Source organism: Squalius cephalus (assembly GCF_949319135.1).
Source record: "Squalius cephalus genome assembly, chromosome: 16".
Lineage (NCBI taxonomy): Eukaryota > Metazoa > Chordata > Actinopteri > Cypriniformes > Leuciscidae > Squalius > Squalius cephalus.
Genome location: NC_137137.1, coordinates 27,854,533 through 27,968,033, shown reverse-complemented (window position 1 = coordinate 27,968,033; position 113,501 = coordinate 27,854,533). Strand labels below are relative to the sequence as shown.

The window sequence follows — 113,501 nt, the reverse complement described above, 5'->3', positions numbered from 1 at the left end:
TATTGCCGTCGTCTTCCTTTCATCACTATAGACGTTAACCCAACTATGATGACTTCCACTTTTGAGAACCCCAGAAAGGGTCCATTACATTTAAAACAATCTTCTCCATGTTTTCAACACTCTGATATGAGCTCAGTGAAATGTTTTATTGTTTTTTAATAATCTGTTCAATAATTGGTTAAAGCCGTGCTTGTGGAAGCGGCAAGATTTTGGATGCTCAAGCACCGCTTTCGCACCGTCCCTACACCCCAGTGAAACCAGCTGTGTTTTGCCGATTTCTGCATTTCTCCCACTGAAACTAAACTAAACACTTCCGTGTGAAAGGCCCTGACATGTTCAATTCACAAACAGTAAGTAAACAATTTCATAATGCTTTGTCTTAATGGTGGTTTTATATGGAAAATGTTTTCAGACACTAGTTAAGAGCAATAACAAGTGGATGTTGATTTTTTTTTTATATCTATATTTAATGATGTTAGCCAACCATATATGGCCATTTACTGGCAATCCTTACAGGAGAATCCCCTTTAAAACAGATCATTTTAAACAGATGGTCAGACTGATGGTTGAAAATAAAAATTTTAGTGAATATATGGCTTTCTTTCTGTGGAAAACCCTTAATTAACATTATAAATTAACCTAAAGGAATTTTCAAATAGAAAAAAAAATCCATGTTGTGACCCCTTTAAAACATTCTTCCTTTTCCTTTTCTTTGGATCAAGCTGATTGAATTGTAAATGTCATTGATGAGCTTGCCCCTGCAGTTTTGCTCCAGCTTTTTAGCTGCTATGCTTTCAGTCAGTCTTCTGAAACTGTCAGTCACTTGACACTTGAGAGGCAGCCAATGATAATTACAGGAGCTGAAAGAGAGTTTGAAATACATTCCTAAGATTTTTCTTTACAGAGTTCCAGGATTTCAGAAAGAAAACACAGCCTAGCTGGAACTAATCTGGAACCACTGGGAGTGGGTGGGGAGACTTCTTGGAGTCTCCAAGAAAAACACTAACTTCCTGTACCAACCAAAAACTAGAATTTGAGGGGCTCCACTGGCCCTGGGAAGAGTCTTATTGTCATAACATCATAAATAAATTAAATAAAATTTCTGTTAACAAAGTGTTTGTTAGTTTGTTTGTTTTCTAAAATGTATAGCAGTGCTCTACTTAAAAAGCTTTTGAGGATAAAGAATTTGTGGATAAAATAGGATATTATAGAGGTGCATGGAAAGTTCAAACAAAAGTGTGTGTGTGTGTGTGTGTGTGTGTGTGTGTGTGTGTGTGTGTGTGTGTGTTGACCTATATTATGAGGACCAAAGTCCTTATATTGTGGTGGATATTCAGACTTCAGGCCACACCCCCTATGTGTAAGTGAGAGAGAGAGAGAGAGAGAGAGAGAGAGAGAGAGAGAGAGAGAGAGAGAGAGAGAGAGAGAGAGAGAGAGAGAGAGAGAGAGAGAGAGGAGGAGCAGTGAGGAGCAGTGAGACTCAGATTTCTGTGATAATCATTGTGGAAAAGTGAATAGAAGAAAGGCTGTCTGAACTTACATAACTTGTTGTTTGAGGTTGAGTGTAAAGTGCAGAGTCCAAGAAAGAGGATAAGGACTGCATTATTACACCACGTAATATAATTTAACACGGAAGAGCTGCATGAAACATTTGAGGAGAGCAGAAGAGAGGAGCAAACAAAAAGGATCAAGAGATTTACAGGAACAACACTTTTTCAACATAATGGAAATCCCAGACTTGTCCTCAGTGAGTAAATACATTTCTTGAATTTATTTTAGGAAATAACTGAAGAAATACCTTACCTGATGTATAAATCAAAAGCTGTTTCATTCACTCTTGGGTTTGAAAATTTGGGAATGAGGTTGAGAAATGAGAAATCATTGACAACATATGATTTGGAAATAAAGGACATAACATGATTGCAGTTTAAAGGCACTAGTGTACTTTCAGTAGTGTATACTTTAAATGGTGTAGTCTCATTTATCAACTTTATCATATTGATATTTCTGCCATTAATCAACATTAGAAATATAATTATGAAATAATTATGAAATATAATTTTATTTATAAAAATTATGGGTACAATAAGTGTACATAATCATAATTATGTGCTAATTACTTGAACTAATACTTCAACATGAACTTATAAGTAGTGAATGCATAAGCTAATCAAGAATGAGTAAAGGGCTAGAAGGGGAAGGGGGAAATATTGTGGGAGTGGGTTAAGAACGTTCCTTCCTTTTCTCCTTTTTCTTGTTACATAGTGGATTTGCTGTATATTTGTTATGAATGCCAATAAATAAAGTATTAAAAAAAAGAATGAATAAGCTAACCTCAACTACGTCTGAGTCGTATGGATTCATGCGTGTATAAAGGCAACCTTCATTATGCATTAATTAACATTTAGGGGTAAAGTAAATCAAATAGGCTCTATATAATAATCAACAACAAGTACTCTGACTTTGAATAAAATGTAAAAAATTTTAATTATGGAATTATAATAATTATTGAATATCACGTGAATAATATTGTCCTAAGTTTAATGTTTGCCATCTGCAGCTTTATGACCTACACTGGATTGGATGATTAATGATTATTTTATCTAATCAAAATTAGAAAAACAAACACAATTTGAAAAAATAACTCACTCCCTACCTCTGTGCCTCTACACAGAAAACTGTCAAGAAAATATGTATCATGTATAATGCCAATGTATCATGTCAACTAAAAGTGACACATTTTAAAAATAAGAGACATTAAACCTTTCATGCACTTACATTCCAGCCCCTGATTATTCAAAACTGTAATAATCACCATCACAACACAATCACACCAAAACAATCCAAATAAATCACGTTTACATTTATAGATGCATATATCCGCTTCAAGAAGGAGATGGGCCTGTTCAAGTATGTATTCTTGGTCTTGAGTGTCACTTGTCATGTTAACCCTCTTTTATCTTGTATGGTGTGAATAATCCTTCCCATAATCCATGAATACAAGAATACAAATCATTTAGTAAGCGCTTCCTAATCATTAATATCCATAGATGCTCTGGATATAGGACGATTACTAGAAATTAAGAGTGTATAGAGACCATCTTCATCCAAACTTTGTCTGCCAAGAATACAACTCAAAATCTTACTTACTGATCTTATAAATCTATCCCATATTCCTCCAAAGTGCGAACCATGCAGAATCCCTTTCTGAAGCAGAAATGTGTTGAAATCTGATTGTGGTTCCAATTTCTCATTGCATCCTGTTGTTCACTCTTACCCCTTTTCCACCAAAAAAAGAACTGGTTCGGAACTGGTACTGGTTCAAAGTTGGTTCAACTTTCGAACCTTCTCAGAACCTGTTTGTTTTTCCACTGACTAGAGAGCCCAGCGAACGACGTCGTTAAGTCACTGTACACGTTGCCATACGTCTTAGCTTTCCCAGAAACGCTTGCGCCAACTTCAAACATAACAATTACAATGGCGGACTATATCGTCTTTCTGCAAAGGTTTCTCCTGGCTTTGCGATGCTATATTGGGGTCAGAAGAAGACGTTTAGAACACATTTGTTCTGCTCGTCTGGATTACTATAGACGGAGGTTATGTTCGAGAAGAAGTTCGACAATAACCCCACCCCCAGCCCCCGACGTAAGCATGACGTGGTAAAAGAACGGTTCTAGTCCAGCAAAGAGTTGGTGCCGCTTTGGAACCAATTTTCCTGGCCAAGAACCAAGAACCACTGTACACGTTGCCATACGTCTTAGCTTTCCCAGAAACGCTTGCGCCAACTTCAAACATAACAATTACAATGGCGGACTATATCGTCTTTCTGCAAAGGTTTCTCCTGGCTTTGCGATGCTATATTGGGGTCAGAAGAAGACGTTTAGAACACATTCTGCTCGTCTGGATTACTATAGACGGAGGTTATGTTCGAGAAGAAGTTCGACAATAACCCCACCCCCAGCCCCCGACGTAAGCATGACGTGGTAAAAGAACGGTTCTAGTCCAGCAAAGAGTTGGTGCCGCTTTGGAACCAATTTTCCTGGCCAAGAACCAGTTCTTTGGCTGTAGAAACACAAAGAACTGGTTCGCGAGTAGGCACCGGCTCCGAACCGGCACCAGCACTGCCTTGGTGGAAAAGGGGTAACAGAGCCTCAACAAAGTCAGTTCCATTACCTGAACGAATCTCATATATTTTTCTTAGACGTGTGATAAAGCGGCTTAATGCACGAATTAATGAGAGAAGCTGATATTTCAAGGTGAACACCCCTAATCGTCAAACGTGAAGATTACTCCATAATGTTTAATAACGCTTATTCCCAGCTTTATCTCAAAGGGACCAAAGCAATCCACTCCCACATGTGTGAACGGTGGTCAGGAGTAACTCTGTCTTGTGGCAAATCTGCCATCTGCTAATGACCTGTAGTTCTACGGAGACACTACACTCTTTGTCAAAATGTCCACCAACTCTGATGACATCTGAGTGGAATACTGGGTTGAGTCTATAGAGGGGACTACTCTGTACTTATTCTTTTCATAAACTAGCCATATTTTTGGGAGGCAAAAAATAATGATTTCCAATTTAGCCTTTGTCATTTCCTCCAAAGACAACTAATTTGAAGGCACACTGGATCTGAACTTGCATTTTCTTGTTAACGTCATCTCTTGTTGTGACTTATTCATATCAGAACAGTCAGATCAGTTTTTTCTTTCCTTGCTGAGGTCAGTTAGAATCTTTCTCAGTCGAATGATCCAAGCTACATTGCATCCAAGAGGAGTAGTGATTAACAAACCATCAAACTCTTGATGAACTTGTAGGCTACTGTATTTACCAGAATACTCCCTTTTATCTCTGGGTCACAAGGATACTCCAATATCATCCATTGGCCATTCCTCTTGTGGTCAAACAAGAAATGAAGAACTACACTGTAAAAAAAATTCGGAATTTTAACAGTAGAAAACTGTAAAAAAGCACCTGAAAAAAATGTTAATTCCTTAACGGTATGTACCCTTACTATATACAGTGAAAAACTGTAATAGCTCTCACGGGACATTTCATGTAATTTTACATTAATATACTATTAAATATAGGGATTTTGGAAGTACACTGTAAAAAAAATACTTACCGTTGCATTTACCGTACCTTACCGTAAAAAATACGGTAGCAAATGTTTACTAATTTTACAAAGTTTTACATCATCGAACTAAAAATTACGATGAAAAACTGCCAGCTGGTTGCCAGTACTTTACCGTAAAAAATACGGTATAAATATTTATGTTTTACGGCAGTGATCTAAATATTACGGAAAAAAACTGGCAGCTGTGGTTGCCAGTACTTTACCGTAAAAAATACGGTAGAATTTTTTTTGCTTTAACGGCACTGAACTAAAGTTTACGGTAAAAAACTAGCAGCTTGCAAGTGCTTTACCGTAAAAAATACGGTAGTAATATTTTAGTTTTATGGCATTGAACATTGAACTGAACTTTTATATAAAAAATAAAAACCTGCCAGCTGTGGTTTCCTGTAATCTAATTATTGAGAATTACTAGAGGTTTAGACGTTGATGTTTTATTGAAAATAATAAAGTTTGAAGTTACCATTATGGAGATGAGTGTTTGCTTTAGTTGGGCTCTTGACCCTTGGCTTTTTAACTTTTGATTTACTCTGACTGCCTTAACTGTGTGGTTATATAACACAAATGTTATGGCATGAAAATCAGAGAGAAAATGTGACCAGGTGATGATGGCAGGTTAATGATGAGATAATCGTCATATTGTGGCCTGATTCACTGATCTCATAAAGAGTCTTATCTCTCACTTTATAAGCAAAGTTATAATATTAATTATAATATTAAAAATAAATATTTCATATTATTGAGTATAATATCTCTGTAGGCCAGCAGCGAGCAACAGATAATCTGAAGAACTTTAAAAATACATGGTGTAGAATGAACTACTGCTTGATTTAACCAACACAGACATCAAGAATCAGCGTATGAATCTCAACAACGGTGACAATCAACAAAATAATCAGATAAAACTCTGAACATCACAAAACAAGCTACTAAAAAGCTGCAACAAAAACAACTTCAAAAATTAAAGCAGATATAATAATAAAAGAAAATACTAAGGCAATTCAGCATAATGTATTCCTGCTGCAATGCATGCTGGGAGATACTGATGAGTTTTGATTGGAGGCTCCATCAAGTGCACTGCACTTTTATCATCACCATTGTTGAGATTCATACGCTGATTCTTGATGTCTGTGTGTGTCTGAAAGATACAGCAATTCAGACCGTTACTGTACATAATGTTTTAAAAATTATTCGGTAACACTTTACGGTAAGGGTACATGAATTATCATGAATTCATGTATAAATTCATGCATGAAATATGCATTAATTCATGCATTAATATCTCATGAATCATCAGGAACTAACACGAGTTCAACGTTTTTCATTCATGACTTCATGGATGAACAACACCTTAATTAAAACATTAACTAAGATGAGTACATCATCATGAATTATGATTTATTACGCATGATCATGATGTTTTCTTTGTTCACACAAAAAAATTGGTCTTTACCACCCACTGTGGATAAAGCTATGGTTATGGTACATGAATCATCATGAATTCATGCATAAAAAAGTATTAATTCATGCATGCAAGACTACTCTTCGAATTATTAAAGGAATGTACAAAAATCCACATTATCTAATGCATGCATACAGGCTAGAACAGTATATCAATTAATGTGAGAACTTTTTTTCTGAATTATGATCTGAGTTATCCAGCATGTTCATGTCTTCTTCATAGCCTGCAGGTAAATGGACAGACCCCAAAATTGGCCAATCACAGCACATAACATACGAATTCTGTTGGCGTTCAAATACTAGTCATCATTAACTAAGCATTATTTATCAATGATTTCATCATGTGTGTGGCCCCTCAACTAAAGTGGTGACTTGGTGCTTTGAAACACTGATGAACAATGTGTTTTCATTATGATCTGAGTTATCCAGCATGTTCATGTCTTCTTCATAGCCTGCAGGTAAATGGACAGACCCCCAAATTGGCCAATCACAGCACATAACATACGAATTCTGTTGGTGTTCAAATACTAGTCATCATTAACTAAGCATTATTTATCAATGATTTCATCATGTGTGTGGCCCCTCAACTAAAGTGGTGACTTGGTGCTTTGAAACACTGATGAACAATGTGTTTTCATTATGATCTGAGTTATCCAGCATGTTCATGTCTTCTTCATAGCCTGCAGGTAAATGGACAGACCCCCAAATTGGCCAATCACAGCACATAACATACGAATTATGTTGGCATTCAAATACAGTAGTCATCATTAACTAAGCATTATTTATCAATGACTTCATCATGTGTGTGGCCCCTCAACTAAAGTGGTGACTTGGTGCTTTGAAACACTGATGAACAATGTGGCATAACTGTGAAATGACATGAATATGAGCATGAAAGTTCAAGCCTTTGCAAACAATGTACTGTGGACACAAATGGACTTTGATCTTAACTTGCAACGTGATCTCATGAGAATACATGTGTATTTTTACGTAAAGTGTAGTTCTACCATACGTACATTTATTTATGTTTTATACACACAGAAACGTATAATACTGAAAGTGGACAGCACAAAAACGTAATTTATTTACTTATAAACAACGTATACAAACAACGACGTACAAATTTAGGCGTATTCCTATTTAACTTATGCATATTAAAATCGTGGCATTAATATTTTGACACATAATACACTAAAACACAACATAAATTCACAAAAGAAATCAATTTTATTAGCTTAATGTGATCCAAATCTTTAGAATCCATACGTTGTTTGCAAGAAACAGATCCAAATGCAGCCCTTTATCCAGTGATCTTCATCTCCATTTCTCGGCAGAGACCGTCAACGTCAAATCCCGGCATCCCGCGCTCGTGGTGAATTCAAATTCAAAAATTGCGCCCGAAGCGTTACGACATGTTTTACGGCAGTGATATCAAACGCTCATTGGCTCTCGCATGCTTCGTCACAGATTGCGACATGCCGTGTTTGTTGTGTACTACATTTGAAATGGAGAAGCGCGCGCGCGCGCCTTCACAGAGCGAACAGCGAACCGAAACCGGATTAACATTTTCATGGATTAATAACTTAAATTCTGCTCTGTAACGTTACCTCATACATAACTATTATATACTGCCAGAGAGGACTGCGACACATCGTCATGTGAACGACTTTTGGTACCGGTTTTGACATTTTCTCAATAAATAAATGATTGTGATTGTCTGTCTGTTGTTTTAATTTATAATTGTAGTTACGTAGTTTTAAGAAATGGTTAGGTTTAGGGGTAGGGGTAGGATTAGTGGCTCAAACTATCTTTTAATGCTACATTGTTAATAAAGCTGCCATTTCCCTACACATATCTGTCCATTACGTTTTATCCTTTTAATATTATCTATAAAATGGGTATGTTTAGGTGTGGAGTTAGGGTTAAGGGATCGTACATTTATAATCTATTAAATGGTAAAAGGGAAATTATACAGATATATTTATGATATGAAATATTCGTAAATAGTTTAACGTACGTTTTTTAGCTGTAAAATCGTAATAATGTTATGTAACTTTACTGCTTTATTCTGAAACCAAACGGTATAAACCAGTTAAATCAACAGCTGAAAGAGCTGAGAAGGAATTCAGTATACACCATCAACTTTATTTTAAGTGCCTGTATATCTGAAAACTCTTTACAAAACCATAAAGCTGTTACAATTTCATGATATGGAGGAGTCACATCAGTTGCTTTATACGTTAAAAGGTGACTCTTTACCCAAATAGAGATCAAGCTGTTTGTGAAACTTTTTTTTTAAACAGCTTTATGGTTTTTAACTGGTTTATACCGTTTAAGAATAAAGCAGTACAGTTAAGATCAAAGTCCATTTGTCCGCAGTACATTGTTTGCAAAGACTTGAACTTTCATGTTCATATTCATGTAATTTCACAGTTATGCCACATTGTTCATCAGTGTTTCAAAGCACCAAGTCACCACTTTAGTTGAGGGGCCACACACATGATGAAGTCATTGATAAATAATGCTTAGTTAATGATGACTACTGTATTTGAATGCCAACATAATTCGTATGTTATGTGCTGTGATTGGCCAATTTGGGGGTCTGTCCATTTACCTGCAGGCTATGAAGAAGACATGAACATGCTGGATAACTCAGATCATAATGAAAACACATTGTTCATCAGTGTTTCAAAGCACCAAGTCACCACTTTAGTTGAGGGGCCACACACATGATGAAATCATTGATAAATAATGCTTAGTTAATGATGACTAGTATTTGAACGCCAACAGAATTCGTATGTTATGTGCTGTGATTGGCCAATTTTGGGGTCTGTCCATTTACCTGCAGGCTATGAAGAAGACATGAACATGCTGGATAACTCAGATCATAATTCAGAAAAAAAGTTCTCACAGTAATTGATATACTGTTCTAGCCTGTATGCATGCATTAGATAATGTGGATTTTTGTACATTCCTTTAATAATTCGAAGAGTAGTCTTGCATGCATGAATTAATACTTTTTTATGCATGAATTCATGATGATTCATGTACCATAACCATAGCTTTATCCACAATGGGTGGTAAAGACCAATTTTTTGTGTGAACAAAGAAAACATCATGATCATGCGTAATAAATCATAATTCATGATGATGTACTCATCTTAGTTAATGTTTTAATTAAGGTGTTGTTCATCCATGAAGTCATGAATGAAAAACGTTGAACTCGTGTTAGTTCCTGATGATTCATGAGATATTAATGCATGAATTAATGCATATTTCATGCATGAATTTATACATGAATTCATGATAATTCATGTACCCTTACCGTAAAGTGTTACCAATTATTCTGATTAACACAGCAATGATGGATCACATGCTGTAGAATCATAAGGCTACTACAATCAATAATGTAAAATTAGTAACACATATAATCAAAGATAAGACTCTACAAGAGCTCAGTGAATCAAACATGGTGATTGCCATCACTGATACACAACCACCATCACATGACTAATTTTCTCTCTGATTTCCTAGCCATAATCAACATGTCTTATAAACACAGAGTTACAGCAGGCAGAGAAAAACTAATGTCAGAAAGTCAAGGGTCAAGAGCCCAACTAAAGCAGTCACTGATCTCCATCATGGTGACTTCAAATGAAACAATAAATCATCAACATCTAAACCTCTGTTAATTCTCAAACAGAACTGTAGACGTCTGACAGAAATAAAGTCAGTCTGGTCAGTAATAAGTGAAGCTGGTAATGCTGTTTGTGGAGTTGTTTAATCCTCCTCTGCTGAGATCTTCACAGATTTAATGTTTTTCATCTTCAGTTGATTTCATCTAAGGCTGTGGCTGAAGTCAGTTGTAGTTCTTGTGTTTCTGCTCGTCTCTTTTTTCTGTTCTTGTTGTTTCTCTAAATGGACATTCCCAGAATTCCCTGTGTGACACTTCACATTTGATGCTATTTCATTTAAATAATTATGTTTCTTCTTGGTTTTTGTTATCAGTTTAATACATTTGGGGTTTATATTAATGTTTATGGCATTATTTGGAGTCATGTGTGTGTCACCATGATGGTGTTTTGTGTTTGTGTGTATGACACTGTGCACCTTCTAAATATTAACATGTGCCTCAGTTTGTGGAAAACTAATGGTATACTTAAATCATCGTGATTTTTCTTTTTTACCACTTGTGTTATTATGATGGTTATCAGTCTATTACAAAGATATAAAGCAGACTTTAATACTTTAGTGAAATTTAATGCTAACATTTATCGGTTTATGTAATATAATGGTTGTCCCGTGAAAACTAAAAGGTTCCTACTGTATTTTTTATGGTAAAGTACTGGGAACCACAGCTGATGTTTTTTTTACCACACATTTAAATCCTGCTGAAGGTTTTTTTTTTTTTTTCAAAGTAAGGTTGCTACCATATTTTTTACGGTAAAATACTGCCAACCAAGCTGCCGGTTTTTTACCGTAAATTTCACAGTTTTTTTTTTAACAGTGTAGAAATCCATTTTAGGCTTTTCAAAAATGAATCCACCTTTAAACCTCTGGATGCTAAATCAGCTGATTTAATAGATGAATTTGCATTCCTCCATTGTGTGACTTCAGACACCTATAAAATTTCAGCAACTCCTTTTGCCACAAAGCATTTGAATCTTGAAGTCTCATTCTGATTGTATTAAAGCACTGAGGTGCTGTCGGTCCAATAAAACAGAATCTTGAAAGTGTGTCTTTAGTTCCTTCTTCCACAACCTGTCCATATGACTAGCAAGTGTGGCAGCTGTGAGCTCTGGATAAGGAAAGTAATAGATCTTAATGTGTCACTTTACTCATCAGAAGAAAGGAATGTGCTAGTTGTTAATCATTATGCAGAAGTAAATAGGATATGATTTTGGGCTAAATTCCGAGCTCAGAGCCCTCCCCTCGGACAGCACGCCAAATACACTTATTTTACTCTACATAATTTTTTATTAAATTTTTTTTTTCAAAGATTTTTTGGGGGTGTTTTTGCCTTTTTATTATTCTAGGATTGTTTGTGATTTGGTCTTAGTGACTTAGGAGTCCTGTTGACTACCCTTAACTGTTCACAGATTTAGGAGCTGGGTTTAGTGCTAAAATGCTTTGTGAAAAACTTTTAGGACAACAGTTTAGGAGTCTAAAATTAGGACTGACACACCCATTATTTCTAAGAGTTTCTCCTAAATCAGCAAGTTAGGAGCTACTTTTAGCCCAGGGTTTCTCAAACTCGGTCCTGGAGGGCCAGTGTCCTGCACAGTTTAGCTCCAACCCTGATCAAACACACCTGAGCAAGCTAATCAATGTCTTCAGGATCACTAGAAACTCACAGCTAGGTGTGTTTGATCAGGGTTGGAGCTAAACTGTGCAGGACAGTGGCCCTCCAGCACCGAGTTTGAGAAACCCTGTTTTAGCCTTAAAGGGACTATGTGTAGGAATTTCTCCCATCTAGTGGTGAAATTGTATTTTGCATTCAAACGAATAATGCTCTCCAGCACCTCACTTTTTCAAATGCGCGTTGCATCTATGGTAGCCCTTATGTAACAAAAAGCTATGACAGGATGTATTATAATAGCACTTCGAGTTTCTCTTCGGGTGAACAGGTTTGTTATTTAAAACAAACTGAAACTTGAAACAACGAAAAAAAGAATGTTACAGTATCAATTACTGACTGTGAAAAATATTAACTATGGTAATTAGTAGTAATGCCTTCTTTAATCGTTATATTTTTTGAAGTACGTGCATTGTTAGATATCATCATCATCAGAGCCTTCTCTAACGTTACTTTACTCAATAGCTGCTATTCATCAAAGAGCCTGTTTAACTTTTACCTATAAATGTTCTACTGTCTATATAATAAAGCACACAACCAAGCAATGAAAAAAAAAGCTTGTAATTAAGACCGTAACATTGACTTACCTGTCGAGAAGAAAGCAGGCAACTTCAGCATCTCTTTTGAAAGCTTTCTCCTGCATTAGCCGACATTAAAGGTGCCCTAGAATGTGAAATTGAATTTATCTTGGTATAGTTAAATAACAAGAGTTCAGTACATGGACATGACATACAGTGAGTCTCAAACACCATAGTTTTCTCTTTCTTATTTAAATCTCGTTTTTGAAAAACACCCCTGAAAAACAGGCGAATCTCCACATAACACCGACTGTGACGCAACAGTTGGGATCATTAATATGTACGCCTCCAAAAATTTGCATATGCCAGCCCATGTTCAATGCCAGGCGGAACTGCACAGCCGAATCATCAGAAGTTCTGCAGGTGAAGAAACAAGCAGGAGGAGGATCATAGGGAAAATGGCAGATCTATCTATAATCTATCTATAATCGGATACCGCTACAGTTTAATTCGAAGTTGTTAGTTACTCTGTCCATTTCACCACGGACTGTTTTTCTAACCTGGAACAATATCAAGCAGCCAGGCTTCTCTCGGCGTCTCAAACGGACGAAGGGGGCAATTTCAACTAACGTTATATTCCCGCAAGCGGTAAGTAGTGATTTTATTAACGATAATTTACACAGTGTTTTCTAGATCCAGCGCGATATTGTTTTTTCCTCGAGAGACATCGTGGCTTGCAAACGAGCGAACGATGGCAGTTGCTCAGTGTTTGGATGTACAAATGAACACAAAAATATTTTTTTAGCTCCTTCATCCGAGCCTCTGAAGAACCAGTGGGTTATGTGAATTTCTGATGTGTAATTGTTCAAGTTCAGACAGATAATCTTTCTCTCAAAGTCGTTCAACACTGTTTATGCATCAGTAAATCGCGTTGCAGTGATAAGATCTTCATTCACGCTATCAACAGGCTGTCATCTGCTCAATGCTCATCACTGCAACCTTTTATGTGATGGGAATAGATCTAAATACTTAAAAAACTTCTCATGATTCGTTAATCCCGATAGCTGTAATAGTAAAAACGTATAAAAGCTGTAATAGTAAAAGTTTTCCAGATAGCTCTACATGTAATGCCAGATATTTCATATGCAAGCATGTCAGCCAATCACAGCAGAGGGCAACAACACTGAAGTCTCACAGCAGACACGCCCCCTCAAACAGAGTGTTCAAACCAGGGAATGAAATCAGGCTAGGAAATATGCCTTTTATTTCTAAATTATAACAAATTTTGATCTAAAAAACATACTAACATTATAAGGGCACCCCAGGAAACATTATAAAATAATAAAATAATCCATTCTACGGCACCTTTAACCCTTGTTTTTGTAATCTCCGGTCACGTTTCCTTTTACGGTCTATTTTAGACTTTTTCGACGACGAGGACTCCTTATCCTGTGACTCAGCATATGTATGAATGAACGGTGTATAAATAACCGTGCAGTGCATCCTTTTAAACTTGCCGGGGAGTGACAAGCGCCTCTCACTGCTCTGCGCATCCGCTTCTGCTGGCTTCAGTCACGTGACACTGGTTCTGAACGAAAACGCGTTGTGGAAACGCGTTGGCCTAGTACTTTTTGTCCCTCTCTGCTATTATAGTTTTTCAAGATGGCAGAACTACATGGAAGCCTCCGTGGACCTACCCGTCCCATGTATATAAAGATAATAAATTCTTCGTTTACGAGGATTAGTCTGATCATTGGCATAGGTATTTGTACACCATTGAGGGCATATTTATGAATAAAAATATTGATTTTAGATAATAAAATACCTAAAAAGCTACACATAGTCCCTTTAAGATGTTTTGTGAATATGGCCCCAGATTATTTATATCTAATATATACATGGCAAACCTTGAATGCTTGAACAAGAGCCTGAGTGTCACCTTACTGGGATCATCAGTTATGTGTCCATCAATGACTGCATAGCCATCTTTTAGAAAGGCTCTTTTCCCATATGTTGTAGCTTCTTGCACATTTGCCCACAACTTAGCATGAGCTTTGAGATCTTCCTTTGAAAAGTCTTCTTTGAACTGGATGTTCATCTCTTTACACACTCTTGCCTCTCAATTTTTCCACACATTTTCTCGAACAGTCCGTTGAGCTGAGATGCCAGAAAACAAGGTTGCACAAATAAGAAATGAGAAGCAATAGTTTCCTAATGTAATGCTGGCAGTTCAATCCAATACATGTTGGTTGCTTTGGTTAATAAACCGAGTTAATAATTAGCATGTTAGTAATGTTTATTTTCATTGTTATGTACAGTAATTAACTGTAATTTAATGCATCATACGCGTTAGCATTAGCCAGTTAGCATTAGCTTAGCATTTCTCATTTGACTTCAAGAGAGAAGGGAACACACCATATTTTACACATAAAAGAGGTGTATGTGTGTCTTTACAGGTATATTTGTGGTTACTTTTGAATCTATTTAAATTTAAAAAGCATTATCTAATTTTGTGCATATCTCATTTTCTGGGGACAGTCCCGGTTTTGGAGTTCTGTCACGGCTTGAGCTGCCCCCGGAAATGTCCCCATTTCACAGCACTTAAACAACCCGCAAATACAGTGCAGAAAGCCCTCCCAACATAGACTGTTGGTTGCTAGAGAAGTCATGTAGTGATTATTTTCACAAACAGATGGAGGCTCCAAGCTACACTGATTACTTGGTTGTGCTCCGCTATTTTAATCATGGTATGAAGAACTTTCGACAAGATGTGAGCAAGCACTCTTATTAATTATGAAAGAGACAAGTTATCTTCACGTATTAACTACTCATGTTAAATTAAAGTAATACTGTTTGTATGTACTATATGACAGGGCCTAAAGAGGGTGTGGACACGTTCGCAAAAGTTCCGCCATCACAACGTGATAATTCCCAGTTAATTCTTAAATATACCATTGTGGGTGAATGTACACACTGATATGAAAAAAGAAAAAAAAATCAAGTAACCTATTACTCTTGCAACAATTACATTCGCAGAAAGAACATACTTTGTGCTCAAAATTAGCCTATAATGCAAAATACGCCTTACGGGATGATGAAGGTTAATTTCCAAAAGCACAAACTTAAAACATAAAATGTTTTATAAAAACATAAATTAAAAAAAACATAAAACACGTGAAAATGTTTAAAAACTGTTGTAATTACTGTAGGCTATATACAGCAGTGGCGAGCAGTGACTTTTTTAACCAGGTATGCTGGGTGCGCGTTATGATAAAAATGCACCTGGTGCAAATACTTTGGATGGGTTTCGCGTTCGCTCTATACAGAATGTTAGCTGCTTATTTGCATATTCTCATGACACATATAAACACAGCTAAAGTTTTCCTAATATGTTTGACATTTTATTGAAAGTAGCCTACATTTACCTGTTGATACCTTCACAAGAACGCGTAAAACCTGTTGAGATGTGTTTGAGTCGAGTCAGGCGTGAAGCGCGAAAGGGACAAAATATGATGTATTTTTGTAATTCCGCTAGGTGGCACTACATGCTTCACCTTTAAACGTACGGAGCATTGGCTGAGGACACACATCTAAATCAGAGACGACAAATAAGAAACACCATGGCAGGTGTCAGTTTAAATGTAAATGTAAATGCCAGAAGTGTTCTATTTTTTATAAAATAATTGTTAAATAATAAAGTGTTAAAAATAATTATAAAATAATCAATAGACCAATTAGTAGCCTATTATAAATAGAATGTAAGTAAAATATAATTAGAATAAATGTAAGTATAATAAAAATAGAAGTATTCTTTAAAATATGTTGAAATAATGGAAATAGATGACTTTAACCAATGCATAGACTATCGATTTACAGCCTCAGATAGTTACAGTACCCTTCGTTTTGATCATTGTCTGGTATTGTTTGTTTTCGACACTGTCTCACATATTGGCTCTCTTATTAGTTATAATTTAATAAACCTTGTATTATTATCATCATCATCTTCATCTTCTGTGGATGTCAGCATTACAGAATACCGGACCAACGGATTATGTAGCAAAGTTTGCGGCCGTTGCTAAGAAGAGCCACGATTTTTTATCCTTTTCTGAGGAGCTGTACTGTATCGCTGTCACCTGCCCTTTCGATGATGAGACCCTGAAGTCACTGTTCTGGATAGGGGCTAATTACCATCACCATCATCATCGTTGACCTCCCAGACACCACTGGAATGGACTGGAAAGAGGACAGAGCTGATCCTTGCCCCGGAAGTGGAGCTCCACTATGAGTCTGACCAGGGGTGTGAGCCCACAACATCAGTGGACGAGGGAGAAGTGACTATGGACAATGAGGGCAGGCTGATAAACTTCAGTGAGGAGCTAGCGACTCCCACCCGGTACCTTCATCATCACTGTTTCTAGACAGCACCATGAACTATGACTAATTTTCATCGACCTGCATGGACTGTGATTCTGTCAAGATTTTTGTTGCCACCATCACTGCGAAATTCAGCCAGTCCTCCAAGTCAAGTCAAGTCAAGTCATCTTCATTTATATAGCGCTTTTAACAACGTAGATTGTTTCAAAGCAGCTTCACAGAGATAAGCGTATAATTTAAGGTAACAGAGATCGTTTTGGCTTTATAGCAGAGTTAAGTTATTTTCCATCTAAAGTTAGTTTTGATTGATTTGCTTCCGTCGCAACGATCATTTGTTATTAAATTAGGGGCCGCTAAGACGACACCATTCCCTCTACACAGACTTTAAACGCGAACCTGTGAGAAACGCTGATGGCGTTCACATGCGCATTTAGAATGGGTTCTATAGTTATGTGCGTTTGAAAATACGCAGGTTTGGAATTCCCTACAAGCCAAGCCTAAACAAAGTACTTGTCTTTCCTTATAAATTTTGATAAAGAATTTTATTTTATTTTGTTGCTTTGGGGTAGGAACGCGAAACGAATTTCCAGACAACGCCTTATCTGTAGAGTGGTAGAGGGATCCTCCATAGGGAGAGACTAGTTGGCACTTCAGCACTGCGTTGTCATCGGTCCAGGCGAAGGTCCTTCGTCAGATCTGGATACGGCCTGGATCCGGCAGGCTGCAGGAAAACCTCGGGATAAACACAGACACTAAAATTAGCGTAGATGCCATTCTTCTCATGATGTAACGAGTACATCAGGATTTTTGGGAAGTGTTCCCGGTTCCGGCTGACCTAATCTATGCAGCCTAACATTAAATTATAGAAGTCTATAATGTATTATGTGAATGCTAGGTCAAAGAGATGTGTCTTTAATCTGGCTTTGAACTGACAGAGTGTGTCTGCTTCCCGGACAATGGTAGGAAGACTGTTCCAGAGTTTTGGTGCTAAATAGGAGAAGGATCTACCGCCAGCAGTCGATTTTGATATTCTAGGTATTATCAACTGGCCGGAATTTTGAGATCGCAATAGACGTGACGGACTATAATGCGTTAAGAGCTCGCTCAAGTACTGCGGAGCTAAACCATTTAGTGCTTTGTAAGTAATCAGCAATATTTTAAAATTTATGCGATGTTTAATAGGGAGCCAATGCAGTTTTGACAGAACCGGGCTAATATGGTCATACTTCCTGGTTCTGGTAAGAACTCGAGCTGCTGCGTTTTGAACCAGCTGTAGTTTGTTTATTAAACGTGCAGGGCAACCACCCAGTAGAGCATTGCAATAATCTAGCCTTGAGGTCATGAACGCATGAACTAATTGTTCCGCATTTGTCAATGAGAGCATATGGCGTAATTTAGATATATTTTTAAGATGGAAAAATGCAGTTTTACAGATACTAGACACGTGACTTTCAAATGAAAGATTGGTATCAAAGAGCACACCCAGGTTCCTAACCGACGACGAAGACTTAACAGAGCAGCCATCAAGTGTTAGACAGTATTCTAGGTTATTACGTGAGGAAGTTTTTTGTCCAATAATTAGAAACTCTGTTTTTTCAGAATTTAGAAGTAGGAAATTACGAGTCATCCAATTTTTTATATCTGCTATGCATTCCGTTAATTTTATGAATTGATAAGTTTCGTTAGGTTTTGAAGAAATATACAGCTGAGTATCGTCAGCATAACAGTGAAAGCTAATTCCATGTTTCCTAATGATATCTCCTAATGGTAGCATGTACAGAGTGAACAGCAGCGGTCCTAGTACTGAGCCTTGTGGTACGCCATACTGAACTTGTGATCGATGAGACATCTCATCATTTACTGCTACAAACTGATAACGGTCAGATAAGTATGATTTAAACCATGCTAGTGCATTTCCCGTAATGCCAACATAATGTTCTAATCTATTTAAAAGAACGTTGTGGTCAATGGTGTCAAACGCAGCACTAAGATCGAGTAACACTAATAGCGAGATACAACCACGATCGGATGATAAGAGCAAATCATTTGTGACTCTAACGAGAGCTGTCTCGGTACTATGGTACGGTCTAAATCCTGACTGGAAATCCTCGCAGATATCATTTCTTTCAAGAAAGGAACACAGTTGTGAGGATACTGCCTTTTCTAATATCTTTGACAGAAAAGGTAGATTCGAGATCGGCCTGTAATTGACTAATTCTGTAGGATCAAGTTGCGTTTTTTTAACAAGCGGTTTAATCATAGCCAGCTTAAAGTTTTTTGGTACGTATCCTAGAGACAAAGATGAATTAATGATATTAAGAAGAGGATCTAGGACCTCTGGAAGCATCTCTTTCAGTAGCTTAGTTGGTATAGGGTCTAACATACATGTTGTCGATTTAGATGATTTAATGAGTTTAGTAAATTCTTCCTCTCCTATAGCAACGAATGAATCAAATTTTTCCTCAGGGAGGCTACAATGCACTGCCTGATGCGATACTGTAGTAGACGGTTGCATAGTTATAATTTTGTCCCTGATATTATCAATCTTATAAGTGAAGAAGTTCATAAAATCATTACTGCTGTGTTGCTTGGAAACTTCTGGGCTTGAAGCTTTATTTTTCGTTAGTTTAGCCACCGTTTCAAATAAATACCTAGGATTATGTTTATTTTCTTCTAATAGGGTTGAAAAATAAGCAGATCTAGCCGCTTTTAAAGCCTCTCTGTAAGTAATTGAGCTCTCCTTCCATGAAATGCGAAATACCTCTAGTTTTGTTTTCTTCCAGTTGCGCTCCATTTTTCTGGCTGCTCTCTTAAGGGCCTGAGTGTGCTCGTTGTACCACGGCGTTGGACTATTTTCTTTAATCTTCTTTAAGCGCAACGGAGCAACTGTGTCTAAAGTGCTGGAAAAGAGAGAGTTAAAAGTTTCTGTTGCAATATCGAGTTCTTCTAAGCTATCTGGGATGCTGAGATGATGAAACTGATCAGGAAGATTATTAATAAAGCAATCTTTAGTAGCAGAAGTAATAGGTCTAACATATTTGAAACACGGAGTCGGCTTTGCAGCCTTGGCTAAGTGCAAATTACACGAGACTAGATAATGATCTGAGATGTCATCGCTCTGCTGCAGAATTTCAACGGCATCCACATCTATTCCATGTGATAATATTAGATCTAGAGTATGATTACGACGATGAGTAGGTCCTGACACGTGTTGACACGTGTGAGCCCTGCACTCCAGCCCTGCCACTGCCGAATGTTTACAGCACTGCGCCATCTCCGTGGAAGCCCTGCTATGACGTCGAGCCGCAGGTCATGTTACCACCAGCAGCGTCAGTGCGAGAGGATCCTGCCGCTCCGTCTCCGGCCTCGGATCTCTTCACTCCATCTCAGCCCATCGACCTGTCGTTGCGGCTCCACCGTATTCCCTCATCCTGCCGGCTCCCCCTTGGTCAGTCGTCATACCACTTCCGCCACGGACTTGCGGGCCATCTGCTGCACTCCATCTCTCCACCCCTACGGCTGCAGCGGGTTCCTCCTTCCCCTCTGTGTCGCCTCTGTCCTCCATCACACTGGCTCCACCTCAGCCCTCAGGTACTCTGGCTTCGCTTTCGACGTTTGTCGGCACGGCATCACCTTGGCCTCCAGTGCTAGCAATGTCGCTCGATTTCCTCGCCTCTCCATCTGCGCCTGTGGATATATCAGCCTCGTCTCCGTTGATCCTCCCTCAGTTGTCGTCAGCCTCCATACCATCTTGGCTCCTCCCGACCCCCGTCGGCACTGGCAAGGTCTGGGTCTGTGCTAGCGGACTTTGTCCACCATTGGCACCTTCGACATTGTCGTCCTGACATCACCATCCTTTTGCCTCGTCCTGCATCAACATCCCTTCGCCACGTCCTGCAACCATCCCTTCACCTCATTCACATCCCCCTCCAAAACCCCCTCCATCCCTCCCTCTTCTCCTTATTTTTTACTTCAAAACTTCAATAGTCCCTTGTCTTCATTTTTTGCATTGGTTGTGCAAATGCACAAAGATGGCATTCCTAGTGCATATTTTTTAAATTGTTAATGATCTGTAAATGTATCATTGTGCCATCACTTTACTTAGAGGGGCACAGCATTACTAATTATTAACTATTTGTGGCAAGCAGGACGAGGCCGAGGGCCGTGGGAGAGCGGCGCGAGGCCGGTGTCATGATTGATGATGAGCGACACCTGCGAGACACACCAGTCTCATATCTCTCATGGAAGAGCGGAAGCATAAAAGGAGGAGCGACAACAGAGAAGGACGAGAGAGGCCAGGCCTGGGTTTTATGTTCTGTTTTATTATGTGACAGCAGTCGTCCGTGAGGGGCTGCTGTCTTTACTTTGGTTTTGTATTTGTTTTATTTTGTTATTAAAGTCTATAAATGTTCGCTGGTTCCCACTTCCTTCTTCCTATAACAACAAACTTTGCTACACTATTCATGCACTTATATCAGCTTGTGTGTTTTAAATCCATGAATGTGTCATGACTTTAATTGAGGGGCCACGTCATTACTAACTCTTTAGTTACCCATACACTAATATCAGCCCATGCCTTGTCAATGCATTATTGTGTCATGATGACTGTAATTGCTGATTCACTGTTAATAACTTACTAAAATCAGGTCATGACTAAATATAAACTTACCATCAAACACACATGCAATAGTACACATAGTACTCAGCCCAGGTCAGTGATGTCAAGCAGTGTCATTTGGTGGTTTTTCAAGAAGTCACAGAGCAGAGATACAGTATGGTTTATGGTCTGCATCTGGATGGAGTGTGAACTGAAAGTGGTACCAAGCAAACATTCCCCTAACTGTAGTGTATATGATTAATGTTTGGTTAGTTCTTTTGGGAACCTGCAACCCCTTTATTTTATTTTATTTTATTTTATTTTATTTTATTTTATTTTACATTAAAATTTTTGGCTTTTGTATAGCTGTGTATAAGCCACAGTAGGGTGAGTTTGAATGGAAACTAGATGTACCGCATGGCGGTACAAAATATGACCGCCGCTCAGGCCTGCACTGGCTTTCCACAAAAATAAATGACGTGGAGCAATTTGGCTGTATTGCGTGTTTATGTATATACCTAAAAAAAGTAGTAGTATGTGCATGTCTGTCTGTGTGTGTGTGTGTGTATGTGTGTGTGTTTGTGTATGTGTGTGTCTGTGCGTGTATGTATGCGTGCGTACATGTGTGTGCGCGTGTGTGTTTGTGTGTGTGTGTCTGTGCATGTGGATTTGTATGTGTGTGTATGGGTGTGTGTCTGTGCGTGTGGATGTCAGTGTGTGTGCATGCTTGCGTTTGTTTGTATTCCTGCATGTCTGTGTGTGACAGTATCATCCTAAACCAGCAACCCTTCGCTCAACACCACCATCTACTGGCCGATGAGTGTACAGTCACTAAATGTGCACATAAATGAATTTATTTTATACCCCCCCATGGATGAAATTCTACGAAACTTAGCATACCCCCAGAGGATGTCAAGTTAATCATACACATGAAATATGGTGCAGTTCTGAACATCTCAACTGAAGATAGGGGCGATTAAAGCAGAATAATATTGCATTTTCATTTTTTATGGGAAGGGGCGCAAATCACAAATGAGTGATTATGGGCTAGGTTGATGTGGGCCCTTAAGACCAACATACCATAAAAATTTCTTCATCCTCGGTGCCACGGTTCAGGTAGTTATTTATGAAAAACTGCATTTTTTGGGTTTGGGGGGGGGCCAGCGCGGGGGGGGGGGGGGTGTCCCCCGGGGACCAAACGAAATTTTTCCGTAAAAGTCTAGTGGGGCTACATGCCCACCAAATTTCATGTTCCCCGGTGTTTCGGTGTCCCTGGTATCGTTGACGGAAAATTCAGTAGATGACAAAAAAAAAAAAAAAAAAAAAACTTTGACAATCCCTATATGACCGCTTTCGCTAGCTATGCTAGCGGCGGTCATAATAATTATGCAAAACATACAAATTATTGATGTTATTAGTGTATTTAGCCTGTTATACATTTGATAAGGATCCATGTAAATAATGGTGAACTAATGTACTATCCAATGAAGTTTATGACGAAGCTGCAGATGGCAAAATTTTACATTATTACAATACTAAATTACTCTGTAACACTTACACGTTACTACATCTACTTACTATAGTAATAACAGTAAATTATGCATAATTACAAGTAACTGACCCTGAACCAAACCCTAAGCCTAACCGTAACTCTACAGTAAGTACATGTAGTTAATTAATATTACTCAGTACTTACTAGAGTAAGTACAATGTAGCTGTGTTACCTTAAAATAAAGTGTAACCAATTATTGAAGTGTAATTAAAAGTTAGAGTACTTCTCGTATTTTCTTATAGAGTCAGTTTGGTTTAGTTTAACCCCTAAATGTTAATTAATGCATTAACTATCAAACATGTACCAACAATGAAGTTAAGGTTGTCGTTATTCATGCATAAATCCAAATGACTCCAATCATAGGTAAGGTTAGCTCTTCATTTATTCCTGATTAGTTTGTGCGTTCTCTACTCATTAGTTCATGTTGAAGTAAGTATTGATTCAGGTATTAATACATAGTTATTCATGTATCCTTAAGGTACCAAGTTAGGACAATTAAAAGCATGATTGTTTTCTCCATACTTATTACTTACTCTATTAATTGATTTTGTAACTGAAATCTTGCTTGTTAACAGGTTTTGACATTGATGGCCAGTGATGATTATCTAATAATGACCATGCAACAAAGCTTCAGCATTAATCTGACACTTTTTAATACTACAGATGAAACTACTTAGTCGACCTGAGTTGTTTGATTTTGAGGGTGTTTCTATGGTACACTACTTCACTGACAACTGGGAAAAGGTGAAAAACTTTCAAGCAAGACCTGATGACATTCTTATCGCCACTTACCCCAAAGCAGGTGAGAAAGAAAAATATCCACTGTGCAACAGATTTTTATTTTATTCAGCAAAGATGCATTAAACTGATCAAAAGTGATGGCAAAGACTATGTTACAAAATATTTCTGTTTCAAACTGTTTACTGTGATAATAATAAGAAATGGGTTACACTTTTATAATTAGTATACAGTAATAAAATATTTACAAGTCATTTTAGTTTATAGTTAATTAAATGTTTATAAACTGTAGTTAATACATTAATAGACTATATACAAACGAGTTCATGCATTGACACTGTAATTAATAACTTATTGTTTAATTAGCTTATATATAAAGAGTTAGGTTACTCTTTTTTAAGGTGTTGTGTTATTGTGTAATTATACATTTTAGTAGTGAGTAATAATAATGAACTACATGTACTTACTAGAGGGTTAGGATTAGGTTGTGGTTAAGGTTAGTTGCATGTAATTATGCACAATTTAAAGTAATTGCTATAATAGCTACATGTAATATCCCTGTAATATCCCTGGACCACAAAACATGGGTAAATTTTTTGAAATTGTGATTTATACATCATATGAAAGCTGAATAAATACGCTTTCCATTAGTGTATGATTATGGTATGTTAGGACAATATTTGGCCGAGATACAACTATTTGAAAATCTGGAATCTGAGGGTGCAAAAAAATCAAAACATTGAGAAAATCGCCTTTAAAGTTGTGCATTTCTGTTTGCGATTGTGCAGCATTCACTCACAAAAATAAATGTAAATTTACTAAATATCTTCATGGAACATGATCTTTACTTAATATCCTAATAATTATTGGCATAAAAGAAAAATCGATAATTTTGACCCATAAAATGTACTGTTGGCTATTGCCACAAATATACCTGTGCTACTTGTGACTGGTTTTGTCATCCAGGGTCACATATGTGTAACAAGCACACTGTAAAATAAAGTATTTCCAAGAGTTAGAGAACAAGCCTCAAGCAGCGGATTAACGGCGCAACCACATTGGCCAATCTAGATCTGCCCTTCATATGGTGGTCCTCCAGGTATACCAGTCCAAGCTTCTCCGTGCCATGGATGAGACTGGTCCTGACCCAGTGGCCTTTTAAGGAGCTGTACAGTGCAACCAACCTCGCCCTGCGTGCCAGTAAGTCTATACTGCCCTACAAAGGCAAAAGACCTTAAGTCGCTAGAGTGTGGAACTGAGAAAAATGACTTTAAAGATTTTTAGTTGTCCCGCCAAATTAATTATAGGTAGGACACTGGAAATCTGGCAAATAGATGTTTTAGTAATGGAAATTATATACATAAAAAAATCTTGAGCTCAAACTTGACTTTTGACCACTATTTTAAAGTTACTGTACTCTGCCTTTGTATTGTCAGCAAAAAGTGAGAAGTCATGCCAAGGCAAAAGGCAGTAACTTCCACATTATCAATATTTAGTTGCTGATCACCATTAACAAAATCATTATAGTAACACCTGTATAAAATCTAGTGATCATGGCATTTATTTTGTATGATTTACAATTATTTATAGCCATCTACTTATTGCTATCCTGTGCTTTGGTTGCATTCTGATGGCATTATTAATACATTTGACATGACAAAATACCTCCTATTAGTCCAGCGTTGACTCGACCGGAGCGTTTAGGGCGGGGATGAAGGCGAAGTTTTGGCACTCTGCCAGCTAGTTTGCCGAGCTTTAATTCTTGGTTGTATTCATCTGATACGGCAGTGTGTAACGTTTTTCTGTCAACTCCGCATAATCCTTCGCGATCGATATCGCACGTTTGTCGATGGAGCAGACCATACTAAATGTTCTGACCGCTCAGAGGACATCAGAAGTTAGAGCGACTGATGGCAGCTGTACAAAGTACACAGGCTACACCGTAATTTTAATTTTAATTTTAATGGACATTAAAACAAAGGCAGATAACCGTACAATCTGGTAGGTAGCATTATTTGATTGAACACCGGCACGGTAACTTCATATTGACGCGCGGCTAAACAAAGGCAGAACACCGTAACTCGTAATTTGAGCGTTCCAAAACAAAGCCAAAGAGCGGTAACTGATGTTACGGTGTTCTGCCTTGGTTTCTCATGGGCTTTTGGAAGTTACTGTTAAGACAAATCATTATTTTCTCGAAAAAAAACCGGAATTGATTCAAGATACTTATCCACATGATAAAGAAGGTCTTGAATGTGCCAAAAATATAAATAACTCATTTTCGACCAAAAACGAAGTTACAGTCTTTTGCCTTTGCACGGCAGTATAGCCCAATCGATCAGTTGTGCCTCGGCTAACCTTGTGGTGCTCGATGTCCACCTTTGGTTGAATTTGACTGAGATCAAGGATGCCAACAAGGATGCCCTCCTCGACTAACCAGTCTCACCCTCTGGCCTATTTGGTTCGGCAGTGGACGGATTCACTGAGCATGTTAGAGCAGCCCAGAAGTCATCGCAAGCGATGTGCCACTTCCTGCCAAAGCGGACCAGTTATTCCACTGCCTTGAGTCAACCCAAGCCGGCTCCCGCGCCCACTCAGCCCCAAGCCAAGGCAGAACCAGAGGCGAACCAGAAGTGCTACCCGTTTCCCAGATGTCAGGGACCCAGCCCTAGGCTAGAGCTGGATCCTGAGCAGCCTAAGCAGCCCTGATGTTTCGGCCATAAAGAAGAGGAGGTTGAGTCCCGTCGAGGCTGGACCACTCCCAAAGCGACCATGTGTTCACCCAACCCCCTGTTAAGTTTCGGCAATTGGAATCAAGACAATGTGACAAGACAAATGTGTTTGTTGTTGGTACTGGGTCTGCCCCCTCAGTGGTATGTGTGCCAAGACTTCCTTACGCTTTCATTGTGATCCAAATGAAAAGCATACACACTCACAAATAGAGCATTCCTCCACGTCATTATCCTATCTCAGGCATCAGCTCCCCAGCCCCCCGCCACAGTGGGCAACCCCTCAACCCCTTCAACCCATCGTTGCCCAGAGCCAGGCATCACAGACCATTCTTGAGATTCACGTTCGAGTGGGTGGCTTACCACTACAGTCCTACCATTTTGACTGTCCCTAGCTCTGCGCATGTTTACAAAAAGCATGGATGTGGCCCTCTCTCCCCTGAGACAGATTAGAGTACGCATCCTGAATTACTTAGATGATTGGCTGCTCTTACACAATCAAAAGAGGTGGTCCCTGGTCCCCTGGAAATCGTTAAAACATGAGCTTCCCCTACTTCTGCTGCTGTAATTTGGCCCACAAATTAAATAAACCAGTGTAAAAACTTCCCCCAGTCTTACACCATTCCTATTTAAATGGGCTGAAGCCTTTTACATTTTAAAAACAAATTAAATTAAATGTAGACTATACACTTGCACCTGAAGCCCAAATGCCAATTTAGTTAATTTGGCTACAAGTTCCAAAATTGATTCCTCATCATATGACCCCTTTAAACACAACAGTATGAACTACACGTGAAACTCAAAAAATTAGAATATCGTGCAAAAGTTCATTTATTTCAGTAATTCAACTTAAAAGGTGAAACTAATACATTATATAGACTCATTTCATGCAAAGTGAGATATTTCAAGCCTTTATTTGTTATAATTTTGATGATTATGGCTTACAGCTTATGAAAACCCCAAATTCAAAATCTCAGAAAATTAGAATATTACATGAAATCAATTAAAAAAAGGATTTTACATACAGAAATGTCAGCCCTCTGAAAAGTATAATCATGCATATGTACTCAGTACTTGGTTTGGGCCCCTTTTGCATGAATTACTGCCTCAATGTGGAGTGGCATGGATGCTATCAGCCTGTGGCACTGCTGAGGTGTTATGGAAGACCAGGATGCTTCAATAGCGGCCTTCAGCTCTTCTGCATTGTTCTGTCTCATGTCTCTCATCTTTCTCTTGGCAATGCCCCATAGATTCTCTATGGGGTTAAGGTCAGGAGAGTTTGCTGGCCAATCAAGCACAGTAATCCCATGGTCATTGAACCGGGTTTTGGTTCTTTTGGCAGTGTGGGCAGTAACAAGTCCTGCTGGAATATGAAGTCAGCATCTCCATAAAGCTTGTCTGCTGAAGGAAGCATGAAGTGTTCTAAAATGTCCTGGTAGACGGCTGTGTTGACTCTGGACTTAATAAAGCACGGTGGACCAAAGTCCTCTTTTCTGATGAGAGCAAATTTTCATTCTCATTTGGAAACCAAGGTCCCAGAGTCTGGAAGAAGAATGGAGAGGCACACAATCCAAGATGCTTGAAGTCCAGTGTAAAGTTTCCACAGTGTGTTGGTTTGGGGAGCCATGTCATCTGCTGGTGTTGATCCACTGTGCTTTATTAACCCTCTGGGGACCAAGGTGTTTTTGGGGCCCTTGAGATGTTCTGACATGCCTTGACATTTGTGTTTTTTTCAGTTATTTATAAACATGTTAATGGCTAAGGTGTAAATTCACTCTATATAGCACAAACAGGGCTACCATAATATGCGAGCAACGTGTATGTAGATGTTTGTATTTTTAAGAGAATAATGTTTATGCGTGGTTATTGGAAAAAATAAAAATGAAAGTTGCTGAATTAAGACCACAAAACACATATTAAATATGTGTCCACAAGACTTTTGACTAATGGATGTTGTCCCTTTGAGTTCTAGCTTCAAAATTATGTGAAAATAGTCTTGCTTTATCGTTCACAAAAAAAAAATACATTGATTTAAATGGTGTAAAACAGGTTTTGCTTGGAAAGCCATTATGCGAGGGGGGCGTGGAGGAGGAGTAGTTTGTCCCACCCACTCTGCATAATGACTCTGCCTAATGCCCATTCATTCAGGTGTGACACTGACTGAGCCACAATGCAAGGACAAAAGATGTATTTAGAAGAAGACTTATATTGACCATTTAAGATTTCGCTTACATCTCTCTTGTAAATATGTTTTGCTATTTTATTAAAAATGTTACAATTACAACAATAATTACAATTTCAACAATATTTCAAGTGTACTCTTTCTTTGTAAAAAAAAAAAAAAAAAAGAAAAAGATTATAGGCCTACATTTTATCATATGTATTCATTAGTTTGAATATAGCCAACATTGGAACATCTAACATCTTAGTCTATGACTTTATTTTTGACAAAAATAGTATATATATATATATATATATATTATATATATATATTAGAGGTGGGCATAGATTAATTTTTTTAATCTAGATTAATCTAGATTAATTTTGAAATTAATCTAGATTAATCTAGATTAAAATGGCTCATTTGAATTCTGTCGAAGGCATTCAGAATATGTGTGCTACCCAAATAATGACTATAAAAGTAAGTCTTTGTGAACGGGTTTCTCAAGCCAGGTGGCGCATTAGACCAGGGGCTCATCTCCTGTTTCCAAAATGCATCACAAACTGCTTGAGAAAGCTGTTCTACTCATAGACTGTAAAGGTTACTACTGTACTGTTACCGTCCATAGGCAACATTAGGTAGGCCTATGTTATTATCAACTACTATAGGCTATCAATTACGGGATGGGCGATATGGCCTAAAATCTATTATTGTGATATACATTGCAGCCTCTTGCGATAACGATATACAGTATATTATAATAAAACCATTTCAGAACAGGTTACACAGACCCTGCTAAACAACTGCTAAATGTATTTTTTTTAAAGGGTATATGTAGTTTTGAGAACATATATTGTGCAAAACTGTAAGTATACAACATAATTTTGCAGATAAATAAAATTTAAGTACACTAGCTGCAGAGACTTAAGTAGGCCTAGGTCTAATGTTTATTATAGCTTTGAGCTTATGAAACCCCAAATTTAAAGTGATAATATTGTCTAACTGATGTCTTTTCAGTTAAAAAGAAACACAACAACGATTCTTAAAATCGGGCATAGACAGAGATTATGTGTTAACGTTACACCACTAAGATATATTGGAATGAGAATAATACGCGCGCGCTGGTATTCAGTGATATCATGTTTCGTTTTGAATTTGAGGTGGTAGAACGGATTAGTCGTGTGTTAACTTACCGAACCGTTACCCCACACACTCTGTCTATAGTTTGCTGCTGTTTGTCGGACGGCTTAAATCCGAACCAAGTCCAAATAATGGATGTTGCAGCTTTCACTTCCAGCCGTGTTTACTTAAGATGACGACGAATATGCGTTGCAGCCGGGTTTACCTCACGGCCGCGGGTAGATTGCGTCATCATCTCCCAACCCAACTTGGGGAATAGATTAACGGCGATATTTTTTTTATCGCGCGATAAGAGTCTCACGTTAACGCAGCGCGTTAACGCCGATAACGGCCCACCACTAATATATATATATATATATATATATATATATATATATATATATATATATATTATATATTATATATATATAACGTTAGATATGAGCAGAAATTGCTAAACAAAAGCTTTTTTGATGTGGCGGTATATTCTACAGTAGCCTAAAAACTGTACCCTAGTCTAGTCAACAAAATGTTGTCTTTCATACTTCGCCTGACTGTAATGTTGTTTTTATGAAATATTAGGGCATATAAATGCTAATTTGCAGTTTAATACGTTGCTTATACAAATACATTTTATTTCAACATATTCCAGTCGATTTTTACTCATCTCAGTAGGCTATAGCAAAGCAGTTTATTATTTTACACACAGACGCGCGATTCATATTTAGGCTAAACAGTCTTTACAAATATGTCCCCTTCATTCATCTCACAGAAAGGCGAGTCATATTATAGAAATGGGATTCATCTTTTTGCGGTTTACATAGGCCTACACTAACGTTATTCCATAACGTTATTCCACACGTGAGAAAAGAAAACAGCCTACCTCACTCCTCAGCGGAATCTGCTCCTCATTTCAGGAGATATTGCTCCTCATCAGCACTGTTCTGAGGAATCGTTTCTCCATAAGGTAGGCTATAATGTCTCACTCGCGAGGAGTCGCGACGCGCTTTGTTTACAGCTGATGTGGGCGTTTCACAGCTCTGAAATGGTTCTCAGAATTTGCGTTTGAATAGCACGCGCTCTCCGGGGCGTGGTCACATTACTGTGAATCATCTCGTAATGAGGTCGACTGGAGTCGCTCTCTTTTTATACAGATTACAGAAGCTGAGAATATTTGTTTTTTATATAAATGACTTCATTTAAAAGATGCGATCTCAAGCTTTATGCCCGTGGGTCTGTTTGCCTGTTTGACTGAATTTTCGCGGAGTTATAGATCATTTTCGAACGCGTTTCAAATGAGAGTTTACTGACAGAGAGAAGGCAGAAATCGCATCATGTTAATTTTTCTTTATTTGTCAAAAAGCAAAACACTTTATTTTTATTGTGAGTATACAGAAAAAAAATAGACACTGAACAGGATCGATTGATGTATTACACGAAAATGAAAGATCAAAATTAACAGAGCATTTAGTGTTTATTTTCATTGCTAAAAAAAAAAAAAACGAGCAAAACGCGCGGGCGCGTTTTTGGTCCCCAGAGGGTTAAGTCCAGAGTCAACGTAGCCGTCTACCAGGACATTTTAGAGCACTTCATGCTTCCTTCAGCAGACAAGCTTATGGAGATGCTGACTTCATTTTCCAGCAGGACTTGGCACCTGCCCACACTGCCAAAAGAACCAAAACCTGGTTCAATGACCATGGGATTACTGTGCTTGATTGGCCAGCAAACTCGCCTGACCTTAACCCCATACAGAATCTATGGGGCATTGCCAAGAGAAAGATGAGATACATGAGACAGAACAATGCAGAAGAGCTGAAGGCCGCTATTGAAGCATCCTGGTCTTCCATAACACCTCAGCAGTGCCACAGGCTGATAGCATCCATGCCACTCCACATTGAGGCAGTAATTCATGCAAAAGGGGCCCAAACCAAGTAATGAGTACATAAGCATGATTATACTTTTCAGAGGGCTGACATTTCTGTATGTAAAATCCTTTTTTTTTATTGATTCCATGTAATATTCAAATTTTCTGAGATTTTGAATTTGGGGTTTTCATAAGCTGTAAGCCATTATCATCAAAATTATAACAAATAATGGCTTGAAATATCTCACTTTGCATGTAATGAGTCTATATTATATATTAGTTTCACCTTTTAAGTTGAATTACTGAAATAAATTAACTTTTGCACGATATTCTAATTTTTCGAGTTTCACCTGTTTGAAAATAGGGCTTTGATATGGTAATATTAAATGTTTTCTCTCTTCAAACTGACATTTAAAACAATTCAGTACTACTGATATCATTTTATGTATGCTAGTTCTTATCTTGTTATCATTGTTATGTTTCTAAGAAAAGGTTTTATACTCATGTTCCTCTAGGTACCACCTGGGTTTCATATATTCTTGACCTTCTGTATTTTGGTAAGGATGCTCCAGAGCGCCAGACTTCCCAGCCTATCTATATGAGAGTGCCATTTCTGGAGTCATGTTTTCAAGTGATACAATCAGGTCAGAGACCACAGAATAATGAGTGTTCACTTAATTAATAATGTTTTTTTTATGTTGTTGTTGTTGTTTGTCAATTTGTATCACTGTCTAATTTTTTGCTCATTTACTTCTTGCTATTCCATATTCCAAATTTTAAAGTCGTGCATCATGGATTCTGTGTGCCACATATTCTGTAATTTATATACTGTGACAGATTGATTTAAATCATCTGCCTTTTACTCAGCAAAGGTAAAATGCGTATTATTATCTCTGTGTTTCGAAAATCAGAGCCAGTTCTCTGTATTCCTCCAGAAATAAGACAAAGGTTCCCTGAGCACTTGCTGAGGTCCTCTGCTGGCTTTGCTGTTCACATGCTGCTGCTGTTACTGTAAATATATGAATCTGTAGCACCGATCATATCTTACTATATTAATTGTGATAATTAAGCATCAAGACAAAAATATTCCCATTTTTATTTATTTTTTCAACACTGTATTCAAAATCCAATGGACTGTTTGCACAACTTCTTCCGTGTTCTACATAGTACGAATCAGGCAGTTCCGGGAAAAGCATTCATATATTTTCTCACTAACGTGTGGGAAATCCAATGCTGGTCTTCTTATTAAGGGTTTTTTCCCACATAATTTATACCTGTTGACTTTCTATTTATGAATGACTTTGAAAAGCTGCAATAAAGAAATGGTGTGTGTGTGTGTGTGTGTGTGTGTGTGTGTGTGTGTCTGTGTGTGTGTGTGTGTGTGTGTGTGAGTGTGCACATGTGTGTTGCTGCTCTTATTCCAGCCTTTTAAAATCACACAACACAATAAAACATTTGAAAGAATGTGCTACTTGTGTTAAAGATATTTCACAAAACTGTAAAATTTGTTTTGGTCTTAACCCCTTCTGACCTGTTTTTTTTTTTTTTTTTTTTTTTTTTTTTAAACATCAAGTTCCACTGAATTTGTAATGTAACAAATGCTGTGTACACAATAATGTTCAGAATATCTCTTCTCCTGTTTCCTTTGTACACTCATTTTAAGTGCCATTTAGGGAACTAGGTGACTACAACACCTTGAAAACACACATAACACTAACGTAATCTTGGTTTCCTGATATAGCAGGAACAGGCATTGCGTCAGTTTCTGATGCTTATGGGGAAACTCCATTTTCTCAAATTACTTAAGCCTGATTGGTTCACGTACAGCAAAACGCTGTACTACCAGCGCAGAACGGAAGCCGTCCTGTGAGGCCATAGCCCAGGGCCGTAGCCTGAGGCTGTAGCCCTGGGGAACGCCTAAGAGAGGCTACTAGAGATTAAGGACTTAGAATTTCCAGAAATGGCAGACTCGGCTTCAGAGACCGGAGATTGAAGGTATGATCACCCTATAAGACCACTTGAGGGCAGGGGCCGATCTAGGCTGACAAAACCCGTGCCTGGGATGTCCAGGTTGTAGAACCTGATAAAGGTGCATGGCGAGGACCAGCCGGCCGCCGCACAGATGTCAGCCATGTATATCCCTTGGCTTGGCTAGAGTGCTCAATGTACACCCTAAAGGCCCTCACTGGGCAGAGTGGGTGTGCTGTCTGCTCTTTCTCAACAGAAGGGAGAGCAGAAAGTGAGATAACTTGTGCCCTAAAGGGCGTGGAGAGCACATTTAAGCACATAGCCACGCCTAGGTTTAAGGACAACCTTGCTGTCGTTTGGCCCAAACTCGAGGAAGGAAGTCTCCGCTTGGGAGGGGAGGTCACTTCTCAGCGGGATTGGCCAGGGTGCTGCAGATAGCAGCTGGACCATTCCTGGAAACCATGGTTGGTTCTTTCAGAGTGGTGCTACAAGCAGGACTGAACATCTGTCCTCCCTGATTCACCTGAGGACCTGAGGGAGCAGTGCTACCAGAGGGAAGGCATAAAATCACAGAGGGGGCCACTTGTGAACCACTGCGTTCCTTTTCTTCGAAAAAAATACTGGGCAGTGTGTGTTCTCTCTCGATGCGAAGAGATCCACTTCTGCCTGGCCAAAAAAGCTCCAAATCATGCAGACTGTTTGGGGGTGGAGTCTCCGTTCCCCTGGGGGCCGCACATGTAAAGCTTATACTGAGCGGAGATTGTCCTGTGCCCACAGGAGGAGGCGGTGTGCCAGTCTATTCAGTAGACTGCAATTGAGACCGCCATGGTAATTTATACAGGCTTCCACTGTCATGTTGTCTGATTGGACTCGAACATGGTGCCCCTTGAGCGCCTGCTGGAACGCTGTGACATGAGGCCCAGTAGTTTCTGAATTTCTTCAAGGGTAGGTTGCTCCTCGATCTGAACGGTGTTGCTAACTGCTGAATTTTCAGGGAGCGATCCGGCAAAATCCATGCCCGCATTGTGGACGAGTCGAGGACTGCCACCAAGAATGCAATTTGTTGGCTGGGGGACAGCGAGCTCTTACTTGAGTTGATTTTGAACCTCAGGCTTTCTAGATAGCTGAGAAGCAGAGATCTTTGCGCACACAGTTCGTCCTTAGATTGGGCTAAGATCAGCCAATCGTTGAGGTAATTCAGGACGCGATCTCCCCTCTGTCACAGATGGACACTTTGGTGGTGGTCCGGCCTCGGTGGGACTTAGCCTTCTCTTCCTTGAGTCTGAAGCATCAGGACTGCTTGGGCAGCTCAGGGTTCAGCTCTAGCCTAGGGCGGGGTCCCTGGTGCTTAGGAAATGAGTAGTGCTTTGCTGGGTGGAAGCGCTGCTTCACACCCGCCTTTTGCAGGGGCTGAGCGGGCTTGGTCACCGGCTTGCTGAGTTGGCGTCGATCTGGGGTGACAAGCAGCAGCTGAGGAGCCTGCTGTCTTTGGCAGAAAATTACCCATTGCCTGTGATGTTTTCTGAGTTGCTGTGAAGCACTCTTGAAACCATCCACTGCAGGACCAAATGAGCCCGAGGGAGAGACCAGGGAGTCGAGGAAGACTGTCTTGTCAGTGTTCTTGATCTCCGTCAAGTTAAGGTGGCGCTGAAGGACCACCAGATTGGCCATATCAAGCCCCATTGCGTGGGCTGTGGATTTAGTGGTGTGTAGGGCAAGGTTGGTTGCGCTGCTCAGCTCTTTGAAGGCCGCTGGGTCTGGGCTGTTCTCATCCATGTCATGGAGGAGCTTAGCCTGACACACTTGGAGGACAGCCATTGTGTGGAGGTTGGACGGTTGGAAGGCTTTGATCCTCTAGCCGAGGGCCATGGGCGGACACAGATGTGCGGTGATGGCATCCTCTAGCGGAGGAAGCTTTGTGTAGCCCTTTTCCTCTGCGCTGTCAACTATGGTGACCTGAAGAGGAGAAAGATGAATGCACGCTGAGTAGGGGGTGCGCCACGACTTTGTGCGTTCTTCATGAACTTGTGGGATGAACGGGGCTGGTTGCTGGCAGGGGCCTGTTGGCGGTGCCCCGGCTGCAGGAACCATTCATATAAGTGACTGCGGGTGGGCTCTTCCGTAGCTGATCAGTCCAAGCCTTACTCACTCACTGCCTGGGAAAGAACAGGGATGAGCTGCCTAGGCCTCGCTGAGTCCGTCTCTTTAAGCTGCGGTTGGAGTTATCAAGGCACGCGGGCGCTGAGCCAGCGTGATCTCGCTGCAGCCCTGTTGCTCCACACCGCGGCTCTGCCGTTTCTTCCGTCTTGGCTCGAGAGGGGAAGAGAACAGCAGAGTGTGCAAGGCAGGATCACTTCCTTTTTTCTAGGAAGCGATCTGCCAGCGCAGCTGTGAGACTCATGCTCTCGCAGTGCGAGCAGCTGGTCTTTGTGAGTGCAGCCTCTGCATGGGTGCGGCCCAGACAGCTGATGCTCTCAGAGTTCTCGTCCGAGGGATGTAGGCCAGCCCTGCATGAGCCACATTCGTGGTACAACATTTTGCAACAAACGCGCTTGCTCTTTTAGAAATTAAATATGCTCTTTTTAATTGGCTTGTGCCGTGAAATTTGTTCTTTTCGCAGCTTGCACTGTGAAAGTTGTTGCTGGAAAAGCTGCAGAAGAGAAGCTGTTGGTACACTGCAGGAGGCTGTTCTCGATGGCGAGTAGAAAGGGTTCTTCGTCTTCAGAGTCAGCGAGGAGATGTGTCTTTGCGCTGAAGGAGGGAAATCTGACTAAATGGCCTTTTTTGCGCAACTTAAATAGGCAGTCAGCTCTGCCCTTTCTGGCGGGCTGAAAAGCCATTTGTCTGTGTAAAGCACAGACCTGATTTTCTGAGGTATTCGGAGAAAACTGAGTTTCCCCATAAGAGTCAGAAACTGACGCAATGCGAGTGAACTATATTGAAAGGGTACTAGTGAGCTGCAATATTTGAAAACAGAAGTAACAAAGCTCAGTGCAAGTTGTCCATTGGCACACATTTTTGAAGTGTGAATGGGTATGACGCTTATGTGCATTATGTAAACTGGATTGTGATTTCTTATACCCAGCATAGTTTTGTTCTGTGAGGTCCATTACCAATATAAACAAATTAGAATGGTATTGTTTATTTACTGTATGTCTTGGTTTAACCACAATGACAACTAGGATACTGAAGGATACTAAAATTGGAACCACATTGTATTTGTTTGTTTGTTTACTTTCAGGGACAGAGCTGGCTGATAATCTGTCTACTTCTCCTCGCCTCATCAAAACTCATTTGCCTGTTCAGCTTGTGCCCAAGTCCTTCTGGGAGCAGAACTCAAGGGTAAAGTATATGGGCTCCTTTCACTCTGTGATGTGATGTAGGTGACAACATGTAATCAATCTATCATAGTATAATGTGAATCTCATACTACCAAACTTAAGTGCACAACTTAGAAACATGATTTAAATGAAAGAATATTCATAGATGGGTGAAAAATAAAAGGAAAATACAGGAGATCTGGTGGATTTATACATTTTGCTGGCATGGTTTGGACCCACTTGTCCCCTTCAAATCAATAAAGTATTGTTGAGTAATCACGTTTATCCTATGATGAAACTTTTTTTATCCTGGTGTAAGTGGTCTTTTCCAGGATGAAAATGAGGTAACACAAGATAACACGAGGGTTCACTGAATCTTTTTATGAGAATGAAAAATATGTGAATCATGTGGTATGGCATATCATCTCAAACAGTCCCAAGATCTAAATTCAGCTGAACACCTATGGGATATTTTAGACTGATGTTAGGACAGCACCATCACCACCATCAAAATTAGGAAACATCTTTTGGAAAAATGATATTCCATCCCTCCAACTGAGTTCCAGGGACTTGCAGAATCAGTGCCAAGATGAAGCTGTTCTGGCAGCACGTGGTGGGCCAAACACATTAAATCTCAATCTTCTCTAATATGAGTGACCTAAGTTTCATCTGTGTTTGATAACACTGCAGCGTGTTTTGTCAAGTGAAGTGAACTTGAACAGATGTGTACTCAGTTAATAGAGAGCAGTGAACCCAGCATAGGGACCCATGGATTGAATGCATGGATTGAAAGCTAAATTCCCTCTATTTAAGACAGCATTAGTTGTGTAATTTAGTGAATGTAATGCAAATCTTGTTTCTTGTCATAATTTTTGTCCACTCATTCCAGATTGTGTATGTAGCTCGGAATGCAAAAGACAATGCAGTTTCCTATTTTCATTTTGATCGAATGAATATGGGAGAACCTGAACCAGGAGACTGGAACACCTTCTTACAGAAATTTATGGAAGGAAAGAGTAAGTAAAATATTTTGTACAGTAATGAAATTAAATCATATTAGTCAATTACAATGGTAATAACTAAAGAACCACTTTAGTGTCAGGAAATTATATTAAATTATTATATATTATTATAGTAAAATATGTTTTTATAACTACAAAAACATTTGGAGAGTAAAAAGGAAAAATGTATCTACATGACCTACATGAATCAAGAATTTTAAAACTGAGGAATTGTTCTAATATTCCCTAGATGTGTTTGGTCCTTGGTTCGACCATGTCAGTGGATGGTGGGAGAAAAAACAGACATATTCTAACTTACTCTACTTGTTCTATGAAGATTTGGTGGAAGTAAGTTCAGTTCATAATGTGACATTTTTATGAAGCATAAAATCAACATGAAAGTTAAATGTGTTTTTCCATGTCTTACTCAGGACACTGGACGTGAGGTGGAACATTTGTGTTCCTTCTTGGGTTTGTCCACTTCAGTTGAAGAGAGGGAGAAAATAACAAAAGGGGTTCAGTTTGATGCCATGAAACAGAACAAAATGACTAACTATTCCACTCTCCCAGTCATGGACTTCAAGATCTCACCCTTCATGCGGAAAGGTTAATAAACCACTGATCTAATTTAGACGTCTTAATTATGTCCTATTATTTGCTTTAATCTTGTCTTTGTTTGTGTTACAAAGGTAAAGTTGGAGACTGGAAAGGTCACTTCACTGTGGCACAAAATGAACAGTTTGATGAAGTCTACAAACAGAAGATGAAGAATACCACTGTCAAGTTCCGCACTGAGATTTAATACTTGAGTTCTGGACCTTGCACCAGAATGATCACTAAATAAATTGTCAGAATATTTTTTATAATAATAATTTTTCTAATTATAAGATACAGTATGTTTCCCTATCCCAAATGAAATGTGCAACAAAGATAATTATACTGTAAATGCACCATTCATTGGCTGATTTCTTCAAAAAGTGGTAATGTTTGTATTCCTCGTGAAAGAACACATTTATGAGAACATCTTTTTTAGTTCTGTTTTATCTTTTTAAATAATACTTTTATCAATATGTTAATATGAATTTAGATTAAATTTGTCAAGCACAAATGCAGTGCTTATTTAAATGATTAAAGTTTGTGAAAGTCATGTGGAAAGTAAGATAACTCGGTGGGTAAACTGACCCTTCAATTAAAAGGCTTTTAAATAGTACAGTATGTTGGTGTTAACACTTTCTGTTTTATTCAAAAGCAAACTTGACCACAAAAATACATAGAGACATGGATATAGATACGTGGGACTACCACATTCTGGCATAATTAGCTGGGACTGCACAGCATTACTCCACCCTCATAAATCATCTCTTTAAATGCTGAAAGTGTGCTTGACAGTATACCATGGGTGGGGTTTGGCCTGGTTAAAATGCTCTTATTTGAGCATCATTTGATCAATAAAATTACAGCAGGTGTCAGTACCTGTCATGATTCCTGTATTGTGTTCCCCTTGTCTTGTGTAGATTTTTGTTATTTCTTGTCCTGTGCCATGGCTTGTAGTCCTTTGTAGATTTTCTTGTTTATTAGTTTCCCCAGGTGTTTCTAATTAGCCCCGCCCCCTTGTTATCTTGTTTAGCTTGTTTGCCTGTGTACTTAAACCTCTGTGCTTCAGTTGTTGTTTGTCGGTCGTTGTAGCTGTTTCCATGTTCCTGTCCTAAGTTCTGTGTTCTGTTGTCTGCCTGGATTACCTGTTTGTTTTATTAAAAGTAATGCTTGCATATGGATTCTCTCTCCGTTTCATTCCTGCCTCATCATAACAGAACACAGAACTTAGGACAGGAACATGGAAACAGCTATAACGACCGACAAACAACAACTGAAGCAGAGAGGTTTAAATACACAGACAAACAAGCTAAACAAGATAAGGGGGCGGGGCTAATTAGAAACACCTGGGGAGACTAATAAACAAGAAAATCTACAAAGGACTACAAAACATGGCACAGGACAGGAAATAACAAAAATCTACACAAGACAGGAATCATGACAGTACCATGCAAACAGTTCATTCAGACTTTTTTAAAGCTGAAATGAAAGATAATAATTTCATTAAAAAATATGTCACAGCACAATATAAGCACATATAGTGCCTGGTTAATATGTGATGCAGTTTATTTTCTACTATGGCACTGATTTATCTTTTTAAAGAAGGAAAAACTATACAAATGTTAATATGCATTTGTCTATGCATCTGTCATTGACTGACAAAAGTGTATTTTTTGTGATCAGTTAATATTTTTGCAATAGGAAAGATTGTCATTCACAGTAAATGCATTGCATGTAACCACAATACACCATTATTTACAAACAAAAATATAATCTGTTTTAGATATACTCACAACTTTCTATCATTTATTGCTCAGACATGAGTTCTACTGTATTGTATAAAGTAATGATGAGTTGAGCATCCAACTGTGTTGAAATTTGGCTAAACTGTTGAATACACCAACAAAGTTTTGGTCTGCTATTCTGTCAGTTGCCAAGTCATTTATATAACAATGATTTTACTACACATAACTCCAGTTGTGGGAATAGTTTGGTATGCTGTATTGCGGGAATAAACTGGAAGTACAAAGCATGGGCAAGAAAGTCAACATGTTCTGGCACATACAGTATACATTCTGTTTAAATGCAGTGCAAAGAAGGAAGAAAAAAAAAATACTATCCAGACTCAGGTCTTCACAATACTTAGTAGCACTTAGGTTGGTCTATGGGACAAGGCACTGCAACAGCATAAACATTAACATACACACTACTGCACAAGTATAGCCACAATACCTAAATATTACAAGTAATGACAGGAGACTAGTAACTATTTGTGAAGTCCTTTACATGGAGACACCCCACCAACAGAAAGTACACAAATAACACATTTTTAGAAGTTAATTAGCCTATAATGGTGGTCCTACCACTAAAAAGACAATGATGATAACTTTCCAGACCAAATGAAAACACATTTTATACAAAAACATATATAATAGTGAAAACAAAATACACACTTCTGGAATGCCTTGCCTCATAGACTTCTATTGTATGTACATAACTGTAAACAAGACTTTAGAAGAAAAAAATTAGAAGTAAATATTTTCAGTGTTGATTGCACGTATTCACATTTGACTTAAGTCAGGATTAAATATGTAATCTCTGATTTTTGGAGAATGCGAATGCATTTTAACCTGGAGTTGTGGTGTGCCACACCATGTTCAAAGGTCAATAATGTCACTGCCAACACTGGCTGAGTCATCACTTCGCTTCACTTTCAAATATCTATGACCCCCTCTACTATTTGATTGTGAACTTTCAAGGTCAGGGGTTAGAAAAAGCCTTGTGTTTTCTGTACTGGGCACAAGAGTATGGCTTGTGCTTGGGGAAGGGTGCAGTGAGACCGGGCAGGACAAAGAGGAAGGCACTGGTGCCTCAGAGACCCAACGGAAGCCCTGATGAGTCGGTGTAGGGGGAGCTGTGACCTGTCGGCTGGGCACAGCACTAGGAATGGAGCGATCCAGACCTGTGGAAGACTCTGTGAGCAAAGTGTGTTCATCACTGCTCGATGACAGTGTTATTTGGGGGTCACTATTCCGTCGCATCCACAGGTTTGGAAATGGAGGAGGTGATAGTGGTCGCAGTGGATAGAATAAACTTTCGCCCCCTAACAGATGCTCACGATGAAGTGCCTCATCAATACTGCGGCCAAGATCAATTGGGGTTGGAGGACGCAGGTCAAAATCGCAGAGTGAGAAGGCTGACTCCTTGTCCCTGTCCAGACTGCTACTTGAAGAGCACTGAGGTGGATGAGCATGTGGCTGCACCCTTAGCAATGAACCAGCAGAGCCCCCTGCAAAGCTTTTCAGATTGCTGTCTTTGAGTGGATCCTGATTTCGTATGAGGCTCTTGCTAATATCCGCCCCTGATCGCTCTTGCCCTGCCCAGTTATTGGGCAACTCTGCGGCCGCTGCACTACTACTGGACCCTCCAATTCCATTGCTTTCAGATTTCCTTTGTTGCCTTACCTTGAGGCTCTGCACAATCTTTGCCCAGCATGTATGTCTGCTGGTAGAGTTTGATGATTGAGAGGGTGAGGGCAAGCTTTCTGTGGCAGCCCCTTCCTGTCTTGGTGCTCCACATATGTGGCCTCCATTGGGTCTCCAGAAGACCCAGGAAGACACCAAAAGCAGGCAGAAAGCCCAGACAAGCTCCAACAGTCGTACCCAGAACTGACAGAACCACCATGCCCAACGGAAGCGCCTCCAGTCTCCTAGTAGTCCATATAGCCACATGCAGGAATAAATATGCAAAAGACAGCACAGTGCCCCAAGAAGAGCGCATACTGCCAGTACCCATGCTAAAACCCTCACTTTTTCTTCACCTATTCCCTTATTTCTTCCCCGAGCTGCATGTGTGTGGGAGAGGCGTGGCAGTGCAAAGAAAAGGTAGCCTAAACACAGTGTCAGGCCTGCAGTCAGCGTGAGGCCCTGTAGGACGATGGGAACAGCAGGCGAAAGTGCAGGGGAAAGTAAGTCTGCAGCAAGTAGGGGAGTGCATTGTAAAACAGCTAATACTCCTAAAAGAGGTGGGCGCTGAAGTGTTGGTGGTAGCCAAGTTACTCCTGCCTTTTTTAGTACCAATATCACTAATGAAGCCTGTGCCAAAATTAACAGTGGTAATGGCAGCGTATATAAAGCTATTACTACAGGAGGCGGCAGGAGGAACCGTGTCCCATATGGGTCAAGCAAAAAGTGGCCAGCTCTAACCACACCCACAACTAGCAAGAGGCTATTGGCAAGTATCAGTTCACCACAGTGGGGGCAATTCAAGCTGGGAGCTAACGCTAAGCCAAGAACAGAGCCAACAGTAAGCAAAAGGAAGAGGACAGCAGAACCAAATACATGCAACTCCCATGCAAATGACAGTGTGCGTTTTAAGTCTGCCCACACTAAAAAGCTGCCATTTGTTGCACCATATATATCAGCATTGTTTTGATCTTTGGAAAAAACACAGGGGCCCACAACAGTGCCACAAGGGTCCTTGGGTTGGGCATGGGTTGGAGAGGCAGGGTTTGACTTCAATGATGGAACTATTCCCTGTGAGACTGACTGGTCCATCTCTGTAACTCTTCTATCATTTTCAGAGAATACAAAATGGCCATGTCCAGTCGGGCGAGGGGAGGTTGTACTTGTACTTAGAAAAGGTGATATACCTGTGGAAATAAAAAGAGGTACAGGAAATATTATTGAGGTAACTGGCAAAACACAATAACAAACAACAGAAAAACATGTAACTACATAAAACACATTCACCAATATACAATCATTTTGCAATTTGTGCATTTAACAAACTGATCTCTAATTAACATGAATGCTCATAAAAATAAAACTGGAATACACTACATAACTTTTAAAATATGAATATGTTTTCATTTTCAAGTTCAAAAGTTATCAATAAAAATTTACATTCACTGCATTCTTGAGCTGGTAATATTCTTTTAAAGGGGTGGTTGAGTATGATTTCACTTTTCTTACTTTAGTTAGTGTGTAATGTTGCTGTTTGAGCATAAACAACATCTGCAAAGTTACAACGCTCAAAGTTCAAAGCAAAGGGAGATATTTGCTTTTAAAGAAATAAAAAGGACTACAACAAACGGCTGGTATGGACAACACGACATTCCTCACAGGTCAGTGACATCACCAATCCTAAAATTTACATAAACCCCGCCCCCAGGAACACACAGTCCATGTTGAGAAGAGGAAGAGTTGTTGTAGTCGAGCACATTTGTGAGTCAGCTCAAACTAGCATCTGCCTTTTCACATGCAATAGAAAGTCACTCTGTACATCTCACAACAATTCCTATACGAGCGATTTATAGATTATCATGACAGAATATGCTAATTAAAGATAGTTAACTCCACATCAGCAACATAAAATCGTCAACTAACCATTCAGAGACGTCCTGTTGCATTCTATGTGTTGTCACTTCTTGAGTCTCTCCATCTTTGTCTGACTCCGTTTAAACATAAAAGGCAGAACAGTTTGTGTAATTTTAGTGTGTGTTAGTTGGTGGGGTAATCGGAGCTGCTAGCACACACGAGCTCTTGAAAGCCCACCCTCTGTGTTGGGAGCAGCAGCTCATTTGCATTTAAAGGGCCAGACACAAAACGGTGCATTTTTGCTAAGCCTCAAAAAGTGACAACTTTAACATGCTATATAAAAATATCTGTGGGGTATTTTGAGCTAAAACTTCACACACATACACACTCTGGGGACATCAGAGATTTATTTTACATATTGTGAAAAGGGCATTATACCACCCCTTTAAAGATTAAAAAATTCTTGATGTTACATCATAGATTCTTTTTCACACTCACAGAAGGGAACAGACAGATGGTAAGGTGAAATGATTTATTCAAGTAAAAGCAGAGTGATGGGTGATGAAGACTTAGCTGGCGATGACTGAAGTGGAAACTGTGCAGGTGAAGGATGAACACGGTGACTGGAGATCTGGACCGGGATGACAGACAGGAGACAGACGGAAGACAGGACGATCTCAAGTGAGTGTTCAGGTAAGGAGTCTGACTGTTTACGTAGCAGTAACATTGACAAGACCAGACACTTATGTGAGGGTGATGCAGGTTGATATAGGCTGTGTTGATGGAGTGCAGGGAATCAGTATCTGGTGATGATCAGCAGCAGGTGTGGGGATGGCTGACTGAGTGCAGGTGGGGGGACCAGAAGGGATGCTGGGTACTGTAGTGCAGACAGGTTACAGAGTTGGTGACTGAGCTCAGAAGGGCGCAGTGGAGACGGAGAACCAAGGAGGAGCTGAAGGGAGTGAGGAGTCCAATGGAGCTGGGGGGATGAGGCAGAGCCAGAGGAGTGTAGTCCAGAGGTGAGGGTAGGTCGACAAACGACCATGGCGACAAGGGAGCCTGGTGGAGCTGGAGCACTGATGGGCCACGGAGGAGGCTAGGGAGGTAGAAGCCAAGGCTGAGTCAGTGGGCCGATGGGCCGATGTAGAATTCTGGCCTCGGTGGGTGGAGTGGAAACCCAGGGATCCCCTGGCCACGATGGCACTGAGAGCTGGTAGTCCCACAGCAAGCCCACCTCTCCAAAGGTTTTTTAGGGCGAGATGCGTGACTAACAGTGGGCAGTGGAGATGATGGCTGGAAGACGGGAGGAGGTTGGAGAGGGAGGTTGGGTGGGAGTTCAGGGTCCTGGAAGACAGGGACTGGAATCACTTCCGAACTCAGGGTGAAGATGGGAGTCGTTTCCGGACTTGGGGCGAAGGCTTGGGAATCGAGGCGTGGTGGCGGCCATCCTGACTGAAGGCTCAGGAGGCGTGGTGACAGCCATCTTGGAATTAGGCTCTGGAATTGCGGCGGCCATCTTGGGACCAGGCTCTGAAACGGCGGCGGCCATCTTGGGACCAGGCTCTGGAACAGCAGCAGCCATCTTGAGAGGCTCTGGAAGGGTGGTCTCGGCAGGATGAGACTCTGGAAGGGTGTAAGGCGATCCACATAACCGTAGAACATCTTCAATGTAACTCTTCAAGGAAACTGTTGTTGCAGCTGCAGGAACTTGCTGATACAGGTGATCGTCCAACCCACACCAAAAGATGGTCTTTAACGTGTCCTCGTTCCAGGGTACTTCATGCGCGTGATCAAGGAACTCTTCAACATAGTCCTCGATCAGCCAACCATCAGCCAAGCGGGTGAGAAGAAAGTTCACTGGGTTCACCGGGGTGAGGAGGATGCCCATCCTGTACTTCTTTGTGGTCTGGTCTTCTGTCACACTCACAGAAGGGAACAGGCAGATGGTAAGATGAAATTATTTATTCAAGTAAGAGCAGAGTGATGGAACAACAGCGGGAACCAGACGATGGCAAAAGGATGGTGACTTGATGATAGGGGATGAAGACTTAGCTGGCAATTACTGAAGTGGAAACTGTGCAGTAGTGATGGGTGATTCATGAACGATCCGTTCATTGCGTCTGTCATGTGACAAATGAACGAAAGATTCGGAAGGTAAAGTAAATATTTATGTTCCCTGTAAATTATTTTTGACTGCATTATAATGATTTCTTAAATTCAGACTATGATCAAGATTGCGAAGATGGACGTGTTCGGGGAATGTGGCTGTTAAAAGTATAACATTTAAAACGACTTAAATGAACGAAATGACTCATAAAAAGATTTGTTCATTTTGATGAATGAGATCAAACAAGAGAGTCAATTAAATGATCCGAACTTCCCATCACTACTGTGCAGGTGAAGGATGAACACGATGACTGGAGATCGGGATCGGGATGACAGACAGGAGACTTGACAGGACGATCTCAGATAAGGAGTCTTGACTGTTTAAGTAGCAGTAACATTGACAAGACCAGCCACTGATGTGAGGGTGATGCTGGTTGATATAGGCTGTGTTGATGAGGGAGTGCAAGTGCAGGGAATCAGTATCTGGTGATGATCAGCAGCAGGTGTGGTGATGGCTGACTGAGTGCAGGTGGGGACCAGAAGGGATGCTGGGAAGTGTAGTGCAGACTGAGCTGGTGACTGTGACATTCTTGAGATGAAAATATTAATTTCTGGGTTATGTGAAGTTGGAAGTAAAAACTAACTCTATTTGTTTTCTTAATGCATGTTACTGGCTTTAACGAGAATAATTCATACAGGCATACTTACTTACTAACATTTTCATATCAAGCCAAAAATCTTTAGTCAAAATGACTAAACATAACTTGCTCTGCCTATGATAAGACTATATCGTCTCCTTTGTCCTGTCCAGGGGTGTTTCCTCCGAGAAGGTAAGGGAAGCAGTGTCTCCTCAAAAAAAAAACTGGATGAGAAAATAATCAATATAACAAAAATAAAACAATGCAAATATTACAAAATATGACATTAAAAAGTGTAAAAGTCACTAGTTTTTGTAAAGTAACACTGTCCAGCAGCGACACCCACAAATAAAGTTACAGCGGGAGGCTTGCCTCCTCTCAGCCCATTGACTTTTAAAAGACCCCCCAAAGCGCAGAGAGTTTGATGGGGGGTAATTGAGAATGAATGGGAGGAAAGTCACGTGAGAGGAGGCAATGCCTCCATTGCGCTATAATTGGATATAATCGGTTATGATTGGTTAGTGTGATAAATCCCGCCTCATATTGTCATGCGCTTTCTCGAATCAGTTAGACTAGTTAAAAAGTAAGTTGTTTAAATTGATACTGTCTTTAGTTATTATTTTGGAATAATGTCCTTCGCGTTTTGTAACAAATCCTTCCCTCGCGGGTCAAAATGACCCGAAGCCAAGAAAGCTTCTTTTTTTTTTTTTTTTTCAGAAAGAGTTGATTTCAATTTGATAATATTTTTTTCTATTTTTTAATTTAAAAAATTGGTATATTTTTGTTATTTTTATTTTGTTTATTTTTTTTGTTATTATTTTATTTACCTTTAAATTACTAGATTTGATCAATAAATAATAAATAAATAGTAATTTAGTAATTTAAGCACATTCCTCACATTCTCTTCAAACTCACAATTCCATGCATAAACAGGGGTGCAGGAAGAGGTTTTAGGTTGAAAAAGGTCACCACTTTTGAATAAGAAACAATATCAAGACTATTAAACTCATCAAAACTCCACGAATCACAACAAACTTATCAGTGAGAACACTTGTTCAAACAGCGCACATGCTCAAACCTGACTGCGCATCACATTTTTGACTTTATTGATACTGCTTTTATACTGCGTGCAACGGACCGGTCAACGGGACATAAATTAAGCCTTTAAAGAAAAGGGTTATTGGGCTGTTTACAGTGTCATACACAATAAAAGAGCCTGCACAGCGACAGGAAATAGAAATGAACACAAAAAAACCTGCCAAGTGCTATACCTTACACAACACTGACAGTGGACCTGCGCTCAGGAGTTGTTTTTTGGGGGTTTTTTGAGCGGCTGCGGACAAATTCTTTCTACGCACACACAATATAACATATGGTGACCAGGAGGGGACATGTTCGGCTCACTTAGTTTTGTCGTGGCCACAACATATAAACTGGTGGGAATGTGATATTAAGTCATGGGAACGTCATAATATCTCGTGGGTACGAGATCGTATGTTGAGCGAACAACATCTCTCGACATTCTCGTGGCCACGACTTAATATATTGAGGGAACGGCATCCGTTTCTCGTGGCCACGGCATAAAGGTGCTCTAAGCGATGTCACGCGTTTTTTAGGCCAAAATATTTTTGATACACCCAACATCACTTAGAGCACCTTTAATATGTTGAGGGAACGACATCCGTTTCTAGTGGCTACCAGTTTTATAACATGTGGGAACTGAATTTTCACACGCGATATGGGCTCCTCCTTTTACCCCGGTCATAATTTACTTTGTTATTTGTTAATTTAAGTTTCTCATAATTTGTTTTTGTTTATTGCCTTAAACGAGACTTTATTTGTGACCTGAGTATTTCATTCAAGCCAGCAAATTTCCGACGAAAAAGCCTATTCAACTTAAGAATGCGCTTCAGGTGTCTTTCACTTACGTACACGTGTCTTAATCCCAGAGATGACATTCCTAATTCAAAGTAAAATGTTATTTCATCATTCATCTCCATCTCCGACTGCTGTATATGTACAGTATTGATCGGTGTGGTACCTTCAACATAACTCGTGGCCACGATAAATAGATGTCGTTCTCTCAAAATATGAAGTTGTGGCCACGAGAAAAATATATTGTTAATTACGTAACACTCTGCGTGTATGTTTTAAAAACATAATTTAACATATAAATAACACTTTTTAAATAGCCCACTTAAAGTTTTTATTACAAATAAATGACTTAATGCTAAAAATGAATAAATGTTAATGAACAAACATTTGCATTGCATTTACAATCCTGTGAAAACAGAAGGTGCTGCAGCACCCCCACTTCCCACACCCCTGTGCATAAACCTTTTAATTCAGCTCAAAATATTTTACATTGGGTGTCTTTGCCGATATAACATGATATTTCATGACTCTAGCCACTAGATGCCTTATAGCTCTATTTGGAGCAAATGAGCTGTTCCGCTGGGTCCTAAAGTCAGTTTAATTCAGTATGCATTAAGATAAATAAATAAATAAATAAATAAATAAATAAAAATTGGTAAAGTTTTAGCATTTTTAGTTTGAATTTTGAGCATTTTTAGGTTTTTCTATGTGTACTGAAGCATGCCTCGCATTCCATTCATTCCTATGGGGGTCAAAGTGACCCGCGAGGGAAGGATTTGTTACTTTTTTTGTGTGTGTATTCGTGGTTCAAGTGTGACGGATGAGGATGAGGGTTAAATTTATACATGGTTTTAATAAATAGAACATTACTTACATCAAAATGTATTTGGTCTCTCCTTTTGAAATGTTTTTTCAACCAGGAAAATTAACTGTAACAGGGATATACGTTTACATAAAATATTAAATAAAATAAATAAATTAAAAAAAATGTAAAAATTATATATATATATATATATATATATTTTTTTTTTTTTTTTTTTTTTTTTTTTTTCACACACAGACAACACCATTGCTCTCTGCTCTCTGCTCAATGTTCCGCTCCGTGTTTGCGCTGCACGCTTGCTCTGCTCTGTCCCTCACAGCCCAAACGCTCCACTCATGTACCGATCACGCTTACTGGAAAAGCAAAGTCCGCTCAAATAATGTGCTGACATGAAATTTCTCTGTAGTAGACTTCTGTTTGCAATAGCCCTACTGTGCTGTAACACTTTCTCTTCTATTCTTTATCTATCATCTTTATAAATTTATTTTTTTTAAAACTGGTACTGCGTTAGATTCAACTGGAAAGGGTCATAACACTTGCATATTGTTGTCCTATTGTTAGTTTAACTGCTTCTGTTGTTCTCATTTGTAAGTCGCTTTGGATAAAAGCATCTGCTAAATGAATAAATGTTAATGTAACATGGTATAGTTGTGCTGGGCAACGCTGGTAAAATGACGTTACCCTCTTGATCACTAATCAGCTCCCTGCTATCTGCTCACATGCTCTGATAATAATAGTTTATACTTTAGGCAATAGACTATACTTTAATTTGATAATAAAAAAAAAAATCTGTTAAATCTGAGTCTGTTGCATAGAACTGAATGAAGAATAACATATTGATATACAGTATATTGATATTTAAAGGTCCCATATTGTCAAAAATGAAATGATAGCAGAGGTCTAGGGGCATATTATTAGTGACTGTATGTATGATTATTCAGAAAAAGGGGAGTAGCCATTCAATATGTCCCGTCTTAGCTTCCTGTTGTCCACTTTCAGTGGGCCTTTAACATTTGTCTCAATCTCACAAGTGGCCACACCCACACTAAAAACACCAATGTTCCAAAAGACCAGGAAATTAACCCCAGGTTTTTTTTTTTTTTTTTTTCATCCTTCAGACAAATGATTCATACCTTTAGTGTTCTTTATATCGGTCACTGTTCTTTTAGTTCCTGGTTCCTTTAACTGGTCATTGGGTATTTTTGAAGATCTTGTTGACTGTGAAGTGCTTTTTGGTTGTGAATCGTTGGAACTAACGATGTCCACTCCTGGTGATGGTGCCTCTAATTGTAGACTGGTTTTGCTTGTGCTAAGAGGGGTGGTTTCAATATATGATCGTAAAGTGGTAACCTGTATTTTTGGCTGAATTTTAGCTGGAGTGGTTATCCCCAAACTACCTGATAAACAAAAGAAAACATCAAACAGTTTTTCCTCTAGTTTTTGTTAAAGCATTAATATAAATACAATGAATTTAAATGTAGTATATATACTACAGAGAGAGAGAGAGAGAGAGAGAGAGAGAGAGAGAGAGAGAGAGAGAGAGAGAGAGAGAGATACAGGGCTTGACATTAACTTTTTTGCTCACCAGCCACTGTGGCTAGTGGTTCTCCAAAGTTACTAGCCACTCAGCATTTTCACTGGCCACAATTATGACATCGATACCATGGGAAAAAACTGCCATATAGATATTTTTAATATTATCTCATATATTAGGTTGCTGTCACTTTAAGACCGGACACACGGATTCATTATACTGTTACACATGCGTTTTCTTTCTTAACTTTACGTTCACTTCAGACATAGCTGATAGTGTTTAGGTGAATGCTCACCAAGACTGGAAATTTTACATTATTTATTAGAAAAATTATTTGAAGACTACAAATGAAAAATATATATTTAACTTGTAAAATTCTAGTGGCTAGTAGGAGTGACTGCGTTACATGCCACTGCTGAAATCCACCCGCATTTGGCGGGTGCTAATGTCAAGCCCTGTATATATATATATATATATATATATATATGTGTGTGTGTGTGTGTGTATGTGTGTGTGTGTGTGTGTGTGTATTTAACTTACTTTTGAAATATACTCTAACTATAACTATAATTACTAACTATAATTAACTATTTCACTATGAATGTTGCTATAGAAACAAGTAACTAAGTAAAAGAACATTGTAATTACGGTTATTTAGGTGAACATAGCATTACTTCATCTGTACTATACCTATTGCCAGTCGAGTCCTGTTGCCGTCCAATTGACTCATCCCTTTGGAAGTGGATACAGGCTTTTCATTAGGTGGTGCAGTTGCAGAAGGGCTTGTCTGGAGTGAAGGGTTGATTGTTGGATTTGTATGTACTGTGGCCAAACTAGCCAGCACACTATGAGCTGTCTGAACTTGTGGTCTGTTCTGGGCATGCTCTCCACCAAGATATGTTATGGCCTCAGTTGACACCCTAACAAAGCCATTTTCTTCAGGTATTACCACATCACCTGACCCAACGGATGACAAGTCTTTGTCTTTAAATTCAGTAAATATGTCATCTGTCATTGACTCTGTCTCATCAACAGTCTCTTCTTCTTTTCCAGCGGCATCTGGTGGTAGTATGACATTTTGAGTAGAACCTCTTTTCACTCGGTCTTTGTGTGATACTACAAATTTAACCCTTGACCCAGTTATCTCAGTATGTGACGTTTTTGCTGAAAATATGTTCTCAGTATTTCTGCTTTCAGTCCATTCATTTGAATGTCCAATTGATTTCATGAAACTTTTTCCATAGAAGCCACGAAGAAATGGTCTGACAACTTCTAATGCAGCATTGGCAGTCAGTCTATGATCAGTTTTTTTGACAAGTACATAAGTCTGTTTTTTTGAAGAATAGGAAAACAAGCTATGATTTGAATGAGTGGTCAGAGGAGAAAGAGAGTTTTCATGGACATGACTTATGATTGGATGAATTAGAGGCAGTAGAAGAAAGAGTTGGAGTGGAGGCACCATATTGACAATCTGCCCTACAGTGAAACTGCCTATGGGTGTGAAATATGCTCACCGTTTCTTCTCATTTCTTCTCCTGCAGAGAGAAACAAATACATTAAAATTAAACTCACAAACAGTGTTGAATACAAGCCATTCTCATTGGCGACTGATAGAGCATTTGAGAGATAAATGCCTATTGAATGAGAAAAATGTATAGACCAGCCATTCTCAAACTGTGGTCCGCGGACCACTAGTGGTCCGTGAGGGTACTGCAGGTGGTCCGTGGAAAGGCAAAATAAAATATAAAATATTTTTTTTTTTTACCTTCATTTTACCAGGAAATTCCCATTTAAAAAAAGAAAAGTAAAAAGAATATGTAGGCCTATATTGATATAACATTTTAATTAAATTGTCAAGTTATTGTGTGATTACTAAAATAGCCTAGTGGTGTTCGGCCGTGAGTCGTGACATTCAAGTTCAGTGCCGTTAGAACCACAACATTGGTTCGGTGGATAGCAACAGGTTCTCTGAAGAGAAAAGGGCAGAGGCAAATATGTTCTCATTATCACATCACACGCATAGCCTTTAATGGTGCGTTCACAACGGACGAAATTTCGCTTCAAACTTTTGTTTTTACGCGCGTCAATTTAGCTCTTGATGCGCGAATTGATACAAAGTGGTCAAGCGTATCACTAGACGCGGCAGGCGCGAATTTGACATAATGATCCCTTTTTGAATTTGACGCGCTATTCGCGTCTGGTGTGTGAACGCAGTCGCACAGTTAGGCATAGGCAGTTTATATGAAACGAAATGTTTATAAATGGAATGAATAAGGCCTGTTATTATTTTATTTTCCAGTTAGTTTCTTGATCTCGCGTTTCTGAAATGTTTTGCAGATGTGCTGTTAAGTGGACAAACTTTTTGAGGACTTGTAAAACTCGGAAGATTAATAATCCCCTAAAATCGCCAAAGGTTTTGAAATGTTGACTATATTCCAGTGTTCTTATTACTGTATAGATTTCATACTACATTGCTATGGAAATAAGCCTGTTGTTCAAATGAACCTGATTATGCCCTTGGGCGCTTGAGTAGCCTAAATAAATAAATTAAATATGTGGCAGCCGTTGTGTGCAGTAAACTTTCCTTTAACAAGCCTGTTGTAGCCTACTGTGATGACCAGTTATAGTTTTAGTGCTAGTAAGCCTATTTAAAGGTGCAGATTAATTCAGGTAGGACTGTGTGTAGACATATTTTATGATGTGTATTATGAGGTGGTCCGCGAAAATTCTTGATTACAAATAGTGGTCCACACACTCAAAAAGTTTGAGAACCCCTGGTATAGACATACTTTGCACCTCAGCTTTTTTAATGAATGCTCAAAGAAAACATGATGGATACATATTTTGCTGTTGCTTTCCATTTTATCAGGTAGTTGTTGCAGCCTCAATTCAGTATACAGCATCCCTATATGCATCAACTAGGCTATTTTAATTGCATATTATCATATGCTACCCTAGTCAAAAAATAGTATACTTAAATACAATTTATTGTACTTAAGTATAACTAAATGTATTTGTGGCACACTATAAATTGGTATACTTAAAGTCTATTAAATTGGAACAACTAATTTTGTACCGCCATGTCATCCAAGATGTTAATGTCTGTCTTTCTTCAGTCGAAAATAAATTAAGGTTTTTAAGAAAAACATAAGTCCATATAGTGGACTTCAATGGGGTACAACAGTTTAAAGGTCCAAATTGCAGTTTCAATTCAGCTTCAAAGTGCTCTATATGATCCCAGCTGAGGAATAAGGCTCTTATCTAGCAAAACGATCTGTCATTTTCTAAAAGGAAATACACATTTATATACTTTTTAACCACAAATGCTTGTCTTGCACTAGCTCTGCAATGCATTAACAAAACAGTGTTAACAAAAACGTGAATCTCTAAAGATGATGACAACTTGCACAAGCGTACGTGTTCAGTGTATGGTGTTTCATAGGCATCTAACGGCCTGGCAGCAGAATACAGCATTTTTAGTCGTATTCGCAAATCCGTGAGAATGGGGATCGGTTTGACAATGGTGTCTGTCACATTGTCAGTCTGTTTTTTCTGTTGATTTCTGTCTTTGTCTGTGTTCTATCAATTAGTTCAGCAGGCTGCTCCATAAAACAAGATTAGAATACAAGCCAGGCTTATTTTGGTTAGTCAGACTTATTGTCAGTTGATTCTGTTTCATAAGCAAACTTAAAATATTTCAAACGCAGTTACTCTGGCAACTTATGCTGGGAAACTAACCTGGTCCAGGGCAGGCTAAGCCTCAGTTGTTACACACATCCTCTAACACTGACCGTCAGGAACACAATGATATTACCACTGACACTCTCTCATACCATTATTGGACTTTATTAACCACTGTTAGTCCAAAAATAAATACACAGTAGAAAATCAACTTAAATAAGGCTACAATGATAAATGAGATTGTATTAAAGATTTATGAATACATTTCTCTCTGGTTTTGTTTGGCAGCTGTAGTACATTTTATGCAGAAGAACATTAAATTGAAAATTACAATATAAAAAAAGCTTTTTAAAGCAGTTAAAATCACAAAATTAAAAATAAATTACAAAAGCACAGCATACATTTTAACTGGTAAGATGACTCTAAGATAGTAATTGACCTACAGTATGCCAGGAGCCTACATTTGATTTACCCAATTGTAATTTGGATATTAGATGTGCCAATTTATTTAGAATTTTAAACCTACAAGTGTATTTTTATGATAGCAATAACTGTAAAGGGACTATTGTAATGGGGTAAATCAAATGTAGGCTCTGGCATACTGTAGGTCAATTACTAAGCTTAGAGTCATCTTACCAGTTAAAATGTATGCTGTGCTTTTGTAATTTATTTTTAATTTTGTGATTTTAACTGCTTTAATATATAGGCTATATATATATATATATATATGGGCTCTCCAGGGCTCAGCCCCGGCACATAAGCCTGCTCGTTTGTGCCCTGATGTGCCTGTTTGCAGTCAGTTGCCTACTGGAAATTATGTCACATAAAATTTGATGAAAGTGATGCCTTTGAAAACATATTTCTGATTATAAATGAAAGATTTTTGAAATGGCATGTCTATTTTGTCTCGGCGGAGCTGAGATGAGAACAATCGGAACACGGCCGTATTCTTGTTCAGCTGCTTAATCTCGTTGTCAGTCGACCATGATCGCGCACCGCTCGCGCATACCATGCGCATCTAGGTAGGCTACTACTCAGAACTCCGACCAGGATAAATGTACGCAGCAATATATAATGTATGTTCCTGGGAGATCCGTAGTTGCGCGGGATGTGGAAGCACGCAAAAGTTCCAGAACCTTCTGCTGCCTTGAAAAAAAAAAAAAAAAAAAAAAAAAAAAAACGAGCTGCTGGCCGCCGCTGCAGATCAATTTTGTCAAGTTCAGCACAACGTTGGTTGTACAAAAAGTGCCCTGGCCTTGAATGACAAGGTAAGGAAAATATGTTTGGCACATTGTATGAGTCACTATATCATAACAAGGTAATACAAAGTGTAATCAAGTGATGTCAATTCCAGCGTTATGGCATACCTGTCAACATTTGGGTACCAAAATACGGGAGACCTGGGGGGGTTTCAGTTCAACCACGCGGTTTCATGTCATCTATACATTACACACCCGCCCCATCGCCAAATCATAGAAAAATTCAGTTAAGACAGTTGTCTTCATCTTAACAATACACAACAAATCAATGTACAGAAAAACAGATTTCTAAACTAAGGTATAGGCCACAAATCTGTGAGTACAGTTTGCAAAACTGAACAGGTGATGTTGTGTAATATTCAGTTACTGTAAGAAACTGTTCCAGCGGGTGGAGTTTACTGGTACTGAATATTACACATCACCTGTGTATACTCCATTAACTGGAACAGATTTTCACTGGAACTGAATATTACGTCCAAATATTGTTATGTAATCAATCACCATATTGTTGTGTAACTTCACCTATGGAACAGTATTTCACAATTTTTCACAGGAACTGAATAGCCTATTACAAACAACTATTGCGAAGGAACGATTTACAAAACAACGATTGTGAAAGCGTGCACGGATTATGAAGTTGTTCACTGTTACCTTGTACGTAGTTTTTTTTTTTTTTTTTTCTGTATAGTTTTTAATTTTGTTAATAAATTTTGCATTCTATTTTGGCTTTCTCGTGTGTCCCTATTTTTGTTGTGTCACTTTTGAGCCACAGGGCGAAACGGGTACGGATTGAAAAACCAAAGCAACTGTACGGTTTACAAATCTGAGCACAGCTGAGACTTTTTCTCTGGTACTTTTGGCGTAGGATATTTATTTCCGTCAAGGTCAGACTGTGATGTCAAATGTATTCCCAGGAATGAGTGATGCGCTTTCCGCTTTTAAAGTTTTATAAAATAAGTAAGATATGGCTTGAATGGTTTAAAAGCATTAGCAAGAATAAAAGCGCATCATATAATGTAGGCCTATATAATATTTGCAGTAAAAGCTTGAAATATAAATTCTCAGAAAATGCATTTAATATTGAAACTGTTTATATATTCATACTCCCTTAATAAAGGAGTCCAGTCATTAGAAAAATATCAGTCTACACATGCGTTTTATATTTAATATGAGGGAAATAGGCTACACATGCCGTGGACGTGACTCAAAAAAATCTTTAACTTTTAGGTGGCAAAATATTTTTTTGTAATTCTGTGAATTACACTGCGCAAACCAAAGTACTACCCACCAGATGAAGAAGGGTCGGCTCTCCACAGAACATAACATATTCATTTTATTTTATTTTTCATGTTCGCATTTATGAGGAAAAAACAATGTTACGGACGGGACAGTTCTCCGTTACGGACATGACCGCTCTGAAAGCGGCACTAAAAGACTGTTTAAAACTTTCACTGAGACCTCAAACAGAAAGCACAAAGCCTTTCTTTAAAATGAATTTCGTTTTGTATTAATGATATCTTAATTTTAATCAATGTTTCATCAACCAATTGCCAGGATTTAATAATTAAGAAGTAAATATAGCAGACAATAGATAAACACGACACTGAGGCGCCGGCGCGTGAACTGGAGCTCATCTCATAAATGAACCGAAACTCAGCGTAAGCTAGCCTACTTGCCTGACAGACCTGAGAAATATCTATAGAAAGCTTGAAATGTCTTCTTTTAAACAGAACAATTCAAAACGAAAGAAAACAGACTGCTGCTTGTGTAATCCGTGTGAAATGTGCATTTCTCTCTGGTGCGTTCACTACTGCGAAGATCGCGAGTCAGCATCATCAACTTCATCTATGCAGGGCACTGACACAGAAAACAATTTGTTTATTAATAAACAATTAAAATGTCTCGTTGCTATATTTTACATATTCATAATCATTATTTTGAGGGTTCTTAGTGACCGCTTTTAGGTGCTTTATTGGCAGCGCCACCCTTACATGTTACATGAACGCGTCACCACCGCATCAGCACCCGAAAACAGGAGATTTTTTTCAATCCCTGTTTTGGCAGGGGAAAAACTGATCAGAAAATGTAACGAAAATGTAACGAAACGTTGTAGAAATGTAGTGGAGTAGAAAGTATAATAATTGCTGCAAAATGTAACGAAGTAAAAGTCAAAAGTAGGCCTATGCACTATTGATTCTACTTAAGTAAAGTACAGATAGGTAAAGATACAACTACGTGAAAAATGTAGCCTACTTCAATAAAGTAAACTCAATTTCTCCATTTCTTTGCACAAAACTCTCCAGAAAATGCCATTTAATGGTTTATTTAAAAAAAACATTCCCGGGGGCATACCCCCGGACCCCCTTAGGGAGAGCCCCCCCACATAATAAATCCCAATTTAACCCCTATACATATATATATATATATATATATATATATATATATATATATATATATATATGTATATATGTATATATATATATATGTATATATATATATATATATAGTGTGACGAACGTCCCGAGCAGCGAGCACTCATCAGCGTTGCCCTGGAGAAAGACGCGAAACACCGGCACTCACTCATCATGACTTATTTTCCTCATTTTGCAAGTTCTCCCACTTGAAAATCATGGAGGGGTCTGAAATTGTCATGTAGGTATGTCCACTGTGAGAGACATAATCTAAAAAAAAAAATCCAGAAATCACAATATATGATTTTTTAACTATTTATTTGTATGATACAGCTGCAAATAAGTATTTGAACATCTGTCTATCAGCTAGAATTCTGACCCTCAAAGACCTGTTAGTCTGCCTTTAAAATGTCCACCTCCACTCCATTTATTATCCTAAATTAGATGCACCTGTTTGAGGTTGTTAGCTGCATAAAGACACCTGTCCACCCCATACAATCAGTAAGAATCCAACTACTAACATGGCCAAGACCAAAGAGCTGTCCAAAGACACTAGAGACAAAATTGTACACCTCCACAAGGCTGGAAAGGGCTACGGGGAAATTGCCAAGCAGCTTGGTGAAAAAAGGTCCACTGTTGGAGCAATCATTAGAAAATGGAAGAAGCTAAACATGACTGTCAATCTCCCTCGGACTGGGGCTCCATGCAAGATCTCACCTCGTGGGGTCTCAATGATCCTAAGAAAGGTGAGAAATCAGCCCAGAACTACACGGGAGGAGCTGGTCAATGACCTGAAAAGAGCTGGGACCACCGTTTCCAAGGTTACTGTTGGTAATACACTAAGACGTCATGGTTTGAAATCATGCATGGCACGGAAGGTTCCCCTGCTTAAACCAGCACATGTCAAGGCCCGTCTTAAGTTTGCCAATGACCATTTGGATGATCCAGAGGAGTCATGGGAGAAAGTCATGTGGTCAGATGAGACCAAAATATAACTTTTTGGTCATAATTCCACTAAACGTGTTTGGAGGAAGAAGAATGATGAGTACCATCCCAAGAACACCATCCCTACTGTGAAGCATGGGGGTGGTAGCATCATGCTTTGGGGGTGTTTTTCTGCACATGGGACAGGGCGACTGCACTGTATTAAGGAGAGGATGACCGGGGTCATGTATTGCGAGATTTTGGGGAACAACCTCCTTCCCTCAGTTAGAGCATTGAAAATGGGTCGAGGCTGGGTCTTCCAACATGACAATGACCCGAAGCACACAGCCAGGATAACCAAGGAGTGGCACTGTAAGAAGCATATCAAGGTTCTGGCGTGGCCTAGCCAGTCTCCAGACCTAAACCCAATAGAGAATCTTTGGAGGGAGCTCAAACTCCGTGTTTCTCAGCGACAGCCCAGAAACCTGACTGATCTAGAGAAGATCTGTGTGGAGGAGTGGGCCAAAATCCCTCCTGCAGTGTGTGCAAACCTGGTGAAAAACTACAGGAAACATTTGACCTCTGTAATTGCAAACAAAGGCTACTGTACCAAATATTAACATTGATTTTCTCAGGTGTTCAAATACTTATTTGCAGCTGTATCATACAAATAAATAGTTAAAAAATCATACATTGTGATTTCTGGATTTTTTTTGTTTTAGATTATGTCTCTCACAGTGGACATGCACCTACGATGACAATTTCAGACCCCTCCATGATTTCTAAGTGGGAGAACTTGCAAAATAGCAGGGTGTTCAAATACTTATTTTCCTCACTGTATATACACTTTATTATGTCTTTCAATTCAAAAACATTTAACACAATTAAACAAATGGACAGTTCATTTAAAGACATAATATTTTCCCCCAGTAAATATTCCTTACTTTTCCGTCTACTTTTTTCTTTTGTGATAATACCCACCAACACATAGCCTAAAAAATACATAATTAGAACAATAACCAATAAGTACATAGTTAGATATTTTTACATATGAAAAAAAGAGAAAAAATACTATATAAAAAATATATATATATAAATGAATGTTAATAAAAAGTAAAAAATTCACATATTTATATCAAACTTTTAATGACACATAATTCCTAATATTTTTTAAATATCAACTATTCAATATTAAATAAGTAAATAAATAAAATAACAAATAACTATAATTAAAAGATATATAAAAATGTAGTTAATGTAGGCTAATATGTAGCCTATTCCTTTATTTTATGGAATATTCTTTGATTTTAGAGTTGCACATTATCTTTTCAAACTGTATACTTTTGCTCTTAATTTCATGTTATCTTCTCCATAGTGCACTTTAGAAACTAAATCTAACCAATCATTTAAAACTGGGGATTCTTGCTTTCTCCAAAAAAAATAAATAAATAAATAAACTGCATTAAAAGCTGTAATTCTCAGCATTCTAAATAAGTATAAGTCATCTTTATTAAGTAGCATAGGTCCTATACCCAAAACTATATTTGTATCTTTATTATATTTGGTTTCTTAAAAAAATTCTTCCCTGAATTAGGCTACTTCTGTTCAATCTTTTTATTATTGTAAGTATAAAATATATGAGTGTAATGAGCTATAAGTTCACTGCAACTTATCCAACATCCTAAAGATAAATTATTATAATTATAAGATATTTCTGGAGTTATAAAATATTGCATATTAATTTTCCAAGCAAAATGTATATTTTAGTAAGAATTATTGCGCTCATATTTGGCACGCATGCGCGCAGTAGCGCTGAAGTTTAGCAGCAAAATGGAAATATTTGCACTACTTTCTAACATTTACAGATGGACCGGTGAAATGTAAATTTTGCACTGAGGGAAAAAAAAAAAAATGTCTCAAACGTATAAAACAGCACAAAATATACGCTGTTTGATGGTGGATCGATTTGATCCACGATCGACCTCTAGTCTAGGGGCCCGTTCTTCGTACGTTGCTTAAAACATCCGAGATCAAATTACACATCCAAGATGATATCATCGTGCTAATCATGATCTGGCTAATTGGGTTCTTCGAACACACCTGTTGTTTATGATTCGTTTTGCTGGATTGAGTTATCTGAGATAATTGCGCGTTCATGCGTTGGTTTAAAAGGGGATATGTATCGATAGTAGAAACATTGATCAGCAACGCTATTGGCTGCTCAGCGTGGCCAAAGAGCGGGCTCAGTTTTTCTCCTCAGCAGAGCAAGAACTAATAGTCGAAGTTTATTCGGAATTTTAATGTTTAATCAAAACGCCAGGGAACACCTCAAAGTCTGCAAAAGCCAGGAGAGAGGGCTGGCAAAAAGTAGCAGACAATTTAAATCCGTTAGAAGTGGTCATGTTAGATGTTTTTATCACTTATTAGCCTATATATTTGTATTTTAATAATTGCACAACTACTTTGTTCATTGTAATGTCAGAGTCACCACACTAGAACATGGGAACAAATAAAAGTGAAGTAAAAAATACTCTACATAATGGTAATTTTTAGTTATATTATAGTCTCTTTTATAAAAGGCACTGTTAAATAAATGGTTGTCTGTTTATAAAAGCAACCAAGAAAAAGGCTGAGAAAAAAAAAAGATCTTAGTAGCCTACACTGTAAAATATTTTTTTTTGCATTAAATTAAGGCCATATAGTCATTTCAACTGTTAAATCCTGATTAATGATGAATTGCTTTGATTTGTGAAAGTGAAAACTGATAAACTTATGTGAAAATATTTTGCCATGAGTTATCACATTTCTCTTATGAGAGGTTCTCTCGTATTGTGTAAGTTGCTTACGCTACGGGTAAAGTCATCTTTTCTCGAGATCTGAAGCCAAAAAATTACCCTTAATTTTGTATTTATTGTCAACGCAGTGTGGCAGCCAGCAGACCATCGCAGGCTGTATAAGCGTGCTCATTGGCTGTCCTGCGGCAACTGCAGCAGCCTACCGGTGAGCCCTGCCAGAATGGGTGTGGCTTAGCGTATATAAGGAAGGGCTCAACAGGCTGAACTCTGATTTTCATCTCTTCAGCGAAGCTCTCCGCATCGCTGGATCTTTGAGAGAAGCCGCTGCCGTCGAAGCAAGCGACAGTGCAAGCTTAGGACAGCTATGCTATCAAGCGTCATATCCTTTTTCTGCTGTGTGTGTTCGCCGCTGCGACACACACTCTCTCTTCTTCTAAAAGAGAAATTTCCAACGAGACGTTGTTTCAAATGCCTCGCACTCTTCCCGCTCTCTCTCTCTCTCTGTTCTAGCCGCGCAAACTGCGCCGTTCACAAGGGATGTCAGAAGCGGACGGTCACGGGGCTAGTTTTCTTTACGTTACAAGAAAGCTACCCCGCCTTCGCGCCCCGTTCACGTGCGCGTCACTCATCAGCGAAGGAGAAAAGAGAGTGTTTTAGTCCTGCCGAGGCCGGACCAACCTCCATTTCTCACACATTTCTCAGTCCCCTCTTTAGTTTCAGGCGACTGGAAATATCAATATTGCAGTAAACGAGCCTGTTATATTACATGCACGCCTGCAAACATGATGACGCAGAACATATTGACGCTCTCTGGCTAACTCGCCCCTCTTCCCGCTCTCTCTCTCTCTGTTCAAGCTGCGCAAACTGCGCCGTTCACAAGGGATGTCAGAAGCGGATGGTCACGGGGCTAGCTTTCTGTACGCTACAAGAAAGCTACCCCACCCCCGTTCGCGCGCGTCGCTGGAAATGTCAATATTGCAGTAAACGAGCCTGTTATATTACATGCACGCCTGCAAACAAACGCCGACGCAAAACATGATGACGCTCTCTGGCTACTCGCCCCTCTTCCCGCTCTCTCTCCCTTTGCTTGTGCCGCGCAAACTGTGCCGTTCACAAGGGTTGTCAGAAGCGGACGGTCGCGGGGCTAGCTTTCTTTACGTTAGAAGAAAGCTACCCCGCCCTCGCGCCCCGTCGCATGAGTCACTCACCGACGAAAGGAGGAAAGAGAGTGTTAGTCCCGTCGAAGCCGGACCAACCTCCATTTCTCACACATTTCTCAGTCCCCTCTCAAGTTCAGGCGACTGGAAATATCAATATTGCTGTAAACGAGCCTGTTATAATACATGCACGCCTGCAAACAAACGCCGACACAGAACATGATGACGCTTTCTTATATGCTCGCGCTAACTGAAAACGTATGTGTTTTCCCCCTGTGGCTCAGTGACGAAATCTTAGGCTTTCGCGCCAGAGACCCATGTTCAAATCCTGGCTCTGGCGGCAGATAAAAATTATGCTGTTTGCTTCTCCCTCCCGCTCTCAGGATGGTGCTTGAATATGTATGAGCGTCTAAACATATGAGCCTTCAAAGCATTTAGCTCTGTCAGTCCCCTTAAGAAGGCGACTGCAGATGTGTATTTTGCACTCAACGAGTGCGTACAACCCGCTCACCTGCACCCAAACACCGTTTCTACGGCAACCCAGAGAAATCTCATAAGAGTACAATTCTGGTTATCCGGCTCACGCCGATGGTGTCTTGAGTGTAGAAATGTGCCCGCTTCCCAGTGTTCACCCCTACACACAAGCACAGTTCCCCCTGTGTCATTCACTCATGCAGAGCCCACTCTAGAGCTGGCATATGCCGCTCGAGTGTTGAATGTAGGAAATGTGCCCATGTAACGGGTACTTGAGACTCACTAGCCAATATTAATATGTCAGTAATATTAGCTATAATAAATTAAATAAATAACTATTGAAATAAACAGTTTAAGCTAGTTAGATCACAAAAGTCTAAATTCGGCTACAGGAGCTGGTAGTCAGTAATAACACAGAACCATGAATTTAAATTTAGTACAGGTACCATGTATTGAAAAGTGATTAAACAAAATATTTACAAACAAAAATAATGAAAATAGAAAAAGAACCCAAAATAGTTAGACTACAGTTGAATCAGTTATAGTTAAGTGCACTTTGTGGTTATTGTTCAATTAAGATATGACAATAGAAATCACAACAAATGCCACACACAAGAAACAAAAAGAAAAAAAAACTGTCCCAGCGATATTGGTTTCTTCAAGACCAACGCAACAACCCACAAGAGGTTTATAAAAGTCTGTATTGGTAAGTCCATAGGTTATTGTTCATTAAGGGGAAAGATGTGCATGTGGGACTGAAGCGCTAGTCTATGGAGAAGTGTGTGGGTAACAGGCTGCGGACAACCTTCCTACCAGACCAGTAGGGTGGCTGTTCAGTGGATGCTGCACAGATGGTAGGCTCCCAGCCGTAGTAGTTCAGCTCGCCATCATTCATCCCCAAACAGAGAAAAAAACCTGGCCTGTAGTGCAACAACAGGACCAGTAAATAATAAGGCTAAGTTGGAACTAAATTTGCATTAAACTTTAACTAATTCCACACTCAAATATAATTTCCATGAGTACACAATTCTAAATCATTACAAAATAAATCAAATGTACAAACTATAAATAAACATTAAGTGCTTGACAACACAGTCAAAAATGCAATATCAAAGTTGTATTGCCTGCACAAAAATAAAAAAATCCAACAGTACTGTAATATGATTTCCTTAGTGCATGTAAACACACCTAGTACAAACAAATCTATTTATAAATAGATTTGTAAAGACTTCACAACAGCATAAAATGAATCAAAACCATTTGTTTAGAGCAGCCAATGCCAATGTTAAAGCTAACGCTAATACTAATGTTCAGTGCTGCTGACTTACATGTTAACCTCCAGCATGTAGTTCATTCATTCATTCAGATTACTCACCAGTTCCTCTATGTAACCATAACCTGATGGCGGCGACGGATTCCCTGCAGCCAATAAGTTGTTCTAAAAAGTCACAATGATCTGCTTAACTTAAAAGCATGAATCGAACACAAGAGTGAATAGTTTGTAAAACACAAACCTGTCCACAGCTGTCGATCAGCTTCCCCACACCTCTGAATGAGTAAGACACCGCAATCTAGTTAAATACTCGTGATCAAATGCGCGATTGGCTAAACAGTCACATGACTGAGGTTGCGTGAGGTCACAGGCACGTACTCCACACAGGCAATTAAAGGGACAGGGACGGTAGAACCAGTATACAAGCATTTAATATATATTGACAGATTTTAACCTGGGTTACACTCACAAAACAGTGCCCACACCTACTCACTGCCCGCTCTGCTACACTTTTATCCCAGGGTACAAAACCTATAAAGCCGACACACCGGCTATGTTGTAAGTCTTGTGTCCGCCCGTGAGCTCCCACGCTTACTGATAAACACAACACATCCGCTTTGTCAGTCCCCTTAAGAAAGGCTACTGCAGAAGTGTATTTGGCAGCCAACGAGCCAGTAATACTACCCACTCGCCTGCACGCAACCGCCGTTTTCACGACGACCCAGAGAAATCTCAAAAAGAGTGTAATGCCTAGGTATCCGGCTCACGCCGTTGGTGTTTTAAGTGTAGAAAATGTGCCCACGTCTCAGTGTTCACCCCTACACACAAGCACGATAACCCCCGTGTCTCTCACAGAGCCCACTCTCATAAAGCTGGCAATGCCGCTCGAGTGTTAAATGTAGGAAATGTGCCCACGAACCTGTGCCCACACCTACTCACTGCCCGCTCCGTTACATGGCCAAAGTTACCTCTTACCGGTCACGTTATGAATGTAAGTCCTGTGCCCGCTCACAAGCGCTCACACTTACTGACAAACACTTTACCCCTGGCGCTGCTTGTGCGTCCCGGTTTTCCCACAAAATGCTCCCCGTCCAAAGCAACCGGGACATCATGTGTAAAACGACCAGCCATCGCTGTCAGCGAGCCGACGTATTCAAGCACCGAGAGCGCGTGCTCTGCGCCCATGCCTCTGATTCAGGTTCTCGACCTCACGAAGTGCGGCGATTGAAACCCGGAGGCCATTCTGCCCATAGCTGTACATGCAGAAGCATGGGAAGCTATTCCAGGTGTGTCAGAATGGGTGCTGAGCACAGTAAAACAGGGCTATTCGCTGCAGTTCGCTCGCCGTCCCCCGCGCTTTCGAGCACGGAACCGAGACGAGAGTGAATATGGAAGTAGCACACCTACTACGCGCAGAAATTGCAAAACTGCTGTGCAAAGGGGCCATACAACCGGTACCTCCTTCTCTGAGCGAGTCAGGCCGTTAACAGAGTAACAGCCGTTACTTCCTCATGCCCAAGAAGGACGGAGCTCTCAGACCTATCTTAGATCTGAGATATTTGAACAAAGCTCTCAGGAGAAGACCGTTCAAAATGCTCACAACCAGACAGATACTCGCGCAAATTCGCCAGAGGGACTGGTTTATTTCTCTCGATCTGAAAGACGAATACTTTCAGATTCAGATAATACCCCGTCACAGGCCATTCTTGAGATTCGCCTTCGACGGTCAGGTATATCAATACACCGTCCTTCCGTTCGGCCTGTCTTTAGCACCCCGTACATTTACGAAGTGCATGGACGCGGCTCTCGCTCCCCTGAGAAATCGGGGTATGCGTTTTTTGAACTATCTGGACGATTGGCTGATTCTGGCACAGTCAGAGATAGAACTTATATCTCACAGTGCTTCTCAGCCATCTGGAAAGCCTGGGTCTTACGGTTAACTGGACCAAGAGCTCATTACTGCCCAGTCAGTCAGTCTCTTTTCTGGGAACAGAGCTGGACTCTGTGGCTATGACGGCCCGCTTGTCGACACAGCGTGCGCGCCGTGTTCGACACCTGGCTGCGTCTTTCCAGAAGGGCAGCATTGCTCCTCTGAGAACATTTCAGAGAATGGGCTGTATGGCGTCAGCTGCAGCAGTGCTTCAGCTGGGCTTACTGCGTGGAACGCAACGCTGGCTGAACGCTCGAGTGCCTCACCGAGCTTGGGCTTCCGGCGGCATACGAATCAGAGTGACCCAGAGCTGCGTTTCAGCCCTGGGGCCCTGGTTAGCGGCCGACTGGTACCAGCGAGGAGTGACGATGGGAGCTGTCTCGTACTGAAAGGTCATCTCGACGGACGCCTCCAACTTAGGTTGGGGCGCTCTCTTTGAGGGCAGACCGGTCTTTGGCCTGTGGTCAGACCAGGAGAAATGCCTTCATATAAACTGTCTGGAGATGATAGCGGTCGAGAACGTGCTAAAGCGTTTCCTCCCACACATACGGGGCCACCATGTTCTAGTCCGCACGGACAACATGTCCGTGGTGTCCTACGTGAACCACCAGGGCAGTGTCAGATCCAGGAATCTCTGCAAACTGACAGAACGCCTTCTCGTGTGGACTCATTACTCGTCGCGCTCTCTGAGAGCCGCGCATGTACCGGGCCACAGGAATGTCGGCCCAGACAGACTGTCCAGGGACAACATCCCCCCGGGAGAATGGTCCCTGCACCCTCAGACAGTCCAGTCACTGTGGCGCCTTTTCGGCAAAGCGGAAGTCGACCTTTTTGCGTCGAAAGACAACGCTCATTGCCCGAGGTTCCTCTCGAAGAGCGAGGACGCGCCAAACCTGGCCCAGCTGCCTGCTGTACGCTTTCCCTCCGATCTCGCTGTTACCACAGGTAATCAAGAGGATCAGGAAAACGCGCCACTCAGTGCTCCTCATAGCCCCGCGATGGGAGAACCAAACCTGGTTCCCAGAGCTGGTGAGGCTGTCGCACGTAGCCCCATGGCCGATCCCGGTGAGGAAAGATCTTCTCTCTCAAGCCAGTGGATCGATTTGGCATCCCCATCCAGAGCGCTGGTCTCTGTATGCGTGGATAATCAACGGATACCCGTTGCCTTACCAGAAGGGGTCGTGAACACAATCACACAGTCTAGAGCTCCTTCTACGAGAAGACTCTACACGTCTAAATGGTCAGTGTTCTCCAAATGGTGCACTAAAAAGAGTCTGGACCCACGCACGTGTGGGGTTTCGTGGGTGCTTTCCTTCCTTCAAGAGCTGTTGGACAAGGCCAGGTCCCCTTCCACGCTCAAAGTGTATGTTGCGGCTATTGCAGCGTTCGCGGAGTCGACGCGCAGCCGTGCAATTGGAAGGAACGAGCTCATCATCCGCTTCCTTAGAGGAGCCAGGAGGATGAATCCCCCGCGGCCCCCTTCGGTTCCGATTTGGGATCTTTCTTTGGTCCTAGAGGCCCTGAAAGTGTATCTCTTTGAACCGTTAGAATCCGTGGACCTAAAGTACCTCTCGCTCAATACCGTTTTTCTGATAGCTCTGTCATCAGTCAAACGTGTGGGGGATCTACACGCGCTCTGTTAGCCCCGCATGTCTCGAGTTTGGACCAAATGATTCTAAAGTTATCCTCAAACCGAGACATGGTTACGTCATCAAGGCGATTGGCACTCCCTTTAGAGCGCAGATCATCTCCCTATCGGCTCTGCCAGCATCCGATAGCGAGGGCAGTGATAACCTCCTATGCCCCGTCAGGGCGCTGAGAGTTTACATCACGCGCTCCGCCGCCTTCAGGCATTCTGAGCAGCACTTTGTTTCATTTGGTGGGTGCACCAAGGGTCTCGCCGCCTCGAAACATAGCCTGTCCAGATGGATAGTGGACGCTATCGCAGCAGCTTATGCATCCAAACACCTGCAGTGCCCTATGGGCATCAGGGCCCATTCCACTAGAGGCATGGCTTCATCGTGGGCTTGGTCCAGCGGGATTTCTATTCACGACATTTGTATGGCAGCAGGCTGGGCCTCCCCCTCTACATTCATTAGGTTTTATAACCTGGAAGTTCCCAACTTGCAGGCTAAACTTTTATCAGTCTAGGTGATGTGTATGTTCTGCCCAGTTGTTCATGTGCAGGCTACTCTCATGTGACTACTAGCTCTTCTGGTTGAGCTGCACAAAGGGGTGATATTCTCTATACATAGACCGGCGGAGCCACTCTATAATTCCCTATGATGTGCTTATGTACTTGTGCCGGCCCGCGTTGCTGGCCGCCTGTTCCCCACACGTTTATACATAGACCGGCGGAGCCGCTCTGTATTCCTATGAAGTGCTTATTACATGTGCTGGCCCGCGTTGCTGGCCGCCTGTTTCTCACATGTTTTTGTGTTCCCCGGGCTTTCCCTGGGACTCATGCAGTGGATGCTCGGCGTGCACGGCGTTGACAAGGGGTTCCCATAACGTAAGCAACTTACGCAATACGAGAGAGCCTCTCGTAAGAGAACGTACTCGGTTACCTAACGTAACCTCGGTTCTCTCTAGAAGAGGGAACGAGTATTGCATAACCTGCCGTGCTCGCGCCATGAGCTTATTCGCTTCAGTCAATGAAAATCAGAGTTCAGCCTGTTGAGCCCTTCCTTATATACGCTAAGCCACACCCATTCTGGCGGGCTGTGACGCGTGGAGGGCGCGACGTCACGCAGGGCTCACCGGTAGGCTGCTGCAGTTGCCGGAGGACAGCCAATGAGCATGCTTATACAGCCTGCGATGGTCTGCTGGCTTCCGCACTGCGTTGACAATAAATACAAAATTAAGGATAATTTTTTGGCTTCAGATCTCGAGAAAAGATGACTTTACCCGTAGCGTAAGCAACTTACGCAATACTCGTTCCCTCTTCTAGAGGTTACGTTAGGTAACCGAGTACGTTTTCCCAAGTGTAGTTCATTGTAATGACATTGTGTTTTCCTCTTTTGTGCACTTTTACATAATACACCAACACTTGTATCTGTTCCCAAGAAAGTGGTGGCTGAAAGTGGTGGTCCCAAGAAAGTGGTGGCTGATTTTAACATTCATATTGATAATAGTACAGATAATAATGCCAAAGAACTTTTTGCACTTTTAGACACTTTTGATCTTACTCAACATGTGAAAGAGCGTACACATACTCATGATCTTAGATCTGGTTATTTCTAAAGGTCTTGATATTTCATCTGTTATGGTTAAAGATCTTGCCCTGTCTGATCATTTTTGTGTCTTTTTTAATCATTTACTACCCTGAATTTGCCAGTAAACTCTGTTTCTATTAAGAAAAGGTACATTAATGAGAGTACCAGTGCTCAGTTTATAGAAGCTATAGCCAGATCCCCAACAATAAGTGTTGAGTCAGTTGATGCTCTCTTGGATCATTTTAATGCTAAAGTATTGAATGTCATCGATCGTGTTGCACCGGTTAAGGTAAAGAGAAATATGAGCAAACAGAAATCACCATGGAGAACCACCATGGCGGTAAACACCCTTAAAAGAGAATGTAGGAAAGCAGAACGCAAGTGGCGGAAAACTAAACTCCAAATTCACTATGACATCTATAAACAAAGCCTTGGCAATTTCAATAATGAGTTATGCAGGGCCAGACAGCAACACATATCGGAAATGATCAATAATAGTATTAATAATACTTTATTGGTTGATTGGTGACTCTATTTATCATGGTTGACAAGCTTATAAATCCAGTACAGCAAATAGCATCAGAATTTACATCCACTATGAAATGTAATGAATTTGCGTGTTTTTTTAGTGAAAAAATTATAAATATTAGACGGATTATCAGTACTACACAGTCTAACACTGATTCTCTACCATCACTACAACCACCAAGACATAACTTGGTTACTATGTCACATTTTAATGTAATCGATCAAAAACTCCTAGAAGAAATAGTTAGACATCTTAAATCTTCCACATGCTGTTTAGACATACTGCCTTAAGACTGTTTTTAAACAATATTTAGCTCTATAGCAGTAGATCTGCACCAAATAGTCAATAGTTCTTTGCAATCAGGCATTTTTCCAACGTCCTTGAAAACCGCTGCCATTAAGCCCATATTAAAAAAGAGAACAATGGATGCTTCTATAATGAACAACTATAGACCTATTTCAAATCTCCCTTTTATAGCCAAGATTATTGAGAAGGCTGTTTTTATTCAACTAAATGAGTTTGTGACTTCAAGTGGTCTTTTAGATAAATTTCAGTCAGGTTTTCGACCACAACATAGTACTGAAACTGCCCTAATTAAAGTTTTAAATGATATACGGCTGAATACTGATTCTGATAAAATAACAGTTCTGGTTCTATTAGATCTCAGTGCAGCATTTGACACTGTAGATCATAGAACTCTTATAGATAGGCTGGAAAACTGGGTAAGAGTCTCTGGGACAGTCCTTGATTGCTTCAGATCTTACCTGTATGGTCGGAATTACTTTGTTACCATCGGAAATTCTGAATCTGATAGGGTGGGTTTGACATGTGGAGTTCCACAGGGATCAGTTCTTGGACCGCTTCTGTTTAATCTCTATATGTTACCTTTAGGCCAGATTCTACATAACAATAACATTAATTACCATAGTTACGCTGATGACACTCAAATATATATGGCTCTTAATTCAGATGATAACAGTTCAATAGATTCTTTGTGCCACTGTATAGACCAAATAAAAACCTGGATGAATCTAAATTTTTTACAACTAAACCAAGATAAAACTGAGGTTATTGTGTTTGGCAACAAAAATTAAAGAATAAGTATTATTAAAGAATTAGATTCTCGGGCCTTTAAAACCAGGGATTAAGTGCGTAATCTTGGTGTTATGATAGATTCAGATCTTACATTTAACAGCCATATCAGAGCGGTCACCAAAACAGCATTCTATCATTTGAAAAATATATCTAGAATCAAAGGCTTGGTGCCTCAAAAAGACCTAGAGAAACTCATCCATGCTTTTATTTCAAGTAGGGTTGATTACTGTAATGGCCTATTAACCGGACTTCCGAATGCTGCTGCTAGATTATTAACCGGGACTAAGAAAATAGAGCACATCACTCCGGTTCTTAAAACTTTACATTGGCTCCCAATCAGTTATAGAATAGTTTTTAAAGTAATGCTTTTAGTTTATAAAGCGCTGAATTGCTTAGGACCTGAGTACATTTCTGAAATGTTTGAAAAATATAAACCAAGCAGGACTTTTAGATCAATGAACTCAGGTCAGCTAGTGGAGCAAAGAGTTAGAACAAAACATGGAGAAGCTGCGTTTAGCGTCTCTGCTGTACACGACTGGAACAAATTACCAGAAGATGTTAGATGCGGCCCAAATGTGTTGATTTTTAAATCCAATTTAAAAACATTTCTTTTTTCACGTGCTTATGATTGAGCTCTTAAACCTAGCTATACTGTTCAGCCTTACAGTTTCTTATGCCATTTTTATCCCATCTTTTAATTTTTTTTTCTTTGTAAAGCACATTGAATTGCTTTGATGTATGAATTGTGCTATATAAATCAATTTTGATTTGATTTGATTTGATTTGAAATATGTGCAGTAAGTGGACATTTTCTAACTTTCCAAAGGAAAGAAAGTATAAGACTTTGTAATGTCCATTTGTTTCCATTGCACTGGACAGTGAATAAACCCTCTCAGATAACTGTCATATGGAGGAACTAGCCTACCTGCAAGTGCATAAATAACTTTACTTAATTTATACTTATATGCTTTATGGCTGCAATATAAGTTGCAGGATTCCACATCTACAGAAAGGCCTACAGAAGAGTCTGCACAGACAGAGGAGACATAGGCCTACAGGTGGGCAGTGTATAGCCAACTTTTCCTTTTTATTTGTTGCATTAGGCATGTGTCTAATATCTCTTGTTGCAGGCACTTGACCACTGGCTTTTCTTTACAAAGAACAATTGAAATAAAACTCAAGGAACTAAGTATATTTGTCTTTTATTAAACGAATGAAATTTCATTTAATTTAATGAAAAGTGTTTTGTTTTTTTTGACAATGTTGTGTAATATGGCACTTGCAAAAATGTCACAGGCCCTGTCAGGTGTGCAACCCTCAGACTTTTCAGACACTGAAATATTCCCTTTAGTTAGCCAAAGTTCATTTCATTGTGTGCCCTTGTCCTGGCTAGAGCTGCATTGTAACTGGTTTGGGTCAGGGAATGGGGTCATAAAACACCTGTCTGCAGGCAGGAACGTTATAATCACCTATGAAAAAAGGCAGTTCTGTTAGGATCAGCATAAGTGTATGTAATACAGTGAGCTTGTTATTTAATTGTGGAACATTCCTTACCACTTTCAAATAATGTGCATAAATGTGAATCTCTGAAAATTCTTAAGTCATGCACAGATCCTGGCCATTTTGCTTTCACATTTGTGATATGGAAGAATTTAGTCAACTGCCTTTTTTTTATTTGATATAATATTACTAATCTGGAATATTAAGAATCACAATAGTAACTGGGCTGCACATTTACATTGTGAACTCCCTTTCTGTTCACATAATCCCCTTCATTGAGGCCTTGATGGCAGTCTATAGTCTAGCCTATAGTCTATGGTACCAATCACGTTAGTGAAGCCTGAGTGACGTATACTGTAATCGGCATGGTCATGACTGCATGATCTTCATAAAAAAATTATGATAGCCTAAAAAAAAAAAAAACTGCTTTGAAAAAAACTGCTTTACAAGATTGGATCTTGGAAGTGGCTTGGAAATGGCACAAAAAAACCTAAAACTGTTTTTTAAACCTAAAAGCGCCAGGTAAACTCCGAATGACACGACAGTCAGCACTTTCCATCAAGTTCTCCGCATCTCCAATAGTGTAAAAGAAAGAGCCACTCGCAAATAATCTTAGGGCAATGCAAACAGTTTGCGCTGTAGTTAAAGCCCGACTCCGACAAGTCGAAAATAAATGTGCGTTTCCAACAAATTAATAATGTAAACGACAATCTCACGAGTCCTTAAGCAGAAACACCTCATCAAACCCAGAGTGACAGGCAAATATTACTGATATACACTCACCTAAAGGATTATTAGGAACACCATACTAATACTGTGTTTGACCCCCTTTCGCCTTCAGAACTGCCTTAATTCTACGTGGCATTGATTCAACAAGGTGCTGAAAGCATTCTTTAGAAATGTTGGCCCATATTGATAGGATAGCATCTTGCAGTTGATGGAGATTTGTGGAATGCACATCCAGGGCACGAAGCTCCCGTTCCACCACATCCCAAAGATGCTCTATTGGGTTGAGATCTGGTGACTGTGGGGGCCATTTTAGTACAGTGAACTCATTGTCATGTTCAAGAAACCAATTTGAAATGATTCGAGCTTTGTGACATGGTGCATTATCCTGCTGGAAGTAGCCATCAGAGGATGGGTACATGGTGGTCATAAAGGGATGGACATGGTCAGAAACAATGCTCAGGTAGGCCGTGGCATTTAAACGATGCCCAATTGGCACTAAGGGGTCTAAAGTGTGCCAAGAAAACATCCCCCACACCATTACACCACCACCACCAGCCTGCACAGTGGTAACAAGGCATGATGAATCCATGTTCTCATTCTGTTTACGCCAAATTCTGACTCTACCATCTGAATGTCTCAACAGAAATCGAGACTCATCAGACCAGGCAACATTTTTCCAGTCTTCAACTATCCAATTTTGGTGAGCTTGTGCAAATTGTAGTCTCTTTTTCCTATTTGTAGTGGAGATGAGTGGTACCCGGTGGGGTCTTCTGCTGTTGTAGCCCATCCGCCTCAAGGTTGTGCGTGGTGTGGCTTCACAAATGCTTTGCTGCATACCTCGGTTGTAACGAGTGGTTATTTCAGTCAAAGTTGCTCTTCTATCAGCTTGAATCAGTCGGCCCATTATCCTCTGACCTCTAGCATCAACAAGGCATTTTCGCCCACAGGACTGCCGCATACTGGATGTTTTTCCCTTTTCACACCATTCTTTGTAAACCCTAGAAATGGTTGTGCGTGAAAATCCCAGTAACTGAGCAGATTGTGAAATACTCAGACCGGCCCGTCTGGCACCAACAACCATGCCACGCTCAAAATTGCTTAAATCACCTTTCTTTCCCATTCTGACATTCAGTTTGGAGTTCAGGAGATTGTCTTGACCAGGACCACACCCCTAAATGCATTGAAGCAACTGCCATGTGATTGGTTGATTAGATAATTGCATTAATGAGAAATTGAACAGGTGTTCCTAATAATCCTTTAGGTGAGTGTATATACTTTTAAGGTTAAAAAAAATACTTGCACTGCTCTAGCAGTTCCTTTAGAAATGTCAAGATATGAACTATGGGACACTTAGCTGCCACTATTCTGTGCTGCTCTCACCACGAAACAAATATATTCCACTTGATCCTGTAAACATATATTGTAGCAGGATTACTCTGAAGAGTGTCAGCGACATTCCGTGGAAGAGTTAGTTCCAGTAAATTGACCCTCTCAAGAGAAAGATCCACAAATTCCAGATTGCTAGGTCCAGAAGTATTATCAGGCTACCCGTCTGTGTCTCTGCGGACTGGAAGCTCGTACTCAAAAAGTGGCCTTGAAAAAGACAAAATTCAGTGCAAGCCCCAGATTATTGTCTGAATGAGAATACACTTTTTGTAATTTAATTTGAACACTAGAGTCTGGACATGGGGCACGAACATTGCTGTGTGCTCCCACGCTTGATGTCGCATCGTTGCCCAGATAAGAAAATCATCTTTATGACAAACCAACCGCAGAGGAATGCAAGTAACCGCAGCGACCGCTTTATTTGCGTGTTTTCTTTTTTGATAAGTCTATACCCTTCTTGTTTTGAACTTTGTGCATGTGTAGTGAATGTTAAATAAGTTAATAATGATAACAAGACTGTTTATCATGGTGATTTGTACAGAGGCTTCGTGGATTCGCACTTAAGCCTAAACAGACAGTGAATGAAAGAGATCGACTGAGCGCGTGTGATTACATGCGTCTGGCTTTGAGGTCAAGTCATATATATTCGTGAAAAGGTTGCCGTGTCCAAAGAAAGCAAAATATTTGTTGTATCACCCTTTTAAAGTTTAAGGGTATTTATCATGAATGGCGACAGCGCTGGTCAGCATTCCACAGTGCAAGGAAGCCGCGGGAAAAATAAATCAGCAAGCCACGCATTGAATCAATGTGATTGGTCTCTATGAATCATCAACTTCAGCGTTACCCATGCGATGCATTGCTGGTCAGCTGAGCCTTGAAAAGTGGAGCTCAAAGTTACAAATAATTAACACCTTGTTTCATTACATCTATCTATCTTTTAATGAATCAGCATTTTTGAAAGTGTTCATTGAATGAACGGTTTAATGACTCACTCAAAGACAGCCCGTTGCTGTAAAAATAACTGCGCGCTGAGTGACAGCCTTTCAATGCGCAGAGACGGTGTTTAGTTCCCTTCCGAGAGGTCTCTCCTATTGCGTAAGTTGCTTACGCTATGGGAAAACTCCTTTTCTCGAGAATATTGAAGCCATTTTTTTAAAACGCAGTGTCGCTGCACAGCACACACAGATGAGCGGCGAGCACGGTCATTGGCTGTGCTGCGGCAACTGCACGAACCTATGACGGGGCGGCTCAGACGCGTAGTCCAATCAGGGCAATTCGCGCCCTGACACGTCAGAGCCCGCCAAGATGGGCGTGGCCAGAGGCTATAAATTGAGCCCATCATCCGTCAGAGTCTTTAGATTAAAATCTCCTTCAGCGAACCACCATTTCGCTGAAACTCCGGATTATTAAGCCTTCGCCGCCGTTGACGAGCATCCAGCGGAATCAGCCCCTGCTTCGCCGGTCTGAGGACGCCGGCTTCCTTCGCCGCCTTCACCCGCTGTTCTGCTGAGCCAATCCGGCGCCGTATCCTTACTAAAACTTTGTGTTCGCCGTCGCGACACATTCTAAAAGAGAAATTTCCAGCGAGGCGTTGTTTCAAATGCCTCACACCAACTGCGCCTCGTGCAGAGGCCCTCTCGTCAGTGGAGACCGCCATATCCTCTGCGCTTCCTGTCTGGGCCGTTACCACGCGGAAGCTGCACTCGCTAAGGGCGGCTGCCCTGAGTGTGACGAGATGGATCTCCCCACCCTGCGGGCTCGGACAGTTACGAGCAATGTTCAGCGCCCGCGGCTATCTTTCTTTACGTTCAGGAAAGCTACCCCGCCCTCGCGCCCCGTTCACATGCGTAACTCACCGGCGAAAGGAGGAAAGAGAGTATTTTAGTCCCGCCGAGGCCGGACCAACCTCCATTTCTCACACATTTCTCAGTCCCCTCTTTAGTTCGGGCGGCTGGAAATGTCAATATTGCAGCAAATGAGCCTGTTATAAAACATGCACACCTGCAAACAAACGCCGACACAAAACATGACGCTTTTACAGAAGACAGACTCTAAAACATGACATTCTCTTCTGCTCACGCTAACTGAAAGCTTATGTCAATTCCCCCTGTGGCGAAATCTAAGGCTTTCGCGCCAGAGACCCGTGTTCGAATCCCGGTTCTGGCGACAGATAAAAATTATACTGCGCTCTTCTCTGAGCTCGCGGCCAGCTTTCTTACATACAGAAAGTGAACCCGCCCCTCGCGCCCTCCCGTTCACATGGCGGGGCTCGAGTATTTATGAGCGTTTAAACATATGAGCCCACGCCGGCCCTGCCCCCGCGTGGCTCACTTTTTACAGAGACAGACTTTATTCTCCTGTGCTTATCCACACCCCTTCTGTGGCTCAGTGGTGGAATCTGAGACTTAAGCGCCAGAGACCCGCGTTCAAATCTCGGCTGCGCTGAATCTTTTCACCAAAGTGAACAAGCTCACGCCGGCCCCGCCCCCGCGTGACTCCCTCTCTTTGGCAGCGTCCGAAGACGGGGTTGGTCGGGTTCAACTTTGACCCCGCCTCCCATGTAATCCCAGCAATATATGCTCCCCTGCAAATATAAGCTGTTCCACATTCCCCAGTACTCTTCTACAGGTGGCTGGAAATGTCAATGTTGTAGTCAATGGGCCTGTTACAAAACACTCACCTGCAAACAGACGCCGGTTTTACGATGACGCAAATAAAGCAAAAAAAAAAAAGAGCTCTTTTCTGTCTGTCATATGTAGGTTACGTGCCCACTACAAAGTACGCACCCCTACACACAAGCACTGTTCCCACAGTTTCAAACTTTTCTCCAGCTCACGCTGGAAGTTTAATAAACGTAGCACGTGTGCCTACTGTGATGTATGCACCCCTACACACAAGCACTGTTTCCACAGTCTCAAACTTTCCTCCAGCTCACGCTGGAAGTTTCATAAATGTAGCGCCTGTGCCTACTGTCATGTACGCACCCCTGCACACAAGCACTGTTCCCACAGCCACAAATATTTCCCCGGCTCACGCGGGAAGTTTAATAAAAGTAGCGAGCGTGCCTGCCTTACAACACGCACCCCTACACACATACTGTCAACTCGACGCTCACTCTCCCCCCAACCAGCGCGGGAGAGACAATAAATATAGATTGTGTGCCCACTCTTCAGCGCGCACATCTACACATAAAAACTGTTCCCGCATCAGTTTTCCCTCTAACCCATGCTGGACTAACCCATCCCTCTAACCCATGTGACTATGGGTACGCCCGCTGTGCAACGCGTGCCCTCGCTTATGAGCGCTGTAAACACGGCATCAATAGCTCAAAACGGCCTGACGGCCGGGTCCCTATCTCACAGCGGCCCGTCCCCAGCCTTTATTCAACCCCTAGCGGTACGGGCCAGAGTCTGGGAAGCTATCCCCAACATATCAAAATGGGTGTTGAACATAATAAAATACAGCTACTCGCTACAGTTTGCTCACAGACCGCCGCGATTTTCAGCCGTGGTCGAGACGAGAGTGAGAGAAGATGTTTCACACGTTCTCCGCACCGAGGTGCTCAAACTGCTGGAGAAGGGTGCTATCGAAACAGTTCCCCCCTCACAAAGCGAGTCGGGTTTATACAGCCGCTATTTCCTCGTCCCGAAAAAGGATGGTGGTCTCCGACCCATCCTAGATCTCAGACACTTGAAAAAAGCGCTGGTGAAGCGCCCGTTCAGAATGCTGACGATCAAACATATCCTTGCGCAAATTCGCCTGGGAGATTGTTTTTTCTCAGTGGATCTAAAAGATGCTTATTTTCATATCCAAATATCGCCTCATCACAGGCAATTTCTGAGACTCACTTTCGAGGGACAGGCCTACCAGTACACGATTCTACCGTTCGGCCTATCGTTCGCTCCCTGTACATTCACGAAGTGTATGGATGCAGCACTTTCCCCCCTGAGACAGCCGGGAGTGCGAATACTGAACTACCTCGACGATTGGCTGGTTATAGCACAATCAGAGGCACAGTTAACCCTCTGAGGTCTGAGCTGTTTTCTGGGCCCTGGAGGTGCTCTGACATGCTCTGACATTTCTGGTTATTTATGTTACTTGTGACATTTTCATGGCTAAAGTCTAATTACACTGTATTCAGCACAAACTCTGCTACAATAATATATCAACAGCATGTATGTAAAAGTTTGTAGTTTTGAGATAATGACATTTATGCGTGGTTTGTGAAAATACAAAAAAAAATTCTCACTGAAATAAGGCCATGAAACCCCTACTGATTATTTCTTCACAAGACTTTTGAAAATTGTATGACGTAGCCTAGAATATTTGCTGCAAAACTATGTGAAAATCACCCTGACTGCTCATTCAGAGAAGACAATATATTGATTTAAAATTTTTACGACGTGTTTTGTGTGAGAAAGCTTTATGCGGAAGCTCATTAATATGTATGGGTTTTCTCACCTGAGAAAGACAAAGACACTCCCTAACGGCCCTATTAGGAGCTATCAGGCCCCTATCATTCTGAGCAACCTTGCACAATACTGTAAATGAGGAGATTTAAAAAAGAATGGCTTTTAGATTGTTTGATTTATTTACACAACATAATCCAAATAGACACAACAAATGGAAAAAAAGCACTTATTGAAAGACAGAGATGTTTGTGCCATTCCTAAAAACATTGTACATATACCTTTCATTTCCAATGTGTTTGATTTTCACTTTACCATGTCCATGTTCCAGAGACTCATGTGAATGTTGAAGTCGGCAGGACTCAGTGGCATCTGGGCCCTGAAAAAAAAGTGAACATACTGATATCAAGAGAAAGGCCTGCACGATTTTGCAAATAAATATTAGATTTTTCTTGTTAAAATTGCTTTTTAAAATTCACAAAATACACACACACACAAATGTTTCCAACAATATATAATATAATGAACACCAGGTTTGTTGTGCCTTGTAGGCATAAGCTATGCGCAGTGCTGGGTAAAATAATAATAACAATAGATAGCAGTATAAATCTTCCAAAATATTTCAGTAACAACCAAGCTAGAGAAAAATATATTGATTATCATGTTACTTCAAATGTTTCCATTCGTTATGATGATATGAAATGAGATAATAGTAAAAACATGAAGCCGTTTGGTGTGTTTTGCTTTTCAAATTTTCAAATGATACATTCAAACGCGATCGCGCTGCAAAATCTGATACATTCAAACGCGATCGCGCTCAAATATAAAACATTATGGTTACCATACATATCTACGTTTGACCAGATATCCACAAACACAGTAGGCTTAACAGTAAACACGGGTCTAAATATTATAATACTACTTTTACCATGCTGTGTTTTATTATAGAATATAAAAACATCCTCGTGTTGAACACGTATACAAGCACTGAAAGGTTGCCTATCATTCTAGTTCACATTTCACATTTCATGTTTCTGTCTATATATACATGTACATATATGAAATTAGGCTTAGTTCATGTTTTTACTCCAAACTCATTTCATAACATACATTTTAATCTGGCACGACCAGTTTAACATGTCTTACCTTAAAAATCTTCTCATCTTCAAATCGCGTTTGAAGTAAATCCGAGGCAAATTCAAGGTAAACAGCACAGCACAGCTTACAGTCGTCCAAACGCGATGAAAAGGAGTAAGTTACGAAGTCTCTGCTTCTTTGTTTTGAGGTGATGAGGGCGTTTACAGGTCTGCGTTTCTCCGCATGGATCATTTGCATGTCAATCGCTCGTGCGCGCGTAGGCGTGTTCAAATTAAATTTAATGAGGACGCGTTTGAGAAACTGTACATGCCGCTGCTTTCGTATGGATTACTTAAAAATAGAATATTTGTTTTTTATATAATTTACATACTTTAAAAATAGAGATTCCAAGCGTTGTGTAGACATGCGTTTCAAGTCTGTGTGACAAACATTCGCTGAGTTACAGGTCATTTTCTGTCGCGTTTCAGAATGAGTTTCACATTGAGAGAGACGGCAGAACGCGCATCATGTTTATTTTCTTTGTTTTACGAAAAACACAACATTTTGTTTTTATTATGAGTGTACACAAATAAAAGAAGACATTTAACAGTTTTGAATGATGTACAATACAAGTATGTAAAATCAAAATCAACAGAGTATTTTGCACTGATATAAAAAAAAACGAGCAGATCACGCCGGCGTGATTGCCGACCTCAGGGGGTTAATAACGCACAGATCTTGGATCATCAGCCATCTAGAATGCCTGGGTCTAAAGATCAACTTTTCCAAGAGCACACTATCTCCTTTCTGAATATCTCCTTTCTGGGTATAGTAATAGACTCTACGCATATGAAAGCGTGCCTCTCTTCGGAGCGCACGCTCTCTATTCGGCGCCTAGCGGCATCTTTCAGAGCGGGCGCCCACGCCCCCCTCAAAAGATTCCAGAGGATGTTGGGTCTTATGGCCTCAGCATCAGCGGTACTCCAGCTCGGATTACTGCACATGCGCCCTCTCTAACGCTGGCTAAACAACCGTGTCCCAGCTCACGCGTGGCCACTTACTGATCAAGGCGAGTCGCGGCTGCATCAAAGCCCTGACTCCCTGGAAAGCTGTTGACTGGTACCAGTCGGGCGTGAGTTTAGGTGTGATTTCGAGGAGAAAGGTGGTCATGACAGACGCCTCCAACCTAGATTGGGGAGCCCTCCACGAGGGCAGGCCCGTCTCTGGCCTTTGGTCAAGCCCAGAGAAACGCTTACACATAAACTGTCTGGAGATGAGAGCAGTCGCTTTAGCACTCAAAGCCTTGCACCATTATCTGAAGGGCGACCACGTCCTGGTCCGAAAGGACAACATGACAGTGGTGGCTTACATAAATCGCCAGGGCGGCCTCAGGTCAAACACCTTGCATGCCAAGACCATTGACCAAGAGTCTCATTCTATGGGCTCAGCACAACCTGCGCTCGCTGAGGGCAGCGCACGTGCCAGGCATTCTGAGCCAGGGTGCGGATATGTTATCCAGAGGCAAGGTTTCCCCAGGGGAATGGTCTCTCCACCCTCAGACGGTTCAGCTAATATGGAGCATCTTCGGCGAGGCAGAGGTCGACCTCTTCGCCTCCGAAGACAACGCTCATTGCCGATTATTTTTCTCAAGGAACACGGACACACTCGCCCACGAATGGCCGAATCGTCTGCTGTATGCTTTTCCCCAGGTCACGATGCTACCTCAGGTCATCAAACGGATCAGGGAAAGCAAATGTGCAGTGCTTCTTATAGCCCCTCTCTGGAGGAACCGGCTCTGGTTCTCCGAGTTGACACAACTGCTGAAATCAGCCCTGTGGCCGATTCCGCTGAGGAGAGATCTCCTCATGCAGGCGAACGGGAAAATCTGGCATCCCCGTCCCGACTTATGGGCCCTTCACGTATGGCCCCTCAATGGGTACCCGGGTGCCTCCCGGATAGGGTGCTGAAAACCATCACTGAGGCAAGAGTGCCCTCAACCAGGCGCCTCTACGCTCAGAAATGGAGGGTGTTCTCTAGCTGGTGCGCCGCTAGAAACCTGAACTCCTACTCTTGCGAGATACCGAGTGTACTCGCCTTTTTACAAGAGCTTTTGGACGCGGGTCGCACCCCCTCCACGCTTAAAGTATATGTGGCGGCCATAGCAGCATCTCACACTCCTGTGGCCGGACAATCATTAGGAAGAAACGACCTCATTTTCCGCTTTCTTAAAGGGGCAAGGAGGCTAAACCCTCCGCGACCTCCCGCTGTGCCTATCTGAGACCGTTTGTCTCGCCGTCTCAAAGCAGAGATTATTGTTTTGAGGTGATGAGGGCGTTTACAGGTCTGCGTTTCTCCGCATGGATCATTTGCATGTCAATCGCTCGTGCACGCGTAGGCGTGTTCAAATTAAATTTAATGAGGACGCGTTTGAGAAACTGTACATGCCGCTGCTTTCGTATGGATTACTTAAAAATAGAATATTTGATTTTTATATAATTTACATACTTTAAAAATAGAGATTTGACAGTCAAAATGACAATCATTAGGAAGAAACGACCTCATTTTCCGCTTTCTTAAAGGGGCAAGGAGGCTAAACCCTCCGCGACCTCCCGCTGTGCCTATCTGAGACCGTTTGTCTCGCCGTCTCAAAGCAGAGATTATCGCGCTGGATAGTTGGCGCTATAGCGCTAGCTTATGAGTCTAAGGGCCTTCACTGCCCCTTAGGCATCAGAGCTCATTCCACAAGAGGCATGGCCTCGTCTTGGGCTTGGTTAAGTGGAATACCCATCGAGGATATCTGTGCGGCGGCCGGCTGGGCCTCGCCGTCCACATTTATCAGGTTTTATAAACCTACAAGTCCCTGCTTTGCATTCCAGGGTACTTTCAGTATGAAATGTGTAAGCACAAAACCCCCATCAAACGTGGGCCAGATATTATCCGGTCCTGTTTTACACAAACTATAGTTCATATATATATATATATATATATATATATATATATATGAAGAGTTATTTCACTTTAATGACATTGAAAATTACCTATTAATTGTCATTAAAGTGAAATTACTGAACCTAAATATACAAGCTTGATAAAAATACTCATTTTAGAAGAAAATTTCAGATGGCACTTAGAGGCTTTTGCATCTGAACTCTTCATATATCCTCTCTCTCTCTCTCTCTCTCTCTCTATATATATATATATATATATATATATATATATATTATTATTATTATTATTATTATTATATATACACTCTACATTATATATCATTATTAGGGTTTGGCCCTCATTAGGCCCACTCCTCCTTTTTCCCTTATGAAGCCCGTCACTGACCGGCTTATTGGGATTCATACTTTACTCTTAAGGCTTCAGGCATCTTGCCTCAGGCTAATATTAGAGTGAAGTTAAGCACGCACGGGATTTTGAAGGGGGTTCCCATAGCGTGAGGAGAGACCTCTCGAAAGGGAACGTCTCGGTTACTAACGTAACCTCGGTTAAGGGAACGAGTATTGCGAAACTTGCCGTGCTTGTGCTTTGGTCAAGGATCGCTTCAGTCGATTTAACCTAAAGACTCTGACGGACGATGGGCTCAATTTATAGCCTCTGGCCACGTCTATCTTGGCGGGCTCTGACGTGTCAGGGCACGAATTGCCCTGATTGGACTATGCGACTGACCCGCCCCGTCATAGGTCCGTGCAGTTGCCGCAGCACAGCCAATGACCGTGCTCACCACTCATCTGTGTGTGCTGTGCAGCTACACTGCGTTTTAAAAAAATGGCTTCAATATTCTCGAGAAAAGGAGTTTTCCCATAGCGTAAGCTACTTACGCAATACTCGTTCCCTCATCTCAGGGAACCGAGGTTACGTTAGTAACCGAGACGTTTCGGTTACTGAAAATTTCCTTGTTTTTGTGCATGCTGAGCACATCGTAACACTTATTTATATAGCAACAAATAAATATAAATAAATCCAAATAAATAAATGGGGATAATACCGCATATCGCACTATTTAGCCACTCAAAATTACCGCAAGGGAAATTCCTTCACCGCGACAGCCCTACCGACATTCAAAGCGGCATTACATCACAAAATTGTGTACTCAGAGGAACACTTCGAGGGCTTAGGGTTCCATTTGAGACAGGGCCTAAGAAGAGCTTCAAGAACAGTCACGTAAGGCCGCAACTCACATAGATTGGAAAAGAGAACCCTTTACTAAGTCAGAGACAGTGAAGGAATGTATGATTGAAGTGTCTTTTAAAGGAACCCAAAAAGAATAAATAATATAAAATATAAATAGAAAAAGTAAATCATACATACTGTTCAAATTCTAGAGTTGAATCATCCTTCAGACAGTGTTGTGAATGAAGGAATGAGGCATTTATAAACCTCATATACCTCAAAGGTCTTTGTCCGAATTGGTTGAGTGAGTGATTCAACACCCCATATAGACATCCACTTGATTTTGATTACTGAATGAATCAGCGTTATGCCGAGTTCACACTGAACGATTTTAGGCCCGATTTTCGCTCGCCGACAGGTTTTGTGAGATCGACGAAAAATGCCCGAAATCATAGGTAAATCGGTGCTCGTTCACGCGAGTGACAATTACGCAGTGTGAATGATCAAAGATGTGATCTGAGAGAATTGCTGACGAGTCGCCGACACCTGTGAGATATTTGGCATGGTAAAATATCTAGACCTGTCGGCGATTCAAAATCCCGCTGTGTGAAAGTGTTCTGACTGAAAACTACATTGGCGATGACCTACAGCCAATGCGAGAGCAAGATACAGGGCAGCGGGGAGTTCGGGGAGGAGCATTTTCTTTTAAGCCCTGAACCACAACGTAAAAAAAAAAAAAAAAAAGAATCTGTAAAAAAAAAAGAAATCTAGCATTTCGAGATTAAAGTCGAAACATTTTGAGAATAAAGTCGAACATTTTTGAGAATAAAGTAAAAATTCCGAGAATACAGCCTTCCATAGAAGTTCTTCTTTTTTTTTAAGAAATGCGCTTGTGAAGTCTAACTGCTTCTGACATGGATCTAAATATAATAGTAGCTTTTTACTTTTATCTGGGCTTTCAACAAAAGGAAATTCTACTACAGGTGCTAATCTACCAACATGGCAGTACCATGGCGTTGTCTGTAGACGAGCATGAAGACTCCACCTAGGTACCTCCGAGTAGGTATCATAATCCTGATCCAAACTTTATGTGGCACGTTGACTCGAAGCCTACGTGTCTTCGTGCTCGTCTATAGGCAACGCCATCTGGGTCAAGAACACTTAACACTAACCGTACTGTCTCCCTCTTCACAGTAAATCCTTTCTGGATATATTTTAAGTGCATCATTCTGTATCCAATCACTTGGCCGGATCCCGTGATTTCCTCAGATATAAAGCTGGCTATCCATGCAGCCTGTTAAGTCTATTCCAGCGCAGTATATATTTTGTAACGTCCTAAAACAAATGGTAATGCCATGTTGGTAGGTAGATGGTAGCTGTAGAATTTCCTTTTGTTGAAAGCCCAGATAAAAGTAAAAAGCTTCTATTTTGTTTAGATCGATGTCCGAGGCAGTTCAACTTTTCTCAAACGTATTTCTTTACACACACACACACACACACACACACACACATAAAAAAAACTTCTACAGAAGACTGTATTCTCGTCATTTTGACTTTATTCTCAAAATATTATGACTTTATTCTGGTAATGTTTCAAATTTAATCTCGAAATATTTCGACTTTAATCTCGAAATATTTCGACTTCACTCTTGAAATATTTCGACTTTATTCTCGTAAATGTAGAATTTACCCTGCTTAAAAAAAAAAAACATTATTATTATTATAAACATGGAACGGCTAAACCACCTCCACTGCCCGTTTCAAGCATCGGCTCCCAAAGTGTGCCCGAAAAGTGAGATAACATATTCTTTTGGTTCCCCTTTTAGTGATCACTATAACTGTGCTATGAAAACTGTTTATGTAGTTTTTTGGGATGGAAGGGATGACTCTGCCATCAAAGGAGTAGAAGAGCTAAATAACAATTAAGCATTTGATCTGAATTATCATAATGTAACACAAATTGCTTTCACTTATTGACGACATGATACTCTCGGGCGGCAGGCACAGCAGATTCCGCCATAGTCGTTGCCTATGTTGCATAGCGTGTACGTAAATCTGGGTATCAAGATAGGTGTGTGATCCTTTGGGTAGGAGCATGTTTGTTTTGGTGATTTCAAATATCAACAGCATTTAAACTGCACCTTTAAACTGTGTAAATACATTCAGATTCAGCTTCTTTGCCACCTCTGCAGTGCAAAGATGGCTTTGGTTGATACTGATTTAGTTGGTAACAGCCTATATTTAATTCTAATTTAATTGACTAATTTAAGAATTTAACATTAAAAATGACATACATATTTAATAAGTTTAGAAAAAAAAATACTGAATATAAAAATTGCAGTAACAAGCAATATTAACTTCTCCATTGTTGTTCAGTCGTTGTACAAGTAGGATGGTTGGTCGGTGTAGTATTTGTCCCACCCCTCCTCCACTCTGATTGGACGGCTGGGTAAAAAGTGACAGTGACAAGCTCAGCGTTTTACCCAACCTTGAAAAATGTTTCTTTCATACCAACTAACATTTAGAAAAAAAATGAGAACAGCTTTACGAATGATTTACACAAAAATTTGTTCTGCTTGTGTTTCATGAATGAAGCCCATTGTTTGTAAGAATTGCATTAAAATATCTGCACAGAGAAAAAATATAATCGCCGTGTTCTTTAACTAATTATGAATGTTTTAACAGCTAAAAAAAATTGTAAGAGTAATACAAAGACTTTCAATTACATTAAAAAAAGTGTAAAATAAAGTAAAACTAAAAAAAGAAGTTACATTCCGATTGGTTGTATCAAGTTTTCAGTTGAAAGAGAGCCTGTTACTGCAGCTAGTCTCCTTCTTTTCCTTTAATGCACGCTCAGAGTCCACACAGTCAGACATTTCCATACATTTCCGTGAATGTTTCCAGGCCCAAACAGAGGCCCATTTGTAGGCAGTGAGATCAGAGCCCGTTTAGCTTTAACCATTTAACTGTGTGTGTGTGTGTGTGTGTGTGTGTGTGTGTGTGTGTGTGTGTGTGTGTGTGTGTGTGTGTGTGTGTGTGTGCGTGGGTGCGTGCATGCGTGCGTGCGTGTGTGCGTGTGTGTGTGTGTGACTAAGGTCAGAGCAATCACAATAGCTTAGAGACACATGGATTATTTGTATTTGATTGTATTTGACATAAGGGTATACAACAGCCGTTTACATAAACGATTCAACACCCAAGGAATGTCTCATTAATTCCTGACCAGCCATAAGATACTTTGTACAACACAGATTAAATGAAACTGCACATATAAGTGCATGCACACATTTTCCACGCCTGACTGATGACGTACTTTTTATGGTGTTTCTTTTTTTCTAATCAAAGGGCTGAGCGATATGAAATACCCATAAAAATGTGTAAACATTTTTTTATACAGTAGGCTCATATGACACTTACTAATAAAGTGTCTGTGGATCCTCCACTGTCTCTCATTCTAATATCTTATCTGGTCAAAATCTGGTCAAATTCATTCTCTCTATTTTTTTCATGAAAACAAAAACATTTTAACAGGTCAAAATGAGGCTTTCCATAAAATGAAATGTTACTGTATCCTAGATATTTCAGTTTTGATTTTCAATTTTAAATCAGCTTTTGCTCTATCCATTGAATGGAAAATGTCAATGGGTTAATGCTGCTTTTATCTCTATTGTCAGTCTGTGTAAAGTCACTTTTTGCAGTAGGTAATGGTGCGTTCAAGTAGTCCTGGGAAGTTCGTCTTTACTAGGTGGGAAGTCGTGTTTACGACAGCTGGTGCGTTCAAGTCACTTTCCTCGGAGTAAGATGGCGGAGTACTTTCTCTTAATTAATTACACAATAATACAGTAAGGTTCTTAAACTCTTGTTCTAGAAAATGAAGAACAAAGAAATGTGCATCAGGTGTATTTTTTTTTTTTAATGTTTTTAATCAATTTATGAAGCCACTGCCAACTTTATTGTTGCATGTTGCATTGTTATATTATAATGCTATCATATTCTGTGCAGGCAATTAGCTTACTGCGCTGTAAATAGAAAAGCCTGACAATATCACTGCTAAATACCTTTAAGTATTGTGGTATTCCGCCATGTTTCTCAGTGACACGCCCCCAACTCGTAAAGATCGGGGCTTAGAGAAAATCCTGAGCTCCCCACTGGTATTTGTGGTGGCGTTCATGTGCGTTCAACTCATAAATACGATCTATGTGAGATGACTTGAACGCACCATAATACTGTATACTCTGCTGCAGCTGTGGCAGACAGAATTGAAGTTTTAGTGTTTTGTCGAAGCAGTAAAATAAATAAAAAATTCAATAAAGTAACAAAGGCAAGTCAATTAACTTGTGGTTACCAAAGCTTGGTTTACCACTGTGAAGCCAAACCAGGTTTCACAGTGTGATGAAATTACACCATGTGAGTATAAAGTTGCTCAAAGGTTCAGACAACCTTTGTCTGGCTAGGTTCAATATCAGTTGTGCTGTGTGAGTCTAAGATATCGAGTAAAAACCTGTTCAGACAGGAAGAATTATTAATTAAATGAATTCAATTTTGATTGAATTCTGTTGATAAATGGCATTTACCTAAAGCTAAAAGAAGTTTTGTGCCTCTAACAAGTGCTTTCAACCTTCTGAATGGTATGCGGAAAACACTTGTGGTTTGCCACAGACTTGTCCCACCACATAGAACGCAACTGAATGCTTCTTCAAGCGCTTACATAATTGAAAAACTGTGGAAAACTACTTTTAAACAGGAAATGATGAAATATTTAAGAACATATTTACAGCTGGTCTAGGTGCACATAATTTGTCATTTTTAGGTTACAGAATGTAAAAATCGCCATAATCTTTACTGACATTGTCCGTAATGATTACTGAGATGTCACATTCTGAGAAGCTATGGAAATAATTACTTTACAACGTAAAACGAATAAAACAAATCCCACCCAAATAGACTGTCTGACGTTGTTCTGTCCCTTGATGTAGACAAATTGCACCTCCAAAAACTGCATACCCTTTCACTTCCAAAAGATCAAACTATTAGAAGTGCCTGGCTGAAATTTATTTAAAATATGCCTGATCAATTGAACAAGAATTTTTTCATTTGTTCGTGTAATTTCAGAACAGGCTCTTTTCTTAATTATTCTCAACAATAGTTTTATATAAAAATAGATTTTAGCAAGTGCCCGCAATTACCACGCTGAAACAGTCTGCTGCAATTGTTGTGGTTGTGTTGGTTCATTTTCTTCTATCTCAGGATCTCAAACATACGGCTCTATTACACTGCTGGCCAATCTTGACAATCAAAACTCACATCACACATGCTGTGAAGGAGTGTTTTTGACAGAGTGAAAATGAAAATAGAAAATAGCCTAATCCTTTTTCCCTTTTTTTTTTTTTTTTTTTTTTTTTTTTTTTGGTGCAAAACACTTCATTGGCTAACCTCAAGAAACATATTAAAACTATACAGTTAAAATTACTTTCCTGTCTCAGCTTAATTTAAACCTAATACTTGGACTTTTTAATGTAAAAAGCACATATTAGGTTACCTAAAAAAAACATTATGGTGTATACCCGGGTAGCAATTTTGTGTGTTTTTGTGGGAATGTTTTTTTTGTTTTTATCATTCGATGGGCATCTTAAGTATGGAGTATGAGCCTTTAGCATAGATAAACAATGTGCTGTCCAGGGTTGTGTTACTAAACATGCGACAGTCGATTTCTTTCTTTTCTGTAGGCCTGTGTAGATACGTCCTCGAGCGCAACGATATCCGTAACGCAACGACACGAACATTAACAGTAACATATATCTCCAATAAAGCATTTTCATCTGAACATAAACGCTTCGTGCGAGACGTCAAGTCGAACGAGTTTCCCTGCGCAGGTAGCTGTCATGGTCATGAACCGTCTTATTACATACACACACGCGCGGGCGCGCGTTTTCATTTATATTTAACAGTGTGTTTCAGATAGGAATAAATGAAACCTCCTTACGTGTGAGTTTGTCGTTTGTTGCAGTCAAGTAGTTGGCGTCGTGTTCATTCATTTTTCATTTGTATTTCCTTCTGCGATTCTGCCCGTGGAGAGACATTGCGGCACAAAATACAGCCCCTATGTTCGTTCGCTCTCTCTCTCTTTCTCTCTCTCTCTCTAGAGAGAGAGAGAGAGAGAGAGAGAGAGAGAGAGAGAGAGAAAGAGAAAGATTTCGTTCTTCTTGAGGAACCTACCTCTACCTATATCTGTCTAAAATATCCAAACAAACAAAAATGTTTGTGCACATAGGCTGTAGGCTAAATATCTAAGAATACTTCTGAGATCAGGCATTTTCTGATTTTACAGGGATTTTATATTTTCTGAAGAAAATATGAGTGCATCTTGGATTTTCATTTCCATACATACAGGTAAGCATGCCAGATTAGGCTTTAGATAAGAAGACATTAGATATACTGGAACTGTGTGACCTACGCATGTACAATGTTTCAATTAAAGCCCTGGAAAATTTGCCAACAATAGGTTGGTGCACTGAAAACAATGTTTGTTATTTTCTTTTATATGTTTTGTTTCTTTTTTGTAAGTAAGTAGGACCTAAATGTTTTGTGTTACATTTAGTTTAATGTTTATTGCATTATTTTCTGTGTTACCCTGATGGCTCACCTGTCTCTTATGACGTGCCATAAAATGTAATTAAACATATCATCAATCTTTGCGAGGCATGGCATCCCCGAGACGCTGATCGCAGATTATGGACCAAATTTGTATCTCAGGACTTTGCAAATTTTGTGTCATGATACCATTTCAAGCAAGTGACTGGAGTTTGGCAGAACATGCCATTCAAACTATTAAAAATCTCTTGAATAAAGGCATCTGATTAAAAGCATCTGAATACTGGCATACAGATCTACTCCATTGCAAAATGGATATAGTCTGGGGCCAACTTCTCATGGGGAGGCAACTGAGGACTAATGTACCAATTCTTCCTCAGTTACTCAAACCTTCCCTTCCTAATGGTGATGCTTTTCATTCAAATGAGGAAAAGTGTGAACACTCAGAAGTATGACATGTGTCATAGAGTCAGAAAATTGAACAATCTACAGCCTGGATGTGAAGTCTGGTTTACAGATGTTAAAGCCCCTTGGATTGTTGTGTAACAGTATTCTGTGAACAGATGTCAGTTGATACCTTTCCCATTTCTGGAGGTTGAAAACTGTAGTAGCCTACACCTGATATTGTTCAAGATCCACCCACTGTATACTCCACATTCTCTTGTATTTGCACAGCCTGAAATAGTATTTACACAGCCTGAAATAGGCCTACAGAGAATCTGGTCAGGGAGAGTCGGGATTAAACCAAACAGACTAAACATTGATGTGTTCTTAAAATACAATTTTAACTATATAAATCCTGTTTTCTTTTTGAAAAAGGGAGGTGTATGTGCAATAATATGGTAGTATGTGGCAGATTGGGTAATGAGGGGAGGATTGAGAAGGTTGAGGGGGAGACACACCTAGGGAGAGGGGATGTGTCATTGTGATGTGCAGATGAAGTGAATAAACTTCAAGTTCATGCAAATGTGGGACTCACAGATGTTTTTCTTAAAGAGAAAACACGACACATTCATCCATCCAACATTACCACACTCGTGCACACACACACATTGGTCCACACACAAAACACACGTTCATGTACACAAACCTATTTTGAGTATTACATACTTTCTTTTTCACAGAGATAAACTTTATCCTATTCTGAACTGCATCCAATATCCATTCATCCAATATCACAGAGCACGTGCACACACACACTTGAACTGTCTTTGGTCCACAGTGACCCGCAACAAAAAAGTATTTATTTAATGTTCTTTATTTTATCACATCTTCCAGACAAAATATTATGACAATGTGTTTTGGGATTTTCATGTTTCACAAAGAAGCTGAGAAAGTTTTAGTAATAGCACAGTAACAGTAAATTAATGACGCATAGCACATTTCTTATTGTTCATTTTGTGGCTGAACAATGACCAAGAAACTGTCTGAGCATGAGGTTCTTGATTAAAGACATTGCAACAAATGATGAGGAACAATCTTCTGGTGCTAATCGTATTCTATGGGTTCTGTCAGAAATAGAGCCATGGGGTCATCTTGATGACATGTTCTGCAGGCAACCTTGTCTTGCCTATTAGGTTGGGATGAAGACCAGGACAAATTTTCATCCTTTGACCAGAATGTAACAGCAACCTCAGCTAGGCCCACCATCAGAAGATTGTTCCTCGTCTGTTGCTTCAAGGTCTGTAGCATATGCTCCGTGAGCTCAGCTCTTGGAGGGCTACTGTCCTGCAGAGTTTAGCTCCAACCAACTCCAACTCATCTGCCTGGAAGTTTCTAGTAATCCTAAAGAGCTTAATTCGCTGAATCAAGTGTGTTTAATTAGGGTTGGAGCTTAACTCTGCAGGGCTGTGGACCTCCAGGAGCTGAGTTTTAGACCATTGACCTTGTGATACATCTTCGAATGCAGAGGTCTTTAACCCTGCTTCTTTGGACCACTGGCCTGCAAAGTTTATTTCCAACCTGTTTCAGCACACCTGCCTGTGTGTTTTCAAGTGATCCTGAAGAGCTTGATTGATTGGTTCAGGTGTGTTTGATTAGGGTTGGAACTAAACTTTTCAGGACAGCAGGGTTAAAGACCTCAGTTCTAATGCACCGTCACTGCAAGATCATCCTGTATTCTCTTCTTCTCTCAAGATCTTTGATCAAGGACCTCATGCACAGACAGTTTCTTGGCCATTGTGCTGCCACAACATTAAAATGTGCTGTGCAGCATTTATATTCTTAATTTGAAAGAAATACTTTTTTTGTAGCAGGGGCAAAGACAATTTAAGTGTATGAGTGTGTGTGTGTGTTTGTGGTTCATGTATTCCCAACACTATGGGGGCATAGTGTTCTGTGATGGGTAGGTTTAGGGTTAGGGGATAGAATATACAGTTTGTACAGTATAAAATCATGTGTATGGAAAGTCCTTCCAATATCCATTCATAATATTGGACGAATGGATATTGGATGCATGCAGTTCAGGGTAGGATAAAGTTCTCTGTGAAAAAGAAAGCGTGTAATACTCAGATTAGTTTGTGTATATGAATGTGTGTTTTGTGTGTGCACGCATGTTTGTGTGTGTGTGCACGTGTCCACGCATGCACAGGTCCGAGGCATTTATGTTTGCAAGCACACGTCCACAAATAATGCTTTTTTCTCTCAAAAACTTAGGTCCATATGCTCAAACCATATGCTGTACTAATTGAAAGAAAACAAGTTTACCAAAAAAATCAAATCCAATATTTGTTAATAATATAGCATACCGAGAAATTTACAAGAAAATAAACAAATTAAACAGAACAAGAAAATGAGGGGACCATTCACGATTAAGGAGACTTGGAGCTGGACGTCAAAGATGTCTTGGTGCTTGGCTGAGCCAGTGAAAGCTAAGACAACGTGGAACTGGGCTTAACCAGCAACGACTGAGACAACTTGGAACTGGGCTTAACCAGAGATGACTGAGACGACTTGGAACTGGGCTTAACCAGACAAAGATGACTTGGATGGGACCAGCGGAGACTTTGGACCAGCAAACATGTCCTCATCCAGCTCATCCAATATTAATTCCAATGAGCTCCGGCTTTGTTTATGTACCTCAGCTACGGGAGTGTGGGCGGGGCTCCAATCCATGCCGATTAACTCCACCAATATGCCCTCGAGGACAGATGCTGATGCCGGCTCACACACCTGGACAAACTCCAGCGTTTTTTTTTTTTTTTTAAACACATTTAATAGATCTTTTATCCTATCATTCCCCATGTTTTCACAAAATTAAATTATTTAAGTGCAAGGGATTATGGGTATTCCCTCCAGCCACAGTGCTTCTCAATGCTCTGTAATAGATGCAACAATATGAAGTTCAACGTGCTTAGCCTTTTTAGCTGCATTAAAGCAAAGTCAAACTGCCCACTTCACAGGTAAATGCAGTATTAGAATATTTACATTTCAAAAATACATTACATGTTAAATAATCCTGCAATCAAGACTCTCTGTAATAACATAATAGCAGTTGTAAGAAAGGTGGAATTGTTTTGCCTCAAATGGTTTTGCAGAACTGAGAATCAGTGATCAAACTGAGCATGCTCAGGCCTGTCAGTTCTACCTTCATCCCCAAACTTGACTTTATAAGTTCTCATTATTTAAATGTATGCATTGCTCCTACTAAATGGCTTATGTTTTCGTTACTCAATTTACTTTAATCTCAGCTTTTTCTACATTAGTTCAATCAAGTCAAGTCAAGTCATCTTCATTTATATAGCGCTTTTAACAATGTAGATTGTTTCAAAGCAGCTTTACAGAGATAAACGTATCATTTAAGGTAACAGAGATTGTTTTGGCTTTATAGCGGTTCTTTAATAAAGTTATTTTCCAGCTAAAGTTAGTTTTAATTGATTCGCTTCCGTCACAACTATCATTTGTTATTAAATTAGGGGCCGCTAAGACGACACCATTCTCTCTACACAGACTTTAAACACAAACCTGTGATAAACGCTGATGGCGTTCACATGCGCATTAAGAATTGGTTCTATAGTTATGTGCGTTTGAATATATGTGCGCAGGTTTGTAATTCCCTACAAACCAAGCCTAAACAAAGTACTGGTCTTTCCTTATAAATTTTGATACAGAATTTTATTTTATTTTGTCAGTTCGGGGTAGGTAAACAAATTTTCCCAACAACGCTTTATCTGTAGAGTGATAAAGGGACTGCACACATACGAGCAACGGATGGTGACGTACATATAGGCTAGTGCGAGACGAGAGATGTAGTTCATTGAGCGATTTTCACAATTATCTTTTAAATTGACAAACCTCATATGTGTAATTCAGGGCACAGTTCAGACGGAATAAAAAGATAAGTTGTCTCTCGCCATTGACTACCATACATATTTTTTCCGAAATAAGGTCCCATGAGCCGGAAGAGGAGGGGAGGGACTTAGGCTCTCTATAGTGCGAAACAACTGCGCTCAATCTTTTTAAATGGTTTAAGCAGGATAGACAGCAGTTTCATTATATTCGCAGCAATTTCTGCTAAATATTAACGCATAATATGCATTGATTACTAAGAGGACCACATTAACTGGGGCATTTTATTCTGGGGAGTGATGGATAGACATTAATGTTTTTCTTGAGTTTAACCCTCGTGCTTTCCTACAGTATATGATAATTGGGTCACACACTCAAGTGACCAAACACCTTAAGTGTACCTTTTCATCAATTCAATAAATGTACTATATTTTAGTTCAATAATTATTTAATATTTTAAGCTTTTTGTTACTTAATAATATTTGTGCAATAATTATGATCCATTAATGACCATTTAAAATATTTTTGATTTAAGCAAAGTTATCATTAGATTGCAGTTTTGGGGTGTGGCACGGCTCATTAATGCAATTTAAACTTTAAGAGTGCATTAAAATAGAAACAATACAAAGTCCTTGAGCATGAAAAGCAATATAAATTTAGTAGCATCTGGCTTATGGACAAGAGCAGAGAGCTTGTCTCGTATCTTCATGTTTTCTCCCAATATTCCAAAGCAGATTAAACTTTTTGTAAATTGTCAGAAAATCTAATTAGATATTCTGCATGAGCAAGTACAGCATCCCAGTGCTTTTATACTAATCTCACCACACTTTAATACAACACTGTTTTATTTTCTCCCTGCAGTGTCTCCGGAGATCCTCTCAGGGTTCAGTCCAGTCCAGTCCGATGTGCCGGAAGTGGAAGCTGATGTGATTGTGGATAATGTCATTTAAAATGTTTTTTTTTTTTTTTTTTAGCTTGCTGATAGGTTAGGGTTAGGTAAAGAGGTCGTTTTGTTTCATGTTTCATTATTTTGAAGTTTAATCAGTTTGTTCTATGTTTTAGTCCAGGTTTATTTTCATGTTAATTTCATATTTCAATTTAACCCAAGTCGGTTTCAATTGTATCTGTATCTTGAAATAAACTACACTTTGGTTCACTTCAGCTCGCCTTCAGTGGACTACATTACACAGACATGATTCATGGGTCTTTTTGATTTTAATTATCTTTCTAGATCTTTTGTCTTAATTTTAAAATCTGAAAGTTCTTAATAAGGTGCTTTCATAAAATGATTGTCATATATACATTATATGCAAAAACATTGAGAATGTTTAAATGTTTAAACAAGTGAATGGAATGTTTTAAGAACGTTTTTCATAATCTTAGAAAAACATTAAGAGAACGTTTATATAACGGGAGAATTGAACGTTCTAATAACGTTTGAATAACGTTCTTATAACCAAGGAAAAACGTTAATACAACGTTTATGTAACAAACGTTCTAATATTGTTTTTAATAACGTTCTTATAACTAATAAATAACATTAATACAACGTCTAAAAAACAACGTTTTGAACGTTCCTAGAACATTCAGAAATAAAGTTTTTATAACTTAATGGGAATGTTATGGAAACATTCTTATAACCTAAGAATTGAACGTTCTAATAACGTTTGAATAACGTTCTTATAACCAAGCAAGAACGTGAATACAACATTTATATAACAGGAGAATTGAACGTTGTAATAACGTTTTGAATAATGTTCTTATAACTAAGAAATAACGTTAATACAACGTCTAAAAAACTGGACGCTTTGAACGTTCCTAGAACATTCAGAAATAATGTTTTTATAACTTAATGGGAACGTTATGGAAATGTTCTTATAACCTAAGAATTGAATGTTCCAATAACGTTTGAACAATGTTCTTATAACCAAGCAAGAACGTTAATACAACGTTTATATAACAGGAGAATTAAACGTTCTAATAACGTTTTGAATAACGTTCTTATAACTAAGAAATAACGTTAATACAACGTCTAAAAAACTGGACGCTTTGAACGTTTCTAGAACATTCAGAAATAACGTTTTTATAACTTAATGGGAACGTTACGGAAACGTTCTTATAACCTAAAATTGTTAGCTGGGGATCTGGATACGGCCTGGATCCGGCAGGCTGCGGGAAAACCTCGGGATAAACAAAGACACTAAAATTAGCGTAGATGCCATTATTCTTATATTATAACGAGTACATCAGGATTTATGGGAAGTGTTCCCAGTTCCGGCTGACCTAATCTATGCAGCTGTAGCATTTATACGCCCACGTATAAATATAATTAATTATGATTCATAACGAATTATGAACAATAATTAATAATTTAATTATTTTCAGAATTTACTGTAGCAGAATCAATAGTATGATCATTTTATCAGTTCATCCAACGAACAGAAAGTATAACCAATTATTAACTCTAGGAAATATAATATCTTCCTGGCCAAGAAAGAATAATCCCCAGCTAACAATAAATTAAGAAATAAATTAAGGGTAAAAGCATAGGTAACTTAAAATCGAAGTTCAAGACAATAAATTTGTAAGCAGATACACAAGTAATCTCTTTTCAAATACAAACAATACTTTATTGATTATATACTAACACGTACAGCTAATATCTAACACAAACACACGCGCACACACATTCATACGAGTTGCAGAAAGGAAGAGAGTGAGAAAAGAGTGAGATGATGATGAGTGAGATGATGAAATCTCACGATTCTATATGCACTTAAGACATGACCTGGAACGAACCATCAAACATTAATTTAACCCTTCTATCGTTTTAGGCAGGTTATTAAAGTTATATAAATACACCAGTTCAGCTTTTAGTCTGGAGGTACTTGCTTGTCTTCTGCGTTCCTTTTTGGAATTCCCTTTGTTGCGTAAAAGGGGGTTTCCCTCGTCCGTTCGTTGGCTGGTCTCCTTGTGCCTGGGTCTGCGGCGTTCCAGTCACGTGTTGTGCTGGCAGATGAATTGAAAGTCTTTGTCTGAAGCTGGCTTTGCAGAAGAAACGTGGCTCGAAATCTTGTCGCAAAACTTAACTTAGAACTGAGACTCACAACGGAAAATAAAGGAAATGATAACTCAGAAAAGAAAAGAAAATTTAGACGAGAGTAGTAAGATGGCTTGAATAAATCTAACCCATCTGATCTTAATTTGGGTTGGTCTGTTCCTCAGTTACATGGTTACTCTGGTTCAGATCTTCATCTTTTTCTGCCCATCTCTCTTGAGAGTGATAGCAGAGCGTTTCTTGAGGGTGAACCCAGAGAGCGAGAGCATAGAGAGAGAGCTTCGAGAGCAGCGAGAGAGCGAACAAAGAATCCAAGACTTTAAAAAGTTTGTCCCCCCCCCCCCCCCTCCTGAAGAGATCGGACCAATTAGACACTGGCTTTGTTTGCAAAGTCATAAATCATGCGTTATCTGGGATCTCCTTACTAGCAGAGAGAACAGAGGCTACAGTTTAGCCATCATTAGTATTATAAGAATGCAAAATATTTTACACAGATTTAATTCCAGTCATTTTTTGAATCACGAGCATACGATCATACTGATATGAAACACAACACACTTTCATTCAAACATCTAACAGTTATAACCATTAAATGACTTACATGGGATTAAAGCATATTAAATGGACACATATATCGTAGAAACACATAGAATGATGTATGATGTCTTTATAAGTCCACTGAAAATTGTTCTTGAATGAGTTTTACGTATACTGTAGGAAGAATCTCAGTTTTCTGGTTTAGAGAGAAAGAACTCTGTTTGTTCGTTCAGAGGTCTCAACGGGGGAGGGGTCAGGAATGTTGTGGTGTCATTTCTGAAACAATTTGTCTTCTAAAAAACCCTTCATATTGACAAGCTTTTCCGTTAGTTTGGTCATTAGAAGGGTCTTTTACAGACTCTCTGGCGCCGGGATGGTGAGTTTTATGGACTTTGATAGGTGTATGTCTCTTGGTGTGCAACGTATATGGGCTTGAGACAGCCCTGAGGTCATGAGTGTTTCCTGCTGAAATCTGTTTGTATCATGGGACCTCTTAATTGTGGGATTCTCTCAATCAGTCAGTGTTTCGGCAACAAAATCTCACATTGTCCATTCATTATTTCGTTAGTGTTGGGGGAGGCTCTTTTAGATAGCCAGAATGCTGAGGATCATGAAACGTTCTGAACAAATCTTCTCTCTTGGTTCGGCAGGAAGTAGAGAGTTTGAATTAATTTTCTGGAAGAAAATTAGTCTGTGGTTGGTTTCTTCTCATTGTCGTTACATATCCCCCCTCGTTCAATGATGGGTTGAGTAGAAGACATTGGTGAACGCTGGAGAAATGGGTAGAGGAAGCAAACACACACAGCAAACAACAAAACAACACCTCCATGACTGGTCACTTTACTGGTGCAGGGCATTAGATTACCTAGGCATAAACAGGTTCACTCTCTCAATATAGTTAATCACATTGAATAAAGTTTAGTTCAATTTTAGGACCGTTATCCTAATTAGTTTTGGGACGGTGATTAATCAATTTTGTGACTAAATTTGATTTGTTTGTTTTATTCTCTTCTAAATTGTTCTAGGGTTAGACCAATTTACCTTTCAATTTGTGATACGAATGATGCAGGGAGTTCTCTGGCTCACATTCGTTTTAGGGTGACTTACAAAAATTAGGCGTGGTGTGTCAATCCTATTATTGCGACCTCGACCCTTATAGGGTGGACAGGCATTTTACCTAATAAAAGAAGGAAAGGAAGGAAGGAAGAGGAAAAACAAACAAAGCAGTTGAGTGTTCCTCCTGATATGACTTGTAACTACTGTTGCACAGCTAAGGTGTCAGGGATCATGATGTAATGAGAGGTGTTCTCAGGTGTACTTGTTGGATGGATAGTTACCATGTTTCCTATGGTAAGTGTAGCTAAGTTGTTAAGCTAATTTCTGAAGTTAGTTTCTATCTGTGGGGGAAAACATGTTTGTTGCATGTTTTGCATGGCAGAGGTGGTTAACTTCTGTATGTTAGTGAGTATGTTAGGGGTGTCGAGCAGTGCATGTATGTATGTATGCATGTATGTATGTATGTATGTATGTATGGTCAGATCTGTTTCAGTCTGTTTTGCTCCCCCCTTTGCTTGATGGCTTAGCTTTGATGAGCTTGTTGCCTCTTTGCCTTGAAAAAGGGGTCTTCTGTGATCTGCTGGGGTCAAACCAGTAAGGCAGGAAGTTCTCTGTCAGACAGAGAGGAGGTAGTTTGGCATGGAATGCGTGAAGCTGTAGTGCAAAACTTGGTCTCCGTTGTTGCATTCCTCTTGGGATGCCTTCTGGTTGTGACAGACTTTCTGACCTTCTGTGCTTACTGTTGTTGCTGTAGCACACACATGGTTCTTGAGTTTGGAGCTCGTTTGGTGGTTTCTTTATGAGTGATGGGCAGCCAGGATGGTGTTTTCTGGTACCTCAGTGGTTGACTGTGAGAGACCACTTTGTTCTGTGTTGCTGTAGAACAAGTGGTTGTCATCTTCATTATGAAGGTGTATCAGATGAATCGGTGGTCTTCCGTTCCATCGCCATCCTGTTCGTTATCCATGTTTACCTCATTTCTGATGAGAACTTTCAGTTGCCTCATTAGTTGCTCCATATCTTCTGAGGGTAAACTGTCTTGTTCTTGGGCACACTCAGTGTTGTGCTTAACTGAGTGGTGCCGAGGTGGGTTTCCTGAGAAGCGTGGCTTGTCCCATGGCTTTTCCATGCAGTTGGTGTGGTATCTCTCATCAGCATGGGAGTCACGTTCTCTGTGCTTCTTACAAAGAACTGTGGTGTTGTCATGCCACTGGTTGTCTTCCAGTGCAAGGCTTGTGTCTTGGCTGAAGGAGTTTGAAACTGTGGATGTTTTCACACCTTTCTTTGAGGACATCTTTTGTTTGATGTGGGCCTTGTGTGTCAGGTCACGTAGCTGCTGAATTGTCATTGTGTCTGCGCAGGCCTCGAGACCAAGATGATGACTCAATCCGGGGTGCAGGTTTCTCAGAAAGAGGTTTTTGAAGTTCACATCCTCTTCTTGTTCAGGTGAGTTGTGTGCACCAAAGAAGGCTTGTCGAAAACGGTGGTAGTAGGCTTGGGGAGTCTCGTGTCGACCTTGTTTGGTTTCCAAGGCGATTAACACACCGTGTTCCGACTCTGGGCCTGTGAATTATTTTATCAGTGTCTCACATAGCAGCTGGTAGTTTGACTTGACATGAGCAGGTTGTCGGTCAAGGAAACTTCGTACCTCTGGACTGGATGTCGATCGGAGGAGGTAAAACCTGTCTCTGTCAGTCACATGAGGTCTCACCTCTAGGTGGAAGTTGATATCTCGGATGTAGGCTTCAATGTCTTGGCCCTCCGTGGAGTTCGGGTTGAACTGAGTGATATTCTTAGCCAGCTTGTTGAGATCTTTAAAGGTCATCCCCTGTGCAGCTTTGGAGTCTGCCTGGATGAGCTCTCTTTGTTTGTTGGCAGTGAACAGTTCTGTGGTGAAGGCTGGTGATGTTTTGGGTTGCGGCCATTCACCTGTTCTGTATGCCAGTTCTTGGATGGAGGACTCTGTTCTGCTCAGCAGTGGTGATGCCGAGGGAGGTCTCTCCCTTCTTGGCTCTGGTTTCTGTTTGAAAACATGCTGGAGTTCATCTCTGACCGCGTAGAGCTCGTCGTTGGCGTCATCTCGCTGTTGGGTCAGATGGTCAATGTCAGCACTGCACCTTTCCAGGTGGTCTTTCAGATCATTAATTTCAGAGTTCTTATCTTTAATATCAGCTTTAGCTTTCTCTAGCTGATGTTCAGCAGACTGGAGTTGGTTTACCAGGTGCTTCTGGACAGTCTTTAATTCTTGTTTGTCACGTTCCGTGACTGCAAGGGCTTCTTGGAGCTTGTCAACTTGCTTCTTTGTTTCTTGCTCCACTACATCAGGCATGAGTTTGTCTTGAGCTTTCGTTTTGAGCTGGTCTGTACAGCGTTGAGTGTGCATCAGCTCTCTCAGGAACTCAGTGGTCTGACGCTTGAAGTCATCCTGTACTTTCACTTCCAGCTTGTCTATGCGGCTCTGGGCACGAGTCAGCTCCTCCTGGAGGTGGGTGAGGTGCTTGTCGCTTAGTGTCAGCTGGGCTGTGAAGGCATTGCTTAGGGAACAGATAATCTTGGTTAGTTCCGCGTGGTTGTGGTTCTGATTCTGGCTTGAATCATGTGTCAGGAGTCTTCTCAGAATTATTATTAAAAATAATAACAGTTCAATTGTCTTTGGTGTGAGGCAGTCTGTAATGCCTCTGAGCCAGGCGTCCACGTCAGTGGGGTTTGTTGTCCGCGACATGTTGGCACGCTGGGGTGAAGAGACTGACACAGATCTGTGTGGGGTGTAAGCCTATGAGGTTGAACAGCTAAGTGTCGTTTAAGTGACTGTACAACAACAGTGAAGTGTGGTACTGTCTAAGTGTTGGTCTCAGTGTAGACAGGTAGGCTAGTGATGTGGAAACTTTGTCACTTAACTAAGCGAGGGAAAGAGAGAAAAAGGTTAAAACAAATCTCAATTGAAAGGATTTTTTTTTTTTTTTTCAATGGGAGAAATATTTTTATAAATATTTTCTATCAATGAAAAGCTGGTTTAAACTCGTGATGTGTCACTCAACTGAGTAAAGGGGAAAAGAGAGAGAGGTTAAAACCAATTTCAATAAAACAAAAAAAGAAAATTCTTGAGTAGGAGAAATATTATTTTTCTCGTAAATGCTTCCTATCGGTGAGAATCTGTTTCCAGAAAGGTAAACAATATTATTGTTTATGTTTACAAGGAAAAATAATACAATAATAATGCTGATACCTTTTTCCGAGTTTTACAGGATTGACACCACACACCGTCAGTTGGACAGCTTACAGCTGGGATGCTATGAAGGCGACGGTTGCTCAACACTTGTCTCTGTTAATGGATCTTGGATAAGATGTTAAATTGTAAATTGTGTTTACAAAGACAGAGAGATTATGGAGAACAAGAGAGGGTTTGATTACAAATCAAATACCTAATAATTGTTTTCTTTGGAAAAATTATCTTTCTCTTTCTTTAGACTCGATTGATGGTTCTTCCAGGTTTGTTTCCTACAAATGTGAAGGATGGGAAAGCAGGACAGAACAGGAAGGATGTAAGAAGGAAAGGAGGGAAGGAGATTGGATCCACAAACGGCTCTGGAGCCTTTGTCGAACTACGAGTATAGAATTGATAGTTGCCAAACAACTAAACATTCAAAAATAAAACTTTGTAAGAGAGGGTTATCTCTGATTTATTTGAAACTCGTAGTGAGATGCCAATGTCTCCTATTGAGGCTCAGGTGTTTCACTCCCAAGCTAGGAATCAAAAGAAAGGAAAAGGTAATAAAGATGAAAGAAAGTAATAATGTGATGGACAAAATAAGAAAAAGGGAAATTACATAAGGAGGTAGATGAGTAAATCAAATAGAATGGTTAAGTTTGTAACCGTAACAAAAAGAAAGGAGAAACGGGGGATACAACGCAATAACAATAAATGAGCAAGTATGAGACTAACAATATTTTGTAATAGGGAAAATGTTGGTGGAACAAGTTCTTAACTTTTACCGTTCAAGACTCATTCACCTGAAGTGATTGGATCTAAAAGAGAATTTTAGAAATTAGGAAAATTATGAAATTAGAATTATTAAAAATAAATCTAGAAATCATTAGAAATTACCTGTTTAGAAAAATAGAATTTAAATTTTAATTTAATATTTCCCTTTCTAAATCAAATTAGAATTTGACAATTAATAATCATAAACCAGTATTTTATTTTTCAAGTAAAATGCAGGTAAACAAAATATGAGGCAGGTAAAATAGGAAAGAAGAAAAGACCAACAGGTGTAAAAATCAAGGTGTTTAAATGGTTAAATCACTTTAACGTTGTTCAAACAGACACTGTATTTAACCACTGATGTTAATGCTAATGACAAACGTAAATAATGCTCAAGGCTTTAGCATATAGGCCTCACTGTAAACAACTACTTAGCTTAGCTTAGCTTAGCTTAGCTTATCTTAGCCACAAGGGTTTGTTTCAGTTAGTTTACACTGTTCATGCGAGGGGTCAGAGTTCCCCCGGAAGCGTTGGTTAAGACTTCCGTGTCACGATTGTAACTATGGCGACAAAACAAACTCTAGTGGGCGAACTTGTGAATTGCAGTTTGTAAACAGTTATGCAATGAAATGTCAGCGCATTTCAAAAATACAAATAAAGGACACCACTCGTAGCTGTTTTTACGACGTGGGGCTTCACTCAGTTGTTTAAGAGTGATTAACTTTAAAGGACAGCTTTGCGCTGTAATAGATGGAACGGATCGCGATCTCGGCGGATCGTCTCTGTGCAATTTTATCTGAGCACACGAAAACAACAGGGTTTTTAACTGTTGGTTGAGTTTCAACGTCAAGCTTTACTTGAACACAACTTTAAATAATTCCTATTCAACTACACTCGGACATACGCAGTGTTTACACGAGAATTAATTGAACAGACACAGATAAGCTTATAGTTTATCACGGGGATTGCCGTGGGACACGCACAGACAACCTGAGAAACAAAGACTAATCTGTGAGGAGAATATTCGTCCTAGCAGTGGAACACGCACTGAGTGACGATCAGATAAATAAGGACTAACGTTAACGTTAGACGAGGAACACGCTCATCCGTCTTTTACATGGTTATTTTAATTACTGCAGTTTTAATTTCATTCAGCTCTCTGACTGATACAAACACACATAACGTTATAGCTATTTGAAAGACTCTGGAACACGCAGATGTCTTAAGCTATAATTATTTCAGAAACTGGGGAACACGCCCAAATCTTATTGTTGTGTGAGATTTTATATCTTAGGTTATTTTACTGCAGATTAAAATAAAATAAAAATAGGGAGGCAGCCTAGACTAGAGTAACAGCTCTCTCTGTGTATTCACTCAGCAGACATTCATTCAAACAGAGCGCGCGGCGCTCGCTGCATACGTCATACACACAGACTCGGAGGTTCGGATCTCTCCTCCGCATACTATGAAAATATAATTACTTCGTATATGCTTACAATTTAGGTTAAACTGCCCGCATCCTCCACCAATAAATGTAGCGTTTATACGCCCACGTATAAATATAATTAATTATTATTCATAACGAATTATGAACAATAATTAATAATTTAATTATTTTCAGAATTTACTGTAGCAGAATCAATAGTATGATCATTTTATCAGTTCATCCAACGAACAGAAAGTATAACCAATTATTATCTCTAGGAAATATAATATCTTCCTGGCCAAGAAAGAATAATCCCCAGCTAACAATAAATTAAGAAATAAATTAAGGGTAAAAGCATAGGTAACTTAAAATCGAAGTTCAAGACAATACATTTGTAAGCAGATACACAAGTAATCTCTTTTCAAATACAAACAATACTTTATTGATTATATACTAACACGTACAGCTAATATCTAACACAAACACACGCGCACACACATTCATACGAGTTGCAGAAAGGAAGAGAGTGAGAAAAGAGTGAGATGATGATGAGTGAGATGATGAAATCTCACGATTCTATATGCACTTAAGACATGACCTGGAACGAACCATCAAACATTAATTTAACCCTTCTTTCGTTTTAGGCAGGTTATTAAAGTTATATAAATACACCAGTTCAGCTTTTAGTCTGGAGTTACTTGCTTGTCTTCTGCGTTCCATTTTGGAATTCCCTTTGTTGCGTAAAAGGGGGTTTCCCTCGTCCGTTCGTTGGCTGGTCTCCTTGTGCCTGGGTCTGCGGCGTTCCAGTCACGTGTTGTGCTGGCGGATGAATTGAAAGTCTTTGTCTGAAGCTGGCTTTGCAGAAGAAACGTGGCTCGAAATCTTGTCGCAAAACTTAACTTTTGTGATACACTTTAATGATAACTCAGAAAAGAAAAGAAAATTTAGACGAGAGTAGTAAGATGGCTTGAATAAATCTAACCCATCTGATCTTAATTTGGGTTGGTCTGCTCCTCAGTTACATGGTTACTCTGGTTCAGATCTTCATCTTTTTCTGCCCATCTCTCTTGAGAGTGATAGCAGAGCGTTTCTTGAGGGTGAACCCAGAGAGCGAGAGCATAGAGAGAGAGCTTCGAGAGCAGCGAGAGAGCGAACAAAGAATCCAAGACTTTAAAAAGTTTGTCCCCCCCCCCCCTCCTGAAGAGATCGGACCAATTAGACACTGGCTTTGTTTTCAAAGTCATAAATCATGCGTTATCTGGGATCTCCTTACTAGCAGAGAGAACAGAGTCTACAGTTTAGCCATCATTAGTATTATAACAATGCAAAATATTTTACACAGATTTAATTCCAGTCATCTTTTGAATCACGAGCATACGATCATACTGATATGAAACACAACACACTTTCATTCAAACATCTAACAGTTATAACCATTAAATGACTTACATGGGATTAAAGCATATTAAATGGACACATATATCGTAGAAACACATCGAATGATGTTTGATGTCTTTATAAGTCCATTGAAAATTGTTCTTGAATGAGTTTTACGTATACTGTAGGAAGAATCTCAGTTTTCTGGTTTAGAGAGAAAGAACTCTGTTTGTTCGTTCAGAGGTCTCAACGGGGGAGGGGTCAGGAATGTTGTGGTGTCATTTCTGAAACAATTTGTCTTCTAAAAACCCCCTCATATTGACAAGCTTTTCCGTTAGTTTGGTCATTAGAAGGGTCTTTTACAGACTCTCTGGCGCCGGGATGGTGAGTTTTATGGACTTTGATAGGTGTATGTCTCTTGGTGTGCAACGTATATGGGCTTGAGACAGCCCTGAGGTCATGAGTGTTTCCTGCTGAAATCTGTTTGTATCATGTATCAGGTCCCCTCTTAATTGTGGGATTCTCTCAATCAGTCAGTGTTTCGGCAACAAAATCTCGCATTGTCCATTCATTATTTCGTTAGTGTTGGGGGGAGGCTCTTTTAGATAGCCAGAATGCTGAGGATCATGAAACGTTCTGAACAAATCTTCTCTCTTGGTTCGGCAGGAAGTAGAGAGTTTGAATTAATTTTCTGGAAGAAAATTAGTCTGTGGTTGGTTTCTTCTCATTGTCGTTACATATCCTAACATTGAATTATAGAAGAAGTCTAGGTAACACTTTAGAATACTGTATCTTACTTACTGCATAACTTATAAGGAATTATTGAAGAACTAATAGGTAATTCTTCATTAACTAGTTATTCACTACTGTTAACTACTAAGGAAGAAGTGTTAACTAATCAGTATGTAAAATAATTTTATGATTGTTAATCAATAACTAATTAACTCTGTCATACCGCCTGAAGAACTACTATTAATTATCTACTAATTAAGGTTCAAGAAGAATAATTAAGAAGTAACTAATGAACAGTCATACAAACTACATTGAGTTTTGACCTTCCTTATTTACTAATGTTATTAATAGAAGTAGTATTATGAAAATACAATTTTAACAAATGCATACAATGTTAAAGAGGTTTTTACTTGTGTGGTTTTTTGAGTGTGTTCTGTAAGAAATCAACTTCAGAAAGGAACCCCACTCAACTTACCTCAGATTAGTTTTTTATATTTTTTATACCTGTAAAGTTGTGTGTGTCTGTTTTCCTCAGCATGCCATTGAGTAAATTCATGTATTTGAGGCAACGACTGAGGGAAACTGAAAGGGAGCTTATTAGTAATTCATAAATAATTGTCAAATAATTCTGCAGGAATTACTTATAACCTGATTAGTAATTAATAAAGAACTATCAAATAATTATCCAGGAATTAGGCTACTTTTAACCTGAAACCGTATTCTAAAGTGAAAATATAGGGAACTTATTAGTAATTAATAAAGAATTATTAGATCATTCTTCAGGAATTACTTAGAACCTGATACAGTATTCTAAAGTGAAAATATAGGGAACCCATTAGTAATTAATAAAGAACTATCAAATAATTATCCAGGAATTAGGCTACTTTTACCCTGAAGCCGTATTCTAAAGTGAAAATATAGGGAACTTATTAGTAATTAATAAAGAATTATTAGATCATTCTTCAGGAATTACTTAGAACCTGATACAGTATTCTAAAGTGAAAATATAGGGAACTCATTAGTAATTAATAAAGAATTACCAGACCGCCGCCCTGCGTTTCACTCATAGCCAAAATATGCAGTTACTGACTCCATAACCTGCCCATAAACAAACAGTGCACAGCTCTAAGAACATATTTTAACATCTGATGTTTTAGGATCTTTAGAAATAAAAACATTTGTTTTATGCAAGGAATCAGGCGTTTCCATCACGCAAAAAAGACAGACTCGTTAGCTAGCTAACTGACATTGTGTCCTTGTATGTTGCCTTGCATAAAATAACATGATTTATAGCACAGTAATGATTTTATAGATTCAATAAAACGTACACAAACCTGTATTTCGCTGAAGAAATGCACCATATCGGCATTGTATGTTAGTTACTTCTTAGTTATTTTTCTTGAACCTTAATTAGTAGATAATTAATAATAGCTCATAGGGAGGTATGACAGAATTCATTAGTTATTGATTAACTAACTGTTACTTAACACAACAATAAAATTATATTACATACTGATTAGTTAACACAACTTCTTTAGTAGTTAACAATAGTGAAGAAGTAGTTAATGAAGAATTACCTATTAGTACTTCAATAATTCCTTATAAGTTATGCAGTAAGATACAGTATTCTAAAGTGTTACCGAAGTCTATAATGTATTATGTGAATGCTATGTCAAAGAGATGTGTCACTAATCTAGCTTTGAACTGACAGAGTGTGTCTGCTTCCCGGACAATGTTAGGAAGACTGTTCCAAAGTTTTGGTGCTAAATAGGAAAAGGATCTACCGCCAGCAGTCGATTTTGATATTCTAGGTATTATTAACTGGCCGGAATTTTGAGATCGCAATAGACGTGAAGGACTATAATGCATTAAGAGCTCGCTTAAGTACTGCGGTTTAAATCAACCTTTAACAGTGTCTCTGACTAAATAAAAGTAGGATTTCTTTTCTTTTATTTTATTTACAGTGCAACAGCAATGGAAGGACAAGACCACACAAGAAACATACAATGTGAGGCTGTCCATCACCGCGCTGGTGGTGTGGATACTGTCATTCACAATCACAGATTCTACTTTTTGGAAGTATGACCAACATAAGAATTTTCACCGGAAAATGTCGTCTGAACAAGTAAGAAACATCCACTTTTGCTCTGACCAACTAAGGGGAAAAAAGCATTGCAGTAAATCACGCTGATTAAATCTAACCATTGCTTATCATCACGTCAAACCATGCAAATTATACTTTGTTCTCAAATTGTTAATGTTAACAAAATCAGCACTGAGTGACTACATTTAATGCCCTTTCAATATTTATCCTTGTTTTCGCATGGGCCGGTTGCAGTCTCTTTTTTTCTCCGAAGTCCGAAGTCTTTCGCGTTTTACAACGGGTGAATCTCCTGTTGTCACTGGTGATTGTCATTTGAACCTTTCTGGATCTCCCATCAAATTGATAAGTTTAATTATATCAAGTGCTGCGAGAAAAGGCTATAAATCTCCACCTCCAACATCCTCACACATAAAATAGCCTACTAGCCGAGACACCTTCTTTATGTGTACAGATGTGACGTAATGACGCAAAGACATGCTTGAATTTCCTGCAGAAATCCACCAGTACCACTGGAATTAAAAACATTATTACAAGCTTACCATTTTGAATCGAGCTAAGTCAAGCAGATAGTTTTGAACACTGGCTGGTTATGTACTTGCTCCAAAATTTATTTTGGATAATTTTTAACCCAAAAAAGCTACGGACTGCAGCTTTAAGTTTCTTCCTATATATATGCTTTTGTATTTCTCATTCTGAACTATAATACTTAACTCTGCATTATATGTATGTATGTGTTTTAATGTTTATTATGGTGTCAAGAATTAGTTGCCTTTATTGTTTGCTACATTACTCCCAAGTGTACTCCATTGAGGTGGCATTAATGAACATAGCTGTCCACATCAGATGGCCCCTTTGGCATGTGTATATGTGTGGTTTCTGGTGATTATGCAACTGTATCTGGCTTTGTGCCATACACACATACTCTTGGTGGCCTAAATCTGTTGTTTCTCATGTGAGGCTGTAAATACCTACTTGTCATTACGGTGATGTGACCTTCTCTTTTGGCACTCACACATAATAAATTACATAATACTGTTTCCTCCATTTTCAAACCATTCATTGTCATGCAACCAGTAGGACCCTCTGCATTGACTTTTAGTTACTGTAAACGTACTATATTCTAAATGTTAGAGATAGCATTTAAAATTCAGAATTCATTTAAACATGGACATAAACAAAGCTATTATGTTTATGTCCATGTTTAAATGAATTCTGAATTTTAATATTTTGAAATATGTCAAAGAAAGTAGCATCATGATGTAAAATCAAGAAATATTTAACATGCATGTCTAGCACACTAATAAAATGCAGGCAATTTTGTGTAATTGAGAATGTTAATTAATAAAAAGATTTTTTAAAGATTTTTTCAAGTAAAAAAAATTTCAAGATGTTCTTTGGTACTCAAATTATCTTTGGTACTCAAATTTAATGCTGAATCAGGTTATGGTCATGCAAGCTCAAGTGCTGGCATCAACATCAAGACCACGCAAGGCATGAACAGAGTGCAATAGCATAGTACAAAAAAATAATGCATTATCTGGCAATGCTGGTGTGTAGTGTGATGTCATTACTGCTCACTGGGCAGCCATGGGGTGAATCATGCAGTCAAACACGTGAGGAACAGACAGCCGTTCTGTCTGATGGCATAAGGCAAGACATAAGAGATTGCTATCTCAAACTATTCCTGAAGCCTCGAGGGAGACGTTAGCAACGGTTTGAAAACCCATGTCTAGAGCAATTATTTAATTGCCCGGTGGAAGGAGCTTCAAGGTTGTTTATTATGTCAATTAAATATTACATTATATCATATTGCACTATTTATTGCTTAACTTGTCATATATGCTGTGCAGCCATGAAGAAAAACAGTTCAGTTCATTTCATTTGGAGATCAAATCACTGTTGATTTCCTGGAAGCCAGCTTCTATCAGATAAAACAATTTATCTTTCACATCAAGGGCACAACCTGCTATTGGCTTACAGCCCAGATGTTTTTCTGAAAAAAGCCATTGTATTATATTTTCTGTGTAGCATGCAGTGGTGTTCAGAATTACGTAAGCAAATTCCTTACTTTTTTTAAAATTTTAAACCAATGTAAATTCATGTTCCAGTTTCGCTTATTGTTGCATAGTTTTAGTATCATTTTAACTATGGACATGTTCCACTTATACATTTGGCAAATACCAATACAAGTGTCACAATATCTTTGTCTTTTTGAACAATAGCAGACATTTTTGTGAAATGTTGCTTGAAAAGTGTTTGTGCTTGAATTGTTATATACTGCAAAGACATACATTTTACTTCTGTCTTAAGTGCTCAAGTTAAGTGTCTTTTCTGTATGTCCTTGACTTCTATTCAGTGGGAATTTGACTTTGAATAAGACCCATGATCTGGGCTGACACTAAATTACATAGACATATATAGACATACAATGTTTGAGGGTGGTAGACAAACAGTCTTGCCACATAAGTCCGGAAATAACTTTGTCCAATATCTGGGGTCTCATTTATAAATGTGGCACGTTTCTTCCCGCGCAAAGCTTGTGATCTATTCAAAACAAACTAGACGGGAGAATGTGCGCACCTGTAAATAAACTCTGAGCCATGCGTACACATTTTGGAGACAAAGCAGTTTGGCGACACCGATGGTGAGCTGAGAGACTGACGGCAGATGAAGGAAAACTTGAATTCAAATTTGAAATCCTCATTATGAGTCCTAATCATAAATACAGTGCATGTTCACAATAACAGTTTAAATAAATAAAATAATGATTTAAACTATGTTTTACATTTGATATACACATTTAGTTAAGCACTTAAATTACATGAAATCATGAAATCAGCTGACTGGGTTTTATGAAGGGAATTTTGCACAGGTTCTGGAGTACACAAGTGGTTTTCCTTCATCTGCCGTCAGTCCCTCAGCTCACCATCGGTGTCGCCAAACTGCTTTGTCTCCAAAATGAGTGTACGCTTAGCTCAGAGTTTACTTACAGGTGTGCACATTCAAGTTTGTTTTTAACAGATCACAACCTTTGCGAGGGAAGTGGCGCATGCACGTTTAGGTCCTTTGGTAAATCATTTCTATTGTGATGAAATTTACTTTGATATGCTGTAAGCCCCTGAGAGAAGGAACACTGAAGCACGGCAAGGGTCACACTTACATAAGACACTGACTCAATCCAGTCTCCTTTTTTAGCATCACTGTTTGTGTTTCCGGTTGGGTGACCTGGTATAAACAGATGTCTTTTTGTGCTTGCTTAATGGAAATGTTGAAAGTCTTCAGTGTAACTTCTGTGCAGTTTCTCTTTGTTTATCATACAGAGTCAGAACTAACCACCTCAGAACAAACAAAGCTAAAGATGAGTGAATTTCACAAACACTGCCCAAACACACATACTGTACACACAAGTATTTACAAACAACATAATCAAGTATGAATATGCATGCTCAGTAGCTTTACATAAGTGCCAGAAATAAAAAATTTCCAGTGTGAATTATTAATATTTGGTGTTGTAAAAAAGACAAATGCTCAGATACCGCTAAATCAAGTATACTGCTTCCTTCCAAATTTCTCAATCAAACTAATAAAATTGAGTTTGGTATCTGGAAGT

General features: G+C 39.7%; 2 protein-coding genes across 5 annotated transcripts; one reads left to right on the top strand and one right to left on the bottom strand.

Annotated features, from left to right (window-relative positions):
* The first annotated feature begins 1,394 nt into the window (after positions 1-1,394).
* Positions 1,395-40,398, top strand: LOC307174054 (cytosolic sulfotransferase 3). Of its 2 annotated transcripts, XM_079897713.1 has the most exons (8): positions 1,395-1,747; positions 23,654-23,792; positions 32,117-32,245; positions 36,811-36,911; positions 37,779-37,905; positions 38,141-38,238; positions 38,322-38,496; positions 38,580-40,398. In XM_079897713.1, exons 1-8 carry the CDS (start codon positions 1,643-1,645, stop codon positions 38,690-38,692), a joined length of 987 nt encoding a protein of 328 aa, XP_079753839.1. In that variant the 5' UTR covers positions 1,395-1,642; the 3' UTR covers positions 38,693-40,398. The 2 variants fall into 2 exon arrangements, with proteins under 2 accessions (XP_079753839.1, XP_079753840.1); XM_079897714.1 differs by lacking the exon at positions 32,117-32,245 and having other exon boundaries at positions 1,472-1,747.
* A 120-nt stretch (positions 40,399-40,518) lies between these two features.
* LOC307174051 (proline-rich transmembrane protein 3) lies at positions 40,519-90,869 on the bottom strand. 3 transcript variants are annotated; one of them, XM_079897709.1, is made up of 5 exons: positions 90,725-90,869; positions 52,293-52,313; positions 51,469-51,837; positions 50,378-50,641; positions 40,519-43,135 (listed from the first exon to the last, which is right to left on the bottom strand). In XM_079897709.1, exons 1-5 carry the CDS (start codon positions 90,774-90,776, stop codon positions 41,142-41,144), a joined length of 2,700 nt encoding a protein of 899 aa, XP_079753835.1. In that variant the 5' UTR covers positions 90,777-90,869; the 3' UTR covers positions 40,519-41,141. The 3 variants fall into 3 exon arrangements, with proteins under 3 accessions (XP_079753835.1, XP_079753836.1, XP_079753834.1); XM_079897710.1 differs by lacking the exon at positions 51,469-51,837 and having other exon boundaries at positions 90,725-90,868; XM_079897708.1 differs by having other exon boundaries at positions 51,469-52,313; positions 90,725-90,788.
* Positions 90,870-113,501: the final 22,632 nt, after the last annotated feature.

Coding starts and splice junctions, on each gene's coding strand:
- LOC307174054 (XM_079897713.1), top strand. CDS start 1,643: ATGAAACATTTGAGGAGAGCAGAAGAGAGGAGCAAACAAAAAGGATCA. Junction 1,748..23,653: donor AAATCCCAGACTTGTCCTCA/GTGAGTAAATAC, acceptor TTAATACTACAG/ATGAAACTACTTAGTCGACC. Junction 36,912..37,778: donor TCTGGGAGCAGAACTCAAGG/GTAAAGTATATG, acceptor CACTCATTCCAG/ATTGTGTATGTAGCTCGGAA.
- LOC307174051 (XM_079897708.1), bottom strand. CDS start 52,240: ATGGTGCCTCCACTCCAACTCTTTCTTCTACTGCCTCTAATTCATCCA. Junction 50,642..51,468: donor CAGGACTCGACTGGCAATAG/GTATAGTACAGA, acceptor TTTGTTTATCAG/GTAGTTTGGGGATAACCACT. Junction 43,136..50,377: donor CGATATAAAGAACACTAAAG/GTATGAATCATT, acceptor TTATTTCCACAG/GTATATCACCTTTTCTAAGT.